The 144,179-nt window shown below is 40.0% G+C and overlaps 2 protein-coding genes and 1 pseudogene across 2 annotated transcripts in view; all 3 read left to right on the forward strand.

Annotated features, from left to right (window-relative positions):
- The first annotated feature begins 492 nt into the window (after positions 1-492).
- Positions 493-70,129, forward strand: LOC114498658 (glycerophosphodiester phosphodiesterase domain-containing protein 4-like). Its single transcript, XM_036029987.1, has 14 exons — positions 493-582; positions 3,396-3,554; positions 5,936-5,995; positions 10,019-10,117; positions 10,188-10,281; positions 11,109-11,186; positions 11,986-12,131; positions 12,538-12,620; positions 31,334-31,490; positions 43,734-43,955; positions 44,743-44,897; positions 56,705-56,852; positions 60,693-60,771; positions 69,816-70,129. Exons 1-14 carry the CDS (start codon positions 493-495, stop codon positions 70,127-70,129), a joined length of 1,884 nt encoding a protein of 627 aa, XP_035885880.1.
- On the forward strand, positions 52,142-53,665 carry LOC114498657 (annotated as a pseudogene).
- Positions 70,130-79,374: 9,245 nt separating the features above from the next.
- The window catches only part of LOC114498856 (glycerophosphodiester phosphodiesterase domain-containing protein 4-like), a 74,230-nt gene continuing 9,425 nt past the window's right edge, over positions 79,375-144,179 (forward strand). The window contains exons 1-13 of the mRNA XM_036029988.1: positions 79,375-79,471; positions 90,677-90,861; positions 93,341-93,444; positions 101,535-101,628; positions 104,943-105,002; positions 113,691-113,789; positions 113,860-113,953; positions 114,778-114,855; positions 115,639-115,784; positions 116,188-116,270; positions 127,803-127,959; positions 134,992-135,213; positions 136,356-136,510. Coding sequence (XP_035885881.1) covers positions 90,691-90,861; positions 93,341-93,444; positions 101,535-101,628; positions 104,943-105,002; positions 113,691-113,789; positions 113,860-113,953; positions 114,778-114,855; positions 115,639-115,784; positions 116,188-116,270; positions 127,803-127,959; positions 134,992-135,213; positions 136,356-136,510 — 1,463 coding nt within the window. The 5' untranslated portion in view covers positions 79,375-79,471; positions 90,677-90,690. The remainder of the gene's footprint in view (positions 79,472-90,676; positions 90,862-93,340; positions 93,445-101,534; positions 101,629-104,942; positions 105,003-113,690; positions 113,790-113,859; positions 113,954-114,777; positions 114,856-115,638; positions 115,785-116,187; positions 116,271-127,802; positions 127,960-134,991; positions 135,214-136,355; positions 136,511-144,179) is intronic.

Below are 144,179 nucleotides of genomic sequence, written 5' to 3' on the forward strand. Positions count from 1 at the left end.
ATCTGATAAGGGGCTAATTTCCAAAATATGAAAAGAACTTATACAACTCAACACCAAAAAAACAATCCAATTAAAGAATAGACAAAGGACCTGAATAGCCACTTATCTGAAGAGGACATACAGCTGGCCAATAGCTATAGGAAAAGATGCTCAGCATTACAAACCATTAGAGAAGTGAAAATTAAAACCACAATGAAGAGTTCTGGCCAAAATGGAGGCATAGGTAGAAAGGCTTTACTCCCTCACACAACCAAAAGAAGGATAACAACCAGTTTAAAAATAAAAAACAACTAGAACTGCCTGAAATTTGAACTGTATGGAAGTCCAACAACCAAGGAGTTAAAGAAAAAATTAGTTAGACTGGTAGGAGGGATGGAGATAGGTAGCCAATGGGCAGAGAGGACATGCAGCAAGGCTGTAAACCACATGGGCGAGGCAGGGGTTGACTAACCAGGGGTCCCACATTCATGTGCAGATAAGTTGGGAGGAACAATGGGAGTGAGACTGCAAAACCCAGGGTACCAGCATGGGGAAACTAAAGACTCAAAACCTCTGGCTGTAAAGCCTGTGGGCGTGACAAAGGCAAGAGAAACTCCCACTCTCACAGGAGAGTCCATTGGAGAGACCCACAGGGTCCTAGGATGTACACAAATCCACCCACCCGGGAAGCAGCACCTGAAAGGGCACAATCTGCTTGTGGGGAGTGAGGGAAGTGATGGAAAGCGGGTGAGAGACAGTCAAGTGGCACTGTTCCCTCTCTGACTTCGCCCCCACGTACAGCGCCACAATGCAGGAAAGAGGGTTGTTCTGCCCTGGCAAATACCTAAGGCTCTGCCCCTTACAATGTAACAGGTGTGCAGGGACAAAGAAATATGGCCCAAATGAAAGAACAAATCAAAACTCCAGAAAAAGAACTAAGTAACGAAGAGATAGACAACCTATCAGATGCAGACTTCAAAACACTGGTAATTGGAATGCTCACAGAAATTATTGAATTAAGTTGCAAAATGAAGGAAGAAATGAAAGCTAAACAAGGTGAAATATATACAGGAAAATATACAAGGAAATATATATATACAGGAAATATATACAAGGAAAATATACAGGGAACCAACAGTGAAGGGAAGGAAACCAGGACTCAAATCAGTGATTTAGAACACAGGTGGCAAACACAAGGCCTGCAGGCTGAATCCAACCCTCCACCTTGTTTTATCCAGCCTGGCACCTTGTTTCTACCCAGCAGCAGTGCCAAGCTCTCACTTAACTGTTAAGGAGCAGTTACATTTACACAGTCCTAAAATTATATTCGGCCCTCTGAAGGCAACCTCGAGGCTGATGTGGCCCCTGGTGAAAATGAGGTTGACACTCCTGATTTAGAACCCCCCCCCCCCAAAAAGAGGAAGGAATAAATTTCCAAATAGAACAGAATGAAGAAACAAGAATTCAAAAAAAATGAGAGGCTGAGGACGCTCTGGGACAACTTTAAATGTTCCAATATCTGAATCATAGGGGTGCCAGAAGGAGAGAGGAAGAACAAGAAATTGAAAACTTATTTGAAAAAATAATGAAGGAAAACTTTCCCAATCTGGTGAAGGAAGTAGACTTCCAGGAAGTCTAGGAAGCTCAGAGAGTCCCAAAGAAGTTGGATCCCAGAAGATACACACCAAGGAACATCAGAATTGTATTACCCAAGATTAAAGACAAGAAGAGAATCTTAAAAGCAGCAAGAGAAAAGGAGACAGTTACCTACAAAGAAGTTCCCATGAAATTATCAGCTGACTTCTCAAAAGAAACTGTACTGGCAAGAAAAGGCTGGACATAAGTATTTGAAGTCATGAAAGGCAAGGACCTACATCCAAGATTACTGTGTCCAGCAAAGCTATCATTTAGAATGGAAGAGCAGATAAAGTGCTTCCCAGATAAGGTCAAGTTAAAGGAGTTCATCATCACCAAGCCCTTATTATATGAAATGTTAAAGGGACTTATCTAAGAAAAAGAAGATCAAAAACTAAGAACAGTAAAATGACAACAAACTCAGAACTATCAACAACTAAACCTCAAAAACAAAAACTAAGCAAACAACTAGAACAGGAACAGAATCACAGAAACAGAGATCACATGGAGGTTATCAGTGGGGAGGGGGAAGAACGAGATTGTGGGGGAAAGGTATAGGGAATAAGAAGCATAATTGGTAGATACAAAGTAGACGGGGAGGTTAAGAATAGTACAGGAAATCAAGAAGCTGAGGAACTTATATGTGCGACCCATGGATATGAGCTAAGGGGGGAAGGGGTGGGAATGCTGAAAGGTACGTGTTTACAGGGCAGAGAGGGATAAAGTGGAGAAAAATATGGGACAACTGTAATAGCATAATCAATAAAATATACTTAAAACATATAAAACCACAATGAAATATCACCTCACACCTGCCAGAATGATTGTCATCAATAAATCAACCAACAAAGTATTGGCATGGATGTAGAGAAAAGGGAACTCTCATGCTGGTGGTGATGCATTGGTTCAGCCAATGTGGAGAGCAATATGGAGTTAACTCAAAAAATTTTAAATGGAGATGCCTTTTGAGCCAGTGATTCGACTTATGGGAATATATCTGAAGAAATCTGAAACATTCAAAAGAATATATGTGCCCCTTTGTTTCTTGCAGTGTTATTTGCAGCAGTCAAAATTCGGAAGCAGCCCTGGTGTCCATCAGTGGATAAAAAAAGCTGTGGTACATTTACATAATGGAATACTATGTAGCCAAAAAAAAAAGAGAAGGAAATCTTACTCTTTGTAACAGCATGAATGGACCTGGAGAGCATTGTGCTAAGTGAAATAAGCCAGTCAGAGAAAGACAAGTACTATATGATTTCACTCATGTAGAATCTAATCAACAAAATAAACTAACAAACAAAATAGAAACAAGCTCATCTGTAGAGAACAGACTAAGCTGTCAGAAGGGATGTGGGTTGCAGGATTGGTGAAAAAGGTGAAAAAATCAAGCATAAGAAAAACCCTAAACATATATATAAAGAGAGTAATTAATGTAGTGTCCGTGATGGCATTTATGTAGGAAAATATACAGGCACATAGACAAGGAACCTGCCAAACTGGAAAGCATTAGTTTTATTAAGGTGGTGAACTTAAGGGTGAGTTTTCTCTTTTAGAATTTCAGAATTTCTGTATTAATATATTGCTTTTGAAAGAGGACATAATTTTTTAGTATATATTCTAAATAGCAAAAAATTCATACCACTTATACAGACCCCTTTAAGGTATCACATTGTGTATAGGTTGAAGTTAAAATGCCTAACTAAATGTCCCCAAGCTGTTTACAGATATGTTCCGAAATGTTTCTGTTCTTATCTCCCTTGGTGTTTTTATGCCACAGCTAGTCCAATCCTGACACAAATGCTGCTATTTTCTTGTATATTTTAAGGACTGAAACATGTTTTTGCAGGGTTGTTTATCTAATTACAAAATGCTGGTTCTTTTGGTCCCTTCTTTTGCTGAGTTTATTTGGAATCATGGTTGTCTACTCCTCATTGCTGTTGGTGAGTAATGTTCCTTGTTCCTCCCACTCCCTTCCTGGATAACCTCACAAGGTGCTCCTGCCTATGATATGGCGCCCAATTGGTGCCAGGAACCCTCGGAACCTAAGATTGCTCTTGTCTAAGTAGAGTTGGGGTTTGCATCAACTGCTCAAATTTTAGGCACAAGAGATTGGTGGAGAAAAACAGACCTGTGCTATTAGAGGATGCATCTTGTCACTTTGACCTTTTGAAAAGTTGGCAAAACATCCTTTTTCTATTCTGCTGTTTCATAGCCTATTTTATGGCTCACTCAAAATTGTTATTTTAGGCACCCACAGCTTTACAAACTTCAGGCACCCTAGCAGTACCTTTACAGACTGAACTGACTCATTTCATTTCCTATCTCCTGAGAATCAGTCTTTCTGGGCCTCACAGATTAGCTTGTTTTTTAAACCTGTTATAATGTACAACTGCTAGTCTGTAGTCCAGGTGCCAATTACATTTTAGTAAAAGTCTTTTGGCAATAGTGACCCTTAGTGTCGCATAGTGGTGTCATGTAGGGATAGGAATTCAGACCAGGCCAGAGAAAGGCCTGTGGAAGTGGATTGGAAAGCTTCTGGGAGAATAACTTTTAGGTAATAAGAGTTGTTCAGTCCCCACTTATGCATAGGGCATATGCATCTGTTATATCATGGTTTCTTGTTCCCGCTGATATCTGGTTTGATACAGAAGAATGAAACCTTCAAATCAGATGCCATTTGCATTAATTTTTTTCAACATAATGTATTAATCATTGTGAGTGATAATTACTGAGTTATAGAGAGATTTTAAAAAAACCATAAGTAGTTCTTGTTTCTATGCAGTGCATTTCAAAGAGATATGTATGAGATAAAAAGTTACAATAGTTCCTTAATTCAATGAGTTTAGATCTAGCAGGGTCACTAACTCATAGAGAAAAATAACTAACACAGGCAGAGCATTATAATTGTCATTAGACCTAAATAAAGTTCTACATGGATTCTGGAAAGGAAGAGGTGGCTTCTGTCAAGAGGATTAAGTAAGGCTTCTTGGAAGAGTGGGCACTAGAGTGGGGTCATGAAGGGCTGTTGGCCTTGGACGTGAGTGTATGCAGATGGAGAGGAACATTCCAGGTAAGAGACATCATGACAAATTGGCAAGACAGAACAATATGGGGTGTGACAATGTAAGAGGGAAAGGCGAGTCTGTTAGTGTGAAGGGCTTAATGAAGAATAAGGGGGGATGTGGCTACAAACATAGGCCTGTGACAGCTTTTGGAAGCCTGGAAAATAAGTCTAAAACTTTTAGCATAAATCAGATTTCCATTTTAGGAAAATTGCCCTAGTAGTTGCGTGGAGGGTGACTATAGGTGGAGAGACAAGTTAGATACTTTTCTTTACAATGGGGAAAATGCAGATGAATGAAGTAGCTGAGCCAAACTCTGGCCACTGAATGGGACTGTTTTCCCACACAGTAAACGTGAACTGCTGTAGTTGGCTTTTGTGGGGGAATGAGTTCTACTGTCTAATAACAAGTGTATTTTAACAAACCCTACTCTATCCTACCTTTTTTGCATGCATACAGTGGCAACAACAGTGAACAAAGAACGAGACCTGAGTTCTATTTCCAGCTCTATCTTTGGGTTACTTTGAACTTGGTCAAGTCATATTACTCTTCTCAGACTCAGTTTCTTTTGTTTGAAATGAGAATGATCATATTTAATAAAATGGTATTTGATAGGGCTGGGTAAAGAAGAAATGAAATTATGTACATAAAATTATTTTGGTAAAAAGGGAAGTACCATATACATCCCAACACTTAGTTGTGTCCTAAGCATCTGAGAACTCCAGTTTTCAATTTTCATCTCCACACAAACTGAGTGCCTGGCTAAGTCAAGATTGAAATCTAACTAAGATTTATTGCCTAAATACCAGTGTTAACAGGGATGGTTAACAGTTGTGACAATGACACTGGTTCCTCAAGAAAGAGATTTTAAATAACCCTTGGACGTGCTGGCTCCTGTCTTCTGTTCTCTCACAAGTGGGTGTAAGCAATAATTCCAGGAGTAAGGTCCATCACAGGGAGGGAAGTTGGAGGAACTTAGGCAGGATGTCAGTGCATGGAGAGCATAATAATTAGTTCTTCCTGGGGATGCTGGTAGTAGTTACGACAGGAGGGGACATTTGAACCAGCTTTGAAAGGTCAGTGGCCTGGGGAGGGAGAGCTTTTCGGGCAGCAGAACAGCGTGGCAAATTCCCAGAGGCTGAGGAGTGCAGGTATGGCAAGAAGTGCCAGAAGGGAAAGGCGTTTGATTACAGAACAGTGCTGTGGGCCACAATTAGGTGACTTCAGAATAACCTCTGTTTTCTTCTTTGCTTTTTCAGGTACTTGGATTTCTGTTGATTTGGGAAGGCTGTGAACTCTACCTGCACTGGTGTCATAAGGTGGGACATTTGAATCTTCAAGGGGACTTCAGACCAGGACTGAATGTGCCTTTTTGGTACTCACTGTTAATGCAGAGCTGTGCTTTCTTCATTGTTCCCCTTAGAAGGAACAGATCTACTTACTCTGTTTCAACTGAAATCATTAAATTTCTAACAGATAGAACTGATTTTCTGAAGGATCTGAGCACAAATTTTATTTTTTTCGCCACCTCTTATTAAACTTAGTCTCTGACTCTGTTCTTCCTATCCCATTAAAATCTGAGGTTCCTTTCCCAGTCCTATATAGTCACAAGGACATGCTCATTTTAGTCATTAAAAACTTAGTTTGTTGTAGTAACCCAAACTCCAACTTGATGACTTCCCCCATCCCCCACTTGTGGAGAGAGCACAGTGGTCCCATTACCTCTCTCACCAAAGGAGGGCGGGCTCAGGGGAACAGCAGATGGGATCAGAGAACACAGTCCCACAAGGAAGGGCTAGCGGGGCACCTGGGGTTGACCCATCAGGACCAGGTACATGCAACAAGAGTTGGCCCTTTGCCCATGGGCTTTTTCCAAGTGTTTCTCAGAGACCCTCCTGCTGAGAACCTGCCGAAAGTTGACCACAACTCTTGGTGGAGCCAATGCTTGTCTTCTATAGCCCCCAAGTTTGTCTGGTGAGGCCCCTTCACTTGGAGCTTTTTAAGATGACACCAGCATGACTTCTCTCAAAGGATCGGTGTCTGGTCCCCAGGGAGCAGGCCTCAGTGCCCCACCATCTGTGAACGTGCAGGTCATTCCAGCATGGCCTCCCCCCTCGTTTTGTTCTGCCACGTGCTTGCGCAGCAGAGCACAGCCCCTTGCTTTTGGACACACCACTTCAGGCATGGATTTGACACGTTTCCTCATGTTTCCTGAAACCCGGGAACATGTCAGAAGGGGTCCCCTTAAATTCCCTCGTACTCGAGACATGTGAACTGGAATATAAATGTAAGAGTTGTTAATTACAGGTGGCTGGAGAAAAAACAGAGTTATTAGAACAGATGGAAATAGAAGTCATAAGGTCTCACAGGGAAAGGATGCAGATTGAGAAGCAAAGAAAACAGGTCTCATTGAGATCACTGCCTTTTTTTGAGTTGGGACACTGTGATCTGTTAGTCACTACAGAGGATGCCTCTGGGATGAACCATCTGATTGCTACGTCCCAGGCTCGCGCCTGTCGTAGAATCATGCTCGCCTTGCCCCTGCTGCTGCATGGCCTCTGCCACAGCAGGATCCTGTCATTGCCTTGAAGTCAGGAAGCCAGTTTCAATGGCAGCATCTCTCAGCTTTCCTCAGGCACAGGGGAGAGTCCCTGCAGCGTCTTTCAAGGATGCTGATGCTTTCCATACCATGCGGTCCTCAGTGTCCTCTGAGACTGACATCACCCCAAAGAACATGACAGGGAGAGGGTAGGCTTATCATGGGCGAGAGCATTCCAGCACACTTTTCTCATTACATCTTTGGGTACTTCCTTCTGTATTACCCCGATTTCATCAGGCCTGGGCCACTGTTGAGCCAGGGTTTCTGATAACCAAAGAAACTGTTAGATCCACTTTGAGATGCAAAATACTAGATTCTGATAAACTGTATTCAGAAGCTCCGTCTACTTCTGAAGGGAATTGGTGTGCACATATCAATACAGTTAGCCTGATCTAAAACTATGTTCTTTTCTCCTTGCCTAGCACCCTTAGTATTCATTCTCACACACATTCTTTAGGGTTTTTGTCAATATAATTTAACAAAGCCTTTATCTCTTGAGGCATTCTGGTATCTAATTCCAGGTTTGAGTCTGCAGGCAATGAGAAGAGATAGAGGTGATGTAAGATAAGGATTGGCATTTCCTTGGAAGGTAACTGCCTTAAACCTGAGGACTATTTATAAGAAACTTGGGAGGAAAGACTGCTTCTATTGGCAAGGGGGATCCTGTTGGCTTGGAGTTTTAGTTTTAGTGTACTCGTAATAAACCTAGGAGGAAAGGGTTAGCACCAGGCCTGTAACCCATTCCTCTTCTACTTAGGGATGCTCAGAGAGGAATCAATGACCTCAATCAAAACTCCTTGGAATATGCTAATATCCCACCCTTCTAGGAAACATACATACTAAAAATACTTCTTAGCTAAAGATAACAGAGAATCTTTATCTATGAAAATTTCTAGCATGTCATAACCTAGTGTATCTAAGTTGTTTATTTTAAAGAACCCTGGAATTTATAGATCTGTAGGGTGGGAGGCATGGAATTGTATAATTAATGGATATCAGATAAGCGTGTCCCATAACCATCAAAGATGCCCTCTGTGAAGCACTGTCTTCACATACTTCACTCAAAAAGCAGCACACATTTTAAGTCCAAGATCAGACAGAATGTATCCTATTACAAGACAGGGAAGAATTTATTATGAATATCTGCATTTGACAAGATCAGATTTCTCCAAGGGAAAATGTTTTATTTTTCCTATAATTTTAAACTTTTTCTTATAATTTCTTGCACTCTTTAAGTTATTAGTTAAGGTTCATGTTGGTTAAGATCATAGAATCCCATGAGATTCATATGAGTCTGATATGACAGTTAAACTGTTGTGTGGCGATGCATTAAGTTTGCTAATGGGGAAAGGAAGATTTTTGCATGGGTGTGCATAGGAGGGATTGGCCTGTACATGTGCCACTTAACAACAAGGATACATTCTGAGAAATGTGTCCTTAGGTGGTTTCATCATTGTACATACATCACAGAGTGTACTTAATCAACTCTAAATGGCAGAGCACACTGTGTCCCAAAGCGATGGGTGTAGCACATTGTTCCTTAGCTACAAACCTGTACAGCAAGTCATTGTACTTGGTACTGTAGGATTGGTAAGTATTTGTGTATCTAAACATATGTAAACATAGAAAAGGTACTATGCTTTTATATCTTTGGCGATGCAGTGGGTTTGTTTACACCACATCACCATAAACCCTTGACCAGTGCATCATGCAGTGACTTTACCACAGCTACAGCCTCTCTGGGCAGAGAAAATTCTCCCCTCCATTTTAACCTTATGGGACCACCATCATATACATGGTCTGTTGTTGACTAAAATGTTATTGTGGTACATGACTGTGCTTTTCCTTTCTTGTAATGCCCTTATAGAAATTGTGTGTTAATGTTTTGTTGGCTTCATGAAAGAAGTTAGAAAATGTTATCTCTTTTTCAATTTTCTGGAGGAGTTTGGTAAAGATTGGAAAATATTACTTTCTTAAAGGTTTGGTAAAATTAAGCATTCATGCCAGAAAGCCCTGGAGTTATTTTGGAAGAAGGTTCAATTATTCATACAATTACTTTAATAAATATAGAAATTATAGAAATAAAGGAACTAAGAAGTCTCCAGAGGGCAGTACATTTGTAAAAGACTACATTTTAAGGGGAAGAAGTTAGTTATATTACTTGGTCTCAATGTTTTTCCTCTATGAAGTATATAGTGTTCTGTCAGGTGGATTCTTTTAATCTCTTCAAAAACTATTGAATGCTTAAAATGTGATTATGATTACATCCTCACTACATTCTGCAGGGCAGTGTGGATGTAATCATAATACTACCCTTGCTTTCATGAAGTTTACAGTCTATTGGAAAAACATACATTGCAAAGGTAATTATAAAATATATACCTGTGATGGTATGGATTGGAATAAAAGAAGTAGTGGATATTTGTAATGGTCATTGTTGAACCGAGTGAGAGATTCCAGAAAATGCTAAGGGCCAAGTGGAGGCTGGAGATGATAATTAGTAAAGGCAGCAGACCACGTAACTGTGTGATTCTTTCCCTAGCCATGCTATACAACAAATACTTGGGAGCAGAGAAGGTAAATGATTGGATTTATCCAACATCGGGGGTTTGCAGGATGGTCAGAGTAAAGGATGAGGAAATGAGGTCCCTGGCACTGTGGGGACACACACAATTCCCAAGGACAGTTCTGATCATCAAAGCCTAGTGCCTGGCAGTCAGGAGATACTGTTTTGTTTCCCCAGATCCTGATTGTGCTAGTGATTGGGATATGCACGTTTTTTATGACGGTTTTATGCAAATTCTGGCATGACCGGTGGCTGACACTGGGGCTCTCACTGAAGGTACGCATCATCCTGCAGGGCTAGCACTGTTTGTCCAGTGTGGTCAGCCTGACTTTTGGCTTTTTCCCAGATCTTGGCTCCCTACATACACCTGAGCAGCATAACCATGATGGTTCTCCTTTCCTGGCCTGTGGCCTTCTACTTGGTCCATTGGGAACAAGAAGGTATGTCGTGTGGGTGGAGCCTCATCCTTTCAGCCCTGGCTTTAGCTTGCATACTCCACTCAGCAAAACACGAGCTTGGTAAATAGCCACCACTCTGACCCTTTGAAATTCCTTTAGCTTATTACTCAGGCATGTTCCTGTGGTCAAACTCACAAGCCCACGTGGCCTGTCAGCACATTTTCCTGACCAAACAGGCCTGCTTCTTAAGACGGATTCACCTAGAAAAGTAAGAAAGATCTCCATGTTGTTAACACAGTGACTGTCTAAAATGGAATGGGGTTGGGGGAGGGTAGAGGCCACATTGATGTTATTTGACACAGTGATGGTACTAGTCACTCTGTTCTTTTAGATTGTGTTCAAACATTACTGGTTTCACTAGTGAGCTTAGACTAGGTCAGAGGTCCCTGCTTCTACTCTAGTAACGCAAAACAGGCCACTGTGAGTCACTGTCACACCTGGTTGAGAATGTCTACCTCTGCCACTGGTTTCCTCTCCATTTTTTACCAAATATCATGGAAACAAGTGAGAATCAGAGCTATACATTACATTGTCTTGAGAATGAAGTTCTCTCTCAGCATCTTGACTGAGAGACCAGTAGGATCATTTTTTATGTGTCTCTTTTTACTCTTGGTTAAACAAGGAGTGTTTGCTTCCTGACTGTACAAGGCTGGAGACAAAAGAGTGACTAGATTGGTAGTATTGGCCTTGTGTGTTTGTACGTGTGTGTGTGTGTGTGTGTGTGTGTGGAGGGTGAATTATAGGAAAGGTTTTGGGGCAAGAGCTTAAAGGGAACAATAATGAACTCTTTTCCATTTCTGAAATTTTAGCTAGATTCAGAAGAAAAAAGATGATACACTATGGGAGAAGAGGAGTAAAGAGATGTACTAGACTCACAAAGCTGAGAGGTTAGAGCTAGAGATATGTATTTGAAAGTGATTAAAGTATAGCTGGTAACTTAAAATACACAAATGGGTAAAATTCTCAGTCTGCAATAATAAGTGTTCGGGAGTGACCAGTTTTAACAGGCATTCTGGATGAGCACTGTGCGTGTGTGTGAGAGAGAGACACAGAGAGACACAGAAGCAAATGCGGTGTTAATGTTTCTTGAGTACCTGTTATGAGTCAACACGGGCATATCGACTCTGTGAGGTAGATGGTAGCAGCAAGATGGCCCCAATGTTCAGAATTAAGGAAATGGAGAGCCAGAGAGGTTGAGCAATGTGTCCTTAGTCACACAGTTTGTCAGTGGTAGTCTCTGGCTTTGAACTCAGATTTCTCTCAGCAGCGCCCCTTCCACTGTCCTGCACTGCATTCTATTTAGGGGCGTTCTAGACGGATCTCTACAGGCTTCAGGGCTTTCTCAGCAGCAGCCATTCTGCCCCTACTCCTGAGAAGGAATTCCTTGACACCCCTCTCCTTCCTTTCCTTCCCACTCCCTGCACAGTTCATTTCCTGTAGATTTCCATAGAATAATATTGCCTTCATAATAATGCTCACACTTGGATAGTCCTGTTCTTTCAAATCACTGAAACCAAGTGGGGATGTGACAGAACTAGAGAGGACATCAGGCGATCCACAGAGCCCATGAAACCCGCACACTGCGTGTTCGCTGACTGCTGCTTTGGGAGAGTTAGTTGCTTTGAATGGGTCTCCATCCCTCTTTATCTTTTTCTTCTTACTCTGCCCTCCTTCCAACTTTTTCAGCTGTACAAGTGGCTATTGGATTGCCATTTTGTCTTATCCTTTGCTGTCTCTTTGTGGTGCCATTGGGGATTCATTCTCCCTGCCTTCAGGAGAAGGATGAGTTGGGACCCAAGCCGGGCCTCTTTGGACATAGAGGTGCGCCCAAGGTAGGTGTGAGCCTGGTGTCCGTGGGTGAGTACCTGTGTGCGTGGGCTTTATGGACAAGGGGAGGGGACCTCAGAATCTCAGGAATCTCTGGAGAAGAAAAGGGGTTGGCTTCAGATTACCAGATAAAGAGTTAATTGTAGAGGTTGCACTTGAACTCAGGTCACCTCTCAATCCATTTCTCGTTACTGTGCCCAGTGGCAATGCCTCAGAAGCTCAGATGAGCATAGTCCCAGGTCTGTATTGGGTGGAGGGAAATAAAGGCAGGCTCTTTGAAAAAAAAATCTCCCAGTGAGCCAAGCACTGCTCCCTGAAGCCCTTTTGTCACTGGGCTCCCTCCCTGCTATTAAAGGGATGTTGGGAGGAAAAACTCTGAGGTATATGGTCTGATGTCCTTTTCTTCCACAGCTGGGGCCTGAGAATACCATGATGTCCTTTGAGAAAGCTGTTGAAAACGGGGCCTTTGGGCTGGAGTCTGACGTATACATGAGGTAGGAAAGCAGGGGTTGGTGGGGAGGAGAGAAGGCCAATGAGATGGAAGATGACCAGCCTAGGCAAGCTGTAGAGAGGACAAGCCCCGGGGGTACCTCCTGTGCTCATGTGCCGTGGATGCACAGAGCACACTCACAGGGACCACTGCTCCCTTCCAAGTCAGTCTCTTAGTATGAGCTCATAAATCATCACACTCTGTATAGACTCCACACATAATTCATATTTGTCCCCTTGCAAACCATGCTTAAGCTTAAACCCTTACCTAGCAATGTGCTTACCTAACAGTCCCTGGACACCCACTGTATCCCAGGCCTTCTTCTGAGTACCATTGGGAGGCAAATGAGTACAATGCACTCCTACTGAGGAGATGCTCCCAGCCAGTGAAGGAGATGTGGTGTGTTTACCACAGTATAAGATGATTTGTATTTTTTTGGTGTTGAGTTTTGTAAGTTTTATAAATTTTGGTTATCAACCCCTTGTCAGATGTATCGGTGAATATGTTCTTCCATTGTTCGTTGTCTTTTTATTTTGTTGATGATTTCTTTTGCTGTGCAAAAACTCTTTAGTTTGACGTAGTCCCATTTGTTTGTTTTTCTTTTGTGTCCCTTGTCTGGGGAGATATATCTGAAAAAATATTGCTATGAGAATATCTGAGATTTTGTTGGTTATGTTTTCTTCTGATTTTTCTGGTTTTGGGTCTAACATTTAAGTCTGATCCCTTTTGAATTTATTCCTGTGCATGGTATAATAAGGTAATCTAGTTTCCTTTTTCTGCTTGTATCTGTCCAGTTTTCCCAACACCATTTATTGAATAAACAATCTTTAGCCCATTTTAAAAGTTTGCTTCCTCAATAAAATATTAATTGACTATAAACATGTGGGCTTATTTCTGGGCTCTCTATTCTGTTCCATTGATTTATGTATCTGTTTTTATGCCAGTACCATACTGTTTTGACTACTGCGATCTTATAGTAGAGTTTGATATTAGGTAACGTGATTCCTCCAACTTTGTTCTTCATTCTCAGATTACTGTTGCAATGTGAGGCCTTTTTGGTTCTATTTAATTTTTGAGATATTTGTTCTGGTTCTGTGAAATAGGTCTTTGGAATCTTGATAGAAATTGCATTGAAATCTATAGATTTTTTGGGGTAGTATGGATATTTAATGATGTTAATTCTTCTTATCCATGAACATGGTATGTGCTTCCACTTATTTGAATCTTCTTCAGTTTCTTTCTTTGGTGTCTTGTAACTTTTGGAGTACAGGTCTTTTACATCCTTGGTTAGTTTTTTTTTTCTTTCTTTTTCTATTGTGTTTTTTTTCTTTCTTTTTTATTGTTGTATACATGTCAGGGAACATGTATGAAGGACCCTTGGCTAGGCTTATTCCTAGGTATTTCATTCTTTTTGAAGCAATTGTGAATGGGATTGTTTTCTTAATTTCCCTTTCTGTTAGTTCATTATTAGCATATAAAAATGCAACTGATTTTTTTTATATAACCCCTTAAAAATGGGCAAAGGACCTGAATAGACACTACTCCAGAGAGAACATACTGATGGCCAATAGATATATGTAAAGATGCTCAGCATCACTAATCACCAGAGAAATGCAAATGAAAACCACAGTGTGAAATCATCTCTCACCTGTCAGAATGGCCATCATCAATTATACCAACAAACAACAAGTGCTGGTGAGGATGTTGGAGAAAGGGGAACCCTTTTGCACTGTTGGTGGGAATGCAGATTGGTGCAACCACTGTGGAAAGCACTATGGAGATACCTCAAAAAAATTAAAAATGGAACTGCCTTATGACCAAGCGACCCCACTTCTGGGAATATATCCAAAGAAACCTGAAAACATTCATTCGAGAGAACATAAGCACCTGTATGTTCATTGCAGCATTATTTACAATCTCCAAGATATGAAAGTAGCCCAAGTATCTATCAGCAGATGAGTGGATAAAACACCTGTAGGAAGTTCACACAATGCAATACTACTTGGCTACAAAAACAAAAATTTTTTTACTATTTGCGATAATATGGATGGACCTGGAGAACATTATGCTAGGTGAAATAAGCCAGTCAGAGAAAGGCAAATACCTATGATTTCATTCATATGTGGAACCTAATGAACAAACTGAACTAACAAGCAAAATAGAGACAGACTTAGAGAGAGCAGGATGATAGCTAAGGGGGGTAAAAGGTGGAGGGATTGAACAATAAGGAAAAAGGACTCATGGACATGGACAACAGTGTGGTGATTGATTGTGAGGGGTGGGGTGTTTAAGGGGACTAAATGGCAATGGAAAAATACAATAATAAACAAACAAATAAATAAATAAGCCATTTGTGGGGAATGCCTTCCAGAGAAGATTTAGTCAAATGCAATGGAACCTCAGTGGAGCAAAAGACCATTTCCTATTGTGTGAAAAAGACCTGTGTACTCTGAATTGTTTTCGGGTTGAGTCTTGAAGGAAAAAATATTATTTTACCAAATATATATGCAGAAAGATGGTATTCCAGGCAGAGGCAGCAGCTTATTCAAGGGCATATAAATCAGAAACAACAACTTCGTAGATCAGCGCGCTAACCTGCATGGATGCCAAATTGGTGTGCTGTGGGGACAGGAGAGGGCACAGGAGGAGGAGGATTGGCTGCAAGGCTCACTGAGGCTGGATCAAGGAGATGCTTCCATGTGTGGAGGGCAGCCGCGGTAGGTTTTAACAGATTCCCTTCTTGTTTTAGGAAGACTCACCAGGCAGTTAGTCTATGAGGGAGACTTCTCAGGGAGCTGGGTAGTGGGCTGTAGCAATGTCCAAGGGAAAACAAAGGGCCAGGGCAGGCAGGGGTGTGGACAAAAGACCTGCTAGCTATAAAACTCTGTACCTGAGCACCTGGCAGGAGAGAGGCTTCATCTGTAGCATGGATAAATTAGTGAATGTGGTGAGTACAAACTCCCTCCACAGCCTTCCTGAGGCAAACAGAAGAGAAATGAACATTTAATTCAAAGATGAGGAAACGTGGTTTGAAATGTGTTGGTCAGGTCACTGGACTGGAGTGCACGTGACACAGCCAGGGTCGGAACTAGGTCTCTCCCTCCCTCAGGCCCTTGCAACCACTATTCTGTCTCCTCTTTATGTGAGTTGGTCTACTCTAACCCATACCAGTGGAATTATATGGTATTTGTCATTTTGTTTTTGGCTCATTTTACCTACCACAGTGTCAAGTTTCATTTATACTGTAGCGTATGTCATAACTTTCTTCCTTTTTTATTGTGTTAAAAACATAAAACTTAAAACTCATCATCTTCATCATTTTTAAGTATAGAGTTCAGAAGCATTAACTATATTTACATTGTCATGAAACATCTCAATGATTTTTTCATCTTGGAAATCAGAATGTCTGTCACCATTATACAACTCCCTCTTGCCCTCTCTTCTTAGCCCCTAGTAACAACCATTCTACTCTTTGTTTCTATGTATTTTACTACTTTATATACCTTATATAAGTGGAATCATATAGAATTTGTATTTTTCTGACTGTCTTATTTCACTTAGCATAATGTCTTCAAGGTTTATCCATGCTGTAGCATGTGACAGACTTTCCTTCCTTTTTCAGGCTGGAAAATATTGTATTGTATGTCCATACCACATTTTGCTTACCCATTCATCTGCCAATGGACAGTTTTTGTTTTTCTGTTATTTTGATCAAAAGGCTTGTTTATTTAAAAAATATCATAGCATTTACTATTTACTGTCATACTTTATAAATAGCTTTTTTTTATTGTTTATTCTATTAGTTGTCCCAATTTTACCCCTTTTGCCCACTCCGTCACCCAGAGTCAATTACCTCTCTGTTGTCCATGTCTGTGAGTCATTCATATATGTTCTTTATGTTCTTTGACTAGTCCCTTCCCCTTCCTTCCACCATTCCCACTCTCCCTTCTTCCCTCCTATAACTATCAGTCTGTTCCATGTTTCCATGTCTCTGAATCTGTTTTTTTTTCCCATTAGTTTATTTTGTTCATTAGATTCCAGTTATAAGTGAGATCATACGGTATTTGTCTTTTGCCGACTTGCTTATTTCACTTAGCATAACAGTGAATTTCCACTTCCATTCCATTTCCAGTTCCATTCCTGCTGTCACAAAAGGTAGGACTACTTTCTGCTGCGTAATGTTCCATTGTGTAAATGTACCACAGTTTTTAATCTACTCATCTACTGTTTCCAACACTTGGCTATTATAAATAGAACTGCTATGAACATTGGGGTGCATAGGTTCTTTTGAATTAGTGTTTCAGGATTGTTAGGGTATATTTCCAGCAGGGGAATTGCCAGGTCATAAGGCAGTTCAACTTTTAATTTTTTGAGGAAATTCCATACTGTTTTCTACAGTGGCTGCACCAGTCTGCATTCCCACCAACAGTGAATTTGGGTCCCCTTTTCTCTACATCCTGGCCAGCACTTGTTTATTGATTTATTAATGATGGCGATTCTCACAGGTGTGAGGTGACACCTCATTGTGGTTTTAATTTGCATCTTTCTGAAGGCTAATGGGGCTGAGCATCCTTTCTTATGTTTATGAGCCATCTGTATGTCCTCCTTGGAGAAGTGTCTGTTCAGGTCCTTTGCCCATTTTTTAACTGTTTTTTTTTTGTCATCCTAGTGTTGAGTCATATGAGTTCTTGATATATTTTGGAGATTAAACCCTTATCCAATGTATCATTGGCAAATATGTTCTTCCATATGGTCAGTTCCCTTTTCATTTTGATGATGATTTCTTTAGCCGTGCAGAAGCTTTTTAATTTGATGAAGTCCCATTTGTTTATTTTTTCCTTTATTTCCCTTGCTCTAGGACTTATATCAGTAAAAATATTGCTATGTGGGATGCCTGAAATCTTACTGCCTATGTTGTTAGTACTGTTATGCCGTCACAACTTATATTTAAGTCCTTATCCATTTTGAGTTTATTCTGGTGTATAGTGTAAGTTGGTCATCTCCCTCAATACCATTTATTGAAGAGATTGTTTTTCCCCCATTGTATACTTGTGCCTCTTTTATTGAATATTAATTGACCATAGAGACATGGGTTTACTTCTGGGCTCTCTCTTGTGTTCCATTGATCTGTGTGTCTATTCTAATGCCAGTGCCAGACAGACTGTCTTGATTACAGTGGCCTTGTAGTATAGTTTAATGTCACACATTGTGACCTCTTCAACTTTGTTCTTCGTTCTCAAGATTGCTGGGGCTATTTGGGGTCTTTTTTAGATCCATATAAATTTTTGAAATATTCTAGATCTATGGAATACTCCATTGGTATTTTAATAGGACTTGTGTTGAATCTGTAGATTGCTTTGGGTAGTGTGGACCTTTTAATGATGTTGATTCTTCTTGTCCATGAACATGGCATATGCTTCCATTTATTTGTATCTTCCTCAACTTCTTTCTTCAGTGTACTATAGTTTTCTGAGTACAGGTCTTTTACATCCTTGGTTAAATTTTTAAAAATTATTTATTGTTGACAGTATTACAGATGTTCCCTATTTCCCACCTGCCCCCTGCTTTGTGCACCTCAACCCAGCCCCTCCTACCTCTCCCCCTGGCCTTTACCACACTATTGTCTGTGTCCACGGGCTATGCATATATGTTCTTTTGTTAATCCCTTCACCTCCTTTTATCCAGCCCCCCCAACCCCTGCCCCTCTGATATTTGTCAGTCTGTTCCATGTATCCATGCCTCTGGGTCTGTTTTGTATGTTAATTTTGTTTATTAGTCAGATCATATGGTATTTGTCTTTCTCTGACTGGCTTATTTTGCTTAGCATAATAATCTCTAGGTCCATCCATGCTGTCTCAAAGGGTAAGATTCCTTTATTATAGCCACATAGTATTCATTTTGTAAATGTACCACAGCTTTCTTATCCACTCACCTACTGATGGGCACTTGGGCTGTTTCTAGATCTTGGCTATTGTAAGTAATGCTGCTATGAACATTGGGGTACATATATGTTTTCTGATTGGTGTTTTAGGATTCTTAGGATATATTCCCAGAAGTGAAATAACTGGGTCAAAAAGCAGTTCCATTTTTAATTTTTTGAGGAAACTGCATACTGTTTTCCAAAGTGGTTGCTCCCATTGGCATTCCCACCAGCGGTACACTGGGGTTCCCTTTTCTCCACATCCTTGCCAGCAATTGTTGTTTGTTGATTCATTGATATCAGTCATTCTGACAGGTGTAAAACTACTTCGTTGTGGCTTTAATTTGCAACTCTATGAAAATTTAATTTGATCATCTCTATGTCCTCTTTGGAGAAGTATTTATTCAGGTCCTTTGCCCATTTTTAATTGGATTATTTGTCTTCTTGTTGTTGAGTTGTATAAGGTCTTTTCATATTTTGGAAATTAACCCTTTATCAGATGTATCATTGGAGAATATGTTCTCACATTCAGTGGGTTCCCTGTGCATTGTGTTCCTGGTTTCTCTTGCTGTGCAGAAGCTTTTCAGTTTGATGTACTTCCATTTGTTTACTTTTTCCTGTGTTTCTTTTGCCCTAGGAGACATCAGCAAAAATATTGCTCCAAGAGATGTCTGAGATTTTAGTATGTTTTTTTTCTAGGATTTTTATGGTTTCACAACTTACATTTAAGTTCTTTACACATTTTAATTATGTGTTTGGTGTAAGTTGGTGACAAAGTTGCATTTTTTCCCATATACCTGCCCAAGTTTACTGACACCATTTATTGAAGAGACTGTCTTTACCCTATTATATGTTCTTGCCTCCTTTGTCAAATATTAATTGACCATATAGGTATGGGTTCATTTTTGGACTCTATTTTGCTTTTTTTTTTTAATTATTTATTTATTTATCTTTAGAGACAGGCGAAGGGAGGGAGAAAGAGAGGGAGAGAAACATTAATGTGTGGTTGCCTCTTATGTGGCCCCCACTGGGGACCTGGCCTGCAACCCAGGCATGTGCCCTGACTGGGAATCGAACCAGCGACCCTTTGGTTCGCAGCCCGCACTCGATCCACTGAGCTACACCAACCAGGGCTATTGTGTGTGTGTGTGTGTGTGTGTGTGTGTGTGTGTTTATCTAGTTTCTGTTTTTATGCCACTACCAGATTGTTTTGATTATAATGGCTTTTTAGTATAGTTTCATATCTGGTATTGTGATCCCTCCAACTTCATGCTTTTTTCTCAAGATTGCCAAGGCTATTTGTTTTTTTTTATTCCATATGTATTTTTGAAATATTTGTTCTAGATCTGTGAAGTATGCCATTGGTATTTTAATAAGAATTGCATTGAATCTATAGGTTTCTTTGGGTAGTACAGACATTTTAATGATGTTAATTCTTCCAATCTATGAAGAGAGTATATGCTTCTATTTATTTGTATCTTCCTCGTTTCTTCATTGTCCTATAGTTTTTTTTTGTTTTGTTTTGGTTTTTTTTTTTTTTTTGTCCTATAGTTTTCCAAGTACAGGTCTTTTACCTCCTTGGTTAAGTTTATTCCTAGGTACCTTATTTTTTTGTTGTTGTTGCTATTGCAATAGTATTTGGGATTGTTTTCTTAGTTTCTTTTTCTGAGAGTTTATTATTGGCATATAAAAATGCCACCAATTCCCAGATATTAATTGTCTCTCTTGCTAATTGTTGAATTCATTTCTTAGTTCTGGTAGCTTTTTGGTGGAGTCGTTAGGGTTTTCTATGTGCAATGTCACATCATCTGCTAATATTGAGAGTTTTACTTCCTCCTTTCCAATTTGGAGAGCTCTTTTATTTCTTCTTGGCTGATTGCTGTGGATAGGCCTTCCAGTACTATGTTGAATAAGAGTGGTGCAGGGGACATCTCTGTCTTGCTCCTGATCTTACGGGAAATGCTTTTAAGTTTGTGCCCATTGAGCATGATGTTGACTGTGGGTTTGTCATATATGGCCTTTATTATGTTTATGTATTTTCCCTCTATTCCCACTTTGGTGAGTGGTTTTATCATAAATGGATGCTGGATTTTTATCAAATGCTTTTCTGCAACTATTCATTTGTTTTTGTGGTGTATCACATTTGTTGATTTGTGGATATTGTACCAACCTTGCATCCCCAAGATAAATCCCACTTGATTATGGTATATGATCTTTTAATGTATTGCTGGATCCAGTCTGCTAATATTTTATTGAAGAGTTTAGCATTTATATTCATCAGGGATTTTGGCTTATAATTTTCTTTGTTTGTACTGTCTTATTCTGGTTTTGGAATTAGGATAATGTAGGCCTTATGAAATGAGCTTGGGAGTTTTCCCTCCTCTTGAATTTTTTTTTTTAAAGTTTGGGAATGATGGGTGTTAGTTTTTTGAATGTTTGGTAAAATTCACCTGTGAAGCCATCTGGTCCAGGGCTTTTGTTTGTTGGGAGTTTTTTGATTACTGCCTTAACTTCACTAGTTGCAATCTGTCTATTCAGATTCTCTAATTCTCCCTGATTCAGTTTTGGAAGATTCCATTTTTCTAGGAATTTATTCATGTCTTTCAGATTGTCCAATTTGTTGGCACATAGTTGTTTGTAATATTTTCTTACAATCCTTTATATTTCTTTGGTGTCTTAGAGAAATCCTTATATTTCTCTAAATGAGAAATATATATTTCTCTTTTATTTCTAATTTCATTTATTTGGGTCCTCTTTCTTTTTTTCTTGATGAATCTGTTTAAAGCTGTGTTTATCTTGTTTATCTATTAAAAGAATCAGCTCTTGGTTTCATTAACCTCTTGTATTGCTTTTTAGACTCCTATTTTGTTTATTTGTGCTCTGATCTTTATTTTCCTTTCCTTCTACTTACTTTGGGCTTTGTTTATTGTTTTTTTTTTCAAGTTACTTTAAATGTAAAGTCAGATTGTTTATTTTAGTTTTTTTGTTGTTGTTGTTTCCTGAGGTAGGCCTGTAATATTATGAATTTCCCTTTTGGGAATGCTTTTGCTGTGCACCATAGATTTTGGGTTGTATTCTTATTTTCATTTGTTTTAAGGTATCTTTTAATTTTTTTCTTGATGTCATTGTTAACCCATTCATTGTTTAATAACATGTTATTTAGCTTCCATGTCTTTGCATGTTTTTCAGTGTTCTTTTTTGAAAATTACTTTATTGTTGTTCAATTACAGTTGTCTGCATTTTCTCCCCACCCCTGCCCCCACCCCAGCCAAATGCAATTCCCCCCCTTGCTTCCACCCAACCCCTTGGTTTTGTCCATGTGTCCTTTATAAGAGTTCCTGAAAACCCTTCTCCCCACTGTCCCCTCCCCTCTCCCCTCTGGCTATTGTTAGATTGTTCTTAATTTCAGTGCCCCCAGTTATATTTTATTTGCCTTTTTCTTTTGTTGATTATGTTCTAATTAAAGGTGAGATCATATGGTATTTGTCCCTCACCTCCTGGCTTATTTCACTTAGCATAATGCTCTCCAGTTCCATCCATGCTGTCTCAAAGGGTAGGAGCTCCTTCCTTCTCTCTGCTACATAGTATTCCATTATGTAAATATAACATAGTTTCTTGATCCACTCATTTACTGATGGTTACTCAGGTTGCTTCCAGCACTTAGCTATTATAAATTGCACTGCTATGAACATTGGGGTGCATAGGTTCTTTTGTAGTGGTGTTTCAGGGCTCTTAGGATATAATCGCAGCAGTGGAATTGCTGGGTCAAAAGGCAGTTCCGTTTTTAGTTTTCTGAGGAAATTCCATGCTTTTTCCCACAGTGGCTGCACCAGTCTGCATTCCAACTGACAGTGCACTAGGGTTCCCTTTTCTCCACATCCTCTCCAGGACTTGTTTGTTGATTTGTTTATGATGGCCACTTCTGACCAGTGTGAAGTGGTTTCTCATTGTGGTTTTAATTTGCTTCTCTCTGATGGCTAGTGATGTTGAGCATCTTTTCTATCATCTCTGGGCCCTCTGTATGTCCTCCTTGGAGAAGTGTCTGTTCAAGTTTTTTGCCCATTTTTTAATTGGGTTTTTTGTCTTCCTGGAATAGAGTAATGTGAATTCTTCATATATTTTGGAGATCAAACCCTTGTAGGAGGTATCATTGGCAAATATGTTTTTCCATATAGTTGGTTCTCTTTTCATTTTAATGCTGCTTTCTGTAGCCATGCAGAAGCTTTTTAATTTGATGAGGTCCCATTTGTTTATTCTTTCTTTTATGTCCCTTGCTTTAGGGGACATATTTGTGAAGATGCTGCTGTGTGAAATGTCTGAGATTTTCCTGCCAATGTTTTCCTCTAGGACTTTTATGGTGTTATGACTTATATTTAGGTCTTTTATCCACCTTGAATTTATTTGTGTGTAAGGTGTAAGTTGGTGTTCGAGTTTCATTTTTTTGCATGTATCTGTCCAGATGTCCCAACGCCATTTGTTGAAGAGGCTATTTTTACTCCATTTTATGCTTCTTCCCCCTTTGTCAAACATTAATTGACCTTAGAGACTTGTGTTTATTTCTGGGCTCTCTGTTCTATTCCATTGGTCTATGTGCCTGTTTTTATGCCAGTACCAGGCTGTTTTGATTACAGTGGCCTTGTAATACAGTTTGAGATCAAGCATTGTGATCTCTCTTGCTTTGTTCTTCTTTCTCAAAATTGCTGCAGCTATTTGGGGTCATGTATGGTTCCATATCAATTTCTGAAATGTTTGTTCTGTATCTGTGAAATATGTCATTGGTACTTTAGTAGGGATTGCATTGAATCTATAAATCACTTTGGATTTATATGTATCCAAAATGGCCATAGTATGGCCATAGTATGGCCATTTTGACTATGTTAATTCTTCCATTCCATGAGCATGGTACATGCTACCATTTGTTTATGTCTCCCTTAATTTCTTTCTTCAGGGTTGTATAGTTTTCTGAGTACAGGTCTTTTACCTCCTTGGTTAGGTTTATTCCTAGGTACTTTATTTTTCTTGTTGCTATATCAAATGGGACTTTTTCCCTGATTTCTGTTTTTGATTTTCATTGTTGATGTACAAAAATGCCTTTGATTTCTGAATATTGACTTTCATGTGGCTGTTTTTCCAAATTCATTCATTAGGTCCAGTAGTTTTTTAGTAGATTCTATAAGATTTTCTATGTACACTATCATGTCATCTGCAAACAGTGACAGTTTTGTTTCCTCCTTTCCAGTTTGAATGCCTTTTATTTCCTTTTCTTGTCTGATCACTGTGGATGAAACTTCCAATACTATACTGAATAGAAGTGGTGAAAGTGGACAACTTTGTCTTGTTCTTGATCTTAGTGGAAAAGATTTTAGATTTTGCCCATTAAGTATGATGTTGACTATAGGTCTTTCATATACGGCCTTTATTTTGTTGAGGAATGCTCCCTGTATTCCCACTTTGCTGGGTGTTTTTATCATAAATGGGTGCTGTACCTTATCAAATGCTTTTTCTGCATCTATTGATATGATCATGTGATTTTTGTCTTTCCTTTTGTTTATGTCATGTATTACATTTGCTGATTTGCAAATATTGTATCATCCTTGCATCCCTGGGATGAATCCCTCTTGGTCATGGTGTATGATCTTTTTAATTTATTGTTTGATGCAGTTTGCCAATATTTTGTTGAGGATTTTAGCATCTATGTTCATTAGCAATATTGGCTTGAAGTTTTCTTTCTTTGTTGTGTTTTTATCTGGTTTTGGGATTAGGATGATACTGGCTTCATAAAAAGAGTTTGGGAGTCTTCCATCATTTTGTATTTTTTGGAATAGTCTGTGAAGGAAAGGGGTTAGCTCTTTATTAAATGCTTTGTAGAATTCTCCTGTGAAACCATCTGGTCCAGGGCTTTTGTGTGTCAAGAGTTTTTTGATTACTACTTCAATTTCATTTGCTGATATTGGTCTGTTTAGGCTTTCTGCTTTTTCTTTATTGAATTTTGGAAGATTATGTTTTTCTAGAAATTTGTCCATTTCCCCTAGGTTTTCAAATTTCTTGCCATACAGTTCTTCATAGTAATTTCTTACAATCTTTTGTATTCCTGTGGTATCAATTGTAATCTCTCCTCTTTCATTTCTGATTGTGTTTATTTGGGTCCTCTCTCTTTTTTTCTTGATGAGCCTGCTGAAAGGCTTGTCGATTTTGTTTATCTTTTCAAAGAACCAGCTTCTGGATTCATTGATCCTTAGAATTGTGCTTTTAGTCTCTATGTCATTTAATTCTGCTCTGATCTTGGTTATTTCCTTCCTTCCTTCTTGCTCTGGGCTGTCTTTGTTGTTGTTCCTTGAGTTCTTGTTAGGTTGTTTGTTTGAAATGTTTCTATCTTTTTTAGGTAGGCCTGTATAGCTATTAATTTCCTTCTCAGGACTGCCTTCGCTATGTACCATAAGTTTTGGGTTGTTGTGAGTTCATTTTCATTTGTTTTCAGAAACTTTTTGATTTCTTCCCTAATTTCATTCTTGACCCATTCATTTAATAGCATGCTTAATAGCATGCTATTTAATCTCCATGATTTTGAGTGTTTTGGGTTTTTTCCTTGCGGTTGGTTTCTGGTTTCAGTCCCTTGTGATCAGAGAAAATGCTTGGTATAATTTCAACTTTCTTGAATTTGTTGAGGCTTGTTTTGTGTCCTGTCATGTGGTCTGTCTTTACAAATGTTCCATGTGCATTTGAAAAGAATGTGTGTTTAGCTTCTTTGGGATGGACAGCTTTATGTATATCAGTTAAGTCCATTTCATCTAGGGCATTGTCCAATGCCATAATATCTTTGTTGATATTTTGTTTGGAAGATCTGTCCCTTTTTGACAGTGGGGTGTTAAAATCCCCCACTATAATGTGTTGCTGTCAATATCTTTCTTGAAGTCCTCCAAGATTTCCTTTATGTATTTGGGTGCTCCTATGTTGGGTGCACATATATTTACAATGTTTATGTCTTCTTGATGGATTCTTCCCTTGAGTATTATGAAGTGACTTTCTGGGTCTTTTTTTATGGCTCTTTCTTTGAAGTCTATTTTGTCTGATATGAGTATTTCTATCCCATTTTTTATTTTTCCTGTCCATTTGCTTGGAATATTTGTTTCCAGCCCTTCACTTTTGGTGTGTGTAGGTCTTTTGTTCTGAGGTGGGTCTTCTGTAGGCAGCATATGTGTGGGTCATGTTTTTGTATGCATTCTGATATTCTGCGTCTTTTGATTGGGGCATTTAATCCATTTACATTTAAGGTTATTATTGATAGGTACTTATTCATTGCCATTTTTCTGTAACACATGTATAAAAAATGGTGAAAAACTTCTTTCACTGTTTTTCTTTCTGTTCTTAAAGCAAACCCTTTAGCATCTCTTGCAGAGCTGGTTTGGAGGAGGTATATTCTTTGAGGCTTCTTTTAACCCTTGTTTTGAACTCAATATCTGATAATTGAGTTGCCTCTATTTCATTTAGCATTCTTTCTGAGGCTTCCTCCTTTCCCTTCATTTGGGGATTGTTTCTTTATGTTCTCATTGTTTGTGAAACTGTTCTTGTTAGCCTCTGTTTCTTAAATTGGTCTGTTCTACTCCCTGGGTTTATGGTGTGAACTTGTACGGTAGAATACCTGTGAGATTCAGTGGTGCTGTCTCCTTGATCTCCCAAGCTTGCTGATCTTAGGCTGTCATTTATGTTGGCTCTGTGTTTGTCTTTGGGTTTTGATTGTTGTTGGATCTTTCTTTAGTGGGTCCTTCCCTCCAGCTGGTTAACTGAGGGTCACTCTGTGTACCACCTCTTGTATTCTGTTGTGCTGGTGTGGGCAGGTTGTGTTGAAGCTGGTTTTTCCGTGTGTACAAGGTTTTGAGGATTCTCTATTGCTCTTGTTCAGTTGTTTGTTCTGAGTAATTTCTCCACAATTTAGTTTATTTACAGATAGGTCCTGGGTTGAGTTAGTGTGGCTTCCACTCCCTCCTTCACCTTCTTCTGTTGTTATCTGTTGGTTGTTCCTTTGTTGGTGGGTTTCCTCTTCCAGCAGATATCTGGTGTTCACAGCTTCCACCTACTCTCTATAGAAATCCATTTCTTCCTTTAGAAGTGGTGTCTGGGAGTAACTTCTTCCCATATGTGGCATGGGAAAGATAGAGTTCCCCAGGATCAATAGTGTCCTGAGAAAGAGCAATCGTCTTATCAAGATGAACAACATTTTTGTCAGGATGACCAACAAAGAAAGTTTTTGCTTTCTCTTTTCTGGGATCACAGGCTGTTTTTCAGTGTTCTTGTGATTGATTTCTAGTTTCATAGCATTGTAGTCAGGGAAGATGCTTGATATGATTTCAACATTTTTAGATTTACTGAGACTTGTTTTGTGTCCTAGCATGTGGTATATCCTATAAAACATTCCATGTGCACTTGAAAAGTATGTGTACCCTAGTACATTGGGATGACATACTCTGAAGAATCGATTAAATCTGTCTGATCTAGTGTGTCATTTAAAGCCACTATTTCCTTGTTGATTTTCTGTCTGCAAGATCTATCCATTGATGTTTAATGAGGTATTAATATTTTCTACTATGACTGTATTACAGTTGGTTTCTCCCTTTATGTCCATCAAGGTTTAATTATATTTTTAATTGCTCCTTTTTGGGGGGTGCATAAGTGTTTACCAGAGTTATATCCTCTTGTTTGATTGTTCCTTTCATTATTATGTAGGGTCCTTCTTTGTCTCTAACTATAGCCTTTATTTTAAAGTCTATTTTGTCAGATATAAGTATTGCTACCCTAGCTTTTTTTTACATTTCCATTTGCATGGAATATCTTTTTCCATCACTTTACTTTTACTCTGTATGTAATCCTTGTTCTGAGGTAGGTCTCTTGGAGACAGCATATATATGGATCTTGCTTTCTTATCCATTCAGCTATCCTGTAAATTTTTATTGGAATATTTAAGCCATTTACATTTAGAGTGGTTCTGATAGGTACATATTTATAGCCATTTTGTTCTTTTACTTTCTATATATTTCTTCTTCTTATTTTTATTATTATTATTTCTTCTTTCTTCTTTCTCTCTTCTTGCTTCTCTCTCCCTTCTCCCTGGTGGTATCAAACTCCTTTAACTTTTTCTTGTCTGGGAGTTCTTTCTTTCCCCTTCAATTTTCAATGAGCATTCTGGGTATACTAGTCTTGGTCCTTGCTTTTGATCACTTTGAATATTTCATGCCAATCCCTTTAGGCCTGAAATGTTTCTGTTGAGAAATTAGCTAGCACTCTTATGGGAGCTCACTTCTAGGTAAGTAACTGTCTTTCTCTTCTGGCTTTTATGATTCTCTCTTTGTCTTTAACCTTTGCCATTTTAATTATGATATGTCCTAGTGTGGACCTTTTTGGCTTCATCTTGTTTGGGACTCTCTGCAATTTCTGAACTTGTGTGTGTTTTTCCTTCAGCAGATTAGGGAAGGTTTCAGTGATTATTTCTTCAAATAGGTTCTTGATCCCGTGTTCTCTCTTCTCCTTCTGGTACCCCTATGAGGCAGATGTTGTTACATTTCATATTGTCTCTAGGTTCTCTTAAGCTATCCTTAGTCTCTTTACTACTACTACTTCTTCTCCTCCCCCTCCTCCCCCTTCTTCCCCTTCTCCTTCTTCTTTTTCTCCTCCTCCTCCTCTTTTTCCTTCTCCTTTATTCCTCTCCTTCTCCTCCTTCTTCTTTTTCTTCTTCTCCTTCTTCTTTCTTTCTTTTTTTCTGATTGGGTATTTTTTTCTACCTTGTCTTCAAAACCATGGATTCAATCTCATGATTCATCCAACTTTTTCTTTCCCAGTATATTGTTTTTATTCTTCACTGAAAAAAAAATTTATATTGATTTTATAGAAACAGGGAGAGAGAGAGAGAGACCTATGTGAAAGAAAAAATATCAATCAGTTGTCTCCCATACCCACCATAACCAGGGATCAAACCCACAACCTAGGTGTGTGCCTTGACTGGGAATTGAACCCACAAACTTTCAGTGTACAAGACGTCGCTCCAACCAATTGTGCCACACTAACCAGGGCTCTTTCACTGTATTCTTGATGTCAGATATGTTATTGTTCATTTCTGATTGCTTCTTTTTCATGGTTTCTGTGTCCTTTTTCATGCTGTTGAGCATCTTTATACCATTACTTGGAATTCTATGTGTAATAAATTGCTTGCTTCCATTTCATTTAGCTCTTTTTCTGGAGATCCCCCTGTTTCATTTGGGGCTTGTTTCTGTGTCTCCCCATATTGGTTGTCTCTTGTGTTTCTATGTGTTAGAGAGGACTGCCATGATTCCCAGTTTTCATGGGATCCCTTTATGTAGTAAGTACCCTGTGGGATATAGTGATGCAGTCTCCTTGAGGTGCTCTAGGAATGTCCCCTGTGAGGATTATGTGGACCCTCCTGTTATAACTGCTTCTTGACTTCTGTTGGCCTGTTCATGGGTAGAATTGATTCTCAAGCTCTGTGACTGTGAGGCTCAGCCATGACCACGGCATGCAAGCTGCCGTACAGGTGTTGATAAAACAAAACAAAACAAAAATAAAAACCAAAAGTAACAACTAGAAAAAAATAAGAAAAGAAAAAGAAAAAAAATGAAAATAATAAGAAAAGAGGAATAAGGAAAGAAAAAGCATATGAAAAGAAATAAGCAAAAAATAAAGAATAGGAAGAGAATAATAGGGAAAAAGAAAAGAAAAATAGAACAAGAAAAGTAAAAGTAAAAAAAGAAATATGAAAGGAGAAAGAAAAAAGAAATAGAAAAGAAAAAAGCAAGAAAAGAATAAAAAAGTAGAGTTCACCTCTCACAGTTTAGTGCCTGCAGTGCTTTCCCTTGTATATGCTTGCTAAGCTTCTCGGATCCTGCTCCCATGTTGTCTGAAGCTGGTCAGTTGATGTGTTCATTTAGGATCTCTTGGGAGGACCTCTGATGTAAGCTAGTGGCAGATGCTGTCTATGCCTGGCCCTTGGCAACCTGTTGGAAGCAGTCTTGAGGTGGCTTTTTCTACCTTTCCTTGGTTATAAATCTCCTTGTCAGATAGCCTTTAGTTGGTAATTCAAGATGATTGTTCTCCATTTTAGCTGTATTTCCAATTTGGTTCTGGGAGAAGGCGAGAGTAAGATCTACTTACTTTGCCACCATCTTGAAAAATCCTGGCTGGCAAGCAAGTTTGTCTCTGACAGGAACACATGCTTTGTGTTGGTGGTTGCTGCACCTACATTGTTATTAATTTTTCTTATTAATGGTATTTTTAAATTAAAAATGATAAAATAGTTTTAAATATTCATACATTTATCATGTCTTATATTTTTCATTCTTTTGTGTAGATGCAGATTTATAGTTGGCACCTATGATTTGCCTAAGAATGTCTTTTCATTTTTCTTATTGTGCTGGTCTCCTAGAAATGAATTAGTCTGTCTTTTGTGTATATAGAACATTTTTATTTTCCTTTTTTTGGTTAAATATAACTTTGATTTGTGCCTTGAGGTGAGTTTTGTGTGCCAGAAACATTATGAGTGAAATCAAAATAAGTGTTTAGCCCTGGCTATTGTGGCACAGTTGGTTAGAGTGTCATCACATAACTGAAGGGTTGCAGGTTCAGTTCCCAAGAAGGACACATACATAGGTTGTGGTCCTATCCCTAGTCTAGACTGGTGTGGGAAGGAACTGATCAATTTTTTCTCTCACATTAATGTTTCCCTTTCCCCCTTCCTCTCTCCTTCCCTCTGTCTTTAAAGAACAATGAAAAAAAATGCCCTCAGGTGAAGATTTAAAAAAATATAACTGTTTAGCTTGTTACATTCAGGACATTAGTTCTTACTTGATAACATAGCTTTTTAAATTTATTTATAAACCTTATTGCATTTATAAGTCTAACATTTTAATCATCCTTTTTAGAGGTCTTTGAATAATACTTAATCATATTTTGTTAAGTAAATACTTTAGATGTTTTAAGTAACAAGATTTCTAGTTTTACTTTGCCTATGTAGAGATTGATATTTAGGTGTACATAAAGACATCTGTACATATTTCCCTAGAAATCTATTTATGTATTTATGTATTTATTTCCCTGCATCATCTTTGGGACCCCAGTACACAAATTCTAGCCATCTTGACCTCTCCCTCAGCTGACCTACGTCTCCCCATTTCAGCGTGGTAGCAGGTGCACATGGGGTCCACCCTCCCTGTGCCGCAGTCCTGTGTTCACCTGCTAAAAGGAAGCCTGGGTGATGGCAGAGCTTATTTCATTTGTTCATCTTTCCTAAGAGAATGAGGAACTTTTCTAATGATACCATTGAATGTGAATGGTCACCACAGTGTTTCTGAATAGTACCAGAAACACTCAGGGCAGGTGCCTGCTGGTAAATGGGTCAGAAAAACTCACGGGGATTGTACAAATGCCTGCTTAGTATTGTTCTGGAACCCCAGGGCCTTGCCCCATAACCACCCCACTCATCTAACACTCAGGTCAACACTGTATCTGTTTTTTGTTTTTGTTTTTTTGGTGCCAGAAAGCCCCTGAATAGGGAAGTTCATCTTTTACCCTCACTGATAAGGTTATTATATGTCACAAAAAATTTATCACTAGGACAGAAAAATATGGGCATCAAAGTATAAATGACTAGTACATAGGCCTTTGCTGAGATTTGGGAGGGAGTACAGAACCCAGTAAGACTTGTGACCTTGATGGGCTTTCTGAGAACCCTGTCTGCCCAGGAGGCTGAGTTTAAGCTGTTCACTCATTCCTCTCTTTCCCCCTTTGGCCTACAGTTGTGATGGGGTGCCTTTCCTCATGCATGACTATGACCTGAGAAGAACAACCAACATCATGGAGATCATGCCAAATGCCTCCAACGTAACATCTAACCTCTTCTACTGGGATTTCCTGTCAACTCTGAATGCTGGCCGCTGGTTTATACAACCACAGGTAAGACACATTCTCCAGCTCAACAATCCTGCATTGATTCCCTCTCTAGTACAAGGTCATGTGCTGCTCCTGGAGATAAAGATTTTAGATGAAGATAGTCAAGAATACACACAATTCATCCTGCCCAGTTTGGCTCAACTGGTTGAAGCGTTGTTCTGTAAACTGAAAGCTCCAGGTTCGATGCCTGGTCAAGGCACATGCTTAGGTTGCAGATTTGGTCCCATGCTAGAGACAACCGATTGATGTTTCTCTCTCTCCCTTTCCCTCTCTCTAAAATCAATAAACATGGCCTTGGGAGATGATTTAAAAAGAATGCACACAATTTCATTCCAGTTTGGTGGCAGGATTATAGCATTGTCAGAAGGACTTTTCCAATAATGCAGTCAATCTCATTACTGTTTCTATACTCACTGGAAATTCTGAAGACAAACTTGCAATCTTATGATTGCCACTTAGTTCCCTTTTATCCCAGAATTTTGTAAACTTTTACAGCATTCCTACCGTGTACATTACATTTTCCTGGCCATTTTGAATAGCTCAAAATCATAGGTAAGGAAGACTAGGAAACATTTTCTCTTCCTTCTCTCTTCTTACCATTCAAAAAATGTTTATTGAGTACCTACTGGGTACTAGATACAAGGAATACAATGATGAATAAACATAGATTTAGACTTAATGGAGTTTAGTGCCTTGAATATGAAACAGTAAATTACCATACATTGTGATAAGTGCTAAACTAGAGTCTATTTCGGGTTGCTAATTTGTGTTTTATAACTCACCAAGTTTGCAGTAATTTGTGATAGCAGCCCTTGGAAACTAATGCAGTCAGTACAACACATCTGTACTTTCTTCCATTATTTCTATATGTAACATTTGACTTTTGTCCTCTTCATAGGAATAAGTAATTGCTTTCAATGTTTGAGCCTTTTAAAAAATTATACATAATACTACATTAGCAAGTGTAACCTGTAAAGAGAAATCTGATTGGGAATTAGACTGATTTCTACGATCAAGTTGAGTCACAGTCTTTAAATGTGGCAATCCTCCACTGGCTGTCCGTGTGTGTGTCTGTGTGTCCATGTCTCCATCCATCCATCCATTCATCCATGTCACTTGATAGCAGTCTAACATCTGTGGATTAGAATATTTTTTGATCTTATTCACTTCAGAAGCATTAATTTCAGATTTTCTAGGAGTTTACAAGTGATGGTATGTTCAGCATATTTTTCTTTTATTTTTATATTATTTTATTACTTTTATTTTATTTTTAATTAAAGTTTACATTCAGTACTATTTTATATTAGTTTCAGGTATACTTGTAGTGGTTAGATAATTATATACTTTATAAAGTATTCCCCCTGATATTTCCATTGCCCACCTGGTAACATACATAGTCATTACATTATTATCGACTCTTTTCCCTATGTTCTACTTTACATGACCATCTCTACTGTGTAGCTGCCAATATGTACTCCTTACTTCTTTATTTCTTTCACTCAGTCCTAAACTGCCACCCTCTGGCCACCACCAGTTTGTTTTCTATATCTATGAATATGGTTAAATTTTGTTTATTTTGTTCTTTAGATTCTACATAAAAGTAAAATCATATGGTATTTGTCTTTCTCTGACTGACTTATTTCACTTAGCATAATACCTCTAGATCCATCTGTGCTGTTGCAAACAGTAAGATTTTGTTTATTTTTATGTTTAAATGATACTCTACTTGTGTGTCATTGATGTAACCTGGCAGCCATGGAGAGTGGACTGGAATGTGCATGTGTGAACAATGACAACTTCATTGTACTAGTCAGTGGGGATCATAGACATTGTTGAGTGAGCATGTGTACTATGTGGCCATTGCATTCAAAATGACTGAGCAAGTACAACAATGAATCTGCATCAGATTTTGAGTTAAGCTTGACATTACTCCGCAGACTCTATTCAAATTAAACAGAAAGCTGCAGGTATGGGCAACTGATTGGCAGCTTCCTTACAACAATATGCCCACTCATGCATCACATCTTTGTACAGAGGTTTTTGGTGAAACATCAAATCATCCAGGTGACTCAGCCCCCTACAGCCCAGATTTGGCACCCTGTCATGTCTGGCTTTTCCCAAAACTAAAATCACCTTTGAAAGAGAAGAGATTTGAGAGCATCGATGAGATTCAGGAAAATGTGATGGGCAGCTGATGGTGACTGGGAGAACTGTTTGAGGTCCCAAGGTGCCTACTTTGAAGGGGACTAAGACATCTTTGTCCTAGGTACAATGTTTCTTATATCTTGTATCTCTTTTAAAATGTCTCTTTTTTCATATTACATGGCAGAATAACTTCTGGACAGACCTCATATTCACCACAGCTTTTTTATCCACTTATGTGTCAGTGTCAACTTGGTTTGCTTCCACAGCTTCGCTATTGTATATAGTGCTACAGTGAACATAGGGGTGCACATACTCTCCTGAATTATTGTGTTGCTTCTCTTTGGGTATATACCCAGAAGTGGAATCACTTGTCCAGTATATTTTCAAGTTGTTTACAGTAGTAATAGTTTAGTGGAGCTGAATTTTAGTTACAGTGATGGTTGTCTAGAAAATCACAGAGTTGGACAAATTACTGTTTTAAGTAAGAGGAACATGATAGGCTAAATCAGCAGTGTATAATCTGAATTTAATGAAAACACAAGTATGACCATGAGATAAAGAACAAAAGCATTAAAGGCGAATTTGGCATTTATCAGGAGAATCTTTTCTTAGTGCTTTTTCATGACTGCCGTTCTACTTCAAGTAGTTGTTTGCTAGTTACAAGGACCTTGGGTTAGCCCTTGACTTGCAGTGGTTCCCTGGAAAACCTAGGTTTCTGATCTCTAATGGCTGAACCTTCCCTATTCTTGTAGATGGGTGATGTCGTTTTAGCTGGGAAGTGTGCATCCAAGGATGAATTCTTTCTACTTTAACTGCTCTACTGCAGTGCAGGGCATCTGGTATGGTTGTTCCTAGTGATGTTCAGGGCAGTCTTCCTGTGAGCTGTTCTCCAGCATGTTCCTCTAGTGACAGGACTGAGATATCTGGGTTAATCCTTTATGATATTCAACTAAAAGAGGTTTTTATAAAGGACTGGTAGGAATTTTGGGTGGAGATATTCCCAAAACACGGGGCTGCACATGAGTAGTTGACAGAGAGATAACCTAGGACTTCCTCGTGAGAAAGAAGGCAAAGCGTAAGAGAAAAGGGCAGTGTTTGAGGGCATGGAACTTCAAGGGTACTTGGTAGTTTGGCAGATTTCAGTTTCCACATTTACATATTCTTTCCAATTTCAAGGGTACAGTGAGTATAAGGACAGGAGGTGTTTCAGTAAGAAGTAAAATTTTGCATAATTTAAAATAAATATCCAAGTAAAATGTTTTCCCCTACTACAATATAGTAAGGTAGAATGGCTTGGGTAGAGAAAACAAACATATAATAGTTTTTAAAGCCATTTTAGGATGGCTGCTTTTTAATAGAGAAATGCTTTAGCCTGTCCGTAAAATAATTATGAAATTACTAGTACAAATTCTTTACCCACAGAGGGAAGAAACTGTAAAAACCTATTTTGAGTGGGTCCCTTTGGGCAAGGTTCCAATCCATGTCTCACTTTTGTAGGTTTTTCAGGGTTATGTTAGTTACAGCTGATGAAGAAAACTGGTCACATATGTTGATATCTTAGAAAAGTTGCCCATCAGCGCTTGTTTAATATTGCAGTCAATGTTTCCCTCCTGTGATGAGGGAAACATTGCCGTCCTGGAGGATGTGGGGAAGTATCTATTTGAGGGTAATTGGTGCTACCAGGTGGCCATCAGGAACCTGACAACCTGATTAGTTCTAGTGTTTTGTTTTCCAGAATCGGGGCCACATTTTGTGCATTACCGATGTAACTCTTGAACTCCGTAGAATGGCCTTTCTTCTCTGTGAGAGGCCCTTCCCTGTCTACGGACTTTGTGGGAGCGTTCTGTTCAGTATGATGCTGTGCCGCAGCATTTCCTCTCATGTCTCTCCCACTGTGCACCTCCGCCTTTACGATTCCAATTTGTTTGGGAAGCCTCAAGGCCTGGGTAATTTATTTATTTATTTACTTTTAATATAGATGACTGAGAAGGTTAAAATCCTCATTTTCCCTCCATTGCATTCTGCAGTGAACTGCTTCAGAAGCAGACAAGCAGTCATTGCAGAGAGTCACCCTTTTATTTTCAGCCACCTCACATCCCCTAGGGAGGGCCGTGTTTTGGCCACTTGAGCCAATTTGATTTCTGGGAATAGATTGGAGTTTCTGTAAGAAAATCTAGAAAAATTATCGCATAATCAGCCTATTGTTATTTTTTCATTAAAAAATGAAACCTATCAATAAACAATATTAAATCAAGATTTGATATAGGGCCATCCAAAAGAACTGTTCCTGGCCTGGACCATTACATTACAGAGATCCTGAGAGTCTTTCTCACCGGTGAGGATAATACCGTTGCTGCGTTAAGAGTGTTACACTGGTGAGTGGTCACATGAGAAAGAGACTATAACTGTATGGCAGTTAGTCAGCTAACATAAAAATATTGGGTATTTGCAGTGAACAGTAGGGACTGTAGAAATGTAGTAGCACACAGTAGCAAGGTGAAGCTAGCACAGGATCTGGAGACACTCAGACTAATTCAGCCAGGACGGCGCTTTTTCTGAGGAGAGAAAAGAAGCCTTGCTGCGGGGACAGGGAGTAGGCAGTGATAACAGTGAGTCTTTGACACGTGCCACGCTGCTGAGTTAGTACCTTCGAGAGCACGGTCTCCCCTTCTGTGTACTTTCAAAAAGGAAGGTTTGTGATGATCTGGGAGACCAGCAAAGAGGATTGTTGGGGAAATAATTGAGATCACTGAAGGTCTTTGGTTTCTGTGATTCATGAGAATGGTTCCAACTTATTTAAGTCAAATCACAGAAGCCTTCTCTGTATTTTACAACATCCCATGAATCCCAGAAATCATCTTAATTGTCTTTAGTGGTTGGTTTTGGATAATTCTGGATACTTTGCAATCTCATTACATTATATCCCTCCTTAACCAATATAGCATGGCCCAGATCAAAGGCTGACAAAGTATGGCCAGTATCCAAATCCAGCCTACTGGCTGTTTTTGTACAGCCTGTGAGCTAAGAATTGTTTTTCCCCCCACGTTTTTAATTATGGGGGTAAAAACAAAAGAATAATGTTTCATGATGTGTTAAAATATATAAAACTGAAATTTCATTGTCAATAAACAAAGTTTATTGGAACATAACCATTCTTATTCACTTATGGATTGCCTAGGGCTATTTTCATAGTCTAATAGCAGAGCTGAATAGTTGTGAGACAGAATGTCTATCTCACAAAGTCAAAAATATTTAGTATGTGGTCCTTCACAGAATAAGTTTCCTGAACCCTAGATAATGAACTGTTATCTTGTAGAATTAAATTTTTTTCTTAAAAGTTTTATGAGCAGAGTTATGGGAGAAAACCCTGGTTCTTCCCTCACCTACACAGTAAGGAATTACTGATCAGTGAACCTATTAGCATGCATGCAAAGTTTATTACTGCTAAGTTCTAATGGGAGAGCAAAAGCAAGGGTGGCAAAAGCACGGTGGCCAGAAGTCAGGTGGCCAGCACCCAGATGGCCAGAGCCCTAGATTATCAGGGACCCCTGGACCAGAGGCTGAGTGGCCAGGAGACCTCCATGAGGTAAGAAAATGCCAAGAGAAGAGAACAAGTCCTTTATTCTGAGGACTTACTTGTTGGGAGTGCTGGGAGTGAAGAAGTTACATATTGATTGATGGGTAAAGGTGATGCCAGCTTTCCTCTAGGGAGATGTGACTACCCAAATGTAGGTATGGGTGGGGGTCTGTTAGCCTGAATTCTTATTTTGCTCCAGACTCTGTTCATTCTGCATACATGACAGGGGATGTGCAATTAACCAAAGTTGTTTCATGGATGTTTTCTCTGGGCACTGTAGACTCCCTCCCCTTCCAGAGCTTGTAATGAATACACAGTCTCAAGGTTTTCCTTTTCCCAGCTAGTGAAGATGATACATAGAGACTTTCAAGGGCTTCCCCTCTGCAGTATCTTGTTGTTTGGAATGCCCAGCAGCCTTATCAAACCAGGCTCAGAACTACTGGGTCACGGGTGAGGCATATCTTCCTTTGCTTTTAGCCTCCTCTATTAAGTTCTTTGTTAGATTGCAATGGTGACTGCCCTGCCTTTATTTCCCTTCTGGATGCACATTCTTAGCTGCCACCTAAGTATTAAAAGGTGTTGCCTGGAAACCAGGATGCTAAATGCTGGCCAGCAATAGCAGAACAACCTCAGAATTCTTTCTATGCGATCTCCTGCAACAGTTATAGAGTCAGTCTTAGAATTTTAAGATGGGCTGCTGCATCTTCTTAAGATCTTGGTTGGCTTGAGAAGAGTAGGTTGAGCATTCAGTAAATGCCTGAAGCATAAGTTCCCAGGACAATTGTTAATTGTTCTTCCTAGTGAAGGCAATGAATACTGGCTGTCTTCCTCAAAGGAAAGTAGAAATGGGACCAACAGGAGAATAATTGGGTAGGCAATACTAGAAAATGAGGTATAACTCGTTGGTTAATAGCTCAAAGACATTGGGTGAATCTGTATCCTCCACCATCTCGGGTTTTTGTTTTGTTTTGAAGCAGATAAGCAGACATATTGCTCAGATAATGACAGGGATAATTAATCTTTCTTACATTAAGCCTCTCACAGTTGGCTTAGAACTCCCGCAACTTCAGCATTAAGAGGATGTTAGGCCAACAGTGTCCACAGAGTCGACCTGAATTCTTACGGGTTTGATTATAATTATTCTGCCTCTTTTGCCCTCAGGGGTTTTGGTACCATAGCCAATTATTTGGTTATTTGTTGAATCAATATACTAATATCCATCACTATAATTTGATAATGTGCAGTAGAATTTTCTGTGACTGTTACAAATCATTTGTCTGCACACATTTCTTCTGGAGGTAATTTTTACAGAGCAGATTCCTAATGATGAAGTTTATGGGAAAGCGCCACAGGGAAGAAGTGTGTCTGACAGTGGCCTCAAAATCACAGTTATAGCGTGGGGTGGGGGAGAGGACTTGGGCTGGTAGAGAGCCCCACTACTTCAGTGCTACTCTGAGCACTCTGATTTTCTATGGTATGGGGATTAATAGGGAAGTGGTGGCACTGTATCAACAGAAACTGTATTGTTGTTCCTCTGTATTTACAGATACTTCGCAAATGGTCTGTTGAGTGGTTTCCTTTATGTGGAGTATTGGGCAGATTTAGACAATCGTCCTCTTTAATAAACATTATGATACCTTGAATCACCCAGTGGCTCTTCTACTTGTGATTTCTCTAAGCATGGGAAAAGAGAACTGAGGACCCTTTAGTCCTTAATTGAGGAACTGGGTGTCTTCTGTGGAGAATTAGAAGTTCGTTTTCATTTCTGTATTGTTACTTCCTTTGGCTTTTGAAAATACACAACTACATGTTGGAGATAGTCTAAACTGGCATGGTCCCATTCCAGTTTATTTTTTGACTAAATCCCCTATGTCATACAAAAAAAGAGACTTTGCATCAGCTGTTACATCTACCCCATAGTACCACTTATAGGTTACTGGATCCTATATAGCAGTGGTGTCACACTCATTTTCACCAGGGACCACATCAGCCTTGCAGTTGCCTTCAAAGGGCCAAATGTAATTTTAGGACTGTGTAAATATAACTGCTCCATAACAGTTAAGTGAGAGCTCGGTGCTGCTGCTGGATAGAAACAAGGTTCCAGGAGGGATAAAACAAGGTGGAGGGCCGGATTTGGCCCACGGGCCTTGTGTTTGCCACCTGTGTTATATACTTGTAAGCTCTGTTGTTAATTAATATTTATTTCTTTATTTATGTATCCATTTATTTATTTATTATTTTGAATGTTTCATACAGCTTATCCTTAAAGGAAAAGCTTCATATGTGTCTTCCTATAGTGCTTTTCCTATTCTTTTTGTCCATTCAGGGACATTTTAAATATTATGTATAGATTGGTCATTTAAATCCTGTCTTGGCCTGTCCCATTTTTTTTTAATTTTTAAAAAATTATTTTATTGTTGTTCAATTACAGTTGTCTGCATTTTCCCCCCACCCCTGCCCCCACCCCAGCCAAATGCAATTCCCCCCCTTGCTTCCACCCAACCCCTTGGTTTTGTCCATGTGTCCTTTATAAGAGTTCCTGAAAACCCTTCTCCCCACTGTCCCCTCCCCTCTCCCCTCTGGCTATTGTTAGATTGTTCTTAATTTCAGTGTCTCTGGTTATATTTTATTTGCTTTTTTCTTTTGTTGATTATGTTCCAATTAAAGGTGAGATCATATGTTATTTGTCCCTCACCTCCTGGCTTATTTCACTTAGTATAATGCTCTCCAGTTCCATCCATGCTTTCACAAACGGTATATGATCCTTCTTTCTCTCTGCTGCATGGTATTCCATTGTGTAAATGTAGCATAGTTTCTTGATCCACTCATTTGCTGATTGGCAGTTAGGTTGCTTCAAGCACTTGGCTATTGTAAATTGTGCTGCTGTGAACATAGGGGAGCATTGGGTCTTTTGGATTGGTGTCTTAGGGCTCTTAGGATATAATCCCAGCAGTGGAATTGCTGGGTCAAAAGGCAGTTCCGTTTTTAGTTTTCTGAGGAAATTCCATACTTTTTCCCACAGTGGCTGCACCAGTCTGCATTCCCACCAACAGTGCACTAGGGTTCCCTTTTCTCCACATCCTCTCCAGGACTTGTTTGTTGATTTATTAATGATGGCCACTTCTGACCAGTGTGAAGTGGTTTCTCATTGTGGTTTTAATTTTCCTCTCTCTGATGACTAATGATGTTGAGCATCTTTTCTATGTCTCTGGGCCCTCTGTATGTCCTCCTTAGAGAAGTATCTGTTCAAGTTTTTTGCCCATTTTTTAATTGGGTTTTTTGTCTTCCTGGAGTGGAGTAATGTGAATTCTTCATATATTTTGGAGATCAAACCCTTGTTGGAGGTATCATTGGCAAATATGTTTTTCCATATAGTTGGTTCTCTTTTCACTTTAATGCTGCTTTCTGTAGCCATGCAGAAGCTTTTTAATTTGATGAGGTCCCATTTGTTTATTCTTTCCTTTATGTCCCTTGCTTTAGGGGACATATTTGTGAAGATGCTGCTGTGTGAAATGTCTGAGATTTTCCTGCCAATATTTTCCTCCAGGACTTTTATGGTGTTACGACTTATATTTAGGTCTGTTATCCACCTTGAATTTATTTGTGTATGGTGTAAGTTGGTGTTCGAGTTTCATTTTTTTGCATGTATCTGTCCAGATGTCCCAACGCCATTTGTTGAAGAGGCTATTTTTACTCCATTTTATGCTTCTTCCCCCTTTGTCAAACATTAATTGACCTTAGAGACTTGTGTTTATTTCTGGGCTCTCTGTTCTATTCTATTGGTCTATGTGCCAGTACATATTTTTATGCCAGTACCAGGCTGTTTTGATTACAGTGGCCTTGTAATACAGTTTGAGATCAAGCATTGTGATCCCTCTTGCTTTGTTCTTCTTTCTCAAAATTGCTGCAGCTATTTGGGGTCATGTATGGTTCCATATCAATTTCTGAAATGTTTATTCTGTATCTGTGAAATATGTCATTGGTACTTTAGTAGGGATTGCATTGAATCTATAAATCACTTTGGGTATTATGACCATTTTGACTGTTAATTCTTCCAATCCATGAGCATGGTACATGCTTCCATTTGTTTGTGTCTCCCTTAATTTCTTTCTTCAGGGTTGTATAGTTTTCTGAGTACAGATCTTTTACCTCCTTGGTTAGGTTTATTCCTAGGTACTTTATTTTTCTTGTTGCTATATCAAATGGGACTTTTTCCCTGATTTTGTTTTTGATTTTCATTGTTGATGTACAAAAATGCCTTTAATTTCTGAGTATTGACTTTTATGTGGCTGTTTTCCCAAATTCATTCATTAGGTCCAGTAGTTTTTTAGTAGATTCTATAGGATTTTCTATGTACACTATCATGTCATCTGCAAACAATTAGTTTTACTTCCTCCTTTCCAGTTTGGATGCATTTTATTTTTTTTTTTCTTGTCTGATTGCTGTGGCTAGGATTTCCAATACTATTTTGAGTAGGAGTAGTGAAAATTGGCATCCTTGTCTTGTTCCTGATCTTAGTGGGAAAGCTCTAAGTTTTTGTCCATTGAGTGTGATGTTGACTGTAGGTCTCTCATATATGGCCTTTATTATGTTGAGGAATGCTCCCTGTATTCCCACTTTGCTGGGTGTTTTTATCATAAATGGGTGCTGTACCTTATCAAATGCTTTTTCTGCATCTATTGATATGATCATGCGATTTTTGTCTTTCCTTTTGTTTATGTGATATATTACATTTATTGATTTGCGAATATTGTACCATTCTTGCATCCCTGGTGGGCCTATCTCATCTTGTTCTATTAACAATCTTCTCCACATTAAGTTCTAACAGTTAAATGAATAAGTTGTCTTAGATGTGGTACAGTCAAACAAAATCTTGAATCCTGAAGGAATTTCTAGTTTTCTGAGACTGAAAAAAAACTCTCATTGGACTATGGTTTAATTTAGCTTCTATGATCTGCCTTCCAGTCTAACATGGGGGTATTGTGCAATGTGTTTCTTTCTGAGAGAAAGCTGAGAAAAGGCAACTTGCTCAGTAGGTCAAGGGAAGGAGAAGAAATAGAAAGGGTGAAAATGAGAATGAAGGTAAAATTATACAGAGAGAAGATTATTTGAGTTAAGAAAATATAGTAGCTGCTCCTTCCTTGACTTCACCCACAAATAATCTACAATAGGTAAGTTATAATAAAAGCAGCCATATGTATGGGCTAAGGTATAAGGTGAAATGCTATATATTGAGAGAATGAGAATGAAGATAAAATTGTACAGAGAGAAGATTATTTGAATTAAGAAAATATAGTGGCTACTGCTTCTTTGACTTCACCCACAAGTAATCTGCAATAGGTAAATTATAATAAAAGCAGCCATATGTACAGGCTAAGGTGTAAGGTGAAATGCTGTATGTTGCAAAGACATATTACAGTTCCTGCCGTAAGGGAGTTACACTGCAGTCGAAGCAGTAGAAAGTGAGGGAACTAAGTGAGCTATGCACTGTTCTGTGTCCCAGACATGCTCATAGACCACAGGTGGCAAACATAAGGCCCATGGTCTGAATCCAGCCCTCCACCTTATTTTATCTGGCCCGGTACTTTATTACTACCCAGTGGCAGCACTGAGCTCCTTGCCCCTAGTTAAGGAGTAGTTACATTTATACAGTCCTAGAATTACAGTCAGCCCTTTGAAGCCAACCACAAGGCTGATGTGGCTCCCTGTGAAAATGAGGTTGACACCCCTGTCCTAGACCCTATAAATATTTTATGATATTTGATCTTCAAAATAATCTGGAGAAATTAATAGATTATCTCTTCCCTCCCGTCCCCTGCTTTATAGTTTGGGCAATGAAGATCTTGAAAATGTAAGTGGTTTTACAAGGTTACTTAGCAAGACGCATATGAAACCAGGATTTTCATCTGGTCTAAGACATCCACAGATAACTGTAGAAGACAGAATGAGACATACAATTACAGAGGCACAAAAATGGTCCATTGGAGTTTAACACCATCAAAGTCTCTTTAGCTCAGGAATATTTAAGGAAAGCTTCATGAACAAGGTAGCATTTGAACTGGACCTTGCAGGTGAAGGGTAGAATTTTGAGAGGCAGATATGGCCCAGAAGGCAAATGAGTGGTAGAGGTGGGATGGATTCCAATTCAGTCTGAAGCCATAGGCTATTTCTAGAACAGTGAGAGCAATTATTGGAAGCCAATGCAACTGAAAAGGAATTGGATTACCTTGAGTTAAAGAAAGAAGTCTGAAAAGAAAGGTTAAGACAGGAACATGAAAGACTTTCAGTGCAAATATCCTGGTAACAGGTTCTTCAACACAGACCATAATTCCCTATGGAGATTGCATTTAATTTCCCTCTTTGGTAACTCTTAGCTCAGGACCAGTATTTCAGATGGCCTGGTGGGCTGAATGGTAATGGAGCAACACATAGGAAGGACTAGATGTCAAGCTATATGGCAGGAGTATTGTAAAATGCTTCTGATAGAAGCTAACACATGCTCTTTTCTATTTATTCTTTTTTAGCTCAAACCATTTTATGATATGGAACCCTTATCAGAAGCTGATAGAGAAAAAGCAAGAAATCAAAAGATTCCAAAACTGGCTGATTTATTGGAACTTGCACAGAAGGAGAGAAAATTTGTGATATTTGATCTGAATAACCCTGCAGGAAAAAACCCTTTCAGAAAAACGATTATCCAACAAGTAGTACGTGTGATCCTTGACTCTAAAATTGAGCAACATCTGGTACGTCTATTTCAGTATTTATGGTAGAGGTTGGGAGGTGGGGAGCGTGTCCCTGGAGCATAGCAGTTGAAACTGACCAACCTATAGATCTTTCCTGTCATCCTTAAATAATTTTGTTCTCTATAGAAATTGAGATTGTTTCTTTTTTTTAATTTAGTTTAGAGAGAGAGAGAGAGGAAGAGAGAGAAATGTTGATTTGTTGTTCCACTTATTTATGCATTCATTGGTTGTTTCTTGTATGAGCCTTGATCTCATATTGAACCAGCAGCCTTGGCATATTGGGATGATGCTTTAACCCAGCCAGGGCTGGAGACTGTTTCTTACACAGCTACATGTGGCAACCAAAAATGACTCACTGATATTCATCTCAGTGGGTTATATTTATCTCATACCAATGGAACTATTTGCACAGATGAGTCATAATAGCATTCCCTGTTGGCAGGAAACAAGCCCTCTCAAAGATGATGTTTAGCAGCATCAGCTAGAGGAGTTGCCTATGATTCTCATCTTTCATCCACACCTGCTACCCCCTCATCCACCTTGGCAGTGTGAGGCTGTCTGCACACAGTGGGCCCTTGACCCCCATGATGTTACCTGAGAAAACGCAGCTGCAGAACGACTGGTGAAAGCCCCACTGTAAGAGTTTATTAGACAATATTAGGCCAAGGGCTGGAATCCCTCTCTGCTCCCTATAGACTGTTACGAGTAATGGAATGGGGCTCTATCCATCCTACATGGGACTGTACTTAGACAGGTACAAACTGAAAGGTTTCCTGTTTTCTTACAGATTTATTGGCTGCCAGGTAGTAATAGGAATTATGTCAAGTCAGAAGCTCCTGGTTTTCAGCAAGTGGGCCGGCTATATCCCATTGAAGTACTTACAAGAGAAAATATCAGTATAATAAATGTGGACTACAAGAGGTTGTTCTACAACGGGTTGAGGCAAGTGTCTGGCCACACAGCTCTTGGCACGTATTGCCTCCCTTGCACCAAAACCTGCATTCTGACCAAACAACTCAGCTTCCCCTTTCCATCTCAGGATTTCTGTGTGTGGCCGTATGTTCGGAATCCCCTATCCCCCTCTCTTTCCTTCTTTTTGCTTCTACCAACAAACATTTACCAAGTATAGACTGGCCCCTTCTCCTTTGTGCTTCAGTCTCTCATCATTCAACACACGTTTTTGTGTGCTTGGCATTTTGGGTTTTATAAGGTTATTGTTGAAAAGTCAGAACTCAGAAAGGTGTTTATTTCCTCCTGCTGTTACGAGATGAATTGTAGTGCCTCATGAATAGCTTAGTGGTCTGGATAAAAGATCAAACCAGCTATAACATTTTCTTAATCAAAAGCTTAGTCTAGAGCAAGTCCTCAACTCTTTTAAATTCCACAAAGGCTGAGAGAGTTCAGGGAGCTGCAGAAGAGAAGTTTGAAGCTAGCAGAGGTTTATGAGGTTTAAGGAAAGTCGCCATTTCTATAACACGAAAGTGCAAGGGGGAGCTGCACAGCAGCCACTGGTGTGCAGTGGCAGTGGGTTATCCAGAAGATCTAGCTGAGATAATTAATGAAGGTGGCTATGCTAAAAAAACAAGTTTTCAGTGTAGATTAAACAGTTTTATATTGGGAGAAGATGCCATCTAGGACTTTCATAGTTAGAGAGAAATCAATGCCTGGCTTCAGAGCTTCAAAGGACAGGCTGGTTCTTCTGTTAGGGACTAATGCAGCTGCTGAGGTTGAAGCCAGTGCTCATTTATCATTGCAAAAATCCTAGGCCCTTAAGAATTATGCTAAATATACTCTTCCTGTGCCCTGTAGGTGGAACAACAAAGACTGTATAACAGCACATCTGTTACAGCATGATTTACTGAACATTTAAACCCACCATTGAGAACTACTATCCAGAAAAAAAGATCCCTTTCAAAATATTACTGCTCATTGACAATGCATCTGGTCACCCAAGAGCTCCAATGGAGATTAATGTTGTTTTCATGCCTGTTAACAAAACATCTATTCTTCAGTCCATGGATCAAGAGTTATTTTGACTTTTTAAGTCTTATTTAAGAAATATATTTTATAAGGCTCTAGCTGCCATATATAGTGATTCCTCTGATGGATCTGGACAAATTAAATAGAGAACTTTCTGTAAAGGATTCAGTATTCTAGATGCCATTAATAACATTTATGATTCATAGGAAGAGGTCAAAATATCAGCATTAATAGGAGATTGGAAGAAGTTGATTCTAACCCTCATGCATGGTTTGAGAGGACTGGCTCTAATTTTGAAAGAAGTTCTGTGGGTAAATGCTATCAAACAGCATCATTTGCTGAAAAGAAATTATTTGTGAAAGGGAGAGTCAAACCAATGGGGCAGACTTCAGTGTTTTATTTTATGAAATTGCTGCAGCCAGATTCACCTTCAGCAACCGCCACCCCGATCAGTCAGCAGTCACCAACGTCGAGGCCAGACCCCCACCAGAAAAAAAGATTACAACTTGCTGAAGGATCAGGGGATGGTTAGCAATTTTTTAGCAATAAAGAATTTTTAAAATTAAGGTGTGTACATTGTTTTGTAGACAGAATGCTATTGCACACTTAATAAACTGTAGTATAGTATAAACATGAATTCTATATGCACTGGGGAGCCAAAAGATTTGTGTGACTGGCTTTATTGCAGTACTTTCTTTATTGCAGTGTTCTGGTACCAAACCCAAAATATCTTCAAGGTATGACTGTTACACCCAGAAATAGTATTTCTGGATCATATAGTAGTTTTATTTTTAATTTTTTGAGCAACTACCATACTGTTTTCCATAGCAGCTCTACCAACAGTGCCCAAGGGTTCTAATTTTTCCACATCTTCCATGTCCTTGTTGATATCTGTTCCATGCAGCCATTTTAATGGGTTGATATCAGTCCTCTTTCAATGTTTGGGGAATTCAACAGTAAAGTCATCAGGCCTAGAATTTTTTCAGGAGATTTTGGTTAATGATTTAATCTCTTTACTCCTTAGGCCTCCTTTATTTCTTCCTGGGTCAGTCTTGGTAGGTTTTATGTTTCTAGAAATGTATCCATTTAATCTAGCTTATCCAATTTGTTGGGGAAAAGGTTTTCATACTTCATACTCTCTTATGACCCTTTTTGTTTCTGTAGAATTGGTAGTAATGTCCTCACTTTTATTTCTGAGTTAAGTAATTTGAGTATTTTCTCTGTTCTTTTTAGTGTATCATATTGTCAATCTTTCCAAAGAACTAACTGTCGGTTTCATTGATTTTTCTTAGTTGGTTTTCTGCTCTCTAGTTTGTTTATGTCTTCTCTGATTTTTATCATTTTCTTCCCCTTGTTATGTTGGGTCAATTTTCTCTTAGTATAATTTTTCTAAAGTTTGGTTGTTATGAGTTCTTTCTTTTTAAAATGTAAGCATTGATTCTCACCTAGAACCACTTTAGCTGCACCCCATGAGTTTTCATATGTTGTGTTTTCATTTTCATTCATTTATGTATTTTCTAACTTCCTTTGTGATTTCTTGGTTGATCCTTTGGTTGTTTAAAATTGTGTTGCTTAATTTTTACAAATACGTGAATTTTCCAGTTTTTCTTCTGTTATTGACTTCCAACTTTATCCTATTGTAATTGAGGAAGATATCTTGTATGATATCTTTTTACACCTGTTGACATTTAAATTGTAATCTAATGTATGGTCTATTCTGAAAAAATGCCCCCTGCGCAATTGAGAAGAGTGTGTATACTGTTATTTGGAGTTTAATGTTCTGTATATGTTGGTTAGGTAGTTAGCTTCTTCTGTTGACTGAATCCTCTATTTCCCTAATTTCTGTCTGCTAGTTTTATCAGTTATCGAGAATGGGATATTGAAGTCTCCAACTATTATTGTACAACTGTCTATTCTTTCTTCAATTCTGTCAGTTTTTGATTTATAAATTTGGCTGATCTGTCATTATGTATGTAAATGTTCACAATTGTTATATCTTCTTGATGTATTGAATTTTTTACTGATGTATAAAATTCTTCTTCATCTCGCATAACCTGTTTTGATATAAATCTATTTTGTCTGATATTAGTACAGCTACCCCTGCTGTTTTTGGTTACTCATTGCATGGAGTTGGGTTTTTTTTTTTTTATCCTTTTACTTGCAATCTATCTGTGTCTTTGAATGTAAAGTGAGTCTCTTACAGACAGCATAAAGTTGGTTAATGTGTTTTTATCTATTATGTCAATCTCTTTCTTTTGATTGGAAACTTTAATCTATTTACATTTAAAATAATTGCTTATAGGGAGGAACTTTTAGCATTTTGTTACTTCAGTCATTTCTGTAAATATCTGTTATTTTGTTTCCATCATTTGATATTTTATTTTGTTATTTCTATATGCATCATAGCTTGTTGGTCCCTAGTTTTCTGCATTATTGTTTTCTTTTATGTTTAATTGATTTTTTTGTTAGGGAAATGTTTAAATCTTTTGCACATCTTCTTTTGTGTATACTTCGTGACTGTTTCTTTGTGGTTACCATGGGCATTACATTTAACTTAAAGTTATAATATTTTGAATCTGTAACAGCTTTACTTTAATAACATGTGAAACTGTGTTCCTTTCCAGCTCCATTCCTATGATTTCAGTTGCCTGTCCGATTGCTCCTGTACCATTTGTTGAAAGAAAAAAAACCCCTCCTTATTCCATTGAATTGCTTTTGTACCTTTGTCAAAATTCATTTGGGCCCTAGCTGGTGTGGTTCAGAGGATTGAGTGCCAGCCTGTGAACCAAAGGGTCGCCAGTTTAACTCCCAGTCAGGGCACATGCCTGGATTGCAGGTCAGGACCCCAGTGAGGGGTGCATGAGAGGCAACCACACATTCATGTTTCTCTCCCTCACTTTTTCCTTCCTTTCCCTTCTCTCTATAAATAAAATCTTTAAAAAATTTCATTTGGGCATATTTTTGTGGGACTATTTCTGGGTATTATTTTTTAAAGATTTTTTTTTTATTTATTTCAGACAGAGGGGAAGGGAGGGAGAAAGAGAGAGAGAAACATCAATGTGTGGTTGCCTCTTATGTGCCTGCAACCTGGTCTGCAACCCAGGCATGTGCCCTGACTGGAAATCTAACCAGTGACTCTTTGATTCACAGGTCAGTGCTCAGTCTACTGAGCCACACCAGCCGGGGCAATTTCTGGGTATTAAATTATATTCCACTGATCTATGTGTGTATGCCTTTCAGTTCCATACTGTTTTGATTACTGTAACTATATCATAAGCCTTCATATGGAAAAGGGTGATTCCCTCTCAATTTATTATTCTTTTCTATGATTGTTTTAGTTTCTTTGGAGTTGTGCTTTTCCATATAAATTTTGGAATCAGCTGGCCTAATTATACCAAACATGTTGCTGGGATTTTGATAGGATTTGCATTAAGCCTGAAAATCAGTTTGATGAGAATTGACATATTCACCATGTTGAATCTTCTAATCCATGAACATGTACATCTGTCCATTTATTTAAATAATTTTTGATGACTTTCATCAGTGTTTTTTAGATTTCAAGTTACTGTTCCTATGCTTAGTTTGTTAAGTTTATACCTAAGTTATTCATTTTCTTTGAGGTCATTTTAAATGATATAGTGTTTTTCATTTCAGTCTCTATATGTTCACTATTAATATACAGAAATGGGATTGTTCTTTGTGCATTGTTTAAAAAAATTTAAAGTAGCTTTTTAGATACTTGGGATGCTTCTATATCTTGGTGATTGTAAATGACACTGGAATGAACATAGGGGTGTTTATGTTCTTTCAAATTAGTGTTTTGAGTTTCTTCAGATATACTCCCAGAAGTGGGATCACTGGGTCAAAAGGAAGATCCATCTTTAATTTTTTGATGTGTCTCCACACTGCTTTCCACAGTGGCTGCACCAGTCTGAATTCCCACCAACAGTGCAAAAATGTTCCCCTTTCTCTACATCCTCACCAGCACTTGTTTGTTGATTTACTGATGATAGCCATTCTGACAGGTGTGAGATGATATCACATTGTGGTTTTCACTTGCACTTCTCTGATAATTAGCGACATTGAGCAATTTTTCATATATCTATTGGCCATCTGTATGTCCTCTTTAAAGAAGTGTCTGTTCAAGTCCTTTGGCAATTTTCTAACTGGGTTGTTTGTTTTTTGGGTGTTGAGTTTTGTAAGTTCTTTTTAAATTTTGGATATTAACACCTTATCAGATATATTGGTGAATATGTTCTCCCTTTCCCTGGGTTGACTTTTTATTTTGTTGATGGTTCCCTTTGCTGTGCAAAAACGTTTTAGTTTGATGTAGTCCTGTTTGTTTATTTTTTCTTTTATTTTCCTTGTCTGGGAAAATATATCTGATAAAATATTACAAGGAACAATGTCTGAGATTTTGCTGCCTATGGTATCTTCTACAATTTTAATGGTTTGGGGTCTAACATTTAAGTCTTTGATCCATTTTGAATTTATTCCTGTATGTGGTGTAATAAGGTGGTCTAGTTTCATTTTTCTGCCTGTATCTGTCCAGTTTTCCCAACACCACTTATTGAATAAATGATCTTTAGCCCGTTTTATGTATTTGCATCCTCTGTCAAATATTAATTGACTGAAAATGTGAGCTTATTTCTGGGCTCTCTATTCTGTTCCATTGATCTATGTGTCTGTTTTTATGCCAGTACCATGCTGTTTTGATGAATATGGCCTTATAGCATAGTTTCATATTAGGTACAATGATTCCTCCAACTTTGTTCTTCTTTCTCAGAATCACTGTTGCTATGCAGGGCCTTTTGTGGTCCCATATAAATTGTTCAGACATTTGTTCTAGTTCTGTGAAGTAAGTCATTGAAATCTTAATTAGTAGATGAGTGGATAAAACAGCTGTGGGACATTTATACAATGGAATATTACTTGGCTGTAAAAAAGATGTTTTCAACCTTTGTGACTGTATGGATGGACCTGGAGAACATTATGCTAAGTGAAATAGGCCAATCAGAGAAAGAGAAATACCATGTGATTTCACTCATATGTGGAATCGAACGAACAGACTGAACTAACAAGCAAATTAGAGACAGACTCATAGATAAGAGAGCAGGCTGACAGCTCTGGGGGAGGGTAAGGAGTAGAAGGATTGAGCAAAAAGTAAAACAGACTCACGGACATGGACAACAGTATGGTGATCGCAGAGGTGGGGAGGGACTATGGGGGACTAAATGGTAATGGGGTAAATACAATATAAAAAATTTTGTTAAGTAGCTTTTTACCACTGTTTTCTTATTTCTGTTTATCTTTAGGTGATCTGTAGAATTGTCTTAGAGACATTTAGGGTAACTAATTGGCAACCCTCCTGCAAAGCTGTTGTTACTTTTATCTTAATTTATATACTCCGTGTAAGAACCCTGCCTCACCAGCATATGACAGAGCTGGGATTGAAACTCAGGCTTGTACAGAGCTATTATCAGTATGCTATACCAACTCTATTTTCAAGAAAATTTTTGACGTTGCTGACAGGATGTCTTTTCTAAGAAATTTAGGGTCGGGATTTCATGGTAGCAACTGCGGCAAAGCGAGAGCCTCGGAGACTCCCGCTGCCGCCAGCACAGCTGGAGACCTGAGCTGACACTGGGGGCTGCCTGTGGGCCCCACACTCCCTCGATGAGTCGGAGAAGTCCCGTTGTATCCAAGTAAAATGGACGGTAGCTCTGACTGTGTTTGTGGTGACCTGGAGCCAACCGATCACTAACAAAAGACATCTGTTAACCAACAGCTGCTGGGGCTTCCTGTTGAAATATAGAGCAACAAAGGAAGAAAAGAAGCAAAACGGAAATAGTGCTTACTGGCACCTTAGAATGATGCTGCCCAGGGCCAGTCCAACACTGAATGTAGCTGCACTGTGAGGAGAATGTTCACGGAAGCCTGTTGTGTGCATATTTATTCACGTTTTTGTTAAATGTTAAATCGTTTAGCACAGTAAATCTGAGTGCATAGTGTGTCTTTTGATTCTGTTTGAGTTTCTCAAATTTTTTTTTAGATGTCTGCAGAGTTGCTGCCCCTTTCTTGAACTATGAATACTACAGTCTGTTCAATGCTCAATGTAAGGAGAGCTTTTTAGCTTTAAATCTAAGGGGAACTCAAGGGGCCTGGTTGGATATGCAGTGAACATCATGAAACCTTCTTGCTGTGGAAGCAAAATTATTTTTCTTCTTCCTTTTTGAAAGATCTTTCCTTTTGATGCCAGTTTTCTTCCTTGTTTACACAAATTCAACAATTTGAAAGGAAAAGGCAATAGTAAAAGTTTCAAAATGGCAGAGAAATTTGAAAGTCACATGAACATTCATGGTTTTGATCTGGGCTCTAGGTATATGGACTTAAAACCATTGAGTTGTATAGGCAATGGCTTGGTTTTTTCTGCTGTAGACAATGATGGTGACAAAAGAGTAGCCATCAAGAAAATTAGTGTCAAACATGCTCTACGTGAAATCAAAATTATTAGAAGATGACCATGATAACATTGTGAAAGTGTTTGAAATTCTTGGTCCTAGTGGAGCCAGTTGATGATGCTATGGGCTCTCTTACCAATCAGATCAGTGTTTACACTGTTCAGGAGTACGGGGAGACAGACTTGGCTAACTTGCTGGAGCAGGGTCCTTTACTGGAAGAGCATACTGGCTTTTCATGTGTCAGCTGCTACGTGGGCTCAAATATATTCACTCTGTAAACATACTACACAGAGATCTCAAACCAGCTAATCTTTTCAATGACACTGAAGACTTGGTGCTAAAGATAGAGTGAATCATGGATCCCCATTATTCCCATAAGGGTCATCTTTCTGAAGGATTGGTTACTAAATGGTACAGATCTCCATGCCTTTTACTTTCTCGTAATAATTATACTAAAGCCATTGACATGTGGACTGCACACTGCATTTTGCTGAAATGCTGACTGGTAAAACCCTCTTTGCAGGTGCACAGAACTTGAACAGATGTAGCTAATTGTAGAATCTGTTCCTGTTGTACATGAGGAAGATCATCAGGAGCTTCTCAGTGTAATTCCAGTTTACATTAGAAATGACATGACTGAGCCACACAAACCTTTAACTCAGCTGCTTCCAGGAATTAGTCGAGAAGCACTGGATTATGGGAACAAATTTTGACATTTAGCCCCATGGATCGGTTGACAGCAGAAGAGGCACTTTCCCATCCTTACATGAGCATCTATTCTTCTCCAGTGGATGACCCAATTTCCAGCCATCCTTTTCATATTGAAGATGAAGTTGATGATATTTTGCTTATGGATGAATCTCATAGCCACATTTATAACTGGGAAAGATATCATGATTGTCAATTTTCAGAGCATGATGAGCCTATACATAACAACTTTGATGTTGATGAAGTTCAGTGTGACCTCAGGGCTTTGTCTGATGTCACTGATGAAGAAGTACAAGTTGATCCACGAAAATATTTGGATGGAGATTGCAAAAAGTATTTGGAGGATCCTGCTTTTGATACCAGTTACTCTACTGAATCTTATTGGCAGTACTCAGATCATCATGAAAACAAATACTGTTTTCTGGAGTGTAGCCATACTTGCAACTAGAAAATGAGGTCATCATCATACTTAGATAACTTAGTTTGGAGAGAGAGTGAAGTTAACCATTACTATGAACCCAAGCTTATTATAGATCTTTCCAATTGGAAAGAACAAAACAAGGGAAAATCTGATAAGAAAGGCAAGTTAAAATGTGAAAGGAGTGGGTTGGTTAAAGCCCAGATAGCTCTAGGGGAGGCATCACAGCAACCGGCTGAAAAAGGAAGGGAAAAGAATCAGGGATTTGACTTTGATTCTTTTATTGCAGGAACTATTCGGCTTAGTTCACAACATAAGCTTACTGATGTTGTTGATAAATTAAATGACTTGAATAGCTCAGTGTCCCAAGTAGAATTGAAAAGTTTCATATCAAAGTCAGGAAGACAAGAAAAACAGAAAAAGGAAATGGCAAATTTGGCTCAGTTAGAAGCTTTGTACCAGTCTTCTTGGGATAGCCAGTTTGTGGGGAGTGGGGATGATTGTTTTCTCATAAATCAGTTTTGTTGTGAGATAAGGAAGGATGAACAAATTGAGAAGGAAAGCACTACACCAGTTACTTGGACACATTCTTCAGTAGGAAAGAAGATACCGAAATGCTAGAAACTGAGTCTGTATAAGATGGGAAGCTTGGGGAAAGAGGAAATGAGGAAGGATTTCTGAGTAACAGTGGTGAGTTCCTCTTTAACAAGCAGCTTGAATCCAGAGGCATCCCACAGCTTCACAGTCCAGTTGGGTCACCACTTAAGTCAATGCAGGCCACATTAACACCTTCTGCTATGAAATCTTCCCCTCAGATTGCTCATGAAACATACAGCAGCATTCTGAAACATCTGAACTGAAACACTCAGCAGACATTTCTCTTTGTATTCTTCATGAAATGTGTTTGTCTTTTATATTACTAGTGTTTAAGTCATTTTTTTACTTGAATTGGTAAAAAAACTTGAATCTTGTGTCATTTAGAAAGGCTTTTATTAGTTCTTGGTTTTTAAAATCCAGACCTTTTTTCTACATGTGAGATGGTTTTCATTTTAACTGGCATGTCGTTTGCACACAAAAATAAAGAATAGAGCAAAGTAATACAATGCAGGAGGAGACAAAAAATGCACTAAGACAAGTAAAAAACATTCTCTCATAGAACAGTGATCTGTTGTACAGGAAACAAAAATCTTGCCTTGAAATTTACACAGTGAGTCTGTACATAATTGCATGGAAATATCTTTTTTTCCTAAAACATTTTTCATTCATGAGTATTTTCAAGTTTCTCATACTCTACATATTTCTTAAAACACATGATACCAGCAGCAACTAAAAATGAATGCTGAATTTGGTACACATGTGTTATCTACCTGGAGGTAGCAAAAGTATGTGGAAAACATATAGCACCCCTTGTGTTTCGCAATATGCACTTCTCTTTAGCCAGCGTCTATTGTAGTAAACTGTTCTTAAGATTCACTCACCATTTATAAATGTTCTGGTATGCATTCTTTATAGTGAAGTGTTACTACATCACATCTTATTTATTTTAGCAAATCGGTATATTTTCTGCATTAAATTATAAAAGTTAACTTGGTTTTTGAGGTTTATTTGCAAATACACTTTTTCCATTTGGCAGTATAGTTTCTTGCCTCCTTAGCTGAATGTATAATGTCAGCTTATTCTAAGGCTGTCCACATGCTTAATTCACTTAAGTATTCATTTTAAGTAAAGTGCTCACTGTGTATAGGAATTTGTATTTTGGAGGTGCTTGATCTATCTACAAAGAAAAATTAGGAATTACTTTATTATAAATTGCTCCTAGCATTCTTAATTGTGTTTATTTAAAAAAACTGTTATGTTGGACTTGCATGCATGGAAGTAATTAAGGTACATTGTTATTGTAGTTTAACAGTTGTACATGATAGCCCTGGCTGGTGTGACTCAGTGCATTGAGCATGGGCTGTGAACCAAAGTGTCTCTGGTTCGATTCCCAGTCAGGGCACATGCCTGGGTTGCAAGCCAGGTCCCCAGTGGGGTCCATGTGAGAGTCAACCACATATTGATGTTTCTCTCCCTCTCTTTCTCCCTCCCTTCCCTTCTCTCGAAGAAAATAAATAAAATCTTAAAAAAATAAAAGTCCTTTAACAAACAAACAAAAAGTTGTATATGATAAGACATATTTTGTTTTTACTGTATGTTTTTACTGAACGATTCATTCCCATCTCAAGGCAAGCATGAATAAAATTAGGTTAAATTGTAGCATGTGGCATTGCAGTTTCTTAGAATTTGTTTCATCCATTTTATTTTATTGAATACTGTCTGCATCTTCGGTTATCCTGTTTGAAGGAAAAGGACAAATAAAATGTCACCAGCCAAAAAGAAAAAAAATAAAGAAATTTAATCCCTGAAAATAACAACTTGAATTATTAAATATTTCTCTGCTTATCTTCTTCCTGTCTCTCTAGACAGTGCAGGAGTATCTACTGACATTTAGTATATTGGAGAAAGTCTGGTTGCATTTATTTCCCTTAGTGCTTGTAAAAATTCTTTATGTTTGAAATTAAATATTCACCAGATTGGTATTCATTCCTTCATTTCTTCAATTACTATTTTAGAAGGCAGGTATTACCCTAGGTTCTGTATACGCTTATACTCAAGTGAAGAAGACCCACATGAAAGCAGATAGAGGAGTGTGCTGTCAAGTGCTTTGATGGAAGCAAGTATAGCCGCTACCCAATGATGTGCTAGAGCTTGTTCATACTCTTATGAGAGCCAATTATTAAATATTCAGAAACTTTGAAAACCTGTTTTACCAGTGGTGGCTTAAATTGACTGTGATAGGAGTACTTACACTGTGGAAGTTAGCAAATACTGCATATGGGGCTTCCCTTTTGCCTACCTTTCCCTGTCCCTTTTCCTTCCATTTCTCTTTTCCTTTTTCCTTTCCATTCCTCTTTTTGTTTTTACCCTTAGGCCCTCCAGTTGACTAGCGCCACTGTTGGTGTGGGAGCAGAGGTATTCAACCCGTTCCTTTCTCTCACTGCAAAATGGACCCACCTGCACGTCATATCTTAAGTAGTTTATTAAGGACTGGGCATTCCTGGTGATTTAAGCCTTTCACAGACATGGTAGCTGTGAGGCTAAGATTAAGTCTCAATCCCCCATGGGTTCTGTTTTTGTTCCAGAGATTATAAAGCAGCTAACATCACCATCAACTTGTACCTCGTCAATGAGCCGTGGCTCTTCTCACTGGCATGGTGCTCCAGGATTCACTCAGTGACCACAGACAATATTCATCTCCTGAGGCAGATCAATCACCCTTACTACTTCATGGTGAGCTGATTGCCCAGATTGGTCTCCCAAGTCTGATGTAGTAGGAGTTGATGTCCCCTACCTGACCTGTGCATTGCCCACTGTGTAGTCAGTTGTGTAGAGAACTGCTTAAGAGCACAGACCTGTATTATATTGCAGGTGTAGTGATCTCCCTTTTCTCACCCAGGTCCTTTTGTGATTTTGAGGGAGAAATTAGTATTATTCTAATAATTGCCGTTAACTGACTCCTTACAGTGTTCTTTTCATACATTATGTAATTTAGCCCTCTGAATTTGCCACTATTATTATCCCCACAAGGAAATGAAGCTTGAAGATATTAAGATTCTTGCACATTGTTGCACAATGCAAGATTCAGATTGAGGTTGGAGCCGAGAGTTTTGGTACCGCTGCCCCCACCTTTGTAGAGGCATGGCACAATGAAAGCGGCATGGCGTTTGGAGAGAAACATGAGTGTACTCGACTCCAAAGTGACACCTGTGTGTCCTGAACAGGGTGTTTTTTGGAGAAGAGAGTCATGGTCCAGTCACCTAGTGATTTTCTGTTCTGGCCCTGCTACTGCGTATTCCCAGAGGCTTAGGGACCTGCAGGCCTGGGGTAAAAGTCCTAGCTCAGTCTCATCACTTAGACAGAGCCCAGCTAACCGGTTAACTGCCACAAAGACTGTTTTTCTTATCTGTGTGCAGTAGGTTTCCTGAACAGGACACAACAGCGCACACCAGAGGACAGCTTAGTTTCCTTCCATTGCCACTTTAAAATGCTCTGTGAGTTAGGCCTTTCTGTTCTCCTGAATGAAATCTTACTCAGGTCCCATAGCTTTTCTAGTCACCCTTAGATAATTTTTAAAAATTCATTTTAGAACACCAAAAAGCCTCAAATCAGAATCAGATTTGTCTGCTGCAGAGTACTGACCCAAACTCCAAACAGCCTTGAAAGTTAAAGCTTTAGGCAAGAGAAGCCTAAATATTTCAGGTTGTCGTCTCCACCCTCCAGCCTGACTAACCTTCTTTTCTGACCAGTTCAGGCTCAGGGCCAGGAGAAAGGGGTCAGGGTCGAGGACACAATCTCACAGGGCCAGCAGTGCGTCGAGGCCCTCTGGTGGCACTGTAAAATTGTCGACCCCTTCAGGTGGCCTGAGCAGCTTTCTCGAGGTGACCCTGAAAGAAACCTTGGATGGCAGGTCGCTTGGCAAAGGTGAAACCTCTCTCCCTGTCTGTCCTTGTACAATTCCCATCATGTGTGTACCATATATTTTTCTAACTTTTTTGTTTTTGAAACTGATTATAAAGAAAACTTGTTTGTCACAGAAAATTCAATCATTACAAAAATGCGTAAATTAGAAAGCTATACACTCCTCCATAATCCTATCCCCCTAAATCAATAATGTTTCAAAGTTGTCTCTGTGGATATATTAAATAAAACTTTGTTAAGTAAAACTTTATTTTAATACTTGAATCAATAATAAATTCATGTGATTCAAAATTCAAAAAGAAAAAAAAAAGTGTGTGAGTAAAAAAAATACAACAAACTTTCTTCTACACTGGGCCTGCGCTGTTTTTAAAGGCCCCGAGTCACTTTGTTCCAGGAGGTGGGGCCAGTGGCTCCAGGCCTTTCCCAAGCAGCTGATGCTCTGGCATCAGAATATGCAGGTTCAGATCTTGGCTTTATCACTCATTGTGTGAACTTGAAATGTTAGTTAACCTGCTGTGCCACAGTTTGTTTATTTGTAAGCCAGGAATGATAACAGTACACAGAAGCACTTTTATCCAATACAGTCTCCTCTGATCGTTGGTCTGTTAATTGAAAAAGTTGAAGTGGGAAATCATAAAAAAGACATATAGTCTATCCGCTTTTCCTACCTAAAGAAAAAGAAAACCCACCTAAAACTGAGTGGCTTAAAAACAAACATTTGCTATAGTCTGTATGATGACGGATAGAGTGGTTCCTCTGGTCTGAACCAGTGTGGCTGGGCTGTATGACCTAGACTGGCCTTCTACATGTGTCTGGAGTCTTCCCTGGGATGACTGCGTGGGTGTCTCTTCACGGGGTCAGTCATCCTGAAGGCTTGAGCATGTTCGCCTGGTGGCAACGGGCCCCCAGCCGCAGGAGAGGTCAAGCCCCGATGCACACATACTCTTCAAGGTTCTCCCAGTGTGCTGCTTGCTAATGTTCTATTGGCCAAAAAAAATCACATATCCAAGTCCAGATTCAAGGTGGGCTAGGGGAGAAACACACTCCACCTCCTGATGGGAAGGAACAGCAAAGTCACGTTCTGCACAGGCTTGCATTTTGGGAGGAATGTTGTGGTCATTTTATAATCTACCACACACATGCTTTACACATTTTATTTTTAATTTAAAATATCCATCCACCTTTTGACAGAGAGTCAGAGTCTATGAGGATAATTTAGCTGATTGGATTCGGTATTCTCTTGCTTATTTAAATATCCAGATGAACTAGCTATGATTTCTAAGGTTCATTTCATTAAAGCAGACCAAAAACGTCATCATAGGGAGAAACAATCTGAATGAGGTTTCGTGAACCAAAGTTTTATAATCTTTCTGCCTCATTTCTTATAGTATTCTACTCACACCTAATTCAAATGCAGTTTATTTTCTAATGGCCTGCTGCTCTTCATTGAGTTTTTCAACTCACTGACTTAGTTTTCTTGAAAATGACATACTTTTATTTCCCTGAAATTCCAGTAACGTTTAATTACACTGCACAATTATGCAAGAGATGCACCTGTTCGAAGCCATTTAGGAGCAAGAACAACTTATTCTTGGCGTTGCTCGGTGATGCCCACTTGGTGCGCATCATGGAGCGGGCCGAAGCCCCAGCTGGTGTGTTGCTCAGGGGGCCTCAGTAAGAGCCCCAGTTTAGTGGACATTGGTTTAGAGCTTCCACGGTACCAGCCTAGCAGGGCTGTGGTGAGGATTCGATGTGAAAATATCCTAAACATGCTTAGAACGCTTCCTTAGGTCTTGTAAATGTTCCTTAATTGTTCATGATGACTAGTATTTTTACTAATATTATGATTCAGTCCAAGAAAGACCTTGGGATGGGGTGAATGGCCTAAGAAAGAGTAAAAAGTGCCGCCCGGTAGCATCAAGTAACACTGGAGGGGGCACAGGGGAGGGGGGAGGGAGGGTCCCACCAGGGAATTAGGAAAGTCACACCAGAGGCCCCAGGAGATGGAGCTCTGGGACAGGGGCGACTCAGGAGCGTGGGGGAGGGGCACGTTCAGGGAGAGTTACAGTTTCAGCCTTACTTGAAGCATCGCGATGCAGAACAGTGACTTCTAAATGCTGGCTCACAGACGGGTTGCTTCAGTATCACCCGAGGAGCTCGTTAAAAGCACAGGAGTTCTCATTCCTGAGGTCTGCAGGCAGACCCGGGACCTGTGTCACTGCCCAGGTAGATCTGGGCGCACAGCCAGGTTGGGGAAGCCGTGCCATGAACACACAGGGCACGGGAGCCCCCCGGGACTTGGGGCGTAGTCCTGGGGTCCGAGCAGACTTGCTGTGTGACTTCTCTGGGCTCCCCCAGGCCCCCGTGTGGAGGGTTGAGGGTGGTGGAGGTGTGCCCTTCCATCCCTTGTAGAGCCCCCACCTGTGGGAGGTGACTGTTAGGTAGCCCCAGGCGTTCTCTGTGTTTGAGGCCTCCCCGCTCGGAACAAGCTTCTCCAGTGGGTCTGCTGCCCCTCCACTGCGCCCCAGGCCGGGCAGCAGAGCGTGGGGGGGGGGGGGGGGCGGGGGGGGCGGGGCTTGGCCCATATGGTCAAACATCCCTTCCGTCTGTAAAGTTCTTTGACTTGAAAGTGATTTATTTTCTGTTTTGCAGACACCAGGTTACTATATGTTCACGTGGCTTCTCCTGGACGTTGTTTCTTCTATTTTTATTGTTGCCATATTTTGTTTTCATTGGTAAGTATATGTTTATAACTTTAAATGAATTTTTCCCAAAATAAAAGTATAAATGGTTCTTGTGGAAAGTTAAGAAAAGAGTTAAACACTCTTCCTATAATCCATCCCCCCGAGGCAAGTTCTCGGGAAGGCAGGTAATAATCTGAGCCCTTCATTTCTTCTGCTGCTGCCTGCAACTCCTCACACCCCTTCCACCTCCTCAGCATGGGACAGTATTTGGGGGGAAGGGCTGTCACTAACACTCAGTTACAGCCTGTAGCCACAGGCTCAGTGCGATCCCACTGAGAGGGGCCAGAGGGTGGAGACGGTCCAGGACACAGCGGGATGCGGTGCAAAGAGCAAGTCCGCAAACGTGGAAGCCTGGCCCTTAGCCCTGGATCTGCCCCATAGTTGTCAGTGACCAGGGAAAACCACTGCCCCTCCCCAGACAACAGTGTGTTTCTGTCCAGGAAAATGGCATTGGAGAATCCTCGCCGGGAAAAGGCTACAGGGTTGCCAGGTTCCGGTGGGAGAGGAGACATCCAGGGAGCCGAGCTTAGCTAGAGGAGACGCGCTGTGTGGGCCACGTCATGCCCATCACGTCTTCATTTGTAGTTTTCCTTTGCAGGGGAAAGTGCGAGTTAAGTGAGAACTTGATTGGATAATGTTTCTTTTCTGGCTACTGCCTTAGATTATTGTTTTTTTTTTCTGGAAGAGATCTGTGAGATTCAAGGATGGTCTGCTTCCTTCCAGGTGGAGAGAGAGCAAAAAACGAAAAGTCTTTGAAAGCACCCGCAGCTCCGCAGGTAACACCCGAGGCCTGCCCAGGGCTGCCCAGTGCCCCCAGGACACAGGGTCTGCTATTTGTGTGTCTGACAAGGGCCGAGGGAGTCTGGGAAACTGAGGGTGGGGACCAGGGAGAATTTGGGAGGTGTGGCTGGGCACAGATGCTGGAGGGCCCTTGACATCAGGTTTCGTTTTGGACTTGAGTCTTTAAGCAGTGGGACTCCTTGGAAGTGTTTGAACATGGTGTTTATTTTTAATATTTTCATATATTCATCCATCACACAGTTCTTGAATACCACCTTGTGCCAGGTGCCCTGAGAGGGGCTGAAGATAGTTGAAAATGGACAGTGGTCCAAGAGAGCAGAGGGCTGGCCCACAGAGAACAGTGCGGGAGCAGACGAGAGGGTAGCAGATGGCACCATGGGCCCAGCACCCAGGTCCAGGCCAGAGAGGCTTCTGTGCCCGGCAGGGCTGAGTGTGCTTTATGAGCGGGGCTTCAGCTGCGGGTCACGAGTGTTGGAGGGTGGGGGGGACACTGCAGAGGTCCCGAAATGCGGGACTGGAGTCTGGGCTCTGTGTGTAAGCAATTGGGAGATGGCAAATGAGATTCAAACCAGGGAGCGGTGTGCTGGACTTCTGCATACAGGGGTGGAATCACAATAATTTATTATTCATCAGGAGAACTCAGGGGCTGAGGAAGTGAGATAAGCCAGTAAGGGGAAAGGCAGCTGGCTTTAATTTCCACAAGGAGACAACCACACAGTGCGTTATGGGTTCAGGGAGCCAGTGCAATGGTAACAGGAAAGCCAGTCAGGAAGCAGGGGACTGCAGCTCACAGTTCAGTTTCCTCACACAGCTCCTGGAGCCTCAGTAAAGCCACAAAGTCATGAAGGAATTCAGTTTCTGTGGACAGGGGTGACTATCCTGAGATGCTGTGCACCAGGGGCAGCTGACTGAACGATCCAATCAATGCTTAGAATCAGGAACAGATCCGCAGAGATGGTGAAAAAATGAGTCCAGAAATTGGAGTAAGTTAAATGGAAGGCAGTGGTGTTTCCTGCTGTGAAACTGAAGGTTCAACCGAGATTGCCCGACTCTCCGGAGGGGCAGAGAGTTCTCAGGTGACTGTGAGCTACATGAGTCTTAAGATCGCTGTCCTGGCTGGGAAGAGGTCTGAAGGCTGTATTCCAGGGTCCTTATTGTTTTCAGCAGTTGTATGATTAAACTAGGGCTGTTGTAACAAAATGTCACAGACTGGACAGGTGAAACAACAGGAATTTATTTATCTCACGTTTTCTGAGGCTAGAAATGCAAGATGAGTGTGTCAGAAGGTTTGGTTTCTTCTGAGCCTTCTGCCTTGGCTTGCGGACAGCCTCCTGCATGCTGGGCCCTCCCGCAGCCCTCCCTCTGTGTGCGCATGCGTCTTCAGTGTCTGTCTGTATGTCTGTCTGTCTGTCTGCCTCCTCCAGTCAGAGTGGGTCAGGGCCCCCCCAACTGCCTCACTTTAATCAGCTCTTTAAAGGCTCCATCAAGTATAGTGAATTTGGGGGCACACAACTCAGCCCATAACAGTAATCCAGCCATGAAGTGAGAAGAGTGTGGAAATGGTGAGGAAATCATGGATGGGAGAGAAGTTTTGAAGGAAAATTTGGAGATATATTCACATTGAATGAAAGATTAGAAAATTAACTTAGAAAAAGTTAACCTTACTTATCTCAACTCCCGCACATGTTGAAATGATGGTAAGAAAATAAGGAGAGTAGAAAATAAATTTAAAAGTTTTCCTATTTTTAAGTTTTTAGTTTGGTGTTACAGAAACAAGTTTTGCCTAAACTAAGCAAAAAGAAAATGCATCGAAAGACTGTGCATTTGCAGACTAAGTTCGGAATCAGGGAAGGAACAGGAAGACTGAACAGAAGCCAGAACCTGAGTCCAGCTCCATTCAGGTTGAAGGGAATAGAGCCGCCAACACAGAGAACATCTTGCGCCACAACCACCTCAGCCTAAGAAGTACAGCGGCACCTTAGTACTCGTTAATTCATCCTGGAACTCTTGACAAGTGCCACAACCGATGAGTACCGAACGAATTTTTCAAGCGATGAGTGATAAAACATTTTCTCTTGTGGGGTGGCACTGTGACTCATACAAGTTCTAGCCAGAGGGCAAGTGCCGAGCAAGCAAGCACCAAGTGCTGAAACATTTTTTTCTCATCAAAATATGACAAGTACAGGGTTTGAGAAGTTCTGAAGCCAACAAGTAGTGAGGTATGACTATATCTGAAAAAAATACACTTGAAAACATTGAGTATTATTGGAAACTAAAGTTTCATAATGATGAAAAGGTCACTATATCAGGAAGGTTATGTTATAACTGGGTCACAATTTAATAATACAGCTTCAAAACACATGAAACAACCTTGAATGAAAGACATTTATGGTCAGAGATTTTAACATTTCTCTCTCAGTACCTGAAAGATGGAACATAGAAAAATATAGTAATCAGAAAGGATGTAAGTGTCTGAAAAACGCTTTCATTCGCCTTGACCTAAATAACATAAAACAATATACCTGACAACTGTAGAATATGCAGTATTTTCAAATGTATATGACATGGCACATTTGCAAAAACAGATCATATGAAAAACCATAAAATAGTCTTAATAAGTAAATTTCAAATGACTGAAATCTTATAGACTGTGCTCTGTGCCCACAACAAAATTGAATAAGAGATAAACATTAAAATATCTAGCTGAGCTTCTAAATGCTAGAAATTAATGTATTTCTAACTGTATTCCCATTGATCAAGAATAAATCACAGTGGAAATTAGAAAATATTTTAAACTAAAGGATAATGCATATACAACAGTAAAATTTGTGGGTTACTAGCTAATGCAGGACTTAGAGGGAAATTTATAACTCCCTCTAGGAGGGAGAAATGTTTAATATTAAATTTCTACCTTAAGAAATTTTTTCCAAGAAAAAGGAGGGGAATACTAAAGACAGCAGGAATCTATGGTACAAATAGAAAAGATACTAACAATAGAGAAAACAAAAAAAATCAAAAGTTTCTTTGAAAAAAAATAAAATTGATATACTATTAGCAAGATGAGAGGGAGGGAGGAAGGGAAGAGAAATTGCCAATATGATGAATGATAAATGAAACAGGTAATGTCTCTTTAGAACCTAGACATAAAAAGATAAATTACAAACATTTTCATGCCATTAAATTTAACAAATTAAATGAAGTAGACAAATTCCTTGAAATACACAACTTGCCAGAACTGTAAGAGGAAATAGAAAATTTTAATAACCCACTATCACAATCAATTTGTATATCAAAAACCTCACCACAAGAAAAGTCCATTGCTTTCACTCACTAATCAAATGTATAAGAGATATACTAATCTTATGCTAATTCCGAAAAAAGGAAGAGGAAGAAGACTTCCCAGCTGATTTTTCAGGCCAACAATACCCTCATATAAAACCTGGCAAAAACATTAGGAGAACTAAATATACACATCATTTAGAACTTAGGCTTCAAAATACAAAGTATTAGCAAATTGAATCCATCAGTTTAAACAGGGTAATATATCATGAGCAAATGGGGTTTATCCCAGTAATGCAAGATGAATATGTCATTTCAAAATTACTCAGTATAATTCACCATATTCACAAAATAAACTAGAAAAAGTACATTTGACAAAAGTTAGCACTAATTTATGAGAAAAGCTCTGGGCAAACTAGGAATAGGGATGAAACTTCCTCAATCAGATCAAAGACATTTGCAAATATATTTACTAAAAAGCCAATATCATTTTTAATGGTGAAGCAATGAATATTTTCCCTGTAAGATCAGAAATAACACAAGGATACCTATTCTCACAACTTCTATTCAGCATTGTGCTGGAGATCCTAGCCAGTTTAATAAGATAAATGACAGGCATAAAGGAAGAAATGAAACTTTTAATTTGCAGATACAATAATTTACATTTAAAAAATTCTAAGGAATCAAACAGCACAACAATCCTACTGAAACATACATTAGTTAAACAATGTCTCAGGATACAGAAATCAATAACTTAAAAAAATTTTAAATAACATTATATACAGCAGCATGAAAGCACAAAATAGAAATGAATTTAAGGGAAAATTTGCAAATTCTTGCAAAAAAGATACATGACATTTTACTCAAAACTGCAAAGGTTTACTGAAAGAAGATGCAAGTAAATGGAGTGGTATACCACATTCATAAATGAGAGAAACTATCATAGATATTGGTTGTCATGGAATTGACCTACAAAGTCAACTTAAGAGCAATAAAAAAAAAATCCCCTTATTCCTGTGAAGCTGACAAAAGATGAAGCTCGTGTGTGCAGTTGCTTCTTCAAGATTGAAATTACTGGTGACATAGGTAAACATGGCTTACCTCCTCACAAAACACAACAAAATTACAACTAAACTATAGAACAACCATCACTCAGAAACATCAGTAATCAAATTGAATGGAAGTCTGACAACTACGGCAAGAAACCACATCCATCCAGACTGGTAGGAGGGGCACAGACACACCCACATGTGGTGGATAAAAATTCAGGAGGGATATCTCAGAGTGAGGAGTCGCAGCCCCACACCAGGTCACCCAGCCCAGGGTTCCAGTGCCAGGAAGATAAGTCCCCATACCTTCTGGCTGCAAAACCAGTAGGGACTGAGTCAGTGGAAGAAACTTCTGGAGTCCCAAGCAGTTCCTCTTCAAGAACCCACACACAGACACTCAAACTCACTCCCTCCGAGCTCCAGCACCAGGACAGCAGCTTGAAAGAAACCAGTGGGGCATTCAGGGAGAAACTGAAGTGTCTGGCATCAAGGCAAGCCTGGGGTACAGCTTTCTCCCAGACAGAAAGGTGGGCAGAGGCCATTGACCCTTTCCTGAACCCTCCCCATACAGAGCCACAGCACTGACAGGCACGTGTCATATCTGAGAGTCCATCAACCTGGCTAACACTGTTTTCCCTCCCCTGGAGATCTCCAGAGATGCCATCCCACTCAACTTATGGGATCATACAAGCTGCTTTTCCATATGAATAGCTGGTCTTAGCTCATGCTGCATAACTTCCTAAATCCTATCAAACAAGTGATAGCCAGCCTCAGTGAGCCCCTGACTTCCATACTTCTTGCTAAGTGGTCCCAAGCCATCACTAGCAGCAACCAGCCTAGATTCACACCTTTACTTTGCTTGGGAAGCTCCAAGCCCAGCACAAGTAGCAGCCATCTCACATTGCCTTATAGCTCAGGCAGAGTGGTCCCTGGCAAAACACAGGTGGGGGCTGATCTTAGCTTGCACCACCCAGGAAACCCCAGAGCCTACACATGCAATGGACAAGTATAGAGTACATCAGAGCACCACTACCCTGCCTCTGCATAGCTGATCCTCCATGAAGGGCAGGGCAGGGGTTCATGGTCAGTAGTCACAGCCAGTCCTTGCAGATGATTGGCCTGAGTAAATCCCTCCCATTGATCTTCCAACAGCAATCAGGTCTCAACTACAAGAGGATGGTGTACTCATCCCACACAAAGTGTGCACCTTGAGTACCCAGCTTGGCTGATAGGAGAGGCTGTGCCACTGAAACCTACAGGACACCTACTACATTAGGCCTCACTACTAAGGCAGGTAGTCATAGCAGCTCTGTGTAATACATGGAAACAAACAGAGAGGCTGCCAAAATGAGGAGACAAACAAACATAACCTAAATGAAAGAACAGATAAAAGCTCCAGAAAAAGAACTAAACAAAATGGAGATAAGCAGTCTATCAGATGCAGAGTTCAAAACACAGATATAAGGATGCTCAAGGAAATTAATGATGACCTCAACAACATAAAAAAGATCCAATCAGAAATGAAGGATATACTACCTGAAATAAAGAACAATTTACAGGAAAACAACACTAGAGTGGATGAAGCCAAGAATTGAATCAGCAATTTGGAGCAGAAGGAAGAAATAAATATTCATCCAGGACAGAATGAAGAAACAAGAATTCGAATAAATAAGGAGAGGCTTAGGAACCTCTGGGACAACTTTAAACATTCCAACATCTGCATCATAGGGGTGCTGGTAGGAGAAAAGGAAGAGCAAGAAATTGAACACTTATTTGAAAAAGTAATGAAGGAGAACTTCCCTTCTCCCTCCCCCCCAATACAATGAAGGAAATAGACTTCCAGGAAGTTCAGGAAGCTCAGAGAGTCACAAACAAGATGGACCCAAGGAAGAACACACCAAGATACATCATAATTACATTAACCAAGGTGAAAGATAAGGAGAGAATCTTAAAAGCAGCAAGAGAAAAGGAGACAGTTCACTACAAAGGAGTTCCCATAAGATTATCAACTGATTTTTCAAAAGAAACCTTATTGGCATGAAGGGGCTGGAAAGAAGTATTCCAAGTCATGAAAGGCAAGGACCTACATACAAGATTACTGTATCCAGCAAAGCTATCATTTAGAATTGAAGGGCAGATAAAGTCAAGTTAGAATTGAAGGGCTTCCCAGATAAGGTCAAGATAAAGGAGTTCATCATCACCAAGCCCTTATTAAATGAAGTGTTAAAGGGACTTATCTAAGAAAAAGAAGAAAATCGAAAACTATGAATAGTAAAATGACAACAAACTCACAACTATTTACAACTGAATCTAAAAAAACAAAAGCAAAAACAAAAACTAAGCAAACAACTAGAAGAGGAACAGAATCACAGAAATGGAGATCACATGGAGGGTTATCAGTGGGGAGGAGGAGGGGGAGATTGGGGGAAAAGGTACAGGGAATAAGCAGCAAAATTGGTCAGTACAAAATAGACAGGGGGAGGTTAGAATAGTATAGGAAATGGAGGAGCCAAAGAACTTAAATGTACGACCCATAGACATGAACTAAGGGGAAGAGGGAATGCTGGAGGAAGGGGTGTGCAGGGCAGAGGAAGATAAAGGGGAGAAAAAAATGGGACAACTGTAATAGCATAATCAATAAAATAAAGAACAAACTGACAGTGACCAGAGGAGAGCGGGGAGGGTGGTAATGGGGGAAAGTAAAGGAAGATACAAGCAAAGGAACATGAATAGAAGACCCCTGGGCATGGGCAGTGGGGGGGATTGACTGTGGGAATGGGTGGGGATGAGATAGGGGAGAGCAATGGGGAAAAAGGCAGGACAACTGTAACTGAACAATAAAAAAAAGTAATAAAATTTTTTAAAAACATCAAAAGTATGAAGAATAAAATGGCAATAATTACATATCTATAAGCAATTAAATCTAAAAACTAAGCAAATAAGAACAGAGATAGAATCATGGATACTGAGAGTGTTTTGATGGTTACCACATGGGAGGGGTGTTGCATGAAAATGGGTGAAGAGGTGAGGGGAGTAAGAACTACAAATAGGCAGTTACAGAATAGCCATGGGGATGTACACTGTAGGAAATGGAGCAGCCAAAGAACTTGTATGCATGACCCACGGTCATGAACAATGGTGGGGGCATTGCCTGAGGCAGTGAGGGGTACTGGGTGGAACAGGGCCAAGAGGGAAACACTGGGACAACTGTAATAGGATGATTAATAAAATGTAACTTAAAGAAAACCAATTACCTTCAGCACAAAAATAACCGAATTCTGGGCTTACCTCTTTGAATTCACTCTTTTAGCTTTTGGCCCCATAGTTCCTCCCCTTATTGTAAATTGTTTTATAATTTAAGATGTTTTCTTGGTTTCATATGTTATCCAGTTTTTAATTTGCCTTTGGTAAGAGTCCATTTTCTAGTTCCATTAGTAGAAGATAACTCCACCATCTAATTTTTCTGTCAGTCAGTTAAATAAAAATTATTGCATGACAGACACTTCTGGGCACTGTGTATGTAGTGACAGACAAGACAAAGGATTTGAACTTAAAAAGTTAACATCTTAATAGGAGATTATTCATTTTTCTACTCAAACTGATTTGGAGGCAGTGGTTGTGAAATGCATGAACTTTAAGCAGATGTCAGTTTCTGTCTTCTGGCGGCTTCCACGGGGGGCTAGAACCTCACACAACAGACTGAAGTGTTAAACCTCGGTACCATGCTGAACTGGTGGACCGAGATAAGATCTGTACAAAGTCTGGGTTAGGGCAAGAAATAGGGGGGAAGAACCTGAGATGGCAGGTGAGGGACTGACATTTTAAAGATGACTAGGATCTTCAGCAAAGATTGAAGAAGCAACATGTGAGGCATCTGTGTTTTTGTGTTTTCTGTCCCACAGATACTGAGAATATAAGCCTCGAAAAGAGAAAAAGTAAGAAACGAGCTTTAAAAAATGTCTCTGTAGAGCCACCCTCCCGAGTTGCAGAAATACCTTGGACTGTAAAGCCCCTCTACCCACCCGTAGCCAAGAGCGTACGACCTGCCGAGTTTCAGCAGTCCCCGAGGAGAAAGAGAACAAGTCAGAGCCAGTCAAGAAAACCATCAAACACCACTGATGCCTGCAAGGGTGACACTAGACAACTGATACCCTTTAAGGATTCTGATTCCATCCTAACCCCCACATGGGAGGCCACCAGGAAGGCCACCCTCTAAACGGCATTGCTTGCCTTGAAGGTGAATGAATGAACGAACAATTTCCTCCATAGAGGTCCCTCATTCTGAAACACAAACCAAAAGGACCTCCATTATTGAATCCTCCCAAGAATCATCTCTTATATTTTCTACCACAACCATCATGTCCTTCTCCTCTGGGCTGTCTGCAAAGAAGAATTAGCCCCATCTTGCCACCTTCTTCTGCTTCCTTTCTGCGCTAGTTTAGTGGTAGTCGGAATCGGTCAAGAAAGGAGTACAGAAAAGCCACTAAGACTCTGGGATAAGATTCTGGTCAAGCCTCTTTATAAAGGCTGCAGTTCCAGCGCACAGGCAAGGGAAAAACAGATGTCATGGCCTTGGAGCTGGAGCTCATTGTTCTCTGGGTGATGCAGGGTCTGTCTCATCCTAACCCCTCACTGTACCTGCTGCTAACAGGGCGGCCAGGGTGGAGATCAGCATGTAAATAAAGGCAGCCTTTCAGGAATGCTGAAGGTAAATGTTGTGTTCTTTGGGGCCCTCGTGGTCACTTAGGGTGACAAAGACAAGAGCAGGAGTACGAAACCTATGCTATCCTGAGTCAGAAAATAAGTGGCCTGGGCATGAGTCAGAGGCAAAGATCTCACCCCACGCACATGTTCTATGACCTAGTTTGCTGTGGGATGCATCTCTATAGCTTATTGATGGCTAATTCCCCACTGGGAATGTGCCATAATCCCGAGCCCACCCAATGACCTTTGGCCTTGAAGGGAAACTAAAGCCCAAACAAGGCTCTGGAGCCCCTTCTATCAGGCAGAGCAATGGTAGAAGCAGTGACCTGAGTTCCAGGAGGTGACCACCACCTATTCACACTTCATCTCTGGGCCTCAGTATCTCCATCTATATATATGATGGTGGGGGAGGGCAAACCACTGCGGTGCCTTCCTCCTGGCTCTGATTTGTCCTGGGCTGACTGAGGAGTCGTGTAACCACTGGGGACACGAGGCGGTCTTGGGCAGCCGCGTGGTCATCCCAGAGAGTGGGGCTGCCTGGTTTGGGGCCTCCATGTCCACCACCAGCCCCTCGCCTCTCACAGACAGCTGGGAAGAACAGGACTAGTCCCTTGTGGGGTGGCTGGACACCTAGGTGGCAGGTGAGCACAGACATGTGGAGGTGTGAGGGCGAGCAGGGCTTGGCCCTGCTGAGCATCAGGGGGACCCTGAGGTAGGTCACAAGCACGCTCACTTCAAGGGGGTTCTCCACTGTCGCTTCTCTAGGCGCTCATCCCAGCCACCACCCCAAGTCCCACCTTCCCTGTTTGCAGCCCCCTCCCAAGACCTGCCCAGATCACAGCCCAAGTTGATTGTTTCTTCCTAATGACCAAGTAATGTTTTATAGGCACCCATTGAATATAAACCAAGGTAGCATTTTTCTTGGGGTTCTTGGATGTTCCTTGATGAGCCAGGGAGATGTTTCTGGCAGGTGCCAGCTGAACAGCTACCAGGTCCAGACCCTGTGGCATCAGTGCTGGCAGCTCCTGCAGGGAGGCCAGTCTGGCTCTGCATTTCCCCAGGCCCAGGCAAAGGCCCAGAGCAGCCAAGGCCACACAGCAGATAAGGAGCAAAGGCAGACTGACCCAGGATCTGCAGTTCAATCCCACACAACAGCAAGAAATGAGATCCTCCACACAGGGTGAGCTGAAGCTTTGGGGGCACAGAAGAGAAAGGGCATGATTCCCTTTGGAACATTGGGAGGGGGCTTCAGGGCACCCCTGGAGGGCACTAACCCTGGAGGGCACTGGAGGGGTGGGGGGAGCATGCACGTAGGTGTGGAAGCCTGAAAGTGCAGGATGTGTTGGGTAACTTTACCCTTTTTCCTAGTCTACCTTCATTGTGAGCTCTTTTCTGGTCTAGATAGAAGAGAGATGGCTAAGTTGCTTACCTTGCATTTTCTGGCTAATTCATTTACATAGTAGTTGTCAAGTTCCTAGGTACAGGGGCTGTATGATCTGGGTGTCATCCTGCCCTGCCACCTTCTCCCACATACATAGCCACTTAGCTTATCCCTCAATGTAGGTGTGTGCTTATTTTCAACATTGTGCATTTTCAACTGTAATTCTTATAAGATATTTATAAATAAATAGGCATCCAGCCCAATTTTCTACATGTGATATAGAGGACTTTTGAAATGAAAAAATTAACAAGTTGGAATTGTTTCTGCTGATAAACTACTAAGATAGTAAGATTCCTGGCCAATAGGCATCATCAAAATTTGAAACTTTTATACCTTAAAGGACAAATGATAATCCACAAAATTGAAGATAACTGTCCCAAATATATAAAGAGTTATTACAACTGAACAACAAAAAGACAACCCAATTAAAAATGGACAAAGGATTTGAATAGACATCTCTCCAAAGAAGATACAGAAATGGTTAATAAGCCCATGAAAAATGCTTACAGTCATTAGCCTGCAGGGAAATAAAAACTAGAACTGCAATGAGATATCATTTCACATCCCCTAGGATAGCTTTAATAAAAATAAAGATAATAACAAGTATTCACAAAATCGTAGAGAAATTAGAACTTTCATCCACTCCTGGTGGGAATGTAAAATGGTGTGGCCACTGTGAAGAAGTCTAGCAGCTCCTCAAAAAGTTAAACATAGAGTTGCCATGTGTCCCATAAATGAAAATAGGTGTCCAAACAAAAACTTGTACGTTGATGTTTTTAGCAGTATTATTCATAATAGTCAAGAAGTGAAACAACACAAATATTCATCATCTGATGAACAGATAAATAAAATGTGGTTTATGCCCATAAGAGAAGTATGACTTGCTAACAAAAAGAAGTGAAGTCCTGAGCCATGCTGTAACGTGGGTGAACCTTGACAACAGTGTCAGAAGGCAGTCACAAGGAACCACATTGGGTGATTCTATTTATATGAAATTTCCAGAATGGGTAAACCCATAGACAAAAAGAGCAGTGGTTATCTAGGGCTGTGTGTGGGGCATGGTAGATAGGATTAAGGGGTTATGGCTAAGAGTTATGGGGTTTCTTTTGTGTATGATGAAGATGTCCTAAAACTGATTGTGGAGATGGTTGCACAGCTTTCTCAATATACTAAAAGTCACTGACTTGTACCCTAATGGGTGAATTGTATGATATATGAATTATTTCTCAATAAAACTTTTATTAAACAAGAAGATGGTTGACTCAGCCAAGATGGAGACATAGGTAACCACACTTTGCCTCCATGAACAACTACAGCAAAAGTTACAACTAGAATACAAAACAAATATCACCCAGATTCGCAGAAAATCAAGACTTATGGAAGTCCAACAACCAAGGACTTAAAGAAGCCACATTCATTCAGATGGGTAGGAGAGGTGGGGACACAGAGGTGCAAAGAGGTGGTAGAATGAGGGGTCTCACCTTCATGTGTGGTGGAAAAAAATCGGGAGGGATACCTCAGGAGCAAATGATCCCAGCCCCAGACGAGACCACCCAGCCCAGGGTTCCAGTGCCAGGAAGATAAGTCCCCATAACTTCTGGGTACAAAAACTAGTCACACCTAGACACCTAGACTTAGGTGTAGGACTTAGACACCTAGATTTAGTCCAACCTCTGACATTTATTTAGTCTGTAATATTTTCCGCTCTTACCTATTTATTTCAATCCCAGTATCTTCTTTTGTAAATGGCAATTTGGAAGTGGCAATAATTATAATATGCATTCACCCCATAACATCAGTAGGCTTTTGTTATTTGACACAGTGAGTGTAAAAACATTTTCTAAATAGTAAGACAGCATACAAGTGTGAAGAGTTTTGTCTTTTTTCTTTTTCCTTTTTTTTTTACTAGAAACCACATTTATTGTTTCTATATGATGCCCACAACTCATTTTTCAGAGGGGTAGTTTTGCCTCTCTCAAAAGATTTGGGAGGCAAGAAAAAAGAGTTCCCTGTGGGCTGTGGTGGTGACTGAGCTTGAGGTGGCAGAGGGGAGAATGCCTGTAGGCATTCCCTAACACTGACCTCCAGCATGGATGGCTTCGGTGTGTGCCTGGGGGAATGCATAAGTGATTGGAAGAAGCTGTCATCTAGGGCCTGTGATAGGTGGAGCTGAGCTGCAGAATTCCACATGGGGAAGCCTGGTTCCTGTGGTTAGGATCTGGAGCCTTTGGTTTATTCTAGTAAGTTCTGCAGCATTTCGTTTGGAACCTTTTACTGGCTGCAGTTTTAAAAATATTTTATTTTTCAATTACAGTTGACATACATTATTGTATTCGTTTCAGGTGTACATCCCAGTGATTAGACATTACATAACTTAGTGATCATCCCTTTAAATGTCACACCCATCTGACACCAAATATAGTTATGAGAATATTATTGACTATATTCCCAATGCTGTAGATCCCCATGGATATTCTGTTACTACCTATTTGTACTTATTAATCCCTTCACCTTTTTCACTCATCCTCCCACCCCCTGCAATCTGGCAATCATAAAATGTTCTCTGTGTCTATGAGTCTGTTTCTGTCCTGCTTGTTTTTGTTTTTTAGATTCAATTGTTGAGATATATATATATATATATATATATATATATATAGCTATTTTAGTGTTCATATTTTTTATCATTTTTCCTTAAAGAAGACCCTTTAACATTTCATATAACACCAGCTTGGTGATGATGAACTGCTTTAACTTTTTCTTGTCTGGAAAACACTTTATCTGTCCCTTGATTGTAAATGACAACTTTGCTGAAGAGAGTAATCTTGGTTGTAGGTCCTTGATTTTCATCACTTTGAATATTTATTGCCAATCCCTTCTGGCCTGTAAAGTTTCTATTGAGAAGTCAGCTGATGCTCTTCTGGGAACTCCCTTGTAGGTAACTGCTTTTATCTTGCTGCTTTTAAGATTCTCTGTTTGTCTTTAATCTTTTTCATTTTCATTAGATGTGTCTTGGTGTGGGTCTCTTTAAGTTGATCTTGTTTGGGACTTGTATGTCTATTTCCTTCACTGAGTTAAGGGAAGTTTTCAATTATTATTTTTTCAAGTAGGTTTTCAATTTTTTGCTCTCTCTTTTCTCCTTCCGGCATCCCCATGACGTGAATATTGGTATGCTTCATTATATTCCAAACTATTGATTTGATTCTCAGCTTCATCCACTCTACTGTTGATTCCCCTCAAATTGTTCTTCATTTCAATTAGTCCATCCTTTATCTCTGACTGGTCTTTTTTTATGCTGTTGAGGTTCTCATGAAGTTCATTAAGTTTCCTTATGATCAGTGTTTTAAACTCTGCATTTAGTATATTGCTTGTCTCCATTTTGTTTAGTTCTTTTTCTGGGATTTTGTTCTGTTCTTTCACTTGGGCCATGTTTCTTTGTCTCCTCATTTTGGCAGCCTCCCTGTGTTTGTTTTTATGTATTAGGTGGAGTTGCTATGTCTCGCAGGCTTGGAAGAATGGCTTTATATACTAGGTATCCTATAGGTTTCAGTGGCACTAACTCCCCATTCACCTGAGCTGGGCACTCCAGGTGACCTCCCAGCCCCTAATATGGGCTGTGTACACCCTCCTGTTGTAGTTGAGCCTTGCTTGCTATTGGCACATCAATGGGAGGGGTTTACCCCCAGGCCAGTGAGCTGCAAGGACTGGCTGTGACCAGGGACCACTGACCTCCAACCACTGTGGAGGAGTAGCTGTGCAAGGGCCCACCCAACAAAGCAGGATTTGTATCCATATAAAGCTGCTTGAGGATAACTTGTTTGAAACCCTGGGACTTCTTGTTTGTTTGTTTTTTCCTGAAAAATCCTAATATTTGTATTTAGTATCTCTTTCAGACTTGTAGCTCAGTATTTCTTCAGCATGGATGTATTAAAAGCAAGAATATTAATTCCATGAAAAATCACAGAAAAGGAGATCCATTACTTTTAACAAAAAGGACACTTGTTAAAACAGAAATACCATATACATTTAGCAAAGATAACGTCTATGCTTTGGGATTGACACACTGCTGCACAATTGACTAGTCTGGCATTGTGCACCTGCATGCTGCCCAGAAAGAGAAATCAGAGGGCCTGCATTTGACAGTTGAGGTGACATGTATTCACAGGTTTCAAGTTGATCTCTTTCTTTATGTCAATTTTATAATTTTGCAGCTATAGAGAACTTGTATTTAAAACAATATTTGAGCCCTACCTGGTATAGCTCAGTGGGTTGAGCACGGGCTGCGATCCAAAGTTGTCACCATTTCAATTCCCAGTCAGGGCACGTGCCTGGATTGTGGGCCAGGTCCCCATTGGGGACCATGTGAGAAGAAACAACATTGATGTTTCTCTACCTCTCTTACTCCCTCCCTTACCTTCTCTCTAAAAATAAATAAATAAAATCTTTAAAAAATAAAACAACACTTGACCACTTACTTATTCTTCATTCAAGTAGTGAGTAATGACATTGCTCTTACAATAATGAAAAAGGTACAAAAGAGGTTGAACTAACTACCTAGACTTTAGGCTACATGGAAAGTTAGAAATTGGTGGTGTTTTTATATTATTACTAGCTTCCTCTTTTAAGATTTTATTTATTTATTTATTTATTTATTTATTGAGAGAGGGAGACAGAGAGGGAGAGAAACATCAATGTGTGAAAGAAGCAACTAGGGACCTGCCCACAACCCAGGCATGTTCCCTGGCTGGGAATCGAAGCAGCGACCTTTCGGTTTGTAGGCCTTCACTCTATCTACTGAGCCACACCAGCCAGGGGTATTGCTAGTTCATATTTTGCTGAGAAACCTTACCTATTGCACAAAGGCCTAGGTGACCATGTACCAGTTACATATTTAAATAGAAAAAATCAAATGATATTTGTGTTTACATTCATGTTTGCAAAATATTTGATACAGGCTTTATGGACTAAGGCAAACTGCAAATTCTCTTATGCTGTCTTTAGCAGAATTCTCCATAAGATGGTAGTGTAACAATGATTAGTGGAAAAACCTTTATCTCAGGGTGGCTTGCTCCTTACAGAAACTATTGGACTAAGAGTCCCTATTCTACAGAAGAAAGGTAAAGTTTTGAAGAAATGACAAGCAAACTTTCAGTTTGCAGTTTTGAAAGTCTTTAAAAAATAATAACTGAGTTTTCCAATACAATCTTATTTCTGTACATCAAACTTTATGTTAATGATCAGATAGGACCCACCAGATTTTGAACAGTATTCATTGCAAAAGAACAACTTAGTTAGCTGAATAATGAGTCTACAAAATTGAGTCAGTTCTTTTGGGACAAGAAAGCTGGGAGAAAATCTCTCCCAGATATCAATGGGAACCTGTGGTTTATTACGCCATACAATGTCCTCAAGTCTACTTTCATTACTGACTTTTCACAGGCAAATTGGAAACCTCCCACAGAGATTAACTGTGTGTTCATTGAAATAAGAATATTATAATTAGATTTATGTGATAAGCTCTTTGGTATGATTTTTATATTCTGTTTTGCATGCTTTAGTTTTGTTTTTCTTGCTTCTGCTTAACAACCAGGAGTGTTAGGATCAAGCCTGTATTTGCTCAAACATGGAACCAATCTCCAGAGTTTGTTTCATTCTCTATTGATAAGAGAAAAAGATCTCTAAAGAAGCAAAAATGGAGTTTCAGAAAATCTTCATTATCACAAATGACTGCTTAATCTTTTGATTGCTACCTGATCTCAGTGGGTGCCAGCCAGGTTAGTACTGCTACATCAAGGGTTAAAATAGAGTCCCAGAACTGAAGTTAGGAGGGAAAGGGTAAACATCTCAAAGATCAACCTACTTTTCTTCCTCTACACTATCACCATCCTCATCTAAGCAACCATTCTCTCTTGAGATTTGCATTAAATACTACCAACTAGTTAGTGGGAGGTACACTCCAGAAAATTCAGCTGGGACAGAAAAAAATGCAGCCAACTGCCTTATTCAGCTTCAGGGTTGATGGGTCTGCAGCTTCTGACTACTTAACTGACCGATTGTGCCAAGCATTGTAGTGAGTACTGAGAGCAAGAAATGAGTTAGATATGGCCTTGCCCTCACATACATTACAACTAAATGAGGGAAGCAGAAATTAAAACATCAGGAAAACAAAGTAGGTCATTAAAATTGGTGTAGTTAATATAGTAGTAAGATGTTTATTTGAAGGGACATGTAAAACAGGAGGAGGAAGTACTTAACCCAGTCTGGTGGTGAGGAATAGGTGGTGAAAGGATTTAGCCAAGTGTAAGTTGAGGGTGGGAAGTGGGTAAGACTGGCAGTAGGGACAAGATGGATTAACGTACATAATGCTCTAGGGGAGAAGTACAACAGGTTTCGTTTGGCTGAAATTACAGTATGATTGGGGTTGAAGAACAGTAGTGGGAAGATGAAGCTGGAAAGGCTGGATCCAATCCCAAGAGCTTAAACTTTTACCTAAAAATGAATTTTAAACATGGTCAGATTTACATTAAAAAAAATTCATAGCTGCTCTTTGAAAGGTCAATTTTGGGAAAGGTAAACTGGAAACAGTGAGATTCTTTGGGAGTCTACTGCAGCAACACTCTGAATCGTACCATTATAGCAGCACTAAGCAGTTGATACCCACTAAGATGATGAGGGATGTAGCGGGTATTAAAATGTAGCAGGAGAATGACTAGAAGAAATGGATAGAAAGTATAATAAGCAGAATTTGTTCAGGGTTAGGGTGTTGCAAAGGAAGGGAGGAATTAAGAACGAACCATTGGTTTCTGATTACACCATTTAGTGATTTGGAGCCATAGGAGACCGAGCAGATTTGAAGGGAAACATATTTAGTCCAGGTTAGGTTTTACTGAGTTTGAGGTGTCCACAGCAGGGCATTCAGATGAAGGTGACCAGCAGGCAACTGGATATAAGGGTCTGGAACTCAGAACTGAAGCCAAAGCTGGAGAAATAGGCAGAAGAATCAAAGACTTAGCAAACTGACAAAGCTAACACAAGTCCATTGTTTGAAGCAGTCTAGGAAGCAATAAAAGGGGAGAAAAAAATGGTAAAAAAAATGAGGCAATATATGAACAATCAGGCTACAAAAAATAATGCCTGAACTTAATGATGAGCAAGAACTAAGTTTACACTTGTTACTTCAGTAAGAACTGAAGCAGAACAAAGCAGAGTGCATACTCGAAAAGCACAGTTCAGAAGCAATGCTCCGTGCTGAGGTTGGGGGCGGGCTTTAAGTCCAGCCTCCCGAACCCCAGGGAGCACCAGAGGCCACGCCCCGGCCACGCCCACCCCAGGCGCGCCCTTCAGCGGCTCCATCTTGAGAGACGCTGGTCTGCGCCAGTGAGAAATCTAGGGTCGGGTTCAGGCTTTGGCGTCACCGTAAGTAATGTGTCCACCTCCGAGATTCCCACAGAAGCATGTCCCCAAATGGGAGCCAAAGTCATGTTGTCCAGTTGGCGGCGAAACCCAGGGCACGTGGACCAGTCAGGTCGCCGGGGCCGTTGAACCTGGAGTGGCCGTCAGCTGCGGGACTCGTTGGAGGAAGCTGGGACCAAGGGGCTTCCACCTGCGCGGGTGCCCCGGGGACAACGTCACCAAGCCCCGCACACCAGACCCGGGCCAGGCCTGCGGGTCGACCTCCCCTGAAGTCCCCGCAGGCGCGAAGGCACCGCTCCTTGACCGCAGCCCAGCCCGCGGGCTGGTCAACGTCTGAGAATCGGTGATGGAGGCGTCCCGGTCGGCTGCGCGGCGGCTGCGGGCGGGAGGCCGCGTCTGGTTCTCGTTCCTGCCCCCTGACGGGCACGCCCCGCTTCTGCCTCTCAGTAGGCTGTCGGGTGTATGGGCTCGCAGTTCCGAGGACAGGTCTGGAAGGGAACCAGTGCTGACTGGTTTCCCCCTAAACGTTATTGAATTTTCATTGTGGACTTGGCTGCTCCGGCTGGTAGACCCCAAGTCAAAGGACCTGTAGGTGTGGGGGATTCTGGTTAACACGCTGCCTTTCAGTCAGTGTTCGAGCTGTTCACATCCTCATTCATCGAGCAATTGTTTAAAACATCTTTATTCAGTAATTCAACATAATCACCAAGTCAGTGTAGTTTCATTACAGTTTCGTCATCAACTGGTCTGAACTTTTTTCTCATTTCCATTGTGATTATTTTCTTTTGATTAATGGGGTTTTATAAATAAAGTATTTAATTACCAAATTCGAATTTTCTAGTTACAGGAATCTTTTTCCTACTGATTTCTGGCTTAATTGCAATACAATCAGAAAGCATACTCTTAAGGTTTCAATTCTTATATGTTTATTACAGCCATTCTGTACTCGATACATGATCACCTTTTATAAATGTTCCATGTCCACTTGAAAAAAATGTACATTCTCCTGTCATTGAGCACAGTGTTTTAAAAATGTTTGGCTAGTTTGTCAATCAAGTCATTCAAATCTTCTATATCCTTGCAGACTTTTTAATCTGCTTATTATGTCCTTTATTGAGAGAGATATGCCAGATCTCCCACCATAATTGTAGATTTGTCTTTTGCTCCAATAGAGCCCAGGTGGTTGGGTGCCTGTGCATTGAAAATTCTTTTTTTTTTTAATCGTTTTTATCATTATGGAATGACCCTTTTTGTTTTTACTAATACTAGCTGCCTCAAGGTTGGGTTTTTTGTTGTTGCTCTTTAAAGATTTTGTTTATTTATTTTTGGAGAGAGGGGAAGGGAGGGAGAAAGAAAGGGAGAGAAACATCGACGTGTGGTTGCCTCTTGCACACACCCCCTGGGGACCTGGCCTGCAACCCAGGCTTGTGCCCTGACTGAGGGTCAAACCAGTAAACTTTTGGTTTGCGAGACTGACACCCGACCAACTGAGCCGCACCAGTCTGGGCACCGTAAGGTTTTCTCATCTGCTGGTAATAAATACAGTGAGTTAGATTGTGTCTTTGGATCCTAATTCTCACCCCTTGTTTAGTTTACACCTGATGTGTTCACACCCTTTGCCAAGTAGCTATACAGTACCCTCCTACCATGTGTAGACCTGCTCTGCTTTTGATTTTGACTTCACAATGTCCCTTGAAGCAAAGGCTTGAAATGGGCTTGCACATGGGAACTTACTTTCTTGGACATTTTCCATCTCATGAGAACATACCCAGGCTAACCTAGTTGAGTGACACATGGAGCACAGCCAGGTCACCCCAGTCATCCTAGCAGAAGCCAGTTTAGATCAGCAGAACCGGTAGTCAGTCAGCTCAGATGTGAGCAGTAAATGCTTGTGTTTATGTGACTGAGGTTTTGTCTTGGTACATGGCATAACCTGGTAATGAAACAGTGCATGTACAAGGTACTGTATCTTTTTCCTTCTGTCTCAACAAACCAAGCTCTTTTAAGGAGCATATGGTGGGTTTTATTTTAATCTAGTTAGACAATGTTGTGTGTTTTTTAAATTGAAACATTTAGTCCACTCACACTGAAAAAGTTATATATATACAGGGTAGAGCAAAAGTAGGTTTACAGTTGTGAGTATGTGAAATGTATATTACAGTAATAAAGCTATTATAATAATCATAACCTGCATGTATTTTTCCATACAACTGTAAACCTGCTTTTGCCCCACCCTGTATTTAGGTTGATTTTTTAAATACATTTTATTGATTATGCTATTACAGTTGCCCTATTTTCCCTTCACTCCACTCCACCCTGCACACCCTCCCCCACCCACATTCCCTCCTTTTAGTTCATGTCCATGTGCATAAGTTCTTTAGCTTCTATATTTCCCATACTATTCTTACCCTCCCCCTGTCTATTTTCCACCTACCATCTATGCTACTGATTCTCTGTACCTTTTCCCCCCTCTCTCCTCCTCCCACTCCCCTGTTGGTAACCCTCCATTTGATCTCCATTTCTGTGGTTCTATTCCTAGTTGTTTGCTTAGTTTTTGTTTTGTTTTAGGTGTGGTTGTTAATAATTGTGAGTTTGCTGTCATTTTACTGTACATGTTTTTTATCTTCTTTTTCTTAGGTAAGTCGCTTTAACATTTCATATAATAAGGGCTTGGTGATGATGAACTCTTTTAACTTGACTTTATCTGAGAAGCACTTTATCTGCCCTTCCATTCTAAACGAAAACTTTGTTGGATAGAGCACTCTGAGGTGTAGGTCCTTGTCTTTCATGACTTGGATACTTCTTTCCAGCCCCTTCTTGCCTGTAAGGTCTCTTTTGAGAAATCAGCTGACAGTCTGATGGGAACCCCTTTGTAGGTAACTGTCTCCTTATCTCTTGCTGCTTCCAGGATTCTCTCCTTCATTTTTACCTTGGATAATGTAATTACGTTGTGCCTTGGTGTGTTCCTCCTTGGGTCCAACTTCTTTGGGACTCTCTGAGCTTCCTTGACTTCCTGGAAGTCTGTTTCCTTTGCCAGATTGAGGAAGTTCTTTATTATTTGTTCAAATAACTTTTCCACCTGTTGCTCTTCCTCTTCTCCTTCTGGCACCCCTATAATTCAGATGTTGGAATGTTTAAAGATGTCCTGGAGGTTCCTAAGCCTCTCCTCATTTTTTTGAATTCTTGTTTCTTCCTTCTTTTCTGTTTGGTTGTTTCTTTCTTCCTTCTGGTACACACCATTAATTTGAGTCCCAGTTTCCTTCCCATCACTATTGGTTTCCTGTACATTTTCCTTTATTTCACTTAGCGTAGCCTTCATTTTTTCTTCTAATTTGCAACCAAATTCAACCAATTCTGTGAGCATCCCGATCACCAGTGCTTTGAACTGTGCATCTGATAGGTTGGCTATCTCTGTCGCTTAGTTGTATTATTTCTGGAGCTTTGATCTGTTCTTCCATTTGGGCCTTTTTTTGTTTTGTTTTGATGTGCTTGTTATATAGTGAACACCTAAGGGCAGAGCCTTAGGATGGAGCCTTAGGTGTTCACCAGGGCAGGGCAACCCAGTCGCTGGGTTGTGATGCTGCCTGTGGGGGAGGGGTTTGAGAGGGAACAATGGTGCTTGCTCCACTCTGTCGGATTTCAGTCCCTTCTGCCGCTTCCCCCAAGCAACCTGGGCCCTTCTGGTGCTGATTCCTGGGTGGGTGGGCTTGTGTACGTTCTAGGACCCCGCGGGTCTCTCTAGTGAACTCTCCTGTGAAGCTGGGAGTCTCTCCCAGCACCTCAACCCCCCACAGGTGTTTTCAGTCAGAGGTTTGAGGCTTTATTTCCCCTCGCTGGAGCCCTGGGTTGTGCGGTCTGTCTTGCTCCCCAGTTTCACCTGGTTTATTTGCGTGCGAATGTGGGACTACCTGTTCTACCAGCCACATTGCATGCCTGGGGTCCGCAGGCCACCGCTTTTTTTGCCGAGACCTCTCTCAGCCCAGTCCTCCTACTGGTCTGGATGAACGTGTGTATTTTAACTCCTTGGTTGTCTAACTTCCATACAGTTCAAGTTTCTGTCAGTACTGGTTGTTTTTTTGTTTCTAAATTGTTGTTGTCCTTATTCTGGTTGTGCAAGGAGGCACAGTGTGTCTACCTATGCCTCCATCTTGGCCAGCCTGTATTTAGATTTAAATCAGACATTTAGTATTTGCTTTCTATTTGTTCTCTGTTCTGTGTTCTTTTTTCACTTTTTTATCTTGCTTTCTTTTGAATTGAGTAATATTTATGATTTCATTTTATCTCCTTTTTTGGATTTTTATATACATACACCTTTTTTCAGAGATTACTTTACAGTTTATAGTATACATCTTTAACTTATACATTCTCTACCTACAAGTAGTTTTATGACACTACACATACAGTATGAGAATTATCCAACAGTACACTTTCATTTCCCTGTTCTCTGAGCATTTGTGGTCTTACATTTTACTTCTACAGTTGTTATAAGCTGCATTATTCATTGTTTTTATTTTTTGCTTCCAACATCAGTTATCTTCTGAAGTTATTTTACAAGTAAGGTAAACATTATTTTATATCTACCCATACATATGGTATTTCCAGTATACCCACTTTCTTTATGTAGATGTGCATTTCTGCTTGATGCCTTTCCTTCATACTGGATGGCTTTCTTTAACATTTCAGTAGTGTGAGTTTCTTGGTGATTAATTCTTGCACTTTTAAGTATCTGAAAATGTCCTTATTTAAGCTTCACTTCTAAAAACTTTTTGCTGAGTGCTGAATTCTAGGTTAACATGTTTTGTTTTGTTTTCTTAAATTCTTTAAAGATGTTGCTCCACTCTCTTCTGGCTTGCATTGTTTCCAAAAAGAAGTCATTCTTGCTTAAGGAATGTCAAGAAGGTTCTTATCTTTGTTCCTCTACATGTAATGTCTTTTCTCTCTGGCTGGTTTTGAGAATATTCTCTTTACTGGTGTTTTTAAGCATTTTGCTTATGATATGTCTTGTAGGTTTCTTTATGTGCCTTTTTCTTGGGGTTTGGTATGCTTCTTAGGCCTGGCAGTTTATGGTTTTTATCAAACTTGAAATTTTCCAGCCATTCTTCAAATATTGTTTTTGTCCCTATTTTTTGTTTTTCCTCTCTTTCAGAGACTCTAGTCACATTTACATTAAACAGCTTATAGTTGTTCTGAAGCTCACAATTGTTCTCTTCATTTTTAAAAATTTTCAAGTTCTGTAACCTTTTTGTCTTCAGTGTCCAATTGGCTCTTAATGCCAACAGTGTATTTTCCTTTTCTTTTTTTTTAAAGAATTTATTTATTTTTAGGGAAAGGGAGAGAGAAAGAATCAGAGAGGAACATCATGTGTGGTTGCTTCTTGTGCACCCCCAACTGGGGACCTGGCCCGCAACCCAGGCTCATGCCCCGACTGGGCATGATGACCCCATGACCCTTTGTTTCACAGACTGGTGCTCAATCCACTGAGCTACACTAGCCAACAGTATATTTTCATCTCAGACATTATATCTTTCATCTTTAGAAGTTCAATTTACACCTTTTAAAAATATTTTCCATGTCCCTCCCTTCACATGCTTGTTTCCCTCTGGTGTCTTGAACATACGGGATATAGTTATAAATATGCTTCATTGCTCTTGCCTACTAATTCTGTCATCTGAGACATTTCTGAATTGCTGATTGACTTTTTTCTGTCTGTATGGGTGGTGTTTTCTTGCATTTTTAAAAAATGTGCCTGATAATTTTTTCCTTAAATTGATTTATCACTTTTTTCAATTGCACTATACATTATATATCACTAGTTTCTGGTGTGTGACATTGTGGTTAGACAACCATATATTTTACAAAGTGTCCCTCCTGATATTTCCACTACCCACCTGGCATCGTACATCTCCATTCATCAGGGATATTGACCTAATTTTTGTATTGGATGCTAGGTATTTTGCTTTGTTTGCTGCTTCTCACATTTAAAAAAGCACTCTCAGTCTTTGTTCTTGAGCACAGTCAAGTGACTTGGAAAGAATCTGGTTCTTTTGAAATTTACCTTAAAGCTTTGCTAGGCCAGGCCATAGGAGCCATTAATGTAGGCTCAAGCTTTTTCCACCACTGAGGCAATTCCCTGCTGAGTGTGCCCGTAGTGCTCTTAGTGCTGCAAGTTTTTCTGCTCTGGTGGAAACACCAACATTCCCAGCCTTTTGTGAGCCCTGCAGATTGTCTCACCACATCCTTTTGTGTGGTTGCTTTTCTAGTTTTAACCACATGAAAGGTAACTTCAGGTAACTTCTCCACAAGCCTGATCAATATTCACTGATCAATATTCAGTTGGGGACTCAGGGGAGACACTCTGTCCCCAAACTCTCATTTCTGCCTGTTCTGTTCAGGGATACTGTCAGACTTTACTTGCATTCTTACTTCCAGTGTTCCATCCTGGAAACTCTGTCCAGACTGTAAAAGGGACATTAGCAATACAGGTATACCTTGTTTCCTTGCACTTCACTTTATTGCACTTTGCACATATTCTCTTTATGCAAATCAAAGGTTGTTGGCAACCCTGCATCATTTTTTCCAACAGCATTTGGTCACGTTCTGTCTCTATATCACATTTTTGGCTTAAGTCACTTTCTGTCTCTATGTCACATTTTTGGAGTGTTGTTTGCATAATGTTTCAAACTTTGTCATTATTATTATTTATGGTATGGTATCTGTCATTGTTTTTAGGTGCCGAGAACTGTATCCATGTAAGATGGGAACTTGATAAATGTGTGTGTCCTGACTTCTCCTCTGACCAGTCTTTCCCCTCTTTCTCCTTCTTCTTGGGCTTTCCTATTCCTTGAGATACAACAACATTGAAATTAGGCCAATTAATAACCCTACAATGACCTCTAAATGTTTAAGTGACAGGCAGAGTCAGGTGTCTCACTTTAATTCAAAAGCTAAGAAATGTTTAGGCTTAGTGAGGAGGATATGTTGAAAGTCAAGTCAGGCTGAAAGCTAGACCTATTGCACCAAACAGTTAGCCAAGTTGTGAATGCAAAGGGAAAGTTCTTGGATGAAATTAAAAGTGCTATTCCAGGGAACAAATGATAAGAATGCAAAACAGCCTTATTACTGATATGGGGAAAGTTTTAATGTTTTGGATAAAAGATCAGACTAGCTGCAACATTCCACATAAGCCAAAACCTAATCCACGCAATGCCCTAACTTTCTTCAATTTCATGTAGGCTGAGAGAGGTGAGAAAGGTGCAGGAGGGAAGTTTGAAGCTAGCAGAGGTTGGCTTCTGACGTTTAAGGAAAGAAGCTGTCTTCATCACATGAAAGTGCAAGGCAAAGCAGCCAGTGCTGATGTGGATGCTGCAGCAGGTTATCCAGAAGTTCTAGCTGAGATAATTAATGAGGGGCTATAGCATTACATTGGAAAAAGATGCCATCTAGGACTTGCATAGCTGGAGAGAAGAAATCAGTGCCTGGTCTCAAAGCTTCAAACGACAGGCTGGTGCATGTTAGCACCTAATACAGCTGTTGACTTGAGATGAAGCCAGTGCTCATTTACCAATCCAAAAACCCTAAGGCCCTTAAGAATTATGGCAAATCTACTCTATCTGTGCTCTATAAATGAAACAACAAAGGCTAGATAATAGCACATCTGTTTGTAAATGGTTTACTAAATATTTTAAGCCTGCTGTTGAGATCTAATCAGAAAAAAGATACCTTTGACATTATTACTACTCATTGACAATGTACCTGGTCACCGAAGAGCTCCAATGGAGATTAATGTTGTTTTCATGCCTGTTAACAAAAAAATCTATTCTTCAGTCCATGGATCAAGGAGTAATTTTGACTTTCAAGTTTTATTATTTAAGAAATACATTTCATAAGGTGGTAGTTGCCATAGATAGCGATTTCCGATGGATCTGGGTGAATTCTGTAAGGATTCACAAGTCTAGATGTCATTAAGAACAGTCATGATTAATAGGAAGAGGACAAAATATCAGCATTAATAGGAATTTGGAAGAAGTTGTTTCCAACACTCATGGATGATGTTGACTGGTTTCAAGACTTCAGTGGAAGAGTAACTGCAGATATAGTGGAAATGGAAAGAGAACAGAATCAGAAGTCAAGTCTGAAGATGTGACTGAATTACTGCAATCTCATGATATAACTTAAGGGGATGAGGAGCTGCCTGTCATGGGTGAGCAAAGAAGGTGTTGTCTTGAGGTGGAATCTACTCCTGGTGAAGATTGAAATGAAACAAAGGATTTAGAAAATTATGTAAACTTAGTTGATAAAAGAACAGCAGGATTTGAGAGAATTGACTTCAACTTTGAAAGAAGTTCTACTGTGGGTTTAATGTTATCAAATAGCATTGCATGCTACAGAGAAATTATTGTGAAAAAAAGAGTCAAGTGATGGGGCAGACTGCACCGTTGCCTTATTTTATGAAATTGCTGCAGCCATGTTAACCTCCAGCAACCACCACCCTGACCAGTCAGTCAGCAGTCATCAACATCGAGGCAGGACCCCCACCAGCAGAAAGATTACAACTTGCTGAAGGTTTAAAGATTGTTAGCATTTTTTAGCAATAAAATATTCTAAATTATGGTATGTAGCCTTGACTGGTATGGCTTCAGTGGATTGGGCATCTTCCCATAAATCAAAAGGTCACCAGTTCAGTTCTCAGGCAGAGCAGATACCTGGGTTGAGGGCCAAGTCCCCAGTTGGGGGCATGTGAGAGGCAACAGATCAATATTTCTCTCCCTCTTTTTCTCCCTCCCTCTCTGTCTAAAAATAAATAAAATCTTTAAAAATATTGTTAATAAAGTATATACATTTTTTTAGACATAATGCTTTTGTATACTTAATAGACTACAGTACAGTATAAACACAACTTCTGTATGCACTGGGAAACCAAAAAATTCACAACTCGCATTATTACAATATTCACTTTATTGCAGTGGTCTGGCAGTAAACCCCCAATATCTCTGAGATATGCCTGTACTCACCTCCTTTGCTTCCCCTCTGATGGATTGCTATCCTTCACTGCCTTTTGTCCACTGCCTGAAAACCGTTTTTTCATATTTCCCCCAGATTTTTAGTCACTTAAAGTAAGAGGTCACTGCCATCCCTATTATTCCATTTTGGCCAGAAGTAGATGTTCAGACTATGCAATTTTAACTACAATACTACAGGGCCTTTCACAAAAATATAAAGTGGAGCACAACAGAAGGTTTTTAGGGGCAGAGACTATTGCCTGGGGTCAGACTATTAAGACTAAACAGCATTAAAATGAAAAGAGAACCAACCATATGGGGAAACATATTTGCCAATGATACCTCAGAAAAGAGTTTGCTCTCCAAAATATATAAAGAACTCACACAACTCCATTCCGGGAAGACAAACAACCCAATTAAAAATGGGCAAAGGACCTGAACAGACACTTCTACAAGGAGGACATACAAAGACCCCAGAGACATATGAAAAGATGCTCAGCATCACCAGCCATCAGAGAGATGCAAATTAAAACCACAATGAGATACCACTTCACACCAGTGAGCATGGCCATCATAGACAAATGAACAAGCAACAACTATGAAGTTGTGGAGAAAAGGGAACCCTAGTGCACTGTTGGTGGGAATGCAGACTGGTGCAGCCACTGTGGAAAACAGTATGGAGTTTCCTCAGAAAACTAAAAATGGAACTGCATTTTGACCCGGCAGTTCCACTGCTGGGACCATATATACCCTAGGAACCCTGAAACGCTAATCCAAAAGAATCTATGCTCCCCTATATTCACAGCAGCACAATTTACAATAGCCAAGTGCTAGAAGCAACCTAAGTGCCCATCAGTAAATGAGTGGATCAAAAAACTGTGGTACATTTACAAGATGGAATACTACACAGCAGAAAGAAGAAGGAGCTCCTGCCCTTTGTGACAGCATGGATGGAGCTGAAGGGCATTACACTAAGTGAAATAAACCAAGCGGCGAAAGACAAATACCATATATTCTCACCTATAAGTGGAACCTAATCAACAAAACAAACAAGTGAACAAAATATAACCAGAGACATTGAAATTAAGAACAAACTGACAGCATCCAGAGGGGAGATGGGGAGGATAATGAAGGTAAAGGGGAAAGGGTTTTCAGGAACATCTACAAAGGACACATGGACAAAATCAAAGGGTGGTAGGATCAAGGGTGAGAAGTGGGGATGGCTGGGGTGGGAGGAAAATGCAGACAACTGTACTTGAGCAACGATAAGAAAAAGGTGAAAAAAAGAAAATAAGTAAGTTGTTCTCCACTCCCCTGCACTTTTATACATTCTCTAAAAGTTCCTAGTATGAGAAAACATTGTCCTATCAAAGTGGGGTAAGAAATCGTGGTAGTGACAGCCAGATGTCCCTCAATATCTATTTTCCTTTTTTTACTAGTAAGAAAACTCCTGTCTGCCAGTGACATGTCATGTTCAGCTTCTGTGCATGTCCTTAAGATACACGGAGCACCTTCTCCATTCCCTCCTCCCCCCTTCTAGTTGGAGTTTGGATACGGATGTGGCTTGAGCGGCCGGTGGGGCCCTGAGAAGGAAGCCCGGGGCTGCAGCGGAGCAGCAAGATGGACAGGGTCTGGGTTCTTAATGACATTAGGAAGCCACATGCCACATCCTTGTTCTTTGTGCCTTTGAAATGTTCTATTGGCAAAAGAAAAATAAACCTGTCTTATTTCAACCATTGTTGTTTGGAATGTTCTTAATCCATTCTTCATTGAGGCTGCCCTCACTGATTCGGTGTGGGAGGGGAGAGAAAGGGAAGGGGCAGGCACCGTGTGAGAGTCACATGCTGGTCAGGGATTGTGTTTTTCATATACCTTACCCATGCCTCTAAGTTCTTATGTTATTTTGAGAGCACGTTGCAGTTTAGAAAACATCATGTGATGCTTTCAGCGTATATTAGTTGGCTAGAACAGAGGATATGGTCCTGTTTCAGAGGTGAGAAAACCAAACCTTGAATGGTACAATAAACACTCAACAAGTTAGTGGAAAAGGTAGGATGAAACTCTAGTCTTCTGCACTGAATCCAGTGCATTATCTTGGATTATAATTTTTTAACAAATCTCATATTTTTTATGGATTTTTCATAGAATGGTGGGGTAGGATACATTTAAAGCAGCCACTAGATCCTGATTGTTTTATTTGTAATTCCAGCAACAGGGTGAACCATGCAAAACAAGGACAGGAGGAAGACAAGAAGATGGAAGAACTGTGGTCCATATATAACAGACCATTGTAACCATGAATGCTATGTCGCCTACATCACTGGCTTATACAGCTTGGAGTGGGAAATCAAACCAGAGAAGAGAAGTAGACATGCACTCTGCTGCTGCTCTTTGGTACAGAGAGAAGGGGAGGGTATGGGCCACACTTCCTGAGATGTGGGGAGCACGGGCTGGTCCCTGCCACCGAGAGGCCTCATAGTCTCCAGAACTGGGCAAGCTCAGGCTCTAGTTCTTCCATGAAAGGTCTGCCACAAGTTAACCTTACTTACTTAAACATGTGCCTGTTTTCTTCATTTTCTTTCACTTTTATTCTTCACTTACCTCTTCCTTACTACCTGTTTTATATCATTCATTTTTCATTCACTCACTTTTGTTTTTATTCACTCAGTGAACCTTAAAGAAAAGAGCTTTCACTGTGGAATCTTGGGCAGGTTAATTAGTATTCTGGTGCTTTAGATTCCTCATTAGAATAATAGAGGTAACAACAATAGGATCCACCAGTAAGCTTTGTTCTGAGGATAGAAGAGGTAATATGAGGAAAACACACTTAGAATTGGGCCTAGCACACAATTAGCATTCAATAAATGTTAGCTATTGTTACTATTTTTGGAGTTACCAAGTTGTGGAAGTGATCTTCCACATACAGAAATAATGGTGCAGGGGTTTCTAAGTGGAGGCAGTAATGGGGTCAGAAGTCCAGGGATAGAGAAGCACAGTGGTGTGTTTGGGGAAAAACAAATAGTGTTGAATTTAATGACATGTAAGTTAATAAATGGTAAGGGGTAGGACTGGAAAGGAATATTTTGATCAAATTATGAGACATTTTTATGTCACACTAAAGTATTTAAACTTTATCCTATAAACAATGGGGAGCCTTTAAAATTTTTTGAGAGTGACAGTAATGAAAAGCAAAATAAGGAAATGTACTTATTCAATAAAAACAATTTCATTAAACACTTACTATGTTCAGCAGTGACTAAGACAACTAAGGCATCTGCCTCCTCCCTGCACTTGACATTCTAGTGGGATGTTAGGTAATAAACAATTAAGTGAAGAATAAATGATTTCAGATAGTAGTAAATGTTTTGAGGGTAATAAATAGAAGAAATTTTAAAAATGTACTAGAAACTGGGAAGGGAGCATGATTAGACGAGGCCTCTTAGAACGAGGGGAATGTGAGCTGTCCCCTAAATGACGAGGTAGAGCCAGCCATGTGGACGTCTGGGGGCAAAAGTATTCTGGGCAGAAGAACCAGGAAGTACAAAGTTCTTGGTGGAAGCAAATCAGATTATGTTCTAGAAACTGAAAGAAGGCCAGTGTGGCTGGAGTTCAGAAATGGAGTCAGTGTGTAGATTGGGATGAGGTCAGGGGTGGGCCAGGCTTGATCATGTAGGACCTTGTTGGCCATGGCAGGCAGGTTGGATGATATTCTAGGACAATGGGAAGCTCTGGGAGGGTTGTGAGCAGGGAGGGACATTATCTGATACATGTTTTTAAAAGTTCACCCAAGTTTTATGTAAAGAATAAGACCTGAGTCAAATGCTGTGCTCTTCATCCTCCGACCCTCAGAAGTGGTAGTTCAGTGAGTGCCTGATTCCTGTAATGTCTCTCCTCTTTTTAGAGTAGCCTTTGTATGTTTTCTGTTTTATTTCTTTGTTATTATTCTTCACAATAACCCCATGATTGAGGCAGAGTAGGGATTACGCTACTCATTTTTAACAGTAAAAGCAGTGTCCCTAAGAGATGGATTTCTTACTACCATGATAGAGAAGTGTTAGGATTAGAACTGAGGTAGCAGCCCAAACCTAATGTTTCAGGAAGGGTTTGACAACCTCTGGCATGGCTGGTGTGTGCTGTGACTTTTAGTGTAGGCGGTTGTCTTCAAGGCTCAGTTTGAATATCCATCCTGCTTTTGGGTTCACAGATCTGGTCAATATCCCTGCTACTTGTCCTTGTGGCTGTGAGTCAGTTATTTTGCCCCACTGAGCTTTAGTGCTTTCTTCTGCAGAATAACATTAGCAATACCTAATATGAAATGCTATACTGAGAAATATATAAAATGAAAGTAGCTTGTCAAGTCCCTAGCATTGTACTAGCACAAAATAGCTACTCAAAAAGGCGGGGGGCTTATTCCCTAACCTGTATATGACCCCTCCAGGTGTGAATAAATGACTACATGAACTAATGAACAGTGAGTTAATGAATTACTCAATGAGTGAGTTATTAAAGAAACATTTGATAGATGGAGAGATGGATGAATTCATCACATAACTGCTGAGAGCCAGCTGCTTTTAAGGAACTATGTTCGATATTGGCAGTACAGAGGTGTGCAACAGAAGTTCCTTTTCCTCAGAGTAGAAACTGCCACAACAGATACAAACATATAAACTCATAATTTCATTGTAGTGTAATAAGTGTTACAGTGGGCTCATACAGAATTCCATAGGGGTAAGAAGAATACAGTGTTCAGTGCAGCCTGGGAGAGTAATGCACGGCACTGTGACTGCACAGACCTTTGGCAAGTGTGCACAGGTACCCCTGAGGTAACACGGATCAATGGAGTTAAATTTTACTTCCTTTTTTCTCTTTCCAGAGAGAGCAGTTATTTTACCCATTTTTGGTTATTGCATTTTGCATGTCTGTGGTTTTGCTGTTGGTGTGGATAGAGACCGCAAATGACTATCATGGCTTTGACTGGTGAGTTTCACTTTTTGTATTTTCATTTGTGAAAGGGCTTTGTGGTCTGATGGCTGGCTGGATCCTACCCCAGGTTGAAAAGATCCAGGCATAACAGGGAGGGTGGACAGATTGGGCTTTCCACACCTGGTGGGTGAGAGGCCTGACCCGGGGCAGAGTAAGGATGCCCGCACCCTCACCTGCCATGCTTCCCGTCCACTTGTGCTTGCTCTCCCACTTAGACCAAGTCTGGTTCAGCGGGGTATTTCTCTGTTCTTCCAGTGTTTCCAGTCCTTCTGTTCTGATGACTGTTCCTCATTCTTTTTGTCTGGGTTACTGATGTGTATGCCAGTTGGTCTTCATAATTTCTTTCACTGAACACTGATGTTTCTGTCACACCTCCAGCCTCTCTAGGCACAGCCAGCATTTGAGAGGAGAAAATCAGAAAACCAAGTTGTATACAATGTCAATAATAAATAATACTAATTATTATTAGTTAATAATAATAGTGTCTGTGTGTCACTTTTCAACTTTGGAAAGCATACACCCACTCTTTGAAACAGGTATACCATTATTTTTCCCATTCTACAGATGTGGGAATTGAGGCACAGAAAGGTCCCAGAGATAGTCAGTGATAGGAGTTCAATCCAGGCCAGTGATTCTCAAATATGAACAAGCACCAGAGTTCCCTGGACAGCTTGTTACAGCAAAAACTGTGGGCCTCCCACCCAGCACCCATGACTTGGCAAGTCTGGGGTGGTACCCAAGAATTTGGATTTGTAACACATTACTGAATTCATTTATTAGTTCTAGCAGTTCTGTGGTGGAATAATTAGGATTTTCTATATATACTATCATGCCATGTGCAAATAGTTACAGTTTTACCTCTTTCCAATTTGGATGCTTTTTATTGCTCTTTCCTACCTAATTGCTCTTGCTAGGACTTCTAATAGTATGTTAAATAATAGCGGCAAGAGTGGGCATACATTCTTGTTAATGATCTCATAGGAAAAGCTTTTATCCCTTCATCATTGAATATGCTATTAGCTGAGGGTTTGCCCCCAGTTTATTGAGATGTAATTGACATATAACATATAAATTTAAGGTATACCACATAATGCTTTGATATATGTATATATTACAAAATGGTCATTACAATAAATTTAGTTAACACCTATCACCTCACAAAACTCCAAATTTTTTCCTTGTAAATGACAACTTTTCAGATCTACTCTCTTAGCAACACTCAAATATACTATATAGTATTAACTATAGTCACCATGTTAAATATTTGATTCCTAGAGCTTATTTATCTTATAACTAGAAGTTGTACCTGTTTTTTTTTTCACCCTCACCCAAGTATATACTTAATTGCCTTAGGAAGAGAGAGAGAGAGAGAGAGAGAGAAACACTGATGTGAGAAATACAATTGGTTTCCTCCCATACACACCCTGACCGGTGATCAAACCCACGACCTAGGTCTGTGCCCTGAGTAGGGATCAAACCCACAACATTTTGGTATATGGTACAACACTCCAACCAGCTGAGCCACCCAGCCAGGGTTAAATATATGAGGTCTGTCCAGATAATGTCCAGCCGTTGCTAATGTAACAAGAACAGTTTGCGTGACATCAATGTAACCTGGCAGCCAAAGAGAGTGGACTGGAATGTGCATATGTGAACAATGACAACTTTACTATACTAGTCTGTGGGGGTGGTAGACACTGTTGAGTGAGCATGTGTACTGTGTGGCAGTCACATTCCAAATGACCAAGCAAGTAGAGCAATGAACCTGCATCAAATTTTGTGTTAAATATTCCTTCACAAAAACTATTCAGATGATTCAGAAGGCTTTCGGGATGATGCAATGAATGTAGCATAAATAAAAGTGTGGCACAAGTGCTTCAAAGATGGTCAAGAATCTGTTGAAAGGGATCCAAGTTCTGGAAGACCTGCAACAAGAACACTTGAGAATTTTGAACATGTATGGGTTGCAATCAACAAAGATTGTCAGCTGACCATTGTGAGAACTAGAAGCTGATCTGGAGATTCCAAAAACTACTGTGTCCGAGATTTTGATGCAGAATCTTGGTGTAAAATGTGTCATGGCAGAATTCATCCTGTGGCTTCCACTATCAGAGCACAAGGAAAATCATGCTGCAGTTGCTAATGACTTGATTCAAACCACTACAAATACATTAGATTTCCTCAAGAAGGCCATAACCAGAGATGAATGGCAGGTTTGTTACTATGATCCAGAAACAAAGGCCCACTTATTCCAATGGAAGTCACCTGCTTTTTCATGCCTGAAGAAGGCATGGCAAAGTTGCAAGAAGGTCAAGACCATGTTAACTGATATTTGATTGGGAAAATGTTGTCCATCATGAATATGCCCTGCCAGGCCAAACAATTAATGAGTGCTACCTCAGTGTTTTTTGTTGGTTGAGTACTGCAATATGATGAAAATGGCTGCAGGTATGGGCTGCTGGGATTGGCAGCTTGATAACGGTAATGCCAGCTCATGCATCACCTCACTGCAGAGTTTTTTGGGAAACATCAAATTACCAAGGTGACTCAGCGCCCCCTAAAGCCCAGATTTGGCATTGTGACTTCTGGCTTTTCCCAAAACTAAAATCCCTTTTGAAAGTAGGGATTTCAGACCTGGCTGTTGTAGTGCAGTGGACTGAGTGCCAGGCTGTGAACCAAGGCATCGCAGGTTTGATTCCCAGTCAGGGCACATGCCTTGGTTGCAGGCCGTGGCCCCCAGCAACTGGACATCAATGCTTCTCTCTCTCTCTTTCTCCCTCCCTTCCCTCTCTAATAAGTATATAGCATCTTTAAAAAAATAAAAAAAGAAAGTAGAGATTTCAAACCCTCAATGAGACTCAAGGAAAATACAAAGGGGCAATTCCAACAAAGGATTTTGCAGGGTGTTTTGAACAGTGGAAGAGATGCTGAGAGAACTGTGTGAGGCCCCATAGTGCCTAGTATGAAGGGGACTGAGTCATCATTGTCCTATGTACAATGTTCCTTGTATCTTGTATCTTCATCAATAAATGTCTCTATTTTTCTTAGTACATAACTGGATACTTTCTAGACAATGATACTTTCATATATATTTTAGTCATGTATAAGGGGATATATATACAAATTTTTCTTCTATTCCTCTACCATTGAAAATAAAATATGTTAGTAGTATTTAATCTTATATAGTGTACTTAGATCAGAGATTTAAACATCACCCAGTATTCACATATCAGAGTAGACATAACAGCCTTACACAGACTTCCCTGGCAGCTTCTATGATAAAATAAGTTCTAATCCCTATGATAAATCCAGTTCTGATTGATCACAGAGCAATAAAATATTTTTAATCATTTTGAAAAGTTCTCACCCACTATCTTTTCAAATATTGGCCTTTACCTTATCTTCTGTTGACATTGGTAATAAAGGAATTCTGTGCCCTCTTTTGGAGAGAGCGTTGGTGTGGTTGTGGTTGTGTGAGAGAGAGTTGCACCCTGGTAGAGAGAAAGGAAGATGACTACAGGAGGTGTGTGCAGACATCAAGTTGACAAGAGTGGAATGTGGTAGTGCACTAGCTGGGTCAGCTTAGCTAACTGAAGCTGCATTTCCCAGGATTGCATTCTCACTGTGGGATTGGGTTAGGGTTAGTCACAAGAGAAATTCGCATAAAATTTGGAAGTGCAGAGTGAATCAGAAGCCTTTTTTTTTTTCTTTCTCACTCTGAAGACCAGTGGCGGGCCCAGGCATTGCAACAGCCCTCCTGCACTGTCAGAATCTGGTGTTTCAATTAGTAGGCACCGAGCAGCACGTGGGCCTACATTCTTCCTGCTGCTGCCAGGTCTTCAGGTTCTCCGTGTCCTAGGTCAGATCAGTTGCAATTGCAGCTCAGTGATGAAAGGTGCCAGGTTCTCCTGCCGGTCACCCTTATCATCAAGTTTGGAGGCTGCGTCTTATGGCTTTGTTAAATTAACATTTGTTAACTGGAGCACAGGGTGCTGGATGGTGATTCCAGGCTACGAAAATGGTGATTGGGTGGTTCAACAGCAGATCAGAAGAGAAACTGAAACAGAGAAATTTATCACTCATACGTAGTGGAGGAAGTTCACAGTATGCCTTGAGGGGCCGCATAGGGAGGTCAGGGAGAGTATAGAGAGAGGCAGGACCTGGGGCACATGCCTTTATTATGGTTCATGGCTGTAGTGCTTCCGGGTTCCTGGGTTAGGGCCAAATTAGCCAATTCAAACTAAAAGTGTAGGGTTTTGTTTATCCCCATGTGGGTCTTACCCAGGGCACATAAGGCATACGGGTTCTGGGAAGCAGAGGAGACTATTGGTCACAGGTCATTTCAGGAGCTTATTTGCTTGTGACTCTTCTGAGGCAAGATAAGGGATCTAGTGTCAGTTTTAGGTCCTTGCCGGCTGCTTGGCCCCCCAAAATAAATGCTTAGATGGCAATACCATGGGCGTAGCTTAGCTAAACTCTCCACGTGGTGATAGGCACAGGTATCATGGTTTGCGTGTGTTCTCATGGGCTCCAGTTGGCCTTCATGCTTCTGGGTCCAGCTCATCTTCGTGCCTTTCCATACTCCCATAGGTCACGTTCAGTTTTCTTCCCCGGCTGCTGGCCTGTCTGATGTCTGGCAACTTTAGGCCAAATATTGAAAACAGACATAACAGCCTTACATAGCCTTCTTTGGCAGCTTCTATATTAGCATAAAGTCTAATCCCTCCAATCAATTCATTTCTGAGTGATTCCAAACCAATACATTATTTTTCATCATTTTGGAAAAGTTCTCAGATGTTACCTTTTCACATAGTGCTTTTACCCTATTTCCTTTTTTTTTTTTCCTTTTTTACCCTATTTTCTATTGCCTCTACTTTTGAGGTTTCAATTTTAGGTACATTAGACCTTTTCTCTTTACCCCCTCAGCATCTCAGACTTTCTTCTGTATTTTTCATATTTTTTTCCATGTGCCTCTGTTTCATTCTTGATTTTTTTTAACGTTTTGTTTAACAAATCTTTTGGCTTTGTCTTACCTGCTATGAAATCCATTCACTGAGTTCTTAATAGTTGTTGCTACTTGTATTTTTCTTTCTAAAATTCTTAATTGGTCCTGTCTTTAGTAATTCTCTACTGAAATTCTAATTTTATCCCAATCTAAACTTTATTCCAAAAATTTATTTATTGATTTTAGAGAGAGAGAAGAAAGGAGGGAAAGGGAGAGACAGATAGACATTGGTTTGTTGTTCCACTTATTCATTCACTTGTTGGTTGCTTCTTGTACGTGCCCTGACCAGGGGTCACACCCGCAGCCTTGGCATATCAGGACTCTGCTCTGAGCAACCAAACTACCTAGCCAGGACCAGTCCAAACCTTTTAAGGATAGTTATTTAGAAGTCTTTGTCTGATACCACTATGCTCTAGATTTGCTGAACATCTTTTTATGTTGTCCATTTCTTCTTTTGGCATTCACTCATGTGGTCTGCTCACCTAGCATGTCTGATTGTTTTTGCTTGAGTACCAGACATTGTATGTAAAAAGTTGTATAAGTCATTTGAGACCTTGAATTGTATTCCGTCCTCTCAGAGAGTTACTCTGACAGGTAACTAGGGATATTAGCAAATTCTATTCACTCTAACCCAATGTCACATATCTGGTCTGAAGCTAGGATTTAGTTCCCAGAAGCAGTTTCCAATTTGTGCTTATTCCTAGGCTGTAGCCCTGGGAAATCCCAAATCAAAGTGTATAGTGTTTACCAGATTATTATTATCCTCCTTTTTATTCCTATTGCTGCAAGATGAAGGAAGCCCTCCTCCCTGTCTGTCAGCCACTTCTTCTGAAGAAAAATCACTCCAAATGTCAAGTTATGTCTTTGGATTTCTTCTCTTATTTGGCTCTTGGTCCCATAGTTCCTCACATAGAGCCTTCATTTAGATTTTTTTAAAAAGGTATTGTTCAGTTTTTAGAGTTGTTCTCCTTAGCAAGAGAGAGGTAGAGCAGGGTTTTTATGGTGTGACTGTCACTCCTCTTTTTCCCGCCAAGCGTGTTGTGAAGTTAGACTTGTCTCCTCATTCCATGCTACGTGAAGATTTCCAATGCCTCACTACAATGTGTCTTTTCTTTCTCAGAGTTACTGTCAGCTGACAGTTGGTGCTGATGTAAAGCACTGTGGTATGTAGGCTATGTGTTTTGAGAAGATGTGAGACAGCTGCGTCTCTCAGCGATGGGAAGGAGGGAAGTGGTCCTGGAAGATTTCTTTATGTGTTAGAGCAGCGAGTGTGGATTTAGACGAGGAGGCTGCCCCGAGAAGCCTGTCTCAGTTGAATGAGAACACCTTCATCCGGTAGGGGAGTGTGGTGCTGCTGCTGGAGGGATGTAAAATAGTGGTCAAGAGCAGGGAGAAAACTGCTTGGAGAGAGATGCAGAGTGAGCCTGTCGTACGGATGTCAGCAGCGGTGTGTCCCCAGTTTAAAAAAGGGATAGCTGAGAAAGACTTCTTCAATCCCACTCATGTATCTGCATTTACTTAAATGACTTTTCATTCTTCTCACTTCCGTTTGTTGCCCCACCACTGCCATCAAAAAATGAGTGCAGATGAAGTAGAATATGGAGAGAAAGAGAAGAAATCACTGTTCTGCCTTTGCTTGTATTTTCACATCAGGTGGGTGAGCAAGCACTTCACCTGAGTTTGGTGAGTTTTGAGCTGAACTAAACTAATAATAATATTTCCATGTGACTGAATATATAAAAGAAGACCTGTTATATAGAAAGGGAGTGAAAAAAATCTAATTCGGCCAGAGAAATGATTAAAAATGGTAGAGGAACTATTAAATGGTAGAGCTTACATTCCTTTATGACTCTGAAAGCAAAGTCATTATCACTATTTGCTTAAGCTGTTTATATTTTTGGCTATCGAACATCCTTTTTCTATTCCCTTGTTTCATAGCCTGTTTTATGGTTCACTCGGTATTGTTGTTGTAGGCACCCCCAGCTTTATGTTAGGAGTACCTTTGGCTGTATCTAGACTGCTATTAAGTTCATCTTTCATGCTCTTTTTCAAGATATCTATTTTATTGTTTTGATACCATGACTGTGTTAAAATATCCTATTTTTATTATTTGGATGTGTGTCTTTTTTTGATTTCTCTGAATATCTTAAATATTTTTATTTTGTGGTTCTATTCTGATAGTTCTATTAATAATATTGAGTTGGGTGCAATTGATTCTATTTATTGACTTATTTGGTTCATTTGTTGGCACTACATTTTCTGATTCCTGATTGTAGACTCAGGTTCCACAGAGTACTCTTATCAGCGTCTCGATCTGGGGTGGCTCTCGCCAGGCTGGCTGCTTGTCTGTTTCTTTCTTCTTGGTGTGTCTTATACCCCTGATCAAAGAGAATTTCCTTTCTTATTTTTAATGTGGTTATATGTTCACTAACTTATATATCTTTAAAATATAATTTCTCTGGGTATTATATGGAAAGGAGGAAATTTCTGTTTTCTTGAAATGAAGAGTCTAAACTTTTTGACATATATCTAAACCAAGTATAACATTGCTTCTCTTAGTAAATCATTATTAGTTTTCTCCCATAAACTACTTTTGGAAAAGAACAGATCAGGACCATTTTAATGGTCCGAATCTCATACAGATGAGAGTAATTAATGTGGCAGCCAGGATGGCATTTATGTAGGAAAACATACAGGTGCATGAACAAAGAACCTGCCAAGCTGGAAAGCACTAACTTATTAAGGTGGTGAACTTTTGGATGACTTTACTCTTTTGGCATTTCAGAATTTCTCTATTATCATATTGATTTCTAAAGAGGACATAATTTTTGAATCTGTATTCTCAATAACATTAAACAATCATACCACTTAATCAGACTCTTGTCCAGTTGCTTATAGGACAAAGTTAAAACTCCTCACTGATTATCCCTGAAACTGTTCACAGATGTGTTCCCAAGATGCTTCTCTTATTATCTCCCTTAGTTTTCTTATCCCATGCCTAGTCCAGCCTTGTCCACCATCCTTGACACAGATGTACTACTTTCTGTTATATTTTAAGGACTGAAACATGTTTTTGCAGGGTTGTTTATCTAATTACAAGATACTGGTTCTTATGGTCCCTTCTTTTGCTGAGTTTATGTGGAATCCTGGTTGCCTACTCTTCATTGCTGTTGGTGAGTAATGTTCCCAGTTCCTCCCACTCCCTTCCTGAGTAGCCTTTCAAGGTGCTCCTGCCTATGATGTGACACCCAATTGGTGCCGGGAACCCTCAGAACCTAAGATTGCTCTTGTCTAAGTAGAGTTGGGGTTTGCATCAACTGCTTGAATTTTAGGCACAAGAGATTGGTGGAGAAAAACAGACCTGTGCTATTAGAGGATGCATCTTGTCACTTTGACCTTTTGAAGAGTTGGCAAAACATCCTTTTTCTATTCTGCTGTTTCATAGCCTATTTTATGGCTCACTCAATATTGTTATTTTAGGCACCCACAGCTTTACCTTCAGGCACCTAGCAGTACCTTTATAGACTGAACTGACTCATTTCATTTCCTATCTCCTGAGAATCAGTCTTTGTGGGCCTCACAGATTTAGCTCGTTTTTTAAACCTGTTATAATGTACAACTGCTAGTCTGTAGTCCAGGTGCCAATTACATTTTAGCAAGTCTTTTGGCAATAGTGACCCTGCTTCTGTTGTCACATAGTGGTGTCACATAGGGATGGGAATTCAGACCAGGCCAGAGAAAGGCCTGTGGAGTGGAAAGTTTATGGGAGGACAACTGAAACCCGTCCGAGTAAGTGCATTCACATCCTGCCAGGCATCTGAAAAGCTAGACCCAGAGGCAGTGTCTTTTGAAAACAGAGAGGATTTATTGTAAGGCAGGTACACAGGGAGGCTGAAGGCAAGACCCAATCAGTTTCCTGGAAGAAAAGCCTGAGTTTTAAGGGTTGAGAGTAAGAGGAGGCTATACATTTTCATAAGTTTATGCTGGGAAGGTTTGGTTGGATAATTTTGAGATTTAGGCACATAGGGTAGAGGATGTGAGAGATGAGAAGGCAGGCACAGAGGATCTCCAATCCTGACAGAGTTTGGCGGGAAAAAAGGTTCAAGATTCTCTGCACAGACTCAGGTGGGCTCAACTCGTCTCGGCCAGTGTTCACCATTTTCAGCTGGTCTCTGCTGAGAGACTGAAACAAAGATTCCTGGGTTTTCTTTCTGTAAAATACTTTTTAAAATGTGTCTAGTGTCCAACGTTTTAGTGTCTGATTTCATTCCAGCCTAACTGGTCTTTGTAAGGCACAAAAACTTTGTTAATGTCTGGTTTCACTGTCCCCCTCCTTTGAAGTTTCCTCAGTCCTGACGGATGGCGTGGCACAGGTACGGTGCTGTCTCTGTAAGATACCTCAAGGTGCATTAACCACCACTCTGATCTGAGGGTCGTTAGCTTTAAGCTGATCAGTAGGATTGGTGTGTTATTGGTGTGTAACTTTTAGGAAGCTGCAGTTTTTTGGTGCCAATTTATACATAGGGCATATATATCTTTCTCTGATTTCACGATTTCTTGTCCCTACTGACTTAATTTCTGATACAAAAGAAGTTAAGCCCCAGATCAATTGCAATTTGCATTTGTTATTTTTTCTCAATAAAATGTATTAATCATTGTGAGTGATAATTACTGGGTTATAGAGAGATTTAAAAAACATAAGTAGTTCTTGTTTCTATGCAGTGCATTTCAAAGAGATATGTATGAGATAAAAAGTTACAATAGTTCCTTAATTCAATGAGTTTAGATCTAGCAGGGTCACTAAATCATAGAGAAAAATAACTAACACAGGCAGAGCATTATAATTGTCATTAGAGAGACCTAAATAAAGTTCTACATGGATTCTGGAAAGGAAGAGATGACTTCTGTCAAGAGGATTAAGTAAGGCTTCTTGGAAGAGTGGGCACTAGAGTGGGGTCATGAAGGGCTGTTGGCCTTGGACGTCAGTGTATGCAGATGGAGAGGAACATTCCAGGTGAGAGACATCATGACAAATTGGCAAGACAGAACAATATGGGGTGTGACAACGTAAGAGGGAAAGGCCAGGCTGTTAGTGCGAAGGGCTTAATGAAGAATAATGGGGGATGAGGCTGAAAACATAGGCCTGTGGCAGCTTTCAGAGGCCTGGAAAATAAGTCTAAAACTTTTGGAATAAATCAGATTTCCATTTTGGGAAAATCGTTCTAGCAGTTGTGGTGTGGAGGATGACTATAGGTGGAGAGACAAGTTAGACCCTTTTTTTCCCTTAGTGTTATTGAAGTGTTTTTTTTTAAATTAATTACTTTATTGTTCAATTACAGTTATCTGCATTTTCTCCCCACCACTCCCCCTCTCAGGTCTAGCCAAACCTCCCTCCCTCCCTTGCTTTCACCCTTCCTTCGTTTTGTTCATGTGTCCTTTATAGTAGTTCCTGAAAACCCTTCTCCCCATTGTCCCCTCCCCCCGCCTTTGGCTGTATATATAATGGGAAAAATGCTGATGAATGAAGTGGTCTGAGCCAGACTCTGGCCACTGAATGGGACTGTTTTCACACACAGTAAACGTGAACTGCCGTAGTTGGCTTTTGCAGGGGAATGAGTTCTACTGTCTAATAACAAGTGTATTTTAACAAACCCTACTCTACCCTACCTTTTTTGCATGCATACAGTGGCAACAACAGTGAACAAAGAACGAGACCTGAGTTCTATTTCCAGCTCTATCTTTGGGTTACTTTGAACTTGGTCAAGTCATATTACTCTTCTCAGACTCAGTTTCTTTTGTTTGAAATGAGAATGATCATATTTAATAAAATGGTATTTGATAGGGCTGGGTAAAGAAGAAATGAAATTATGTACATAAAATTAATTTGGTAAAAAGGGAAGTGCCAAATACATTTGAACACTTAGTTGTATCCTAAGCATCTGAGAACTCCAGTTTTCAATTTTCATCTCCACACAAACTGAGTGCCTGGCTAAGTTGAGATTGAAATCTAACTAAGATTTATTGCCTAAATATCAGTGTTAACAGGGATGGTTAACAGTTGTGACAATGACACTGGTTCCTCAAGAAAGAGATTTTAAATAACCCTTGGACGTGCTGGCTCCTGTCTTCTGTTCTCTCACAAGTGGGTCTAAGCAATAATTCCAGGAGTAAGGTCCATCAGAAGGAAAAGAAGTTGGAGGAACTTAGGCAGGATGTCAGTGCATGGAGAGCATAATAATTAGTTCTTCCTGGGGATGCTGGTAGTAGTTACGACAGGAGGGGACATTTGAACCAGCTTTGAAAGGTCAGTGGCCTGGGGAGGGAGAGCTTTTCGGGCAGCAGAACAGTGTGGCAAACTCCCAGAGGCTGAGGAGTGCAGGTATGGCAAGAAGTGCCAGAAGGGAAAGGCGTTTGATTACAGAACAGTGCTGTGGGCCACAACTAGGTGACTTCAGAATAACCTCTGTGTTCTTCCTTGCTTTTTCAGGTACTTGGATTTCTGTTGATTTGGGAAGGCTATGAACTCTACCTGCACTGGTGTCATAAGGTGGGACATTTGAATCTTCAAGGGGACTTCAGACCAGGACTGAATGTACCTTTTTGGTACTCACTGTTAATGCAGAGCTGTGTTTTCTTCATTGTTCCCCTTAGAAGGAACAGATCTACTTACTCTGTTTCAACTGAAATCATTAAATTTCTAACAGATAGAACTGATTTTCTGAAGGATCTGAGCACAGACTTTATTTTCTTCACCACTTCTTATTAACCTACTCTGTGACTCTGTTCTTCCTGTCCTATTTAAATCTGAGGTGAGCTCTGTTCCTTTCCCAGTCCTATATAGTCACAAGGACATGCTTATTTCAGTCATTAAAAACTCAGTTTGTTGTAGTAACCCAAACTCCAGCTTGATGACTTCCCCTGCCCCCCCACTGGTGGAGAGAGCACAGTGGTCCCATTACCTCTCTCACCAAAGGAGGGCAGGCTCAGGGGAACAGCAGATGGGATCAGAGAACACAGTCCCACAAGGAAGGGCTAGCGGGGCACCTGGGGTTGACCCATCAGGACCAGGTACATGCCACAAGAGTTGGCCCTTTGCCCATGGGCTTTTTCCAAGTGTTTCTCAGAGACCCTCCTGCTGAGAACCTGCTGAGAGTTGACCACAACTCTTGGTGGAGCCAATGCCTGTCTTCCTATAGCCCCCAAATTTGTCTGGTGAGGCCTCTTCACTTGGAGCTTTTTAAGATGACACCAGCATGACTTCTCTCAAAGGATCGGTGTCTGGTCCCCAGGGAGCAGGCCTCAGTGCCCCACCATCTGTGAACGTGCAGGTCATTCCAGCATGGCCTCCCCCCTCGTTTTGTTCTGCCACGTGCTTGCACAGCAGAGCACAGCCCCTCGCTTTTGGACACACCACTTCAGGCATGGGTTTGACACGTTTCCTCATGTTTCCTGAAACCCGGGAACATGTCAGAAGGGGTCCCCTTAAATTCCCTCGTACTCGAGACATGTGAACTGGAATATAAATGTAAGAGTTGTTAATTACAGGTGGCTGGAGAAAAAACAGAGTTATTAGAACAGATGGAAATAGAAATCATAAGGTCTCACAGGGAAAGGATGCAGATTGAGAAGCAAAGAAAACAGGTCTCATTGAGATCACTGCCTTTTTTTGAGTTGGGACACTGTGATCTGTTAGTCACTACAGAGGATGCCTCTGGGATGAACCATCTGATTGCTACGTCCCAGGCTCACGCCTGTCTTAGAATCATGCTCGCCTTGCCCCTGCTGCTGCATGGCCTCTGCCACAGCAGGATCCTGTCATTGCCTTGAAGTCAGGAAGCCAGTTTCAATGGCAGCATCTCTCAGCTTTCCTCAGGCACAGGGGAGAGTCCCTGCAGCGTCTTTCAAGGATGCTGATGCTTTCCATACCATGCGGTCCTCAGTGTCCTCTGAGACTGACATCACCCCACAGAACATGACAGGGAGAGGGTAGGCTTATCATGGGCGAGAGCATTCCAGCACACTTTTCTCATTACATCTTTGGGTACTTCCTTCTGTATTACCCCAATTTCATCAAGCCTGGGCCACTGTTGAGCCAGGGTTTCTGATAACCAAAGAAACAATTAGATCTACTTTGAGATGCAAAATACCAGGATTCTGGTAACCTATTCAGAAGCTTGGTCTAGTAGGTATACTCATATTCAATAAATTTTCAAACCATGGAGGATAGGCTTATCAGATTTGAGAGGAGAGACTGCTTCCGTTGGCAAGGGAAATTCTGTTGGCTTGGAGTTTTAGTTTTAGTGTACTCAGAATGAACCTAGGAGGAAGAGGTTAGCACCGGGCCTGTAACCCATTCCTCTTCTACTGAGGGATGCTCAGAGAGGAATGAATTCAATCAAAACTCCTTCTAACATGCAAATAACCCAAATTTCTGGGAAACTCATATAAAGATGTTTATTAGCCAAAGATAATGAGAGAGTCTTTACCCATGAAAATATCTAGCAGAATATAACCTCGTATATTTGACTTGCTGATTATAAAGAAACCTGGAATTTATAGATCTGTATTGTGGGAGGCATGGCTGGCTGGAGTTGTATAATCAATGGATATCAGATAAGCATGTTCCATAACCACAAAGGCTCCTTCTCTGAAACAGTGTTTCCACATACTTTACTCAAAACACACCACACATTTTAAGTCTAAGACTAGAATGTATCCTAGTACAGAGGAGAAAAAGACTTTTAATGAGTCTCTGAATTTGACAGGATCCAATTTCTCCAAGGGAAAAGGTTTTCTGTACCTAATTGTTTGTATTGTTTAAAGCAGTAGTTAAGGTTGGTGTTGGGTAAGGTTGCAGAATCATGAGACTCGTGTAAATCTGACTTGACAGTTAAACCTTTGTGTTGTGGCGCTTTTAGTTTGCTAGTAGGTTATTTAAGATTTTTGCATCTATGTACATAAGAGAGATAGGCCTATACATTCACGTATCTCTAACAACAGAAATGCATCCTGAGAAATGCATTCTTTGGCGATTTTGTGATTGTGCAATGTCATAGAGTGTACTTAATGCATTTCGTACCGCACACAAGTTTTCTAGTGTTTCAAGTGCCTCAGTCCACAAGCAAAAATGAAGTATAAACAGTTTCTGCTCTCAGAAATAATGGGAAGACAAAGAAACAATTCCCAAATGAAAGGAAAGGAGGAAGCCTCAGAAAGAATGCTAAATGAAATAGAGGCAACTCAACTATCAGATACTGAGTTCAAAGCAATGATTGTCAGGAAGCTCAATGAGCTCACAATGAGCTACCAGAAACTACAGGGAAGCTACAGTGAGCTCACTGCAAACAATATCAACATGAAAAAGGAAATAGAAACTATCAACAAGGGCCAAGAGGAAATGAAGAACAGTTTCTGCTGAGAGACTGGATAATGATGACAATAATGAAGGCTCTCCGGAACCAGAGACAAATCTGTCCAGCCCTTCCCCTGGGGGTGCAAGGAGAGCACCTTGTAAAGATCCACCCAAAAGGTTGTCAGGTGATATGAAGCAGCATGAATCTACGTGTATTCCAGAAAGTGGAAAGAAAAAATTTCCTACGAGAGCCTGCAGAGTTTGTGCTGCCCATGGAAAAAGGAGCGAATCTAGATACTTATGTAAATTTTGTTTGGTCCCTCTTCATAGAGGAAAATGTTTTACACGGTATCATATGTTAAAAAAGTACTAGGAACTTTAATTGTTTAATTAGTTGTTTAATTGTTTTTGTAAATAAAAATGTTATAATTATTGAAAAACAACACCTAAAGTGCATTATGATCTGTAGTTATGATGATTTAAATAACGTGCAGTTTGCCCAAAAAGTGAAGTCCCTGGCATATGTCTTAGAGATTTCTATGCAGTACACAATGTGTTAATAAACCCTAAGTGTTGCTTCTAGGCTACAACCCTGCACAGCGTGTTACTGTACTGAATGCTGTAGGCAGTTCTGACAGAATGGTTAGTATTTGTGTATCTAATCATAACTAAACATAGAGAGTCTGGCCAAGATGGAGGCATAGGTAGAAACCCTTCACTTCCTCGCACAACCAAAAGAAGAATAACAACCAATCTAAAATCAGTAAATAACCAGAAATGTCAGAAAATCAAACTGCATGGAACTCCAACAACCAAGGAATTAAAGAAACAGTCAACCAGACCAGCCACACCAGTAAGACGGGCCGGCGGAGAGAACCCGAGGCAAGGCGGTGGACCACGTGGGTGGGGCTGACTGAACGGGAAACTGAGACTCAGAGCTGACTGTGGACTACAGCAGGGGTTGCCACAGTGGGAGAAACTCCCAGTCTCACACGAGGGTTCGTAGGAAAGGGGGCCAAGAGCCGAGCAGGTGGGCTGAATTGTTCCCTGTCTGTCCCCTTCCCCACAGACAGTGCCCCAGCACATCAAGGAGGATTGCCCTGCCCTGGTGAATACCTAAGGCCTCACACCCTTACAACTTAACAGGCATGCTGAGACAAAGAAATATGGCCCGAATGAAAGAACAGAGCAAAACTCCAGAAAGAGAGCTAAGTGATGAGGAGATAGCCAACCTATCGGATGAAGAGTTCAAAGCCCTGGTAATCAAAATGCTCACAGAACTGATTGAACTTGGTCATAAAATGAAAGAAGAAATGAAAGATACCCAAAGTGAAATAAAGCAAAATATTCAGGGAACCAACAGTGAAGGGAAGAAAACCAGGACTCAAATCAACAATTTGGAACAAAAGGAACAAATAAACATCCAACTGGAAAAGAATGAAAAAAAATAAGAATTCAAAAAAAAAATGAAGAAAGGCTTAGGAATTTCTGGGACAACTTGAAATGTTCCAATATTCAAATTATAAGGGTGCCAGGAGGAGAAGAACAAGAGCAAGAAATTGAAAACTTATTTGGACAAACAATGAAGGAAAACGTCCCCAATCTGGCAAAGGAAATAGATTTCTAGAAAGTCCAGGAAGCTCAGAGAGTCCCAAAGAAGCTGGACCCAAAGAGGAACACACCAAGGTACATCATGATGAAGTTACCCAAGATTGAAAATAAAAAGAGAATTTAAAATCAGCAAGAGGAAAGGAGACAGTTACCTACAAAGGAGCACATAAGACTACCAGTTGATTTCTCAAAAGGAACTTTACAAGCAAGAAGGTGCTGGACATAAGTATTTGAAGTCATGAAAGACAAGGACCTACATCCAAGATTACTCTATCCAGCAAAGCTATCATTTAGAATGGGAGGGCAGATAAAGTGCTTCCCAGATAAGTTCAAGTTAAAGGAGTTCATCATCACCAAGCCTTTATTATGTGAAATGTTAAAGGGACTTATCTAAGAAAAAGAAGAAGATCAAAAATATAAACAATAAAAGGACAACAAACTCACAACTCTCAACAACTGAACCTAAAAAAAAAGAAAATGAAAACAAAACTAGCCCTGGCTGGCATAGCTCAGTGGATTGAGCGCGGGCTGGGAACCAAAGTGTCCCAGGTTTGATTCCCAGCCAGGGTACATTCCTGGGTTGCAGGCCATAACCCCCAGCAACCACACATTGATGTTTCTCTCTCTCTCTCTCTCTCTATCTCCCTTCCCTCTCTAAAAAAAAAATAAAATAAATAAATAAAATATTAAAAAAAAAAGGGTGGAGGGGCTGGAACGGGAGTAGGGGGGAGAAAACTGTACTTGAACAATGATTGAAATAAAAAAAAAAAAGAAAGAAAACAAAAACTAAGCAAACAACTAGAACAGGAACGGAATCAGAGAAATGGACATCATGTGGAAGGCTTTCAGTGGGGATGGGGAGGAAAGGTATAGGGAATAAGAAGCATAATTGGTAGTCATAAAATAGACAGGGAGAGGCCAAAAATGGTATAGGAGAGTTCAAAGAACTTAAAATATGTACAACCCATAGACATGAACTAAGTGGGGGGAAATGCTAGAGTGGAGGGGGGATAAAGGGGGAAAATGGGATAACTGTAATAACATAATCAATAAAATGTACTTAAAAATATAAATAAATAAACATAACTAAACCTGGAAAAGATATTATGCATTTCTACCACTGGAGTGCACCAGCGTCACCACAAATACTATACTAATGCATTGCTCAATGGCATTATGATGGCTACAACATAACTAGGTGATAGAAAATTTTCAAGACTTCCAGCCAAGATGGAGGCATAGGTAGATACACTATGCTTCCTCGCATAAGCAAAAGAACAACAGCAAATTTAAAAACAAAACACAACCAGAACTGCCAGAAAATCGAACTGTATCAAAGTCTGATAACCAAGTTGTTAAAGAAAAAAACATTAATCCAGACCAGTAGGAGGAGTGGAGATAGGCAGCCAGGGTGGAGAAGACCCCTGACAAGCTGGTAGCTGGAGCACCTGGATGGGCGAGGTGGCAGTTAGCAGAAACAGTAGTCTCACATTTTTCTGTAGATAAACCAAGAGGAACAACTGGGGAGCAAGATAGACCATGTAACCCAGGGTTCCAGTGAGGGGAAATAAAACCTCAAAACCTCTAACTGAAGAAACCTGTTGGGGTTGCAGCGGCAGGAGAAACTCCCAGCCTCATAGGAGAGTTCAATGGAGAGACCCACAGGGTCCTAGAATGTACACAACCCACCCACCTTGGAATCAGCACCAGAAGGGTACAGTTTGCTTGTGGGTAGTAGGGGAAGTGACTGAAAGCTGACCAAGAGCTGAGCAAGTGGCATGGTTCCCTCTCAGACCCCTCCCCCACATGCAGCACCAAAATGTATCAACCGGGTTGCCCCACCCTGGCCAACACCTAGAGCTCCACCCCTTACTACATAATAGGTGTGCTCACACACACACACACACACACACACACAAAAATGGCCCAAATGAAAGAACAGATGAAACCTCCAGAAAAATAAATACAACTAAGCGATGAAGAGATAGCCAACCTATCAGATGCACTGGTAGTCAGGATGCTCACAGAAATGGTGAGTATGGTCACAAAATGGAGGAAAAAGTGAAGGAGTGAAGGCTATGCAAAGTGAAATAAAACAAAATGTACAGGGAACCAACAATGAAGTGCAGGAAAGTGGGATTCAAGTCAACATTTTGGAGCAGAAGAAAGAAATAGACATTCAACCAGAACAGAATGAAGAAACAAGAATTCAAAAAAATGAGGAGAAACTTAGGAACCTCCAGGATAACGTTAAACATTTCAACATCTGAATCATAGGGGTGCCAGAAGAAGAGGAAGAACAAGAAATTGAAAACTTATTTGAAAACATAATGAAGGAGAACTTCCACAATCTGGTGAAGCAAATAGACTTCCAGGAAGTTCAGAGAGTCCCAAAGAAGTTGGACCCAAGGAAGCACACACCAAGGCACATCATAATTATATTACCCAAAATTAAAGATAAGGAGAGAATGAGAATCTTAAAAGCAGCAAGACAAAAGGAGAGAGTTACCTATAAAGGAGTTCCCATCAGACTGTCAGCTGATTTCTCAAAAGAGACCTTTTACAGGCAAGAAGGGGCTGGAAAGAAGTATTCAAAGTCATGAAAAGGCAAGTACCTACATCCAAGATTGCTCTATCCAGCAAAGCTATCATTTAGAATGGGAGGGCAGATACAGTGTTTCTCAGATAAGGTCAGATTAAAGGGGTTCATTATCACCAAGCCCTTATTATATGAAATGTTAAAGGGACTTATCTAAGAAAAAGAAGAAAATAAAAACTATGAACAGTAAAAGGAAACAAACTCACAGGTATCAACAACTAAACCTAAAAAAAGAAAAAGTAAGCAAACAACTAGAACAGGAACAGAATCACAGATATGGAGATCACGTAAAGGGTTATCAGTGAGGAGGGGGAAGGGAGAGTATTGGGAAAAAGGTACAGGGAATAAGTAGCATATGGTAGGTAAAACATAGACAGGGGGAGAGTAAGAATAGTATAGGAAATGTAGAAGCCAAATAGCTCATATGTAAGACCTATGGACATGAACTACAGGGGAGAATGTGGGTGGGGGGTACATGGTGGAGGGGAATAAAGGGGGGAAATAGGACCGCTGTAATAGCATAATCAATATAAAATACATTTTTAAAAAAAGAAAATTTTCAGTTTCATTTTAATCTTATGGGAACACCTGTTATAAAATGAGGTTTTTCATTGACCAGAGCATTATTGTGGCACATGACTATATTATTTATTTTCTTGTTATGTCCTTGTTGAGTTTGGATATCAATATTTTGTTGGCTTCATAAGAGATGTTAGAAAGTGCTACCTCTTTTTCTATTCTTTGGAAGAGTTTGTTAAATATTGGAAATATTTCTTTCCTAAATAGAGGGAAGCAAAAGTAGGTTTACAGTTGTTCATAGAGAAAAAGACATGCAGGTTAGGGTTATAACAATAGCTTGATGAACTCTGTGTTTCACATACTGCAACTGTAGGCCTACTTTTGTTTACCCTTGTATTTGACAAAATTAACCATTCATGCCAGCAAGGCATTGAGTTATTTTGTGGGAAGGTTTAATTATGGTTCCAGTTACTTAAATAGATACCCAATTACAGAAAGGAAGGACTAAGTACTCTCTAGAATGCAGGACAGGTGTAAAATAGAAAGACTATACATTTCAAGGAGAAGTTAAGGTTATGTCTACTTAGTCTCAATGTTCTTTATGAAGTATACAGTGTTCTGGCATGAGGCAGATTCTTTTCATCTGTTGAAAAGATATTTACTGAATGCTTACTATGTGTCAGACATTCTGCAAAGCAGCAAAGATATAATCATAAATATTTTACTTGATGTCATGAAGCTTACAGTCTGTTGGGAAAACATACATTGCAAAGGTAATTACAAAATATATATCTCTGATGGTATGGATTGGAATAAAAGAAGTAGTGGATATTTGTAATGGTCATTGTTGAAACCGAGTGAGAGATTCCAGAAAATGCTAAGGGCCAAGTGGAGGCTGGAGATGATAATTAGTAAAGGCAGCAGACCACGTAGCTGTGTGATTCTTTCTCCAGCCATGCTATACAACAAATACTTGGGAGCAAAGAAGGTAAATGATTGGATTTATCCAACATCGGGGGTTTGCAGGATGGTCAGAGTAAAGGATGAGGAAATGAGGTCCCTGGCACTGTGGGGACACACACAATTCCCAAGGACAGTTCTGATCATCAAAGCCTAGTGCCTGGCAGTCAGGAGATACTGTTTTGTTTCCCCAGATCCTGATTGTGCTAGTGATTGGGATATGCACGTTTTTTATGACGGTTTTATGCAAATTCTGGCAAGACCGGTGGCTGACACTGGGGCTCTCACTGAAGGTATGCATCATCCTGCAGGGCTAGCACTGTTTGTCCAGTGTGGTCAGCCTGACTTTTGGCTTTTTCCCAGATCTTGGCTCCCTACATACACCTGAGCAGCATAACCATGATGGTTCTCCTTTCCTGGCCTGTGGCCTTCTACTTGGTCCATTGGGAACAAGAAGGTATGTCATGTGGGTGGAGCCTCATCCTTTCAGCTCTGGCTTTGGCTTGCATACTCCACTCAGCAAAACACGAGCTTGGTAAATTAAATAGCCACAACTCTGCCCCTTTGAAATTCCTTTAGCTTATTACTCAGGCATGTTCCTGTGGTCAAACTCACAAGCCCACATGGCCTGTCAGCACATTTTCCTGACCAAACAGGCCTGCTTCTTAAGACGGATTCTCCTAGGAAAGTAAGAAAGATCTCCATGTTGTTAACACAGTGACTGTCTGAAAGGGAATGGGGTTGGGGGCGAGGGTAGAGGCCACGTTAATGTTATTTGACACAGTGATGGTACTAGTCACTCTGTTCTTTTAGATTGTGTTCAAACATTACTGGTTTCACTAGTGAGCTTAGACTAGGTCAGAGGTCCCTGCTTCTACTCTAGTAACGCAAAACAGGCCACTGTGAGTCACTGTCACACCTGGTTGAGAATGTCTACCTCTGCCACTGGTTTCCTCTCCATTTTTTACCAAATATCATGGAAACAAGTGAGAATCAGAGCTATACATTACATTGTCTTGAGAATGAAGTTCTCTCTCAGCATCTTGACTGAGAGACCAGTAGGATCATTTTTTATGTGTCTCTTTTTACTCTTGGTTAAACAAGGAGTGTTTGCTTCCTGACTGTACAAGGCTGGAGACAAGAGAGTGACTAGATTGGTAGTGTTGGCCTTGTGTGTTTGTACGTGTGTGTGTGTGTGTGGAGGGTGAATTATAGGAAAGGTTTTGGGGCAAGAGCTTAAAGGGGACAATAATGAACTCTTTTCCATTTCTGAAATTATAGCTAGATTCAGAAGAAAGAAGATTATACATCAAAGGAGAGAAACAGTCCAGAGATATGCTAGACTCACAAAGCTGAGAGGTTAGAGCTGGAGATGCAGATTTGAAGTAACTGAAGTATAGGTGGTAATTTAAAAATGTACAAATGGGTAAAACCCTCAGAGGTCTACAATTAGAAGTGTTGGGGAATGGCCAGTTTTAACAGGCATTCTGGATGAGAAGTGCGTGTGTGACAGAGAGACACAGAAGCAAATGCAGTGTTAATGTTTCTTGAGTACCTGTTATGAGTCAACACGGGCATATCGACTCTGTGAGGTAGATGGTAGCAGCAAGATGGCCCCAATGTTCAGAATGAAGAAAATGGAGAGCCAGAGAGGTTAAGCAATGTGTCCTTAGTCACACAGTTTATCAGTGGTAGTGTCTGGCTTTGAACTCAGATTTCTCTCAGCAGCGCCCCTTCCACTGTCCTGCACTGCATTCTATTTAGGGGCGTTTTAGGTGGATCTCTACAGGCTTCAGGGCTTTCTCAGCAGCAGCCATTCTGCCCCTACTCCTGAGAAGGAATTCCTTGACATCCCTCTCCTTCCTTTCCTTCCCACTCCCTGCACAGTTCATTTCCTGTAGATTTCCATAGAATAATATTGCCTTCATAATAATGCTCACACTTGGATAGTCCTGTTCTTTCAAATCACTGAAACCAAGTGGGGATGTGACAGAACTAGAGAGGACATCAGGCGATCCACCCATGAAACCCGCACACTGCGTGTTCGCTGACTGCTGCTTTGGGAGAGTTAGTTGCTTTGAATGGGTCTCCATCCCTCTTTATCTTTTTCTTCTTACTCTGCCCTCCTTCCAACTTTTTCAGCTGTACAAGTGGCTATTGGATTGCCATTTTTTCTTATCCTTTTCTGTCTCTTTGTGGTGCCATTGGGGATTCATTCTCCCTGCCTTCAGGAGAAGGATGAGTTGGGACCCAAGCCGGGCCTCTTTGGACATAGAGGTGCACCCATGGTAGGTGTGAGCCTGGTGTCCGTGGGTGAGTACCTGTGTGCGTGGGCTTTATGGACAAGGGAAGGGGACCTCAGAATCTCAGGAATCTCTGGAGAAGAAAAGGGGTTGGCTTCAGATTACCAGATAAAGAGTTAATTGTAGAGGTTGCACTTGAACCCAGGTCACCTCTCAGTCCATTTCTCGTTACTGTGCCCAGTGGCAATGCCTCAGAAGCTCAGATGAGCATAGTCCAGGTCCATATTGGGTGGAGGGGAATACAGTCAGGCTCTTTGAAAAAAATCTCCCAGGGAGCCAAGCACTGCTCCCTGAAGCCCTTTTGTCACTGGGCTCCCTCCCTGCTATTAAAGGGATGTTGGGAGGAGAAACTCTGAGGTAGATGGTCTGATGTCCTTTTCTTCCACAGCTGGGGCCTGAGAATACCATGATGTCCTTTGAGAAAGCTGTTGAAAACGGGGCCTATGGGCTGGAGACTGACGTATACGTGAGGTAGGAAAGCAGGGGTTGGTGAGGAGGAGAGAAGGCTGATGAGATGGAAGATGACCAGCCTGGCCAAGTTGTAGAGAGGACAAACCCCGGGGGTACCTCCTGTGCTCATGTGCCGTGGATGCACAGAGCACACTCACAGGGACCACTGCTCCCTTCCAAGTCAGTCTCTTAGTATGAGCTCATAAATCATCACACTCTGTATAGACTCCACACATAATTCATATTTGTCCCCTTGCAAACCATGCTTAAGCTTAAACCCCATGCCCTTACCTAGCAATGTGTTTACCTAACAGTCCCTGGACACCCACTGTATCCCAGGCCTTCTTCTGAGTGCCATTGGGAAGCAAATGAGTACAATGCACTCCTACTGAGGAGATGCTCCCAGCCAGTGAAGGAGATGTGGCGTGTTTACCACAGTATAAGACCATTTGTGGGGAGTGCCTTTCAGAGAAGATTTAGTGAAATGTAATGGAACCTCAGTGGAGCAAAAGACCACCTCCTATTGTATGAAGAAGACCTATGTACTCAGAACTGTGTTTGGGCTGAGTCTTGAAGGAAAAAATATTATTTTACCAAGTGTATATGCGGAAAGATGGCATTCCAGGCAGAGGCAGCAGCTTATTCAAGGGCATATAAATCAGAAACAACAACTTCGTAGATCAGTGCGCTAACCTGCATGGATGCCAAATTGGCGTGCTGTGGGGACAGGAGAGGGCACGGGAGGAGGAGGACTGGCTGCAAGGCTCACTGAGGCTGGATCAAGGAGATGCTTCCATATGTGGAGGGCAGCCGCGGTAGGTTTTAACAGATTCCCTTCTTGTTTTAGGAAGACTCACCGGGCAGTCTATGAGGGAGACTTCTCAGGGAGCTGGGTAGTGGGCTGTAGCAATGTCCAAGGGAAAACAAAGGGTCAGGGCAGGGGTGTGGACAAAAGACCTGCTAGCTGTAAAACTCTGTGTACCTGAGCACCTGGCAGGAGAGAGGCTTCGTCTGTAGCATGAATAAATTAGTGAATGTGGTGAGTACAAACTCCCTCCACAGCCTTCCTGAGGCAAACAGAAGAGAAATGAACATTTAATTCAAAGATGAGGAAATGTGGTTTGAAATGTGTTGGTCAGGTCACCGGGCTGGAGTGCACGTGACACAGCCAGGGTCAGAACTGGATTTTCTGATCCTAGACTGGGTTCTTGACATTACCCAGCAATGACAAGCGTTCCATGCAGACTGTTGAATCAAGGTTTTGGCACAGTTGTTTCTCTCAGAGCCTCTGGGTTCATTTGTGGAAGCACTTGGTGGTCACGACATGATGTGGTGAAGGTGCAGAGCCAATGAACTCCTGGGTCACGGTCTTTCTTTTCTTGTGTCTGTGACTTTGACTGTGAAGTGGATGATCCTTCCAGCACCTCAGTCTCTCTACTTGATGACATCTTCATCTCCAGTGTTCATCTCCACATACGCCACCATGTACACTGATGGTCAGACCCTAAGCTTCACCACTTCCAAAAATTGCATATCAGTCAGTATATGAGTATCACACCAGTAACTTGAATAGGAAAAATGTAGTATCAACAATTACTAAGTGGCAAATATGTTGAACTACTTAAAGACATTAATGAATACCCCATGAGTATAAATGAGCAAGTGCAGCTACTATAACTTATGTTCCACAGGAAATGGAGTAAGTACATTCCACCCTATCCTTTCCAAGAATTATACATTAATCAATTAGCTAATTAATTAAAAATTGGCAAAAATTCACAGAGCAACTGACACAAGATTTGGAAAGGTGGAGAAATGAAGGTGACTGGCTAAGGTTCATAAGACTCATGGAACTACCAAGTAGGTAGTGAGTTTCCCATTTTTGTTGTTTTATTTATTTTTTATATATTCTGATATGAGCTCTGGAGAGACGTAAAACCCAGAATCACCTACAGCTGTAGATGAAAAAATAATACCCCATCAAATGGCTACTCTTTTTAGCAAAGGACTAGGAGAAGTGTACCCAGCAGGATATAAGTGTGTTGACTATACCAGCCCTACTCAGGTGAACATCACGAAACCGCCGCTCCCCACCCTCTCACTGCCTGGAACTCGGGCCCTGGAGACTGTGGGCAGACCCCTGTCTCCCGTTCCTGCCCTGTGTGAGAGACCTGCCCCTTTCCTCCCTCCCCCAACTGGAGAACGAGGAGAAAATTACTCAAAAGAAATTATCTAGTGATCTCTTCATTGTCATGACCATACACTTAACATGATATTTATCAATTTAACCACTTTTAGTTTTACAGTTCAATGGTATTGAGTACATCCACCTTGTTTTATTACCATTACCAACATCCATCTCTGGAACTTTTAGTTTTCCTAAACTGAAACTCTACACATGAAATAATAACTTCTTGGTCTCTCCCCCCCTCAGGCCCTGCCAACTGCTGCTCTGCTTTCTGTCTATATGAATTTGACTACACTAGTTATCTAATAAAGTGGAAACATACTCTATTTGTCCTTTATCAGGTGACTCATTTTACTTAGCACTAGGTTCATCTCTATTTTAATAGGTCTCAAAATTTCCTTCCATTTTTTATTGTGTTAAAAAAAAAACACACATATATGTCCTGACCCGGGTGGCTAGATGGTTAGGCATCATCCCACAAACGAAAGGTCACCAGTTCCATTCCCGGTTAGGACACAGGCCTAGGTTGTGGGTTTGGCCCCCGGTCAGGGTGTGTACGAGAGGCAGGATAAATGTTTCTCACATTGATGTTTCTCTTCCTCTCTTTCTCTCTCTCTGCCCTCTCTATAAAAATAAATAAGTAAAATCTTTTAAAAATCACATAACATAAAAGGTACTATCTTAACAATTTTAAGTGTACAGCTCAGTAGAGTTAAGTATATTCACACTGTTGTGAAACATCTTTAGAACTTTTTTCATCTTGAAAATTGGAAACCCTGTGCCCATTAAACAACTTCCCTTTTCCCTCTCCACGCAGTCCCAGGTAAACGATGTTCTACTCCCTGTTTCTGTGAATTTCTCTACTTTAGATTACCCTATAAATTGAATCACACAGTGCTTATCTTTTTATGACTGTCTTATTTCAGTTTGAATAATGTCCTCAAATATTATCCATGTGTAACATGTGACAAGATTTCCTTCCTTTTTCAGGCTGAGTAATATCTGTATGTATACACCACGTTTTGCTTATCCACTCATCCACCAGTGGACATTTTGATTGTTTTGACCCCTTGACTATTTTGAATAATGCTGCTATGAACATTAATATACAAAATTTTTTCAACATCTTGCTTTCAGTTCTTTTGGGTATATACCAGGAAGTGGAGTTGTTGGATCATGTAGAGATTCTATGTTTAATTTCTGAGAAATTGCTATGCTAGAGTATGGGATTTTTGAAACCCATATATAAAATTTTGGGCAGACCTTTGTATAACCCATTCAGAAGACAACACAGAGGCAACACAGCAGAAGATCTGATAACTGAACATTTATCTGGAGCGCCATCCAGTTTTTAATTATATTTTACTGAATATGCTATCACAGCTGTCCACATTTTCCCCTTTGTCCCCCATCCACCCAGCACCACCAACCACCACAGACAATTACCACACCATTGTTCATGTCCATGAGTCATGCGTAGTTTCTTTGGCTACTCCATTTCCTTTACTATATTTTACATCCCCATGGACATTCTGTATTATATTTCTTAATCCCCTCACCTCTTCACCCATTCCCACACACCCCCTCCTATATGGCAACCATCAAAACACTCTCTGGCTCTATCTGGTGTAGCTCAGTGGATTGAGCATGGGCTGCGAACCAGAGGGTCCCCAGTTCAATTCCCAGTCAGGGCATATGCCTGGGTTGTGGGCCAGGTCCCAGTATGGGGTGCACGAGAAGCAACCACACATTGATAGTTCTCTCCTCCTTTCTCCTTCTCTTCCCCTCTCTAAAAATAAATAAATAAAATCTTTTAAAAAATAAAGGCTTTAAAACACACACACACTCTCTGTATCCATGATTCTGTCTCTGTTCTTCCTGTTTGCTTAGTTTGTTTTTTAGATTCAATTTTTGATAGATATATATTTATTGCCACTTTATCATTCATAGCTTTGGTCTTTTTCTTAAATATGAGGTATGTCCAAAAAGTCCCACCATTGTTAATATAATGAGAATGGTTTGCGTGACATCAATGTAATCTGGTAGCCAAGGAGAGTGGATGGAATGTGCATATGTTAACAATGATGACTTCACTGTTCAAGTCAGTAGGGGCTGTAGATGCCGGTGAGTGAGCATGAGTACTGTGTGGCTGTCGCATTCCAAATGACTGTGCGAGTAGAGCAATGAATCTGCATCAAATTTTGCATTAAGCTTGAACATTCCTCCTTGGAAATTGTTTGGATGATTCAGAAGGCTTTCAAGGATGATGTAATGAATGCAGCACAAATAAATATGTGGCACAAATTCTTCCAAGATGGGCGAGAATCTGTTGAAAGTGATCCATATTCTGGAAGGCCTGCAACAAGGAGAATACCTGAAAGTATTGAACATGTACAGGCTGCAGTCAACAAATAATTCTGGCTTTTCCCAAAACTAAAATCACCTTTGAAAGGGAAGCAATTTCAGACTGTCGATGACATTCAGGAAAATATGATTGGGTACTGATGGTGATTCCAACAAAGGATTTTGAAAAGTGCTTTGAACAGTGGAAGAGATGCTGGGAGAACTATGTGAGGTTCCCTGGTGCCTATTTTGAAGGGGACTGAGACATCATTGTCCTATGTACAGTGTTTCTTGTATCTTGTATCTTCTTCAATAAATGTCTCAATTTTTTAATTACATGGCAGGATACTTTTTGGATAGACCTTCTAAGTCCCTTTAACATTTCATATAATATGGTTTGGTGATGATGAACTCCTTTAATTTCTTCTTGTCTGGGAAGCTCTTTCTCTGCCTTTGATTCTAAATAATAGCTTTGCTGGGTAGAGCAATCTTGGCTGTAGGTCCCTGCCTCCATGACTTTGACTATTTCTTGCCAATGTCTTAGAGCCAACAAACTTTCTTTTAAAAATCAGTTGACAGTCTTATGGGAATTCCTCTGTAGGTAACTAAATGCTTTTCTCTTACTGCTTTTCTTTTCTTGTTTTTAAGATTCTCTCTTTATCTTTAACCTTTAGCATTTTAATTATGATGTGTCTTGGAGGAGGCCTCTTTGCATCCATCTTGTTTGGGACTCTCTGTGCTTCCTGGACTTGCATGTCTATTCCATCACCAAATTAGGGGAGTTTTCCTTCATTGTTTTTTCAAATAGATTTCCAATCTGTTGTTTTTCTCTTCGCCTTCTGACATGCCTATGATGTGAATGTTGGAGTGCTTGAAGTTGTCCCAGAGGCCACTTACACTGTCCTCATTTTTTTTGGATTATTTTTTTCTTCTTGTTCTGATTGGTTGTTTTTTGCTTCCTTATGTTCCAAATCATTGATTTGATTCTGAGCTTCATCCACTTTACTATTATTTCCCTGTAAATTGTTCTTTATTTTAATTAGTATATCCTTCACTTCTGACTGAATGCTATTGAGATCCTCACTAAGTTCCTTGAGCATCCTTATATCTGTGTTTTGAACTCTGCATTTAATGGATTACTTATCTCCATTTTGTTTAGTTCTTTTTCTGGAGTTTTGATCTGTTCTTTCATTTGGGCTATGTTCCTTTGTCTTCTCATTTTGGCAGCCTCACTATGTTTGTTTCCATGTATTAGGTAGGCTGCTATGACTCCATGTCTTAGTAGTGTGGCCTAATGTTGTAGGTGTCCTGTAGGGTTCAATGGCACAGCCTCTCCTATAACACAAACTGGGTACTCAAGGTGCACCCTTTGTGTGGGATGAGTACACCCTCCTCTTGTAGTTGAGCCTTGATTGCTGTTGGAAGGTCAATGGGGGGGGATCAATGGCCTCTGCCCACCTTTCTGTGTGGAAGAAAGCTGTACCCCAGGCTTGCATTGATGCCAGACACTTTAGTTTCTCCCTGAATGCCCCACTGGTGCCTTTTAAGCTGCTGCCCTGGTGCTGGAGCTTAGAGGGAGTAAGTCTGAGTGTCTGTGTGTGGGTGCTTGAAGAGGAACTGGTGGGACTCCAGAAGTTTCTTCCACTGACTCAGTCCCTGCTGGTTTTACAGCCAGAAGGTATGGGGATTTGTCTTCCTGGCACTGGAACCCTGGGTTGGGAGGGCCTGGTGTGGGGCTGGACTTCTTGCTCCTGAGATATCCCTCCCAAGTTTTTACCCACAACACGTGAATGTGGGACCAGCTCATTCCAAATCTGCACCCCTCCTACCAGTCTGGATGGATCTAGTTTCTTTAATCCCATAATTGACAGACTTCCATTCACTCAATTTCTGATGGTTCTGAGTGCTGGTTGTTCTATCTGTTAGTTGTAATTTTGATGTGGTTGTGCAAGGAAGTGAGCCGTGTTTACTATGTTGCCATCTTGACCAGAAGTCTAATTTATTGATATAAATTATAATATAATATATACAGTATATAACATAATAACTTTGTATTCCACAATAGCTATACGATCTTATGTTCCCACCAACAGTGCACAAGGGTTCCAGTTCCTCCACATTCTTGTCAATGCTTGTTGTTTTTTGTTTTGTTTTTGTAGTTTAATTTTATACCTTCACCCAAGAACATGCTTATTGATTTTAGAGTGAGTAGAAGGGAAGGAGAGAAAGAGGGGAGAGAAATATTAATGTGAGAGAGTAACATCGATTGGCTTCCTCTAGTATGCACCCCAAATAAGGACCAAACCTATGACCTAGGCATATGCTCTGACCAGGAATTGAACCTGTGACCTTTCAGTTTATTGGATGATGTTCCAACCAACTGAGCCACATTGGCCAGGGCTGTTTTTTTATAGTAGCCCTCCAACTGGGTGGAGGTGGTATCTCATTATAGTTTTGATTTACATTTCTGTAGTGATCAGTGATGTTGAGGATCTTTTCATGCACTTCTTAGCCATTCACAATTTTTTTCAAAAGATGTCTATTTAAGCTTAGCCCAATTTTTTTTTTCTGTTGAGATTTAGGAGGCCTCTGTGTATTCTGGATATCAATCCCTTATCAGATATATGGCTTTCAAATATTATTTCCCATTCTGTAGTTTTGCCTTTTTACGCTGTTGATAATTATTTTTCCTACACATGAAATATTCATGAAGCCAAATTTGTCATTTTGTCTTTTACTATCTGTGCTTTTATTGTCACATCCAAAAAGTCCTTTTCAAATCCAGTGTCATGAAGATTTTTTCCTGTTTTCATCTAAGAATTTTATTGTTTTCTTACATGAGCGTCTTAGATTCACTTTGTGTTAATTATTGTATGTGGTAATAGGTAAAGGCCCAACTTTATTCTTTGCATGTGAATACTCAGTTTTTACTTTTCAGCCACAGTTTACATTCAATGCTATTCCACACCAGTTTCAGATGTTCAGCAAAGTGGCCAGAAAGCCAAGCACTCTAGTCCCCGAGCTGTCCCAAGCACCCACCTCACCCCATAACTGTTGTCTCAATGTTTTTGACTATGTTCTCCATGTTGTAATCCACATGTCTGTGGCTACTCTGCAAGTACCAGTTTGTGTTGCTTAATCCCTTCATCTTTTGCACCCATTCCCCAAATTCCCACACCTCCCTGATAGCCTGTCAGTCTGTTCTCTGTATCTCTGAGTCTGTTTCTATTTTATTTTGTTCATTAGATTCAACATATAAGTGAAATTATATGCCATTTACCTCTATCTGACTGGCTTATTTCACTTAGCATAATAGCGCTCTATGTCCACAGCTTGAATGCCTCTTATTTCCCTGTGTTGCCTAATTGCTCTGACTAGAACTTTCCATACTGCTAGGAATAGAAGTGGCAAAAGCAGACATCCTTGCTTTGTTCCTAATTTTAGAAGAAAGGCTCTCAACCTTTCACCATTGAATATGATGTTCACTGTGGGTTGTTTATATATGTCTTTCATTATGGTGGGGTAGTTTACTTTCATGAGTTGGTGAGTTTTTTTTAAATCATGAAAGGTGTTGAATTTTGTCAAATGCTTTTCTGCATCAGTTGAGATAAGCATATGTTTTCTTTCCCTTTCATGGTGTGAATGTGGTGTATTAAACTGATGGATTTGGGTATGTGGAGCCATCTTTTCACTTTCTATTTTCACCATCTATTCCCCTGAAGTTGCACTTTGGGAATAAATTCCACTTGATCATGTTGTATAATCCTTTTAATACAATGCTGAATTCTGTTTGTTAGTGTTTTGTTGAGGATTTTTGCATCAATATTCATAGGGGATATTGGCCTGTAGTTTTATTGGTGTCACAGTATGCCCTAGACTCTGTTTACCTGCTACAGTCTCTCCTCAGCCTTAATAATGTTTACAGTTCTATCTGCAAGCTCACCAATTCTGATTCTTCTTCCTGCTAAATCTGCCTTGAATTCCTCTTGTCAGTTTTTCATTTCAGTTATTATACTTTTTTGTTTCTTTTTTGATTTTCATTTTCATTTCTTAATCTCCTTATTAGATTTCATTTTTTTCACATACTGTTTTCTTGACATTATCCACATCTTTCTTTACTTCTTTGAGTGTCTTTAAGGCAGTCGTTTTAAACTCTTTGTCTAATATATCTGCCATGAGCTCTTTTTCTCAGGGACAGTTTTTGTTGATTTATTTTTTAACTCAGAATGAGCCATACTTTCCTATTTGTTTATATGCCTTCTGTTTTTTGTGGGGGGGTTTTTATAGAAAATCGGACAGTTGAATCTTATAATGTGGTAACATTGGAAATCAGAGTCTTCTTCCCTGGAGTTTACTGTTTTTTGTGTTTGTTTTTCAATCATTGTAGGATGTCTGTGTGACATGGGCCACATTGAAGTATAAACCTAAGGTGGTATTAGGTTTTCCTGACCCTTTCTTTTGGCATGCACAGTCACTTTCTAATTTTCCCTGTATATGCAGCTGTTTTTAATGTGCTGGTCCTTAATGTCTGGCTTCCAAGGGGGGAAAGAAAAAAATGATGAGGTGTAAAAAGGGTGCTGGACCTTTAAATATCCTGGAAATCACGTTAGCTGGAAGGTGAGAGCTTTGCAACAGTGGGGGAAGGATCAACCACAGTGATTGCCTGCCTCTGCCTGCCTTCCTGTGACAAGAAGCAGCTGTCAGCAACTAGAGCACAGATCGCTTATATGTGGAGTCCAGGAACTTCTTGCCACGCTGTTCTCACCAACTGCTTGTTGTATAAGCTGTTGGAAGAATCGTACACAGTTGCTCCTGTTGTAGATGGGGTACAGAGATGGGTAGTGGCTGCTGGGCAAAGTGCTGAAATCCCCTGAAATTAACCCTACTTTACTTCAATGATTTCCCCTGAAAGTTGCAAGCCTTCAGTAGTTCCAAAATATTACGTCAAAGTCAGCCAGTGAGTGCAGTTGTCGTCAAAGTGGGGAGACAGGTGCTCCCGACTCTGCCGTCCTCCTGGCGTTTTTTTCTGCTTCCCTGCAGTCTGAAGAATCTTAAGTTGGCAGGTGATTTCCTTCAGAATACAAAATATGTTGTTCCATTGTTTTAGATCTTTCATATTTTTTGATAAGTCTGTTCTGTGCTTATCTTTATTTCTATCAAAATATGCCATTTTCCCTCCTCTGGCTAATTCCACAATTTTCCTCATGAGTTTTTCACCTATTTCATTATAATATTCCTTAATGTTGGGATGTGTATGTGTACCCTTGTATTTATCCTTCTTGGCATTAAGATTCTTTGATCTGCTGATACATAATTTTCATCAAATTTTGAAGATTTTTATAAGATCTAATCACACAAAATTTACATCTGATATTTCCTCTCAGGTCATTTAGATTGTATTGCTGCATTTTAAAATTTGTTGCTCTTTACATGATCTCTAATATCTAAACTTTTAATTTTATCCAGTGAAAGTTTCACATTGGTTTTTATATTTTTTCAGCTCTAAAATTTCCATTTTTTACCATCTTACATTTGTCATCCTTATGTTCATGCTTTTCTTTATACCTATTATATAAATCATGTAAATTTTTGTTTTACATAACTTAGTGCCCTTATTTTACTACTCGTGTCACCTCTTTCATTTTCCTTTTTTTTTAAAGATTATTTTAAAGATTTTATTTATTTATTTCTAGAGAGGGAAGGGAGGGAGATAGACAGAGAGAGAGAGAGAGAGAGAGAGAGAAACATCAATGTGCGGTTGCTGGGAGTTATGGCCTGCAACCCAGGAATGTACCCTGTCTGGGAATCGAACCTGGGACACTTTGGTTCGCAGCCCATGCTCAATCCACTGAGCTACGCCAGCCAGGGCTACCTCTTTCATTTTCAAGTTAGTCTTACTGAGTAATTTCTCTTGGCTATGGTTACATGTTCCTGCTTCTTTTTACATGTCTGGTAAATTTTTATAGTATGATGAAATTACAAGATTCCTAGAGTTTTACTCTGCCTATGTAGAGATTGATATTTAGGCATACATAAAGACATCTGTACATATTTCCCTAGAAATCCATTTATGTATTTGTATATTTATTTATTTACCTGCATCATCTTTGGGACCCCAGTACACAAATTCTAGCCATCTTGACCTCTCCCTCAGCTGACCTCCGTCTCCCCATTTCAGCGTGGTAGCAGGTGCACATGGGGTCCACCCTCCTGTGCCACAGTCCTGTGTTCACCTGCTAAAAGGAAGCCTGGGTGATGGCAGAGCTTACTTCATTTGTTCGTCTTTCCTGGAGATCACCATGCTGTGTGCTCTCTGTTGTTCTTTGGCTGAAATGCTGTTTCCCCTATTTTGTCTAGTTTTCTGGTTCTTTATGGGTAGGAGGCTAAACCTCATCCCTGTTACTCCTTCATGGCCACTAAAGATTCCTCTTGTGTATTTTAATGGGAAAGGGAGAGAGAGATTTTCATAAAAGCAGAGATTCTTCAAGGCAAGTAGCAGATAAGAGAATGAGGAACTTTCCTAATGATACCATCGAATGTGAATGGTCACCACAGTGTTTCTGAATAGTACCAGAAACACTCAGGGCAGGTGCCTGCTGGTAAATGGGTCAGAAAAACTCACGGGGATTGTACGAATGCCTGCTTAGTATTGTTCTGGAACCCCAGGGCCTTGCCCCATAACCACCCCACTCACCTAACACTCAGGTCAACACTGTATCTACTGTTTTTTTTTATGTTTTGTTTTTGGTTTTTTGGTGCCAGAAAGCCCCTGGATAGGGAAGCTCATCTTTTACCCTCACTGATAAGGTTATTATATGTCACAAAAAAAATTATCACTAGGGCAGAAAAATATGGGCATCAAAGTATAAATGACTAGTACCTAGGCCTTTGCTGAGATTTGGGAGGGAGTACAGAACCCAGTAAGACTTGTGACCTTGATGGGCTTTCTGAGAACTCTGTCTGCCCAGGAGGCTGAGTTTAAGCTGTTCACTCATTCCTCTCTTTCCCCCTTTGGCCTACAGTTGTGATGGGGTGCCTTTCCTCATGCATGACTATGACCTGAGAAGAACAACCAACATCATGGAGATCATGCCAAATGCCTCCAACACAACAAGTCACCTCTTCTACTGGGATTTCCTGTCAACTCTGAATGCTGGCCGCTGGTTTCTACAACCACATGTAAGACACATTCTCCAGCTCAACAATCCTGCATTGATTGTTGACACTCCCTCTCTAGTACAAGGTCATGTGCTGCTCCTGGAGGTAGAGGCTTTAGATGAAGACAGTCAAGAATATACACAATTCACCCTGCCCAGTTTGGCTCAACTGGTTGGGGTGTCATCCTATAAACCAAAATGTCACAGGTTCAATTCCTGGTCAAGGCACATGCCTACATTGCAGGTTTTGTCGCTAGTTGGGGCACATGTGAGAAGCAACCAACTGATGTTTCTTTTTCTCCCTTTCCCTCTCTCTAAAATCAATAAACATGTCCTTGGGAGATGATTTAAAAAGAATGCACACAATTTCATTCCAGTTTGGTGGCAGGATTATAGCATTGTCAGAAGGACTTTTCCAATAATGCAGTCAATCTCATTACTGTTTCTATACTCACTGGAAATTCTGAAGACAAACTTGCAATCTTATGATTGCCACTTAGTTCCCTTTTATCCAAGAATTTTGTAAACTTTTACAGCATTCCTACTGTGTACATTACATTTTCCTGGCCATTTTGAATAGCTCAAAATCATAGATAAGGAAGACTAGGAAACATTTTCTCTTCCTTCTCCCTTCTTACCACTCAAAAAATGTTTATTGCGTACCTATTGGGTACTAGATACAAGGAATACAATGATGAATAAACATAGATTTAGACTTAATGGAGTTTAGTGCCTTGAATATGAAACAGTAAATTACCATACATTGTGATAAGTGCTAAACTAGAGTCAGTTTCGGGTTGCTAATTTGTGTTTTATAACTCACCAAGTTTGCAGTAATTTGTGATAGCAGCCCTTGGAAACTAATGCAGTCAGTACAACACATCTGTGTTTTCTTCCATTATTTCTATATGTAACATTTGACTTTTGTCCTCTTCATAGTAATTGCTTTCAATGTTTGAGCCTTTTAAAAAATTATACATAATACTACATTAGCAAGTGTAACCTGTAAAGAGAAATCTGATTGGGAATTAGACTGATTTCTACGATCAAGTTGAGTCACAGTCTTTAATTGTGGAAATCTTTCACGAACTGTTTACATGTCTATCTGTCCATCAGTCCATCCATTAAGCAACTGATAACAGTTTAACATCTTATAAAGCTGTTGACTAGAGTTTTTTTTTTTTACCAAATTTATTTTAGAAGCATTAATTTCATATTAGCTAGGAGTTGGCAAGGAATGTACGTTCAACATAGCATATATTATTTTAGTTTTTTAATTTTAATTTTCAATTAAACTTTACATTCCATGTTTTGTATTAGTTTCAGTGTACACACAGTGGTTGGATAATCATATACTGTATGAAGTATATGATTGATATTTCCATTACCCACCCGGCAACATACATAGTTGTCACATTATTATTGACTGTACTCCCTGTGCTGCAGTGCACACGGCCCTCTCTGTTCCGTAACTGTCAGTCTGTACTTTTCACTTCTTTACCTCTTTCACCCAGTCCCCCAGACTGCCACCCCTGTGGCCACCCTCAGTTTGTTCTCTGTATCTATGAATCTGTTTCAGGTCTGTTTGTTTCTTTTGTTCTTTATATTCCACACATAAGTGAAATCATATGGTATTTGTCTTTCTCTGACTGACTTATTACACTTAGCATAATACCCTCGAGGTCCATCCATGCTGTCACAAATGGTAAGAAACCATTCCTTTTTATGGCTGAGTGATATTCTGTTGTATATATGTACTGCAGCTTTTTTATCTGCTTGTGTATTGACAGGAATTTGGGTTGCTTTCATAGCCTGGCTATTGTATATAGTGCTACAATGAACATAGGGGTGCACATATTCTTTCAAATTAGTGTTTTGCTTTTCTTTGGGTATATACCCAGAAGTGGAATCCCTCGTCCAGTATATTTTCAAGTTGTTTACAGTAGTAATAGTTTCGTGGAGCTGAATTTTAGTCACAGTGATGGTTGTCTAGAAAATTACAGAGTTGGACAAATTACTGTTTTAAGTAAGAGGAACGTGATAGGCTAAATCAGCAGTGTATAACCTGAATTCAATGAAAACACAAATATGACCACAAGATAAAGAACAAAAGCATTAAAGGCGAGTTTGGCATTTATCAGGAGAATCTTTTCTTAGTGCTTTTTCATGACTGCTGTTCTTCAAGTAGTTGTTTGCTAGTTACAGGGACCTTGGGTTAGCCCTTGACTTGCAGTGGTTCCCTGGAAAACCTAGGTTTCTGATCTCTAATGGCTGAACCTTCCCTATTCTTGTAGATGGGTGATGTCGTTTTAGCTGGGAAGTGTGCATCCAAGGATGAATTCCTTCTACTTTAACTGCTCTACTGCATTGCAGGGTATCTGGTATGGTCGTTCCCAGTGATGTTCAGGGCAGTCTTCCTGTGAGCTGTTTTCCAGCATGTTCCTCTAGTGACAGGACTGAGATATCTGGGTTAATCCTTTATGAAATTTAACTAAAAGAGGTTTTTATAAAGGACTGGTAGGAATTTTGGGTGGAGATATTCCCAAAACACGGGGCTGCCCATGAGTAGTTGACAGAGAGATAACCTAGGACTTCCTCATGAGAAAGAACGCAAAGCTTAAGAGAAAAGGGCAGTGTTTGAGGGCACGGAACTTCAAGGGTATTTGGTAGTTTGGCAGATTTCAGTTTCCACATTTACGTATTCTTTCCAATTTCAAGGGTACGGTGAGTATAAGGACAGGAGGTGTTTCAGTAAGAAGTAAAGTTTTGCATAATTTAAAATAAATATCCAAGTAAAATGTTTTCCCCTACTACAATATAGTAAGGTAGAATGGCTTGGGTAGAGAAAACAAACATATAATAGTTTTTAAAGCCATTTTAAGATGGTTGCTTTTTAATAGAGAAATGCTTTAGCCTGTCCATAAAATAACTATGAAATTACTAGTACAAATTCTTTACCCACAGAGGGAAGAAACTGTAAAAACCTATTTTGAGTGGGTCCCTTTGGGCAAGGTTCCAATCCATGTCTCACTTTTGTAGGTTTTTCAGGGTTATGTTAGTTACAGCTGATGAAGAAAACTGGTCACATATGTTGATATCTTAGAAAAGTTGCCCATCAGCGCTTGTTTAATATTGCAGTCAATGTTTCCCTCCTGTGATGAGGGAAACATTGCCGTCCTGGAGGATGTGGGGAAGTATCTATTTGAGGGTAATTGGTGCTACCAGGTGGCCATCAGGAACCTGACAACCTGATTAGTTCTAGTGTTTTGTTTTCCAGAATCGGGGCCACATTTTGTGCATTACCGATGTAACTCTTGAACTCCGTAGAATGGCCTTTCTTCTCTGTGAGAGGCCCTTCCCTGTCTACAGACTTTGTGGGAGCGTTCTGTTCAGCATGATGCTGTGCCGCAGCATTTCCTCTCATGTCTCTCCCACTGTGCACCTCCGCCTTTACGATCCCAATTTGTTTGGGAAGCCTCAAGGCCTGGGTAATTTATTTATTTATTTACTTTTAATATAGATGACTGAGAAGGTTAAAATCCTCATTTTCCCTCCATCGCATTCTGCAGTGAACTGCTTCAGAAGCAGACAAGCAGTCATTGCAGAGAGTCACCCTTTTATTTTCAGCCACCTCACATCCCCTAGGGAGGGCCGTGTTTTGGTCACTTGAGCCAATTTGATTTCTGGGAATAGATTGGAGTTTCTGTAAGAAAATCTAGAAAAATTATTGCATAATCAGCCTATTGTTATTTTTTCATTAAAAAATAAAACCTATCAATAAACAATATTAAATCAAGATTTGATATAGGGCCATCCAAAAGAACTGTTCCTGGCCTGGACCATTACATTACAGAGATCCTGAGAGTCTTTCTCACCGGTGAGGATAGTACCGTTGCTGCGTTAAGAGTGTTACACTGGTGAGTGGTCACATGAGAAAGAGACTATAACTGTATGGCAGTTAGTCAGCTAACATAAAAATATTGGGTATTTGCAGTGAACAGTAGGGACTGTAGAAATGTAGTAGCACACAGTAGCAAGGTGAAGCTAGCACAGGATCTGGAGACACTTAGACTCATTCAGCCAGGACTGCGTTTTATCTGAGGAGAGAAAAGAAGCCTTGCTGTGGGGACAGGGAGTAGGCAGTGATAACAGTGAGTCTTTGACACGTGCCACGCTGCTGAGTTAGTACCTTCGAGAGCACGGTCTCCCCTTCTGTGTACTTTCAAAACGGAAGGTTTGCGATGATCTGGGAGACCAGCAAAGAGGATTGTTGGGGAAATGATTGAGATCACTGAAGGTCTTTGGTTTCTGTGATTCATGAGAATGGTTCCAACTTATTTAAGTCAAACCACAGAGGCCTTCTCTGTATCTTACAACATCCCATGAATCCCAGAAATCATCTTAATTGTCTTTAGTGGTTGGTTTTGGATAATTCTGGATACTTTGTAATCTCATTACATTATATCCCTCCTTAGCCAATATAGCATGGGCCAGATCAAAGGCTGACAAAGTATGGCCAGTGTCCAAATCCAGCCTACTGGCTGTTTTTGTACAGCCTGTGAGCTAAGAATTGTTTTTCCCCCCACATTTTTAATTATGGGGGTAAAAACAAAAGAATAATGTTTCATGATGTGTTAAAAATATATAAAACTGAAATTTCATTGTCAATAAACAAAGTTTATTGGAACATAACCATTCTTATTCACTTATGAATTGTCTGGGGCTATTTTCATAGTTTAATAGCAGAGCTGAATAGTTGTGAGACAGAACATCTATCTCACAAAGTCAAAAATATTTAGTATGTGGTCCTTCACAGAATAAGTTTCCTGAACCCTGGATAATGAACTGTTATCCTGTAGAATTAAATTTTTTCCTTAAAGGTTTTGACTAGAGTTATAGAGTCAGTCTTAGAATTTCAGGATGGGCTGCTGAATGTCCTTAAGATCTGAGTTGGCTTGAGAAGAGTAGGATGGGCTTCCTGTAAATGCCTGCAGCAGAACTTTCCAGGTAAATTGTTGATTTTTTCCCCTAGTTGAAACAGTAAATATTGACTATCTCATCAGCTAGGGCATAAAAGAAAGTAAAAATTGGACCAAGGGGAGTATAATTGGGTAGGCAGTACTAGAAAATGAGGTATAACTCATTGGTTAATAGCTCAAAGACATTGGGTGAATCTGTATCCTCCACCATCTCATGTGTTTGTTTTGTTTTGAAGCAGATAAGCAGACATATTGCTCAGATAATGACAGGGATAATTAATCTTTCTTACATTAAGCCTCTTACAGTTGGCTTAGAACTCCCGCAACTTCAGCATTAAGAGGATGTTAGGCCAACAGTGTCCACAGAGTTGACCTGAATTCTTACGGGTTTGATTACAATTATTCTGCCTCTTTTGCCCTCAGGGGTTTTGGTACCATAGCCAATTATTTGGTTATTTGTTGAATCAATATACTAATATCCATCACTATAATTTGATAATGTGCAGTAGAATTTTCTGTGGCTGTTACAAATCATTTGTCTGCACACATTTCTTCTGGAGGTAATTTTTACAGAGCAGATTCCTAATGATGAAGTTTATGGGAAAGCGCCACAGGGAAGAAGTGTGTCTGACAGTGGCCTCAAAATCACAGTTATAGCGTGGGGTGGGGGAGAGGACTTGGGCTGGTAGAGAGCCCCACTACTTCAGTGCTACTCTGAGCACTCTGATTTTCTATGGTATGGGGATTAATAGGGAAGTGGTGGCACTGTATCAACAGAAACTGTATTGTTCTTCCTCTGTATTTACAGATACTTTGCAAATGGTCTGTTGAGTGGTTTCCTTTATGTGGAGTATTGGGCAGATTTAGACAATCGTCCTCTTTCTTAAACAGTTTGATACCTTGAATCATCCAGTTCCTTCCTACTTATTTCTCTGTGCATAGAGAACAGATTTTATTTATTTATTTAGACAGAGGGGTAGAAAGGGGGAGAGAGGGAGAGAAAGATCAATTTGTGGTTGCTTCTCACATGCTTGCTACAGGGGACTTGACCTGGCCCGCAGCCTAGGCATGTGCCCTGACCGGGAATCAAACCAGTAACCCTTTGGTTCACAGGCCAGTGTTCAATCCACTGAGCCACACCAGCCAGGACTAAACTATGGTTTAATTCAGCTTCTATGATCTGCCTTCCAGTCTAGCATGGGGATATTGTACAATGTCTTTGTTACTAAGAGAAAGCTGAGAAAGGGCATCTTGCTAAGTAGGTCAAGGGAAGGAATACAAATGGAAAGGGTGAGAATAAGAATAAAGATAAAATTATACAGAGAGAAGATTATTTGAGTTAAGAAAATGTGAGTTGCCTACTTCTTGCTTCATTGACCTCACCCAAAATAATCTACAATCAGTAAATGACTATAAAAGCAGCCATATGTACGGGCTGAGGTGTAAGGTGAAATGCTGTATGTTGCAAAGACAGATTACAGTTCCTGCCATAAGGGAGTTACACTGCAGTCGAAGCAGTAGAAAGTGAGGGAACTAAGTGAGCTGTGCACTGCTCTGTGTAGCAGACATGCTTCTACACTCTGTAAATATTTTATCATATTTAATGTTCAAAATAAACTTGAGAAATTCATAAATATCCCTTCTCTCCAGTTCCCTGATTTGGCAATGAAGACTTGGAGAATTTAAGTGGTCCAATTCAGTCTGAAGCCATAGGCTATTTCTAGAACAGTGAGAGCAATTATTGGAAGCCAGTGCAACTGAAAAAGAATTGGATTACCTTGAGTTAGAGAAAAAAGTCTGAAAAGGGAGGTTAAGACAGGAACATGAAGGACTTTCAGTGCAAATATCCTGGTAACAGGTTCTTCAACACAGACCATAATTACCTATGGAGATTGCATTTAATTTCTCTCCTTGGTAACTCTTAGCTCAGGACCAGTATTTCAGATGGCCTGGTGGGCTGAATGGTAATGGAGCAACACATAGGAAGGACTAGATGTCAAGCTATATGGCAGGAGTATTGTAAAATGCTTCTGATGGAAGCCAACACATTCTCTTTTGTATTTTTTCTTTTTTAGCTCAAACCATTTCATTATATGGAAACCTTATCAGAAGCTGATAGAGAAAAAGCAAGAAATCAAAAGATTCCAAAACTGGCTGATTTATTGGAACTTGCACAGAAGGAGAGAAAATTTGTGATATTTGATCTGAATAATCCTCCAATAAATCACCCTTTCAGAAATACATTTATCCAACAAGTAGTACGTGTGATCCTTGACTCTAAAATTGAGCAACATCTGGTATGTCTATTTCAGTATTTATGGTAGAGGTTGGGAGGTGGGGAGCATGTCCCTGGAGCATACCAGTCGAACCTGACCAACCTGTAGCTCTTTCCTGTCATCCTTAAATAATTTTGTTCCCTGTAGAAATGGAGATTGTTTCTTGTTTTAAAAATTTGGTTTAGAGAGAGAGAGGAAGAAAGAGAGAGAAATGTTGATTTATTGTTCCACTTATTTATGCATTCATTGGTTGCTTCTTGTATATGCCCGGACTGGGTATTGAACCAGCAACCTTGGCATAGAGGGATGACGCTCTACCCAGGCAGGGCTGGAGACTGTTTCTTATACAGCTACATGTAGCAACCAAAAATGACCCACTGGTATTCATCTCAGTGCGGGGGAAACCCAAACCAAATGAAGTATCACCGCTCTGGGAAAAATGAATGTGTACAATGACTATGTGATGCAACCCCCACCATACACCGAGGCAGAGCTATTAGAAAGGTCCTGAGGAACACTAAGGCTTTGAAGACTTGGCTTGAATTGATGATGGATATTCTGGTTCTCATTTGAACAGGGATTTGTTCATCATGTTTTTCAGAAGCAACTCTCTGCATTGGGGTAGTCAGTCATTCCAAATCTCTTAAATTCCCAAAATATGGAAGAGTGCTATGAGTGAAAACAATGGGTCTTTTTAACAATGGGACTATTTGCACAGATGAGTCATAATAGCATTCCCTGTTGGCAGGAAACGAGCCCTCTCAAAGATGATGTTTTGCAGCAGCATCAGCCAGAGAAGATGCTTATGATTCCCACCTTTCATCCACACCTGCCACCCCTCACCCACCTTGGCAGTGTGAGGCTATCTGCACACAGTAGGCCCTTGACCCCCATGATGTTACCTGAGAAAACTCAGCTGCAGAATGACTGGTGAAAGCCCCACTGTAAGAATTTATTAGACAATATTAGGCCAAGGGCTGGAATCCCTCTCTGCTCCCTATAGACTGTTGATTTGTTGTTTCACTTATGTAAGTATTCATTGGTTGCTTCTAGTAATACCCTGACTCCGTATTACCAGTGCTGGAATGGGGCTCTGTCTATCCTACATGGGACTGTTTGTACCTAGACAGGTACAAACTGAAAGGTTTCCTGTTTTCTTATAGATTTATTGGCTGCCAAGTAATTATAGGACATATGTCAAGTGGAAAGCCCCTGGTTTTCAGCAAGTGGGCCGGCTATATCCCATTGAAGTACTTACAAGAGAAAATATCAGTATAATAAATGTGGACTACAAGAGGTTGTTCTACAGCGGGTTGAGGTAAGTGTCTGGCCACACCGCTCTTGGCACGTATTGCCTCCCTTGCATTCTGACCAAACGACTCAGCTTCCCCTTTCCGTCTTAGGATTTCTGTGTATGGCCGTCTGTTCAGAATCCCCTATCCCCCTCTTTCCTTCTTTCTCCCTCTACCAACAAACATTTACCAAGTATAGACTAGCCTCTTCTCCTTTGTGCTTCAGCCTCTCATCATTCAACACATGTTTTTGTGTGCTTGGCATTTTTGGGTTTTATAAGGTTATTGTTGAAAAGTCAGAACTCAGAAAGGTGTTTATTTCCCCCTGCCATTATCGGATGGATTGCAGTACCTCATGAATAGCTTTGTGGTCCAGATAGCCAGAATTCTAATAGGAGTGTGATTAAGGACATTAAATCATTATTTCAAAAACTTAAAGCAGCCAAGATGAGAAGAAACTAAAATTATTAACCACCACATTGATGAATAGGTAGTCAGAGATGGTTTTCAAACTTAAAAGCACCTGGGAATAAAATGATAACTTTTTCATACTTAACTGTTATGAATCACTTCTTAATTTAATCCATGTCTCCTTTTTGTTAAGATTTGAAAATAATTTTTTCAGGTAATTCTAGATATTTAGGAGATGACGTCATCCTTGGAGATAAATACATCCCAAATCTCCTTGGGCTTAATAACCCCCCCCCCCCCCCCCCCCCCCCCCCCCCCAGATAACTGTCTGCAGCTCAAGCCATGAGCTGAGCTGTGGAACGCACCTCTGTGTCTCTTCCTGCTTTTCCTAATGCTTGCCCATGGGCTGGTGGAACATACAATGTGTCTCTTTTTCAGCATTGGAAAGTTATGTGTTACCTTCATGTTCTAATTGGAAGATTTCTCTTTCCCCAACTACTCCTCCATTTTGAAAGTATCTATAATTTTAACATTTTAAGAAGAGAAAATGGCTCTAATATGATTTGCTTTTCTTTTAACATAATTTAGATTAATCCAATAGTTGAGAAAGAATTTTAAGAGCTTCTATTTATTGCGCATTTATTATGTTCAAATTCTGTGGTTGGTAGACTTTAGACTCTTTTTCAAATCCTGGACTACTTTTTAGCTACACATAGGACTTTGGACAAGTTTCTAATTGTCAGTTTTCCTATTTGTAAATTGAGAATAACAATAACCTGATTGAATTGTTAAATTTTTAAATCAGATAATTCTAATTATGCACATAGCAAAATGCTGGGTAAATGTAAGAACACAATAAATGTTAGCTTCCGCTTTTATCTTTACCACCCTTATATTCTGTGCCTTGGAAATTGTCTTGATGCCCATTTTGCAAATGAGGTAACTTTGGCTTTAAAGAGGAAAATTTCAGAGAGGTTAGGTAACTGGCCATAGTTAATACAGCTGGTTAGTAGGGGACCAAACAGGGCAAATATAGGTTTGATGGATTACAGAGTCCAAATTATTTTGCCACTGAGCCTTTAAATTTATTCCTTGGCCATAGTCACATGGACAAAGTTTCAACTGGCATTAGAATTAAGGGGGGTGCTGGCCATATCCTGAGTCCTATTACAAAGTTAAGCAGTTTATTTTAGCTCAGTAAATACTTACTCAGTAGTAATATGTAGAGTGCAGCATAATAGTTTCACCTGAAAAGTCAACATAAGCAAGGCATCATCCTTTTCCTTAAGGAAACCATATGTTCTAGTAGGAAGAATAAGGGCTTTTCCAATAAAGCTGTACTACAAAGCTGAATTTATACTAATAAATTCATGAGCTGGACATTATTTCACATCATCCCCCTAAGATAGTAAACAGTTGTGCCTTCAGTTATTTGTGCGATGTTTAGGACCAGAATACTGGGGATCCCACTCACGTTGTCAGTGCATTTTCTCTGGTCGGTGCTCACTTGCTAGTCCCCTCAGGCCGCTGTCACATGCCGTTGTGACCTTGCCATGTTGACAAACTGCTTTAAAAGCATTATTTTTAATTAAAATTATATTAATAGAGAGATATCCTCTATTTTATTTCTGATGTGGGGATTTTTAGGTGTTTTTTTGAAATTTTTAATTTTAGAAACTGATTTATTAAGGTGATATTTGCATAAAATTAACTATTTTAAAATAAACAGTACAGTAACATTTCATACATTCACAGTGTTGCACAGCTATCACCTCTAATTCTGGTACATTTTGATATTCAAACTTCTTATTTTCCCTATTTTTTGGATAGTCTTGCTAGGGGGTTATAGATTTTACTTATTATTTTAAAACACCAAATATTGGCTTTGTTAGTTTTTCTTGCATGTTTGCTTTCCTGTTTATTATTTTTACTCTTAGCTTTATTACTTTTTTCTCTTTGATTTACTGTAGGTTTAATTTGATTTTTTTTAATCATCCAGCTTCTTTACCTATGTAGAAAATGAGGTGGTTGATTTTAGATCTCCTATTCTAATGTAAACACTTAAAGCTATAAATTTCCCTGTAAACATTGCTTTAATAGCATCCCACAAATAATTTCAATATACTGCCTTCATTATCATCCAATTTAAAATATTTTTTTAAAGATTTTATTTATTTATTTCTAGAGAGGGAAGGGAGGGAGATAGAGAGAGAGAGAGAGAAACATCAATGTGCAGTTGCTGGGGGTTCTGGCCTGCAACCCAGGAATGTACCCTGGCTGGGAATCGAACCTGGGACACTTTGGTTCCCAGCCCACGCTCAATCCACTGAGGTACACCAGCCAGGGACTCAATTTAAAATATTTTAAATTTTCCTTATTTCCCACTTTACTCATAGGTTGTTTAGAAGTGTATTAACATTTTAAAAATTTAAGGTTTCTCAGCTATCCTAGTATTGTTGACTTCTGATTTAAATTCATTGTGACAAGAGAACATTTCTATATGATTTCAGAACTTTTAAATTTATTTAATCTTGTCTTATGGCTCACTCTATCGTTTATCTTGCTGAACTTCCTATGACTACCTAAAATAATGTGCTCTCTTCAGTGGCTGGAATTAGTAGTCTACAAATGTCAATTAGTTTAAATTGGTTTACGGTCTTTTCAAACATTTTTTTAAAATTTTATTTTAATCGTTGTTCAAGTACAGTTTTCTGTCCTTTACTGCCATCCCAGCCTACCCATCCTTCCCCACCTCCCTCCCCTTCCCATTCCCCCTAGTTTTTGTCCATGTGTCCTTTATACTTGTTCCTGTATACCCTTCCCCTTTTCTCCTGAAATTCCCTTGAAATTTCAGGAGAAAAGGAGAAACATTTTATAGTGATTTTTTTCCTGTTTTTTTCTGTTAAGTGAACACAAGGGATTAGGTTACAGATCAAACTGACACATATCAGAGAACATAATACTATTAATTATTAATCTCAAAGATAAGTTGGAACTCAAAAGGCTTGGGCAAAGCAAGGAGAAGTTGGGGACATTGATTCCAGCTCCATGACTGTCTTCCTCTATTGGACACACGCTCTCAGGCCCACGGTGACATTCCACACAGAATAGGAGCATTTGAGTCACAAAACACTTCCATTTAATATTCTCAGGGAGTTGTGTAGCTTATGTGACCTTCTCCAGGGACCCATGCCTCATAAATCCACATCCTATTTTCACTTACCAAATATGTGATAAAGAAATACTTAAGGAGCACCCTTTAAAGAATATTTTCTATATAAAGCCTCTCTTTCTAGTAAATGGTTTTCTTTTTATATTTACAGAAGATGTAGTTATCATGTTGACAAGAAGATTAGACCAAGTCTTCTGCCAGTTCCCAGAAGGAGTGTTAATGTCTCCAGTTATGATTGTTGATCTGTGTATCTCTCTTTGGCTCTGTTTTGTTGTTGTTGTTGTTGTTGTTGTTGTTGTTGTTTTGGCTTCTTATGTTTTAAAATGCTTTTGTTAGGTTGCATATGCACTTAGAATTGTTAGGTCTTCTTGGTGAATTGACCCTTTGGTTATGAAATGTCCACTGTGTCTGATAATAATTCTTATTTAAAGGTTACTTTTTCTTTTATTAAATTGCCACACTAGCTTTCTTATAATTAGTGTTTGTATTACACCTCTTTCTCTGTAATTTCTCTTTCAACTGATTTGCATCTTCATTTATTTAAAGTTCATCTCCCATAAAAAGAATATTGTTGGTTCTTGCTTTTATATTTAGTTAGACAACCTCTGCCTTTGAATGGGAATGTTTGACCCATTATGAACACTACAATACCTCTAAATGTTCAAGTGAAAGGAAGAATCCAATGTCTCTCACTTTAAGTTAAAAGCTAGAAATGATTAAGCATAGTGAGGAAGGCTGGCTGAAAGCCAAGTGAAGCCGAAAGCTAGGTCCCTCGTGCCAAACAGCTAAGTTGTGAATGCAAAGGAAAAGTTCTTGAAGATTAAAAGTGAACAGACAAATGATAAGAAAGTGACACACCCTTATTGCTGATATGGAGAAACTTTTAGTGATCTGGATAGAAGATCAAACTAGTCACAACAGTCCCTCAAACTGTGCCTAACCCAGAGCAAGGACTTAACAATATAGTTAAGAATTAACTATGGAATTAAATATATATTCCATATATATGGAATTTATATATATATAAATAAATTAATATGGAATTAAATATATAATTCCATAAAGGCTGAGAAAGGTAGGAAAACCGCAGAAGCAAAGTTGGAAGTTAGTAAAGGTTGGTTCATGAGGTTCAAGGAAAGAAACTGTCACCCTAACAAAGAAGTGCAAAGTGAAGCAGCAAGTGTTGATGTGGAAGCTACAGCAGGTTGATAAGATGATTAATGTGGGTGGCTACACTGAACAACAGATTTTCCATGTGGATGAAACAGCTTTATATTAGAATAAAAGATCATGTAGAATTTTCAAAGCTGGAAAAGTGAAATCAATGCCTGGTCTCAAAGCTTCAAAGGACAGGCTGACTCTCTTGGTTGGGGCTAATGCAGCTGGTGACCTTAAGTTGAAGCCAGTGCTCATTTACCATTCTGAAAATCCTATAGCCCTTAAGAATTATGCTCATTAATTATTCTGCCTGTGCCCTATAAATGGAACCAGAAAGCCTGGTTAACAGCACATCTGTTTACAGTATGGTTTACTGATTATTTTAAGCCTGGTAAGAGATTCTCTGAAAAAAAGATAACTTTAAAAACATTGCTGCTCATTGATAATATATCCGGTCACCTAAGAGCTTTGATGATGTACAATGAAATTAATGTTGTTTCTACGCCTGCTAACACAACATCTATTCTTTAGTTCATGCATTAAGGAGTAATTTTGAACTTCAAGTCTTATTATTTAAGAAATGCATTTTGCATTTCTTAACAGGGAGGAAATTTCAGGGGGAAGGGGAAAGGGTTTGCAGGAACAAGTATAAGGACACATGGACAATAACAAGGGGGGATGGAAATGGGAAGGAAGTGGGGAGGGCTGGGATGGGGGTAAAAGGCAGAAAATTGTACTTGAACAACAATTTAAAAAAAAGAAATGCATTTTGTAAGGCTCTAGCTGCCATAGACAGTGATTCCTCTGATGGATCTGAACAAAGTAAATAAAGAACTTTCTGTAAAGGATTCATTATTCTAGAGGCCATTAAGAACATTTGTGATTCATAGGAAGAGGTCAAAATATCAGTATTAATAGGAGATTGGAAGGAGTTGATTCCAATTTTTATAGATGACTTGGAGGGCTTCAAGACTTCAGTGGAGGAAGTAACAGCAGATGTGGTGGAAATAGCAAGAGAATTATAATTCCCAGTGGAGCCTGAAGACATGACTAAATTGCTGCAATCTCATGATAAAACTTTAATAGATGAGGATTTTCTTCTTACAGATGAGCAAAGAAAGTGGTTTCTTAAGATGGAATCTACTCCTGGTGAAGATGCTGTGAATGTTGTTGAAATGACAAGAAAGGATTTATAACATCATATAAACTTAGTTGATAAAGCAGTAGCAGAGTTTGAGAGGAATTGACACCAATTTCAAAAGAACTTTCACTGTGGGTAAAATGCTGTCAAATAATATTGCATGCTACAGAGAAATTATTTATGAAAGGAGGAGTCAATTGATGGGGCAGACTTTATTGTCTTATTTGAAGGAATTGCCACAACCACCCTGGCCTTCAGTAACCCCCACCCTGACTGATCAGCGGCCATCAACATTGCAGCAAGAACCCCACCAGCAAAAAGATTACAATCTGATGAAAGTTTAGATGATGGTTAGCATTTTTCGCAATAAGGTATTTTAAAATTAAGATGTGTATATTATTATTGTAGGCATAATGTTATTGCATACTTAATGAACTACAGTATTATGATGTAAAAGTAATTTTTGCATGCACTTGGAAACCAAAAAATTCATGTAACTTTTTTGATTTTGTCAATATCTTCCCTTTGTTGTGGTGGTTTGGAGCTGAACCTACAATATCTCTAAGGTATATCTGTATACTCAGACGTGGAATTGCTGGATCATATAGTCATTCTGGTTGTTTAAAGAACCATGTGTCATTTTCTACAGCTGCTGTACCAACAATGCGCAAGGTTTCCAATTTTTCCACATCCTTGACTTCTTGTTGGTTTGTTTTTTGATGTAGAAATCCTAATGGGTTAGTATTAGTTCTTCTTTAAATGTCAGGTGGAATTCACCAGTGAAGTCATTGGCTCCAAGACTTCCATTGTTGAGAAGATTTTTTTTTTATTGTTGTTCATGTACAAGTGTCTCCATTTTCACCGCACCCTCCCTTGCCCCACCCATCCCCACTTCCTACCCCCCAGCCTACCCCCTTTGGCTTTGTCCATGTGTCCTTTATACATGTTCCCTGATGGCCCTTGTTGGGGAGATTCTTGGTTAATGATTCATTCTCTTGACTCATTATAGGTTTTCTCACTTTCCTGTTATTCAGGATTCAGTCCCGGTAGGTTTTGTGTTTCTAGAATTTTGTCCATTTCATCTAGGTTATTCAATCTGTTGGGGAACAGTTATTCATAGTTCTCTTGTATAACCCTTTTTATTTCTGTAAAATTGGTTAACATCCTTATGTTAATTTCTGATTTCAGTAATTTAAGTATTTTCTCATATTTGCACCTAGCTAAAGGTTTAGCAATGTTGTTGATCCCACTGATTTTCTCTGTTGTTTTTCTATTTTCTATTCCATTGATGTCTTCTCTAGTTTTTATTATTTCCTTCCACTTGCTATGCTGGATCAAGCTGTTGTCTTTTCTATCTTCTTAAGTTGTAAAATTAGGTTGTTTATTTGGAATTGTTGTCTCTTTTTTCTTTCTTTCTGTTTTTTACATGTAAGCATTTATAGTTATAAATTTCTCCCCTGGAATAACTTCTGTTGCATCCCATGAGTTTTGGTATATTGTTTTTAATTTTTATTCATATAAGTATTTTCCAATTTCCATAGTGTTTTCTTTTTTTATCCATTGGTTTTATCCATTTGAAAGTGTGGTGTTTAAGTTCTATAAATGTGTGAATTTTCCAGTTTTCCTTCTGTTACTGACTTCTAAGTTTATCCTGTTGTGGTAGGAGGAGATACTTTGTATGCTCTCATCATTTTATATCTATTGAGACAATTTGTGGCCTAACATGTGGTCTATCCTGGAAAATGTCTCCTGTGCACTTGAGAAGAATGTATAAGCTGTTATTGTTGGTTTGAGTGTTGTATATCTTAGAAAT

Source organism: Phyllostomus discolor, chromosome 6 (assembly GCF_004126475.2).
Source record: "Phyllostomus discolor isolate MPI-MPIP mPhyDis1 chromosome 6, mPhyDis1.pri.v3, whole genome shotgun sequence".
NCBI lineage: Eukaryota > Metazoa > Chordata > Mammalia > Chiroptera > Phyllostomidae > Phyllostomus > Phyllostomus discolor.

Bases quoted from the DNA above. Each gene is read 5' to 3' on its own strand.
- LOC114498658 (XM_036029987.1), top strand. From the start codon at position 493: ATGGGAGTGAGACTGCAAAACCCAGGGTACCAGCATGGGGAAACTAAA. The intron at 583-3,395 runs GCAAGAGAAACT...TGCCACAGCTAG, and splicing joins AGCCTGTGGGCGTGACAAAG to TCCAATCCTGACACAAATGC. The intron at 10,118-10,187 runs GTACGCATCATC...GCTTTTTCCCAG, and splicing joins CACTGGGGCTCTCACTGAAG to ATCTTGGCTCCCTACATACA.